Genomic DNA, 140,120 nt, shown 5'->3' with positions numbered 1-140,120 from the left:
GGGAGGCACACCAAGGGATCCATATCCCTCCCCGTCATGCCTACCTCACAACACGCACTTCCTCCTTTCCTGACCCTCGTAGAATGCCGCCTCCTCCTCCACCACACTCACGCCAGTATAAAGGTTAAAATGGGCTGTCACAAATAGAGAAATAATTATATCGGTCTTTGGTAACATTTGAGGGACGGAAATGAAAGAACTATGTGAGGAGGCGGAAAGGAGGGAGGGATGAGGCAGGTACTAAGGGCGGTGTTTTGTTGTCGTCGTGAGGGTCAGGAGGAATCGTTTGTCCAGGTGTACACAGACGTTACCTGCTACTGTACCACAAAGCCTCGTCTCTCTCCACCACCTTATTTATTTAGTGGGAAACGTACTGTACACTTACCTGGGATCACCTGAAGGTTAGACGCCGTAGCCACTTCACTTTTAACTCTACTGGCCGGGGGTGTCTAAACTTCAGGTGATCCTTATCGATTACAAATTTTCCCTTCAGTGTTTTTATTGCATTTCAAATAACAAAAGAGATCAGTATGTATGTTGATTTGTAAGTTATATATGTGTGTGTTTGTTGGTCTTATTGTTAGCATATTTAGTTAAGAAATGGCTCTAGTTTCAGCCACCACAAGCTCAGAACAGTGTAATGAGTCTCATATATAAAGACTCCCTTGTTACGTCTGATGGAGATGGTTGAGAGGTGAAGGTTGGGGTCAGTAATCATACGGATGACTTTGAGTTATTACCTTCAACCTTTTGTATTGGATTCTGGTCCCTAATTGAGTCCTTCTCCCGTACACAACTAGAGAGGTTTCACCGAGGCTGTCATGGGGGGGTTTCTGGTTTTCACTTTCCTCTCTTACACAAGTTGTTGGGCGCCTCTTGGGGTCAGGTCACAGTAAAGGTCAACAGTCTGGTAGCCTCTTTAAAATACGGTCATGGCGAAAGCAATTGCGATATCTAGAGTGTTATTAAGACATTTATCAGGTGAGAGTGTAGACGGAGGCAGTGTAGCGCCATGCACATGTTTACCAGGTGAGGGTAGAAAACAGTGTAGCATGCACATGTTTACCAGGTGTCAGGGTAGGGAGGCAGTAGCGTCATGCACATGTTTACCAGGTGTGTGACGGAGGCAGTGTAGCGTCATGCACATAACCAGTGTGTGGGTAGGGAGGCAGTGTAGCGTCATGCACATGTTTATCAGGTGAGGGTAGAGGCAGTGTAGCGTCATGCACATGTTTACCAGGTGTCAGGTAGGAGGCAGTGTAGTCATGCACATGTTTACCAGGTGGTGTAGACGGAGCAGTGTAGCGTCATGCACATGTTTACCAGGTGTGTGGGTAGGAGCAGTGTAGCGTCATGCACATGTTATCAGGTGAGGAGGCAGTGTAGGTCATGCACATATTTACCAGGTGTGAGGGTAGAGGCAGTGTAAGGGTCATGCACATATTTACCAGGTGTGAGGGTAGGGAGGCAGTGAAGCGTCATGCACATATTTACCAGGTGTGAGGGAGAGGCAGGTAGTCATGCACATATTTACCAGGGGTGAGGTGAGAGGCAGGAAGGTCATGCACATACCAGGTGTGAGGGTAGGGAGAAACAGGATGATGGAGTCAGTGAAAGTGTAGAGTGATGAGAGGTCGGGTCAGGTGAAGGGAAGGATGCCGCAGTATGAAGATGGTTAATGATCGCCGGTTTGGATCACGAGATGATGAGCCTCCTGTCACGATGGGTGATGGTGAATGTTGGTTCCTCCTGATGGTGAAGGACCTGAGGTGTGTGTGTGTGTGTGTGTGTGTGTGTGTGTGTGTGTGTGTGTGTGTGTGTGTGTGTGTGTGTGTGTGTGTGTGTGTGTGTGTGTGTGTGTGTGTGTGTGTGTGTGTGTGTGTGTGTGTGTGTGTGTGTGTGTGTGTGTGTGTGTGTGTGTGTGTGTGTGTGTGTGTGTGTGTGTGTGTGTGTGTGTGTGTGTGTGTGTGTGTGTGTGTGTGTGTGTGTGTGTGTGTGTGTGTGTGTGTGTGTGTGTGTGTGTGTGTGTGTGTGTGTGTGTGTGTGTGTGTGTGTGTGTGTGTGTGTGTGTGTGTGTGTGTGTGTGTGTGTGTGTGTGTGTGTGTGTGTGTGTGTGTGTGTGTGTGTGTGTGTGTGTGTGTGTGTGTGTGTGTGTGTGTGTGTGTGTGTGTGTGTGTGTGTGTGTGTGTGTGTGTGTGTGTGTGTGTGTGTGTGTGTGTGTGTGTGTGTGTGTGTGTGTGTGTGTGTGTGTGTGTGTGTGTGTGTGTGTGTGTGTGTGTGTGTGTGTGTGTGTGTGTGTGTGTGTGAACCGTCCTCATCTTGATAACACCAACTCATCCTTCATTTCCTCTCTTTATCTTTTCGAAATCCGTTCTTATTATGTTTTTCTTCCTTACTGTACACTCTTTCCTTCTTGTGCTAAGCTGCCTGTATCCTATTTCACGGTGTATTTAATGCTTCTACTACCAGGGGGGCATAATATAAATGGCATCCTTGTCCATCTGTCTGTCTGTCCGTCCCAGAAAATTTATTAAGGTAGTCCATCGATTTAAATCTGATTGACTTTAAACTTAGTAAATGGACTAACGTTCATGTATATATGCCCTTTTTGTACAGATGGATCAGTTCAATAAACGTCTAGGTCACAGTTGAAGGTCAAAGCTAAAGGGTTTGTCCGGAACACAAGAGTCTAACTTTTTTTTAACTAAACTTCACAAGGATGTATGGCAGCACGAGAAAAAGTGATCATTACCAGATTCAAGAGTTTTAACCCTTTTGAGTCTTGAAGGGTTAAATCATCGTCCTCAAAAGGTTAACTCATCGTCCTCAGAAGGTTAGATCATCGTCCTCAAAGGGTTAAATCATCGTCCTCAAAGGGTTAAATCATCGTCCTCAAAGGGTTAAATCATCGTCCTCAACAGGTTAAATCATCGTCCTCAAAAGGTTAAATCATCGTCCTCAAAAGGTTATATCATCGTCCTCAAAAGGTTAAATCATCGTCCTCAAAAGGTTAAATCATCGTCCTCAAAGGGTTAAATCATCGTCCTCAAAAGGTTAAATCATCGTCCTCAAAAGGTTATATCATCGTCCTCAAAAGGTTAAATCATCGTCCTCAAAGGGTTAAGTCAAAAATTACTATCACAGGAAGGTCAAATGTCAAAATATTTACCCAGGACGTAACTTGTGTCGTGTAAATATGTTGATGAAATTTATCGCATATCATTACCAAACTGAGCCAAGATCGTTAATATCATATGTTTGGGTCAGTGTTATGTGCCTTTGTCAAAATACAGAACATATTTTATTTTTCCTTCATTCCTTACATTTTTTTCCTCTGTTGCTATTCTTTAGTGTTTCTGTTTTTGCCGGTCTATTATCTGTGTCTAGTAAGTCCTCTGTTCTTCATGGCACTAAATCTTGTTCATGTTGTCGTTCTTCCTTCATCTGCCCCTCGTTATTGTAGTGTGTGAGCTTGTTCAGGGCTTGGTTCTCATACTGTCTTTATCTCATACTTTACTGCTTCCTTCTCCTCCTCTTCCTTTTCCTCCTCCTCCTTTTTCTTCCATGCTGTCACTCGACTCAGATCTTGCTCATCTGTCACTTCCCCCGTTTGTTACTCTGCCTCCATCTCTTCTTCACTTCTCCTATTCTTATTTTCATCATCTCGTCTTCCTTATATTCGTTTTTAGCATCTTTCTCTCCTTCTCTCTTGTTCCGTCATCTTTATGCTGTTACTTAATCTACTTCTTGTTCCTGATCTCGTTCCTGGGGCCGCCTGCGTCTCAAGTGAGTGGTGCTCCTGCCTCGTCATCCTCCCACCAACTTATCTCACGGCTTTCCCACGCCCAAGGTCCTCCGACAATAAGGGCACGGAAACCTCTCTTAGTTTGACTGTCTGGATGACATTTTTCCTCTAGGCTAATTTTATCTCTGTGTGTGTGTGTGTTTGTGTGTGTGTGTGTGTGTGTGTGTGTGTGTGTGTGTGTGTGTGTGTGTGTGTGTGTGTGTGTGTGTGTGTGTGTGTGTGTGTGTGTGTTGAGATGGATGCCGTCACAAGGGTCTACTGCAACTAAAACCAAACTTAAATAAACCAAACCAAACTAAACCAAACCCAAATTTACCTAAACTAACCTAACTCTAACCTAAATTAACCCAAACCAAATCCAACTCTAAATTAACTTGACTCACAATAATCTAACTCAAACATCTTAGAACATATTTTAGTTATTGCTTAGGTTTGCTTAATTTGTTTTCCCACTTTTTAAATAATATATGAATGATTCAGCCACACCACAAATGAAAACAGACCACGATATTGATTTTATCAACACCTGCTGATTGATTTCTAAAGATGTCATTGAAACTTCAGGTGTATGTCAGTGTCAGTAATTACATTTATGTCTACGTTATTTCACACCAGTAATTAACGGGTTGTCTTTTATCCCGTGAGAGTCGTCATCGTAAAAATTCAGACTTAAGTCGCGTCCTACCACGGCTGGCTATGAGTGTGTGTGTGTGTGTGTGTGTGTGTGTGTGTGTGTGTGTGTCGGGTAGTATTGTGTTTCACAGCAACCAGTCTTAGATCACTTGAAGAATAGGTTAGGTTAGGTTAAGTTAAGTTAGGTGAGCGCTGAGGTGTTTAATCATCAAGTGAAACGAATTTTGATTGGTTGATTAATGGGAGTGATGGTAACCTTTCTTATCATGCTGGTTTAGGTTAGACTATGGCTTGGTTAACTATGATTTGGTTGGGTTAGGTTGACTTGAGTGAGGCAGTCAAGCTATCGCGCATGTCAATGATGGAACACTGAACACCCCTTTGATCAGACGAGCATCCAGCAGGAAGTTGTTGTATACCTGCTGAATACTAACATCCAGGTACCAGTAATCACCACCACACCTTCCTGGCCACACTGCATCATAAAACAAGAAGCTCGTATGAATAAATAAACAAATCTTATATTATCGTTCAGTATTGTAATGGAATTGTGTTGATAGAGGTGAGATATTTAAAAAAATATATTTTATAATCTCCGATGCTTGTTAAATAAGGGTTATTAATTTTAAGATAAGAAAGATGCTGAAATATAATGTATGGACTGTAATATTGTACAGGACAGAAGTGATGTCAATTTTAGCAGTCACCAGGAGGAAGTTATAGAATTTAGAGGCTTTGAAAGGTGTTACTGCGGAAGAATAATAAATATAGATAAACTCATAAATAACAAAGGTAGAATAAGACTGGCTGTTAAAACCCTAGAAATAGTATATATAGACGTTTAGAACATAGAGAAAACAACTATATAATTGAGGAGGGTAAATATTGCTGGGTATATAATGTTAGTCTATGATCACAGTGTGTTGACATGTGTGGTACTGATCTAGTGAACAGCCCAAATGATGCCCTCGATTTCAATGTGATTTTTCTTCCTTTTGACGCTCAGTGCTTTTATTCTGCTAAACCATGATAAAAAAATGTGTTAATGCTTTTTTATGTAGTTGATATTGATGTTTATAATCATGTTTATTTTTTTTTTATTTAAAGGGTAAAATATCGCAGTTAGGTAATGTATATATTTTGGTTAATATTGGTTTGTGCATCTACTCAAAGTTAGGTCACAGCACCACCATAGAATAATGTGTGGGGCACTGAGAGTTATTTCTGTATGTCCATCCGGCCGTAAGTTGACTCACTCGTACGAGATAAGATTCCGTCCAGTAATTAAAGAAAAACATCGTGATTCGAACTGAAAATCTGGAATAGTGTCATATCCAGAATACTTCATTACCCACAGTTGTGCTCCCAGTTCGACTTGGATATTGTAGCAGGAGCAGTAATTACCCTCTACGATACTCTAGTTTACCATGTATCGTGCGAAAGAATAGTAATTTATCTCTAGAAAACTAATAAATGCTGAACTTGCTCACGAAAACTTACAAAAAATCTGAATATAAGAAGTATTTATTAAATACTAACTGCTGCTCTAGAGTCGGTGAATGTTAACGTGGCCATAATTGAGTGGTGATGGTCACTTGTGGAGACAGCAGGTTGAACCCCTAGCTACAGGTGCACATGTAAATGACGTCTGACTCTGGGTCATACTTGTCTCTCTCTCTCTCTCACCAAACGAGGAACAGGGTGGATATGTCTTGTGCTGGCCTGAATTATGGTAGTGTGGGAACCTTTGTGGTGATCATCTCTTTGACGTATGGACCTTCAAGATTATATAATAAATAAGGTAAAATATCAGCCTGGATTGTGAGTGTGATTCTTACCTCGGGCCCTTTAGAATCATCCAGCTATGTTCTCGTAAAACTGCTTTAATAAGATAGGCAATGAACATAGAGGGTAGCTCGTAATATTTTCACCAAATGTAGTTTCTTTTGATGCTTACGAGGCTGATTGACAAAGTGGGTGTTTGTTAAAGTAATAATTATTGAGGTGTATTGAGGTAACGGTAGTGTAAACCATGTCCACCAGGCCCACAGAACCTCCCCACAACACCAATCCGTCGTCACCACATATCTCTGACGCTGATTACTCTGATACTAATTTTTTGTCAAGTTCTCCTTATCTTCACTTGTTGATGCATTTGTATGAGAAGAGATGATCCCAGGTAGGCTTATAAGCGATACCAGGAGTGAAGGTGGCAGGGAACGTCTGTTAAGGTGCGTGCCTCGTTAACTCACTTTATAGGCGTCTCACAGTTATATTGTTGTTGCCCGTTACTTGGCGGCACCTCTCACGGCCGTGGCCAGAAATTGCCATTGAGAGAATGCCTGATTGTCTTCCCTTTTATGCAGGTGAGATGATGACGTACTAAAATGGTACTGAATTGTCTGACCACATTTGATTGATAAGTAAACTGTTACCAACGGTAATCTTAATACTATCTCGTTATCTTATCACTGATCAGAAATTGTTAAATGATCTGGCTTCCTTGACCGTGGTGAGTGTTAAAGGTTTTGTTATCATTTTGATATCTCGGTAAGTTCTTGTTATTTTATACTTTTAATGTTTCTCAGTAACATTAAGTTTGGTGATTATGGAATAGTCGCTAAACTTTGTTACTAGGTGGAGCAAGTTTCTTTTTGCATGTTTTAGTACTGTAATAATTTTTAGTAAGACTTATAAAAAATAAATATACTATTGTTTAGTCCCTTTTAAACCTTCTTGCGTTTTTTTTATAAAGGTAAAAAAAAATTCGGATGTGTCCTTCAGAAGTTTAATTAATAAATATGAATCAGAAAACGTAAAATATTTAGTCAGGATCAGTTACAACCAGATGTCGTAGTGATGTACAGGGGTGGATCAAGGAAGATCAAAAGGGGGTCCAACAAGTTGTGGATTGGGGAACATGGCGAGCGCAATGTCATGGGCATTTTGAGGCCATATTGAAATCATGGGCACTTGATATTAGGAGGTATTCTGAAGTCAATAGTAAATACTTTTTACTATACAAAAATGCCTGAGTACAATATTGCATTAAAGAAAAAGTATTGGAATTTTCTGGTGAAAGAGGGTCCGGACCCCCAGGACCCCCCCCCCCCTTGGATCCGCCCTTGATATATGGTTCATTAGTGGGGCAAAGAGGGGGAATTTGGGTGGGTAGGGGATGGGGATGAAAAGGGGGATTGTATCAAGGACTAAAAACAGTAAGGACATACCGGTGTAGCCAAGGAGAAGGACGTCTGTAAATCCTCTGAGAGGCCTCGCTGGTTCCGTGTTTTCTCAAGGTGACTACCACCACCTGCGCATTTGGAAATTAGTCTTTTTCAGTACGTATGTATATTTTATACAGCATATATTAGTAAAATTTTATATTTGCAGATTTTAATATTTTACAGTATTTTTGTACCCTAATATTTTTTGGGTATGTAAAGATTTTGAATCAATTAAGTGATCAAAATGTTTGATTTGGAATTTTTTTGAAATGCCGCAATGAAAAAAAAAACGCAGTGAACTTGATAGCAGTTTGTAAATGCAATTTTTTCAGCATTTTTTAAATATTATTTTGTTATCCTTATGGTTTAATGTCATCTCCATATTCAAATTAATATTACAAAATATCTTATAATCTTTGTTCGTGAGATGAATTATACATTATGTGAAGGTTTGTGTCTTTTATACCAGGGTGTGTGTTGCCTCGGACAATGAGATAATCATATTTTGTTTTCCTTTATTTTCTGTTTAAAAGTTCAAGAAAATTTTTTGTAACAATATTGTACTGTATACTCTTCACCTGACAATTGGATCGTCCATATAATTCTTGAAAACCATTGATGATTGTATTCCACTTTTTCTGTATATTTCATAATCATTATCTATACAGTTTACTAAGAAGTGTTAAAGAGAAGGGTAGGTTATTTCCAACAACTTTAATGCCAAAAAAAAAATTATAACTTCCTTATGTGTCTTTTTTTGTTATTATTGCCATGTGTATTTATAAATCGTGGCACATTGTTGATGGCCGTACAGGATTGAGTTTTAATTTACTATTTTTTCTTCAGATATTCTTCCGTACTGGTGCAATTAGTCGCCTGGAGGAGCAGCGAGACCTGGTACTGACTGATGTAGTAACACACTTCCAGGCTCACTGTCGCGGTCACCTTGCCAGAAAACGACTTGAAAAACGCAAGGTGAGAGTATGGCACTGTACTACTACTACTACTACTACTGTACTGTATGTTGGAAGTAGTCTTTATATCGGGTGATAACTTTCATTTGTAGATGGTTATCATGTCTTATCTTTGATCCACTTAACTGAACAGGAGGAAAAGTTGGCAATTTACTTAATTTTTTCTTAATTATTGTGTAGATTTGGCCATGTGTATAATTATAATACAAGTACAGTACTCTACTGTATAAGCATGTATATCCATATGTATGCATACAGTATATAATCCTGTATATACGAAGTATGTCTGGATTGTTAAGGATTTGTTTCTGATCAATAACCAGATGACTGAACCAGAATCTACATACTGAAATACAGTATAAATCAAATGTAATTCGTAATGTTTTGGGTAACTTACTATTGAAGCTTTGGTGTAAAAAGTTCCTTATATCATTTATTACATCACTTGTCTACTTACACTGTTGCGTAGACTGTTAGAGACATGGGGGTAAATACTGTTGCTGACAAAGACTTATATAAAAAGATAATACTGTACTGTACTGTATCTTGTAATGTGTAGATGTCTACCTCTGATGGTCCCTTTTCAACTTATTCTGCTTGCTGTTGTCTCGTGTAGAATAGCAGGGGTGCAGTGCTGCCGGAGCTCACTGTTTTGATCAATCAATCAATATCGCCGACGCCTTGTTCCCTCCCGGGAACTCCCCTACAGGGGGTGGCCATGGCAGAAATGTCTCCAGGCCATTTTATCCTTGCACACCTCACTTGCTCTCTCAAACACTCTTCCTTCCCTTTCCGGTCTGTCTTCAACAAACTCTCTAAATATTTTCTCCCAGGTGGCAATTGGTCTACCCCTCCCAACATTCCCCTCTCTCTTGCTATCATAAACTTTTTTGTCAGCCTGTCTTCATGCATCCTCGGCACATGTCCATACCACCTTAGTGTATTCCTCTTCATCCACTCCACCACACCACACTTCACACATGAAGTTATAGTACCCTCTATATGTTACTATAAATCTATGTCAATCAAACAATCAACTTTATTTTTGCATTAATAATACATATACATATAATTAATCTCTCCTTCAGATCAGCTCACATTTTATGTCTTATCAATATTGTAGAAAGACTTTGATAACAGGTGCACTTAAAAAATAGTACTTCCACGCATAAGAGCTATAGATATGTGACCAATATCGAAAGGATAAGCACATTAGACTACTACTAGATCAAATATGAGAGAGAGAGAGAGAGAGAGATTTTATTTTGACAGCTCCAGTACCTTAAAAAAATTGGCACTGCAACACTAAGAATAAACTGTTTAATATAGTACAGTACAACAGGATGGCTTGTTGGATAAAATACTATACAGGTACTAGATTGTAAAATTGCTGCATGATCAACATTGGACAAAGGTCAACAGAAGTTAGCACACTGGAGCATTCAAAATTATAATGTGATCTCTATAAAAACATGTTAGCTGATCAGCCTTTGCAACTGGTATGCGCTGAATATTTTTTTGTCATCAAAAAGCAAAGGTCAGTGTCAAAGGTCACCAAAAAGTGCATATGTTTGATCTATCATCCTTATTAAGATGTAATGACAAATATTTCACAGGTGACTGGGCTGGCCATTTGTGAATTTTAGTAAATTTGGTTAAAGGTCGAGGTTAGAGGTCATCAGTGAAGATAATCCCACTCTTGGAAGCACCCACAATTACTGTATTGACTGTGTGCTATGATATCTTCACAGGTAAAAGAGATCAATGTAGTGTACTGTATATGCAGTATTGTACTATAGTACAATACTTCACAAAAGTTTTGACAAAATTTACTGTGTACAGTATGTTTTTTGTTTTGTTTTAATTTTTCTCTATATCTGGACGTGCATAGTTAACACAAATAAGTATGAGTTTGATGTTGTTTTGGGAGATCGTAAAGATATGCTGTGGAGGTCTAGGAGGAGCTTGACAATGTTGCCATCTTTGTGGATAACTTGTTCTTCTTTACTTTGTGACCTTTAACACTTTGTGCTGCATGAGACCTTTGGGGAATTTGTGGATTTTTTTGTCCATTTTGGTCATGAAAAATGAATGATTATTAATGCCTAATATCTGTTTCTTGTCAATTAGCACCTTCAACTACCATTTGTGGCACAAATTGCAATGAGTATTTTTAAACCACAAACAATCATGACGGTGAATGATAAGATTATCTTACTATTAGATAATGATGCCATATCAAGTGTGCTGTCAGTACATTATGACAACAGTCATCAGATTAGTGTATCCAGGACTGTTGTTTTATAAACACTGCCGAGATTGGCAGTGAAATTTAACTTTTATGTTGTTCATAATGCAGTGCATGTTTCAAGACTGAAAGAATTTCTCTTTAGTCCTGGGATATAAGATTTATTAGTGATGTTTATGTTGAAGACTTTCATGGTGTGAGTAAACCAACACCTACACACTGAAACATTTCCAGTTAAATACAGTACAGTACAGTACTGGCGAGTAGAAAAAATAAAAATAAATTTAATGAACCTCTAATTTGTGTTGAAAATGATTGTACTGTATCGTTGAATATTCCCCCCTTTTTCCACAAATCTCACATGTACAGTTATACCATTTCCTATACTCTATTGTAATAATAATGGAACTTTTAAGTGTTCTGCTTGAGCCATAGCTAATTACTGTGAGTGTCTTGAGTGTTTACCCAGTATTAAATGCTCCAAGAATTTGTGTATCTTGGCAATATACAATATTATGTGTCATCAAGGAAAGATGACCACTCTGACTCAGCACTCAAAACATAATGGAATATGTTTCTTGTTCTTCTTTGGTATAATTATTGGCGATGCTGTCATGATTACTGCTTGTGCACTTGTCTTCATCATACTGTTTTATCAGCAGTGCGTTACATCTGATGAGGATTTTCAGAGAGTACGTAGCAAAGCGAAATGTTTAATCTTACACTGCACAAATACTTTAGACAGTACAAAACATAACAGCTTCTCCATACAGGGTGATGTGTATACCTGTACTGTAGTTATATCTGCCCAGTGATAGTTCACTCACGCATAAGTGCAGTATACAGTAGGTACTGTAGTACTGTACTGTACACACATGTGCTCAGTAACTTGCTCTTCAACATTTTTATTCACTTAAACTTATTCACATTGTTACACACAAATACACATATACAGTACTGTATTTATATTTGTACAGGTATACTTTTTTATTGTAAATTCCAAATGCCATGCCCAGAACCATGCATGGCATATATATATGTATATATATATATATATAATATATTAAAGCCTTATAAATCCAGCATTACATTCATAACTGAAGCAAGATTTTGTGTTTTTTGCACTCAGGTTCAAGAGACTGCCATTCGATGCATCCAGAAAAATGTACGCAAATTTATGGGAGTTCGTGATTGGCCGTGGTGGAGATTATTGGTGCGAGTCACTCCACTTCTTAACGTACACCGCACTGAGGAGGAACTCAGAACAACAAAGGTAAGACATTAGATTTATATGAAATTTTGATATACTTATACAGTACTGTGCAATACTGTACAGTCTTTTGTTGACTTATGAAGCTGACAGAACCAGATATTCTTCTGTTCAATTATGTTCCCAATATCTAAAGCTGGGAATAATTTTCATAATATTCCTCCATCTCCAAACATTCAAGTACATTACCATCCTGGGGACTTGCCAGGTACAGTGTGAATGTAATAAAGGAATTTTCCGCTTTGGCTTGGGTCTTATATAAGTAAATTAATCGCGACTGGTTATTTGTACTGTATCTCTATTCTATGCATAAGCTATACAGGGTATACTGTAGTAGATCTTTTGATGCTGTACCTCCTTTCATCCTGTATTTCCCTATAAGGATGGGCAGGATGGAAAATACTCCATACTGCAGTACCTTTCTAAACCTGGCTCCCAAATTCACTTTTATTCCTTGATACCTGCTAGAGACTTTTTCCTTATACAGTATACACCTCACTTTGCCCCCTGGATGCTTAGATGAGAACACATTGTGTGTTTTTCCATTTGTTGACTTTTGATTTGGTCAACATTTTTTTTAACAAGATTTTGTGATATTTAGCATCAGAAAACTATTACCTAACTGTCAGAGGTCAAGATCACAGATGAGAAGATACAAAAGCATTTCCATTATTGCATATTTGGCAACTTGGCATACTGTATAGATACAGGGAACCTGTACTTGTATTTACCATTGTTCCCACTACTGTACTGAGTTGTTCAAGATGGTGTCCTGATTCAGAACTATTACATGTATATTATTTCAGAAAGTTTATGGTGTATTAAACTTAGATGATAACAAAGCTTTTAAATAAGCTGAGCTTTATTGTTTCATGTAAGGCTACAGTAAATTATACTGTACCCATGACCTGACCAACCATGAATTGCTTAAATGGTTTTGATATTAGTTTCTAGATAGTAATGGGTAAATAAATGAGTGTTTGGCATAATTCAAATTATTCAATCACTTCAGTTTTTTTCCGAATTATCCCTAGACTATGGTACAGTAATTTTGATTTGGAATATCTTTTGCTGTTATATATAAAGTCTTCCACTGGCATGTCTAATAAAGAACCATAGAATTAGAACCTGGTTAACCCTCTCGCGCATGATGATGCGATTCGCGTCATATTCATGATACGACCAACTTCACGATGACGCAAATCGAGTCACCAAACTTTTAAAAATATCTCCAAAAATTAAGTATTCAACAGAATTGCGTCAAATTTTGATGCTTCATAGTAGCAAGTAAGTTCAATAAAATAAACTAATTGGCAACTCTCGAGACCCATAGGAAGGGAAGACCAGAACGATAAATGCGCAGTATTATCTCAGCAGTCAGACTGCGAGTGTGATGCGTGTCCATTTAAATTTCCATGACTCCGTGCGAGCTGCCACAACTCCTGGATTACAGTGCTTACCCTACTCCCTGAAATAATTTCATTTTAGTGTTAGAGAAGTGAAGTGATGGTTGTGTAATGTAGTATTTTTCATATTTACAAAGAAAGTGCTTAGTTTTCAAAAGCTGTTACCGTATCAGGCTATACACCCTCGTATTAGTGACAATGTCTCAAAAAAGTCTCTGAAAGAGGATGATTTTCTAGACTTACATGAATTTTATCAGTACCATTCTCTTCGTTATAGTGTTGGCTACAAGATGCAATATAATTTATATCAAAATAAAACATTGGCACAAAAATAATAATAAAAAAAAAAAAAAATTACCATTTGAGAATCGGGTGTTTGCTATTTTCTCAAAACCTGTTGGTCATATCAGAAATCTGATTACTACATTGGGGAAAGCTCATAAAATTCTGCTTCTAGCAGTTTATAGTACGCAGTTGGCAAAGACAATTTTGAGCTAGGAGGTTGTGAACGTATTGGTGTGTATTTTTTCTCATGTTTATTAGAAGGGACGAAAAACGGCTATATACTTGTAAAGTACAGTACAGTAATATCTCTATTAGCCGGAATCCCTCAAACCCGAAACTCTCCGATAGCCAGATTTGAAATTTTCTCAGAAAATCGTTCCCAAAGCCGGAATATTCCATAAAATTCCGACTTTGGGTCAATTTTCCAAGGTGCACATTTTCCGGAAAATTCCAAGAAAATTTTACCAATGCCCAGAAAATTCCAGGAGTGGGGGACTTTTTTCTGGGTTTGAGAGATAAAAATGGGTTGCATTTTCCAGTACCCAGAAAATTCCAAGGATGGGGGATATTTTTCTCGGTTCGAGAGATGATGTAATGGACAGTTTCTGGAGCTTCCGAGAAAATTTTTCCGTTACTCGGAAAATTCCGGGTATGGGGGATTTTTACCGGCTTTGGGAGATTCGTCTCGTTACCTGGAAATCTCTCATTCTCGGAAATGCTCTGCACCAATTTTTCCGGCTAACGGAGATATCACTGTTCAATACTGTATTATTATTATTTTTTTTCATGTGTTACAGAGCAATCATTTATGAAGCCAAGGATACAGTACAGTATATGCCAATAAAAACAAGTTTTTTGGGGGAAAATGATAAAGCAAAAAAATATACACAGCGCCTGTCTCGCCTGCACCTGGGGGTCTCAGAGATGTGATCTTGGAACTGGAAAACTTAAAACTTACCTTGTGCGCGAGAAGGTTAAGAGATTCTTTCTGTTCCATACAATTGTCAGTTGTATGCTGGTGTCAAGCTATCAGTTAGTTATTGGATAACATAATGTTAACCCATTTCTTAAGTTATATTGTTCCTAAATGATGTGTAATACATGTACAGTAGTACCCCGATTTACGCGGTCAATTGAACCCACAGGGTACCGCGGAAAGTGAAAACCGCGTAAAGTGAACAACAGAACATATGGGATTAATTCCAATAGAGACTGGCCCGACCCCCCAAACTCCACTTTTTGACGACACACAACTATGTTGTAGTAAAAATATTATCTTAACTTTATGATGGGATGCACACACAATTAATAATTAAGAGAAATATCAATAATATTAGGTTTTTTAACACTTACATTAGTAGAAAAGATGGCTGGGCACACGGGGATGGGGGGTTGGTTCCGAGGCAGAGGGCAGATTATTGGCCCTCACCTGTATCACTTGTATCAATTGTATCACTATCCACCACAGAGGCTTGCAGGGCCTCTTTGTCAAACCCTCAAAGTCCATATAAGTCCATATCCTCACTATAATTATCACTATCACTGACTTGGGCCGGCTGTGGTGGGTGGCGGGTGAAGAACTCGGTAATGTTTTGATGACTGGGCGACCTTGTGCGCATCCTGCCCGCGCCGCTTCCCGCGTATATGAGTAGATGCACCTCGGAAAGTGAAAGTTCGGTTCTGGCGAGGCACCGCGTATATGAGAAATCGCGGAAAGTGAAACCGCGTAAAGCGGGGTAATACTGCATACTGTTTATAATCTAGCGTCAAGCCATGGAGAGCTGTGTATAGTATGTCATTAAGACTACATGTTTTAGCTCACACTTCGACCCTCAACACTGGTGCTACAGCATCATGCATAATGAAGACCTTTCCTTGTCTGTTACTGACTACCTAGAATTTGCACTAATGAGCCTCAGTCCAACTGTACGTACCCCTTCTAGAAGCAGGTGGTGTTCTTGAGAGCTCTGCTGCTTAACATTACTGTTAAGCCACACAACTCCTGTATTACAGTACAGTATTTTTATAGTTAGATGAATTCTAGCCTCAGAACCTCAGTTACTTCTCAAACCCAAGTGTAAATAACTCACCAGTGTCAGGTGAACTTGGCCCTTGGGAGAGCCCAGCCCCAGGAGAATTTGGCTTCAAGAGAGAACCCAGCCTCTCGGATCTAAAAGAGCTCAACCTACCAGACCCTAGGAGATCCAGCCTCTTGTAGAACTCAGCCACTCAATACTCTGGTGAGCAAAATAGACAAAAAATATTTTTTTTTACACATGTGGCTGGAATCTCCATGTGGCCAGGATTTCCATGTGGCCAGGAGTTCCATGTGGCCAGGATCTCCATGAAGCTGGGATCTCCTTGAAGCTGGTTCTCCAAGAAGCTGGGTTCAGATGGAGCCACTTTCACTAGTATTCTAACTCGGGCTATCTTTTAGGATAAAATTTTGATAACCATTCAGGATTCTGATGCATTAGGTGAGAAAATAATGAGTTTTTTTTTTTTTTTACTTCACAGTGGAGCTTAGGGAAATACTTCAGGGGTTAAAAGATTGTTTGATAAAAGGGGTTAGATTTTTTAGATAAAAAAATAAGGTTCTGAATGGTTTATGGATTAAATATGCAAAATATGAGTGTGTGTGTGTGTGTGTGTGTGTGTAACTTATCTAGTTGTTGAAGTGATTGATGTAAGAGTCTGTGAACCTGTACCACAACATCAACTTATGTTCTCCAATAAAAGAGTTTCAACCACAGTGCCATAACAGTTACGGCTCTCTCAAGACTACGGAAAGGAAAAAGGGGATATAAGCTGAACAACATAGATACTGTAAAGAGAAATCCAATTATAAGAATGATTTAGGGGTTATTATTAGTAGAGACCTAATATCTAGACAGCAATGCATTTATGTACAAAATAAGACTAACAAAGTACAGTACAGTACAGTACAGTACAGTATACTGTACTAGGGCTCATACCTAGAAGTGTTGGTAACAACTATACAGTACTGTATTGTGTTTGTGAGACCTCACTTAAATTATGTAGTTTGGTTTTGGCCACCTTACTACAGAATGGATATTAATTCCTTGGAAAGTATTCAGAAAAGAATGACAAAAAATTCATTCTGGGGTATTAGGAACCTTTAGTTACAGTATAAAGACAGATTAAGAAGACCTGAATTTGCCTTTTTGAGAGATGCAGAGTGAGGGGTGACATGATTGAAGTGTATAGATGGTAAATGGGGTTAAAAAAGATGATATATCTAAGGTATTTGGGTATTTAAACAATCAAATCAATAATAACTATGTAGCATGGTTATAAATTAGGGAAATTTAGATTTAGGAGGAAATTTGGCAAACAGTGGTTCAAAAATTATGGATGAATGGAACGAGTTACCAAACACCAGCATTAACATGATCTTGTTGGCAACTTCAACTATAGGCTGGACAGATGTACGAGTTTTGCTTCCCTGAAGTAACCTCAGGATATACATGAGGACTGTATATTGTTCTTCTTAGTACAATTCTTCCATAACATAATGATGAAACACTTCTTTACTTCTAAGTTCCAATACGAACCTCTTCTGACTACTAACGAGAGGACAAGGGTCTTTTGACTGAAGATTTTAAGAAATTAGCGAACTTACTTTAATCTAGAAAATTGACAAGGGATTTGGAGTGTTTCTAACCTTTCACTTCCTTGCTTGGAATTGTTCATCAGTACTTAAAGATAAATCTAATTCCTTAAACTATTTATGACAGACATGTTGTAATTGTTATCAAGAATCATTTCCGACATCTTTGTGGTGTAGATTAATACAGTACTGTACATGTATACGGTAGTCTTTTTCTCTTCTATTTTTAATTTGTTTTTACCCTTATTTTTTCACTCCCCAGGCCCCATTGTGGGTCGATGACCTGTGCCCGGGTGGGCTATTCACCATTAAAAAAAAAAAAAAAAAAATATCATCATCTTGGGGAATCAATGAACCATAACTAATCGATTCCAAGGCAAAAGGAATCGTAGTCAAAATTACATTCCTTGATTATAGCATATCAACTTCACATTGTGGAGAGCAAAGGTGGGACCTCACCCATGCCATGGGACACAGAGTTGGCCAATTCCCAACGGATTTAATGTTTCTCTAACCCCTAATTTGACCTGGCCCCCTGTTGTTTAAGTTACATTATTGGTTGACAATGTCATGAGTGGGAGTTGCTTGGTGGTTTTTGGACCAATGACAACTGTCGGAGTAGTAGGTCTCATTACACTGGCAAATCATTCTCACTCAGCAGTAGGACATCATGAAACATACTGTAATTATCAAGTTACAGAAATCTGTCAATATATTTACTGTACGATGTTCTGAACTTATAGTATTCATATACTGTAGTATATTATAATACAGTACAGGTAGTTCATGCTTAACGTTGTTTCGGTACTACGTAGCTAAATTTTAGAGACCAAAAACTCGTTTAACGTCCCGGTGATCCGATACTACGTTGTTTTGCGTCGTCGCGGACTACCTTGTAAGGCTCCGCTATGCTCTCTCGGCTCGGCGCAGAGTCTCAGTGACTCGCCACACTCCTCTCCCGCCCTCCTCCGCTCCCACCCTTCTCCTCCGTTCCCGCCACACTCCTCCCCTCCTACCATCTGCCTCCTCTGCTTCACTACCCACCACACACTTACTCTACCACCTCTGCCCATCGGTGAGTACCAATACAAACTTAGTAGTTTTATATGTATGCACTATTTCCTATAGAAATGGCAATGATTTTCTGTATATGTAATGTATTTCATGGGGCAAATGGAGGCTCAGGAATGTAACTCCTGTATTTTATTTATTTCTTATGGGGAAAATTTATCCGCTTAACGTTGTTTCGTATAATGTCGCGTTTTTTAGGAACGTAACCCCGACGTTAAGCGAGAACTTAATGTAAATGGATGAAATAGAGCTCAAGAAATTTTGAACTTATGGTGTGCCCCTACTAGAAATTAAAATACTTTACAGTACATGTACTGTACTGTACTGTACTGTACTGTAATGTTATTGTAATTTTTGTTGGACAAATTAGAAAAATATACTTGGTAACTTTTTAACATGTACTGCTGATGTTGTTGGTACATCACACCAATTACTACAGCACTGCGACTGTCAGAGTAACAAGTTGGTGTTACATTATATTCCACATAATTATCAAATTGTCATCAGTATGTCAGTAGAAAAATCTTCAGTTGTGTACAGTATTACCATTACAAGAAATCTGAATAATCTGACAGTGGCTATAAAGCCAAGTGCAAGTATTGTGCATCCTTCTTATCTGGAACAGGCAAGATTACATCCAACCTCCTCAAGCATATGCAGTATGATGTTCATCAAATGTAATAACAAATTTAAGTGGAGGACCAATTTGTTACTGTACTGTATTACTGTATTCAATAACAATCACTTAAAAATTTATGCAAATACTGTTTGTCAGTTAAATAGTTAGCACTTTCCAGTTATTATACCTAGAAGTTTGTGTATTTATTTGCAATATATAGCTTTAAAGAAGGGGGTAGGTCACTGTGTTCTAACAACTGTCCAATCATTTTAACATCAGTTGTAAGAAAAATATGGAAGCAAGAGTTACAAACTCAATTTGAAATCATCACGAGAAAGACAAGTTGATCATGATCCTCAGCATGGCTTCACCAGGGAGCCTTCATGTTTCACAAAACTATTATCATTCTTTCCAACTGTTTTTTAATAACTTGATGAAAGACATGATCATGACATAGTTTACCTTGACTTTAGCAAAGCCTTCGACAGGGTCCCCCACAAAAGACTAATATGTAAATTGGAGGCAGCCTGTGCAATTGCAGGGGATATTTTAAATTGAATTAGGGCATGATTACAGGACAGGAAACAGAGAGTCGGCATTAATGGCACTAATCTGATTAGGGGACTGATACGTCACCAGTGGAGTACCCCAAAGTGCAGTACTTGGACCATTACTATTTATTATATACATTACAGGTATTGACATCGATGTAGGAATAGACAGCAACATACGTAAGGTAATTTGCGGGTAACATAAAATAGGGCTTACTGTACTGTATAATTAAATATAATGAGGACTCTGAAAAATTACAGGAAGATTTAAACAAACTTCTCACATGATCTGAAAAATGGCAAATGAAATTTCATGTAGACAAATGTAAAGTACTGAGTCTAGAAGATGTTATCAGAGAAACCAGATATTAGATGAACAACGTTGATATAGAGAAACCTGATTATGAAAGAGGTTTAAGGGTAATAATAAGTAGGAACCTTAAACCAAGACAGCAATGTGTATATGCTCAAAACAAGGCTGGCACTGTATTTGGATTCATCTAAAGGAGTGTTAGTTATACGGTCATCCTTAAACTAAATCTTGAGCTTGTGAGACCTCACTTGGACGATGTGGTTCAGTTTTAGTCACCGTACTACATAATGGATATCGAATCTCTAGAAAGCATTCAGAGGCGGATTTCAATGCTAATGCCGGGCATTAGGAACCTTGAGTGTAGAGACAGATTAAAACATCTGAATTTCCATTCCCTTGAGGGATGTAGAGTGAGTGGCGATCTGATCGGGGTGTATAAATGGAAGGGGTTAAATAAAGTTGATATAACAAAGGTACTGTAATTAAACTAACTAGCCAGGAATGAACACATAACAAGGGTTTTAAATTAGACAAATTTAGATTTAGGTGGGAGAAAGGTAAACACTGGTTTTGAAATACTTCGTGGAGTATTGGATGAGCAGAACATGTTACCAAACACCATTATTTACTCAAACATACTGGGAAGCTTCAAATATAGGTTGGACACATGCCGTACTGTATACAGTGCAGTGTATGTCCAACTATAGGGGTTGGGTGTAGATGGGGCTGCATCGTATGGGTCAATAGGCCTGTTGCAGTTTCCTCCATTTTATATTCTTAAACCTATGGTCAGTATTGTACAGTATGTGAAAAGTATTATTGCATCAAATAAAAAACTTAAAAAATTCAAGAAAAAACTTAGTAGGTACAGTAACATTCTTTTTTTATGTTCTAATATTAAATTTATGACTTATTGAATTCAGTAGTTTTTATACAGTAGGGGGTATTCAATAGTCACTATTGTATAGCATTACCTAAACACTTTTCATGGCAATCAGTATTACAGATTTTAATGTAATTGTAGTCAATTACATTACTTTTGGAAGGGATCATAATTATGAACGTGCAAGGTAATTGTAATCGATTCCATTTATGGAGGAATCATAAGATGTTTACTTTTTCAAATAATCTTTGAATGGGTAATTTTGGTGGGAGGCATAAGGTGAAGAGAGTTGTAAGCTTCTTATTGTAGTGTAAGGGTAGAAGAAGGACTGTAATCAAGAACTGGCTGCTTAAAACTTCCATATTTCTTTAGAAATCCTGATACTGTACAAGAAGTTCTAGGAAAATATTTTTATATCACGAATTTCGTTGATAGGCAAAGGAGGAAAATGATGTATGGTATACTAGAATTATTTATTAAAGATGAAATGTTGTACAGTATATAAAGGACTCACAGAAAGGCTCAGTGTGTTGTGAGATGTAGCTGCCCTCTGCTGTGCACTACCACACTACAAATCTTTAAAGTTATTGGATATGATAAGGTTATTCCAGTGTTAGGGTCAGCCCTTGAGGAATTTTATACAAATAAGGGTACTGGGTATTATGCAATTACAAAATCAAGCAACAGAAATTTCTTGGTTATATTAAAGTTACCAGTACATGCTATTGGTTCAAATTCAAATCAATATTGCAGTCATCTAAATTTAGCTGTCTTGTTTGAAGAGCCATAAACAGCCTCCATTATCAGGGTACAAGTTTATCTGGGTTGTATTAGCTTGCAGTATACATTAAGATACTTAGAGGGTGAGGGTGGCCTGGCACACCACCAGGGAAGGACCAGATGGGTAGGGATGTTGTCTGTGTGCAGCAGGTGGTGGCAGGGATGGGTGTGACCCCTCCCTTACCATATATGGGGGTTGTGGGGTCGGTGTAGGTCCTCGTGGGGGACTAGCAAGGTCCGGGTGTGTGTGGTGATGGTGCAGGTTTATGTTCATTCAATGTGTTTGCATAGTTAAAAACTCCCTCACTACATTCTTACAAAACTACTTGCATCACTTGGATTTAAACTGGTGAGTCTCTATATTTCTGGATTTTCTCACATGAGACCTAGTGTTTCTTGTTGTTGGTTTAGTTTGTACAGTAATACATTTAAAATAATTAATAATATGATAGCACATTATATGTAGCATAATGTATCATGGTAAGATGTACTGTAGCACTGTACCTCATATTTCTTGTAAAAGGTTCTAGTGTATTGTCTTGTCAACAGTAATATTAACAGGATTCACTAGCGTAGCTAGGGGGGGGCGGGGGGGGCGGTCCGCCCCGGGCGGCACTTTTGGGGGGGCGGCACTTTTGGGTCTGCTCATCACCCATATCTGCAGCTACTGGAGACGTTAATCCTTCCCTTTGTATCGGCGGCAAGTTAATCCTTGTCGTGTCTGACCTAACACCTGACCCACATCATCACGGCCACGTCATGAGCTACGTACACCCTTGCTATGCGCCCCCCACCCCGCCACACACAACCTGTAACCTGTTGAGGATTAAGGAAACAACTTCAAACAAGTACGCCAGTGAGCTCATGTGGTGTGGGTCAGGTGTTAGGTCAGACACGACGAGGATTAACTTGCCGCCGATACAAAGGGAAGAATTAACGTCTCCAGTAGCTGCAAAACCATGCAGTCTCGGGTCATATCAGTTCATGTACAGCCGACCAATCCACCAGTTACAAGCAATTCACTTCAGTTCTGCACAAGTCTCCATCGTGACAAGACGAGGGGAGGCTAGACGACTTTTAAGTTCTCTTGTGTTTTCGATCCAGTTATTTACTTCGTTGGAAGACATAATACTATAAGGTAAGAAATATTAAAGTATTGGTTAAAAAATATTGATGTGACTTTTGCTGCGGTACTGAGAATAAATATTAAGATTTTGTTTCACAGCATTGCGATTTTATACTAAGACACTATCCTCACTGGGGTACAGACAAAAGCCCCCCCGACAAAAGCCACCCAGACAAAAGCCCCCCAGACGAAAGCCACCCAGACAAAAGCCCCCTACTTTGATCGGGGTGGCTTTTGTCTGACAACAGTAAGGCAAACTATATATATATATATATATATATATATATATATATATATATATATATATATATATATATATATATATATATATAAAAGAGTGAGTCACTGTGCAATATGTATTTTTTGTAGGGTCACGGGGGGGGGGATGGGGGGCGGCAAACTCAAGGGCCGCCCCGGGTGGCACACACTCTAGCTACGCCATTGACAGGATTACTTGAAGATTCGCCCCTAGCTTATTTAACCTAAACATTAACCACCCTAATGGTACCAGGGAGGGAGGGGGTAGATTAATTTAGGTAAGGTTAATATTAGGGTGGTTTATCTCATGGTGAAATAAGCTAGGGGCGAATCTTCAGTTGATCCCATTATTTCCTCTTCACATTCGATGTTACTAGCTTATGTATAAGTAACTGATTATATCTTGTTTAGCAATTAATTTGTAAAATATGTTTAGAAGAGGTAATATAAAGAAGTAAAGTATGTATATTATTGATAGTGCTATACTGTTATGGTGAAAGTGGAGGGTGAGGGAGTGAGTGGTTGGTGAAGACAGTGGGTGTGACAGCAGTAGTTGGAGGTGAGGTGAGGTGAGGTGGTGCAGCCTTAAATCTTGGTAAACACAAGCCCAGCACCGCCTCTTTTCCTCCACACTCCCCCGTCCCCTCACCCCTCATCATGATCACTCCACACCTCGCTAATCACCACCGGAAGGAAGGGGGGGATGTTGTTCTCTGTCTGTATGTCCTTAATCAAACAAACACACAAACAAACTACTGTATTTTATTGCGATCAAGCTATCACAGATAGGCCTGGTGTTGGGCAAGGAAGAATCTGTTTAATTTGGGAAAATATGTTGGACATTATGTCGTAATTGTGCACCAGATGTGGGACTGGGGTGAGGAAACGTTGAGCAAAGAATAACGATGAGGGAGGGAAGGGTGAGAAGTAAGGGAGGGAAAGGTGAGTAGGGAAGGGTGAGGTGTAAGGGAGGGAAGGGTTAGGGGTAAAGAAGGGAAGGGTGAGGTGTACCGTGTAAGGGAAGGAAGGGTAAGGTGTAGGGGAGGGAAGGGTAAGGAATAAGAGGGGGAGGGTGAGGATAAGGGGTAAAGAAGGGAAGGGGGAGGAGAGGGAGAGACAATAATGTTAGAAGACCAGGTGAGAAGGGGTGAATACAGATAACACAAGTGGTGGGGGAGGAAGGGGGTTTGGCTCGTGATGCCCCTACTCGAACTACCTGGGCAGTGCTGGTGGGTTAACTATTCTCCTGTCGCGTTATAGTTGTGTGTGTGTGTGTGTGTGTGTGTGTGTGTGTGTGTGTGTGTGTGTGTGTGCGTGCGTGCGTGCGTGCGTGCGCGCGTGCGTTACTCATTAACTAGTAAATGTGAAGTTTTGAGATGGGTGGACTTCGGCGTGGGTAGGTGGTATATATTAATCATTTACTCACCAGGTGTGAATTATGTAGCTGACGATGGTTAGGTGTCAAGATAATGATGACGAGGGAAAAGTGAACGGAATAGATGAGTTATTATAACCCCCCCACGGCGGGCATGGGCAGCGTCGCCCCCCAGCGTCAGCCAGCAGACTGCACCTCACCTCATCACTGGAGTGGAGTTCGTTAGTAACACTCGGGCTGGCACGGTGAAGGTACTGGGAGTGGCGGCGGGCGAGGGTAAGGGCGCTCACCTCCCTCCACGATGACCCTGTGTGTGCCTGACGGTACGGTACAGCTGCCTCAATAACTTAAACTAGTGGCTCAGTACCAACAAACACACAGTCGTAGAAGAAAGTCAAGAAAGTAAACCACCTGACATTGGTGTTTATAGTGTGGAGAAGTGATGGTGGTAATACTGTAGAAGAAAGAGAGGTTCGACGTCGTGCTGTTAACTTGTCATGGTGGGAGATCTTTGTGTCAGGTCGTGGTGGTCTGAAAATGTTTAAAGAGTCGTCATATTATTATTATTATTATTATGAATGGTGTTTGGGGATCTCGCCTCTGGTTCACGAGGGCTGGAGGGGACTCATTACAAAAGTTTTACAACATGGTATTGAATGACCACCAGGACTACGTAGTTACGGTGATGGAGGCGTCGACAGTGTCTGTGTGTGAACGTCAACACCAAGGCACTTTACGCATAAGAACATAAGAATGGAGGAAACTGCAGCGGGCCTATTGGCCCATACTGGGCAGTCTCGTTTTCATATTTTCGACTCCGCTTCGCTGCTCATATCAACACAGACGTGCTAATTTACACTTATTGATTATTAAAATAGAATACAGTAATGAACGAAAACTCTTAATTCATGGGATAACTCCAACTTCCATTCTGTTAAGACTCATGTTGACGCTCCATTACTTGTGTGGTATGTCACACGTCAGGCTACCACTGATCCTCCACACACAAGAGCGGCTGTTGTCTGCATTCAGCGTGTTTTACGCTTTATTGTGGGGTTTTGTTTCCTAAAATGCCATGGTTCAGTGTGGTGGGTGTCTAGGTGTAAACAAAATATGGCGGGAGGTGTGCGTGGTGCTGAGGGATGGTGAGGGTAAACATCACTGTTGGGGGGAAGGCGGCGTCCCCTTGATTTGTTTATGACGGCTGACGGACACCCAGGGGCAGGCGGCCACTGCGGTACTCCTACAGTAAATCTACACTGTTGACTCTCCTACCACGCTACTACTACCATACCTACCATAGTACTACTACCATACCTACCATAGTACTACTACTACCATACCTACCATAGTACTACTACTACCATACCTACCATAGTACTACTACTACCATACCTACCATAGTACTACTACTACCATACCTACCATAGTACTACTACTATTCCTACCACCACCGCTACTACACTAGTACCACCGCTTCCACACTACTACCATACCTACCACATTTCTACCATTCTTACCACATTCCTACCATCCCTACCACACTACTATCACCCCTACCACTTTACTACCATCGCTACCACACTACCACTATCGCTACCACACTACCACCATCGCTACCACATTACTACCACCGCTACCACACTACTACCACCGCTACCACACTACTACCATCCCTACCACATTCCTACCTTCCCTACCACACTACACACCACCCCTACCACACTACCACCACCCCACCACACTACCACCACCACACTGCTACCATCCCTACCACACTGCTGCCATCCCTACCACACTGCTGCCACCCCTACCACACTGCCACCCTACCACACTCACCACCCCTATCACACTAACACCACCCCTACCACACTACCACCACCGCTACCACACTACCACCACCCCTACCACACTACCCCACCGCTACCACACTACCCCCACCGCTACCACACTCCCACCACCGCTACCACATCACTACAATCACCTTTCATACCATTACACCTCTGTCATGACTCACATGTACCACAAATATTAACACTGAACGAATACAGCTGTCACCATAACGTACCTCACACTGTACCTCTAACACCATTGCCACCATAGCCGAGACCTACCACAATTCACACCATACCATAGCAACCAGTATACCACCAGAGGGTAATATTATGGTTTGGTACTTTGACACGAACCAGTTCTTCAATAACATCTCGTTACTGATACCACCTTTGTCATTAATGTTTTCATACGGAAGCAACTGTTACACACACACACACAGAACAAGTTGACGATTATTCTCTCTCTGTATAGTACTGCCCCTTCACCACCTGTCACCTCTACACCATGAGCTACAAAATACCGCCACCAATAAGGAACAACATTACTCTTTTGGAATATATTTTTTTGTATTATTATTAAGGATGGATCATTATATATTTCGTCTGAGGGTCTTCACTTTTATCGGGTTTCCCTCGATGACTTAAAGGTGATAGAGACAGATGCACTTGTTGTTAGTAAGATAGTCAACACTGCCTCATGTTCAAACGCCTGTAAGCCTTCTCAGGGTCACTGTAGAAAGGAGATCGTGGCGTAGACTTGGGGTTTGTGTACATTGTTACACCGGATATGTTTCATTAGTGGATTAGGGTACGTTTTGGCCCACAGTTATATCACTAGGACTGTTAATTATAAACATAATGCGTCATAATATTTTATATACCTTTTGTGGATCGTACTGTGAGCCATCCCTCCTTCACCACACTCGCCCTCGTCACGTCTGGAAGGTAAAATAAAAGAACAAATATCGGCCAAGCAGTTATTATGATGTCCAGGATGTGCAGACATGCGAGTACATTTCAGAGGATGTGATTGTGTAGACCCAAAGGAACTACGCAATTACTTCCAACATTTAGGAGGGGAGAGAATTTGCTTCCTGTTACGACAGTGCTGAGATTTAGGGAAAGGCACTGTATTAGGTGTGTTGTTCCCGGAGTTGAAAGTGTTTACATCGTGTAACCTCACGTGACGTGAACTCGGTGACCATCAGAGCAACCACCTGGCGTGTACTGGACTAATGTAGATGACTGAGCACACTAAAGGGGGACAAGTGTTCAGCCAGCGAGGCTGCCTCGCCTCCACAATTGACTGATATTATGTGACTCAAAGCAGCCGTCCCCCCACCAGGTGCTTCGGTATTAACACTGGTGCCGTGCATCCTTCGGCTGCTTCACCGTGACCTCCGCCACCTGGTTCACTTGTAAGGGGTGTGATGGTGGAGGCGGGGCCAGAGAGAGCCCTCCTGACGGTACGGTGGACAGTTCGGGTGGAAACCGAGCGAGTGGCGGGTGTTGCTGCCCCCGCCCTCCACCACCACCTGTCTTGTGTCCATGAAACCCTCGCCCTCTCCTGCCCAACCAGGGTCAGTCACACCATAACACTCATCACAGCCTCCCCTAACCCCCCACTGCTCGCTCTTCGAAAATTCCCAAATATAATCTCTCAAACTCAGCCTCAACACTGTACACCAAATTCCTCCTTGATGTTGTTGTAATCATGTCTTAAGTAATTCCACTTTTTCTTTTTTTTTAATCTAATTGTATGTTGTACTCAACACACACCTCACCACACTTACAACTTCATGCTTAGTTAGTTACAAGAAATTAATTGGTAGATAATGTTTCCATGTACTGTGCAGTACTGTATGTGTGTCACTGACTACTTGATGAAACCTGTGTATTACTGCACGAACTTGATAACTGAGAATTATTGTACTGGGCGACGTTTTCTGTAGAACTGCCATACCAGTGATCCTGTTTCCCATTTTCCCAAGTAACATTTCACCGTGTTTCTAATTTCGGTTCTTATAAAGAACTTTCTAATATATCAGGTTATTCAATAAAACAGCCTTATATATTTACTTAAATTGTGTTAATTTCTGAGTCTTAATATAGTGTATAGTGTTATGAGGATGTTTAGAGTAGAGGTAGTGCATTAGTCACGCTCAGACACCTCTGAGGTCCTTGCCCGCCATAGATGTAAACACAGGCGGGGGGCCGTATAACTAGCTCTAAAAATGCCTCAACACACGATTTAGGTCACCTAAACATTAGCCTCCACCTATAGTTTATTTCACCTGATGATTTAATACCCTTATTGTTCCTAGAGTTAGGTTATAAACTGGGGGCTAGTCGTCAGGTGATCCTAGTTTTATTTCGGTCTTTGGTATGCAGTGTGTTCAAGGGGTCATTAATTGCCCCACTTAAACGAATCTTGAATCTGTTGGTGTGTTGGGCAGAGTGTGGTGCTTCTCGGGGGCTTGAATAATGATTACAAGTGTTGTCAGAGACTTAATGGTGCAGAAGTACAGGTAGTGTGTCGCTTAAGTTGAGGGATATTTTCACCCCCAGACATTGGCTCTGATATAATATGCCTACAGCACACGCCATTACCCGCCCATCGTGTACAATCTCTTCACCACATTTTTTATTGATGTTGTGAGGCATTATGTAAGGTTTTATGTGAGTGTTGACTGTTGTTTTAGCCTCATGATTTAAGTTGAGAACTAATGGTATGTGGTCCTAGTTCAGTATTATTATTATTATTATTATTATTATTATTATTATTATTATTATTATTATTATTATTATTATTTTAGTATTATTATTATTATTATTATTATTATTATTATTATTATTATTATTATTATTACTGGTAAATTTGCAGTTTCAGCCCCAACCACTGTTAGACCATATTTTTTTGTTTTTCCCATGGTACAGTATTTTGTCTGATTCATACGAATTTGACCTTCATTTCCGTCGTAAATGAGTGGTAACTAAGTCCCCACCCCACCCCCCCCCCCACACACACAAATTCTCTAACCGAGTTGGGGTTGAAATTGCAATAATAAATTATTATTATTATTATTATTATTATTATTATTATTATTATTATTATTATTATTATTATTATTATTATTATTATTATTATTATTATTATTATTATTATTATTATTATTATTATTCGCCCCGGTTGGTCTCTTTCCCTCCCAAGGATTTCTCTCAGCTTATAGTAATAGTCCTGATGATCTGCTGATCTTATATTGGTATATTTCTTATTCATATTTGAACTTAAAAGTCAAATAATTCTTAATTAATAATACACACACGTTATTCTTATGGGATCACTTGAAGATTAGACACCCCAGTTTATTTCACCTGAAGATTAACCACACTAACGTTACCTGGGATTAGGTTGTTTCAGTTTCATGTTAAATAAAGCTGGGGTGTCCATGTGATCAGTCTTATATTTTGCTGAGAACCAGAATACTTTCATAAGTAGAGGGTTCTAATAGCGTAAATATTCAGAAACTGTCAGAAAAGTGGTTTGGTTCAAGACATAAGTCATAGTGGCTGAATATTTGTAGTTTATTTGGTTTATTTAGCCATAGAAAGTATTACTGTTAATCCATAGAAAATACTAATTCTAGGTCATGGATATGTTGTTTTATTAGACTATTGGAAACGTCACTTTAAGCCATAGAAAATGTTACTTTGTTACGCTAGCTATGTTCTTGATCAGTAGACAATATTTTGTTGTTTCATTAAAAAGAATGTGACTTAAACTATGGAAAATGTGGCAGACAATCTTCTGGATTTGTTAAACCATAGAAGACCAATATTTTTAAGCCATATAAAATAGGCTATATTAATGCATAGAAACCGGGTATATTTAAACCATAAAAACTAACATTGTGACGTGAATAACAGATTATGAGACTTGCACAATATATTTGACTCATGGCCGGGGCTACATACCCCTAATTAAATTAAACGAGTTCCAGGTCTTGGCATAGGGGTAGATTAGCCTTGGCGTGGATAATGTGTGTGGCGTGGAGGGCGCGTGGGCCCTCTGGCACGGCCAGAGGGACGCACTGGTGACGGCACTTGGCGAATATGTGGCACCTGGCACCTGGGGAGTCATTCATGGACACTCACCGCTCGGCCGTCACTCACACACTAATTCACGGCCCTGTGTCAACCCGCTTGGTGTGCCACGCTAGAGGGAGGGGAGGGGAGAGGAGGGGGGAGACACGTGAGAGGCAAAAAGGAAGGGAGATATTCAGTGGTGGGGAGAATAGGGGTAAAAAAAGGGACAGAAGGAGACAAAGAATCAGGAAGGCGAGGAGAGGTGTTACTATGTGGGAGGGGGGCAGGAGACACACACAAAGAAAGGTTTATAGAAGAATCAACAGCACATTAGTTGTCGCCATATTGGAGTGTAAATTGACAAGTGCCCCTCTGTAAAGTGCTAAGTACCCTCTATAAAGTGCTAAGTACCCATCTGTGTAAAGTAATGGGTGCCCTTCGGTGTAAAGTTTGTGTGGGTACAATGAAGTTAACGATCACGCCTATATGAGAGGGGTGAGGGGCACAGGGAACACTTCGCGTGATATTGTTAACTCAGAAGTCACTACACCTGGTTACACCTGGTCTCTACACCTATAGTCTGTACATTGATCACTACACCGGTTTACTACACTTTGCACCTGGTTCCTCCACTTGGTTACTACACCTGGTCGCTGTACGCCTATTTGCTACACCTGGCCACTAGTCTTAGTTACTACACCAAGCCAATACACTTAGGCACTACACCTGTTAGATATTAAAAACCGCAAGCGTTGAACTCCCCCGCGCCTGCAGGTAGTGGCGTGATGGAGGCCGTGGGAGCCGAGTTCTCCCTCTGAATACACCACACCAACTCACCCTGGGCGAATATTGTTGTCATCTCAGCCTCATCCACCCCTGTCAAGATGTTATGTATGAACGATTAACCTTTCACAGTGGTGTTGAGCGTCGAGGAAGACTTTGACATTTTGTTGCAACCTTTCGAGTCAGGATTATATTACTGTTGGGTATCTTGTTCGTGTTATTAAAGAATGGCATTTCTTGTTTGGTTAAAGTCTAGTTATGTATCTCGGTGTCTGTCAAAGGAGCACTTACATCGAATTGCTTGCCATTATAATTGTTTATATGAAATGGTTTTATTTTTAATTTATTATTATTTTGTAATTTTATTTTATATATATATATATATATATATATATATATATATATACTATATATATATATATATATATATATATATATATATATATAATTTTTTTTTTTTTTACGGGGAATAGCCCACGACACAGGTCATCGACCCACAACGGGGCCTAGGGGGGTGAAAAAATAAGAGTAAAACACAATAAAAATAGAAGAGAAAAAGACTATATTAATCTACACCACGAAGATCCGACAACCAGCTTTTTGAAATGAGACAGATTGTATGAGTATAGAAACACAGAAGAAGGCAGAGCATTCCACAGTTTGGCTGTGTGAGGAAAGAAGGATGTACTATAACGGGTTATTCTAGTCTGGCCGATATCCACGCAGAAACGGTGGGCACGACGAGTGTTACGCCTTGCCGGCGGTACACAGGATGCCAAATCCACCGAACATTGCCCGTTAAAGTACCTGTAAAAAGAGAGAGAGAGTGAAGCAACATTGCGGCGAAGAGAAAGGGAAGAGAGATTATCGACTAGAGGAGGAGAGTTAAGACGAAATGCCTTTGATTCCACTCTATCTAACAGTTGGACAGATGAAGAGCCATCCCAGATATGAGAGCAGTACTCTAACTTAGGACAGCATTCCCAGCTTTCGGGAGGCCGCTTTAGCAATGTTGTGGATGTGTGACTTCCATGACATATTGGAGGAAATGGTGAGGCCTAGCATATCTATTCTATAATTTGACAGAATGATGGCGTCCTGAAATGTGATTGGTGGGAGATCTTCTATTTTGGAAAGTGTAATTGGTAAATACTGTTTTATTACTATTGAATTTAACCAAGTTTCTACCTCATTCGGAGATGTTGCACAGATCTGCATTAATAGATGAAACGATATCAGCTCTAGAAACAGATCTAGTTTGAGAGTTAGGGGGAAGGGAAAAATGTGAGGAAGAGTAGAATCATCAGCGTAAGAATAGATAGAATAGAAAGCAAAGACTTGTGCCAAGCCCTATCAAATGTTTTGGAGATGTCGAGGGCTACGACGAAAGTTTTCCCATAATCCCTAAGAGAGGATGACCAAAGATGGGTGCTGTAGGAGAGCAGATCTCCAGTAGATCTTGCCTGGCGAAAGCCATACTGGTGATCCGACAAAAGAGAAAGGCGCTCAAGGTGACGGAGAAAATGAGAGTTTAAGATAGTTTCGAAAATCTTAGAGAGGGATGAAGTTAGTGCAATGGGGCGATAGTTAGAGGGATTAGAATGGACACCCTTCTTCGGGATGGGCTGAACTGAAGCATGCTTCCAAGAAGAAGGAATAGTTTGGGTTTTGAGGCAGAGGCGAGCAAGCACAGGAGCCAGAATTTCAGCACACTCCCTCAGAACACTAAGGGGTATTCCGTTCGGTCCCTGCGCCTTACTCACGTCCAACCTGGATAACACACCGGCAAACCTACGAGTGGAGATTATAGGAACGTGCATAGGTTCAGTAGGAGCATCGGGAGTAGGAGGGATAGAGTTGGAATCATCTAAGGTGGAGTTAGAGGAGAATAAGGTGCCAAAGAGATTGGCTTAATCAGGGGAAGAGTTGGCTATAGAGTTATCAGGTCGGAAGAGAGGAGGACAAGGAGTGCAGAAGTTATTATGGTTTTGGTTAAGGACCAGAAGGATTTACTAGAAGAAGAGTTAGTCAGATCAGCGGTCTTTCTTTTCAAAAATTCCGCTTGGCACTACGAAGAATAGCCTTACAACGACCAGAAGGATTTACTAGAAGAAGAGTTAGTCAGATCAGCGGTCTTTCTTTTCAAAAATTCCGCTTGGCACTACGAAGAATAGCCTTACAACGATTCCTAGAAGCAATGAAAGAGGAGTGGGTAACAGGAGATAGTTTCATAACTTGATACGCCTAATCTTTCTCCTTACATGCAAGAGAACAGGAGCGATCAAACCATGATTGTAAAGTGAAAGTTTTGGTGTAAGATAGGATAAATGCTGTGAGGTTTCCCGAAGCTGAATAAAATCATCTGGAGGTAACAAGGATGAAATCATAAAGTGCGGAAATCGGCGCAAAAGGGTTAAACATTTGGTTGTTTTAAGGAGATTTTACGTTTACTGGAGGAAATGGCTGAGACGCTGCCATAGTCGAGGTGGGGACCGTGGATGGTTGTGCCTAGTTGACGTCACTCCTCGTCCTTGTGTCTCCCTCAACCCACACGTCTTATGATTCCATGTTGTTTATAGACAGTGAAGTGATCCCTTGTATGTTTGACGTCTTGCTATAAGCGGTGTGAGTTCTAGGAAGCGCCCCCCCAAAGTAGGATCACGTGAAAATTAGGCACCTTTGTTTATTTCACCTGATGATTAGACACCCTCAAGATAACCTAACCTAACCCCTTTGATAGTTTTAGGGTGTTTAATCATCAGGTGTAAGATGTTGGGGGTAATCTTCACATGATCCAAAGAATCGTATATGACTTATTTATACGAGTTGGTGTACCACAAGACCCGTAACTTGGCTATGCCTCGTGAGAACGTCTGGCTACACCTGGAAGTGAGCCTAATGGACCTATTGTGTATTTTATCTTTCCTCTGTCGAAATATCCTTTAAAGCGTGTTATTTTACATTTGTGTCGTACCTGTTGACTGAACTGTGCCGGGAAGCAGCCATCCTCACAGGCCCCTTTGTTAAGGCTCTAAACTGCCGCCAAAACCGTGAGGTGTATGAGACAGTTTGGAGTTAAGACTTGCAGTGTTGTACACTTCTCAAGTTGGGAATTGATGACAAGTGAATTATTTATACTGTTGCATTTAATATTTTCACAAGAGTATACAGATTATTTTGTTTCCTCAGTACTTATTGCTAATTAGAAAAACAGTGTTTTGTTGCTGGCTGTAGTGTAGTGTTACCATCATTAATGTTGTCATCATCATTACTGATACTGCGGTTGTTGTTACAAATATGATCATTAGTGTGGATATTGTCGTCATCAACATTATTATTATGAGTATCATCATTATGTGGGCTTCATTATATCAGCATCAACAGTAGTATGGGTATCAGCATCATCTTTAATGTGGGTATCATAATTATAATCTTCATTAAAATAAGTTTTTTTTGGGCCACTTACAGCGGCTAGTTTATTGTGCACCCCATACTCATCCTGTGGGCGGTAGCGCAAAAGGATTACAGAGTAGAGTTCACAAAGAGTCTGTATAACTAACCTCCGTGGTCAGGATATTATGGCATTGAATATTACAGAGTATTTCAAATAAATTCTTTGTTTAGTTCTATACATAGATGGTAACAACTGCGTGAGTACAGGAGTAGGGGACCATATTTGTGGCCTCACACTCTGTTATTCACATTTGCGTGAGAGGTATTCAAGTACGTTGTGTGTTTAGTTCTTTACATGGGAACTGATATAGTAGAGTGGTGTATGGTGTGGGAGGAAGGTAGGTGATGCCGCGGCGGGTGACAGCTGGTGGTGTGGCCCCGCCGGCTTCATGCCCTAGGTAGCATTATTAGCATATTTTTATCTTCCAGTATCACCCGGGGAGGGATTACACCCACCCTCCGTGCTGCCGAGGTTAGTATCGCGGCTCAAGGCAGCAACACTGCCCTGGTTGCCAAAAAAATTGCCTTCAGGACGTTGGAGAGATAATGGTGTGTATTATGACCAATTTTGTTTTGTTGTTGCAGGATGAGCTGGAGACAGTACGGGCGCGCCTCGACAAGGTGGAGAAGGAGCGAGGCTACCTCAAGCACGAGAACGAGAAGCTGGAGTCGAGGGTCAGTTCATTCAATCTTGTGTTTGTTTTTCATTATCACCACATATGGATATGAGACCAAGCGTATAGTTGAGCTGCCAAGACACCATTTAAGAGGTTATGGTCATCACTGTACCTCAGGTGACTGGTGCAGGGGAGTGGTTGCTCTGCCCCCACCCAGTTCAGTATAAACATGTTCAGGAGAAAAACGGGCAAACCCCATGTGGCCCTCCGCCTCACCGCCACGCTTCATGTTATTTACCAACGGATGGATACTTGTTCTTATCAAGATTACTATTCCTCGTTGATGTTATGTATCGTCATGACTTATAACGTCATGGTGGTAAATCCGGTGCCCGGCGTGAGAGGCGGTGTAGCCCCTTAGTATCTCACGTGGCAGTGTTGTCTTCACGGCTCGCCTTCTACGTCATCTCTATTTATACTTACACTTCTCAGTTTCCTCTTCTATCTCCTTTGTTTCTGCAGGAATTAATCTCGCACTCTGTCTTTTATGGTATTTCTAATTACTATTCCAGCTCCTTGACTCAGATGTCAAATATTTATGGTTAAATACACAGTTTGTCATGTCACTTTCATTAAGAGCTACGAGCTAAGAGCTACACATATACCATGTCCCGCTACGCCTCCGAGTGGAACTTCAGTGACAACCAAGAAAACTTCACAGTTATTATGGAGGACGTGTCGCGTCTGCTGGGAGCACCACAACAAAGCCACAACCAGGTAGGTCAGGTCAAGTTTGTTGACCTCATAACAGCCACACGGTAAGTGGAATCGGCAGTTTGTTGACCACGGAGCGGCCACAAGGTAGGTCACGTCTGGATTGTTGACCATTGCTTTCGACGCACGTAATTTCAAGTGCCAGCTGTCTCTTGGAGAGGAATATTCGGTCAGGGAGGGACGCTAGCTGGGAACCTGTAGGAGGTGGTCTGAGGACAACATGATACTTCATGAGTCATGTAAGGTATTACTCGCTGCCTCGCTCTTGTGTTCCCTCTGACCAGATAACTAGTGTTGTTATTGTGGTGTAGTGTGGTGTCACTGGAAACGTTATCATGGTTGGTTGTTGTCGAGTATTAGTGGTATTGGCAGCTGACGTAAGTGTTGCTGGCTGAGCGTTATTGGTGTACATTGTGGACTAGTGTTATCGTTGTAGACTGAGTGGTATCATTCAGAGTGACTAATATATTATTAAATACAGTTACTGAGTAGTGTTGTTTTAAACGTATCTTTCACATCAGAGACTGGTGTTGTTCAGCGTGGGTTTTGATATTCTACTCGTAGTTATGGCGGTGTTATAAAGTGTCGGTGAGAGATGTGGTGTGGAGTATTTTGGAACTCCCAGTGTGGTGCCTCGTGTTGTTGTTGATGGTGTTTGTTGCGGGTGCGGTGCGGTGTGGTGTGGTGTGGTGTGGTGGGCAGCTCTAGGTACAGTCTGATGCTACAGATGTATATCTGCCTAAATTGTTGGCTTGGTGGAATGGGAGACTCAAGACTTGCACAGTAACAGAGATTAGTTAGCTGGTTACGAAGTGTCCGACAGGCATTTGTGGTATTGTGATCTTGGTCATCGGTAGGACTTCCGTTCTTACTAGGCTGGACGAAGGTGTTTGTCTTTCACCTTCTTGTGCAATAGTTGTCATAAGTGTTGTGGGTGCAAGCAGGGAAACACAAGCTGCTATTATTGGTACCTGAGACGTGGTTCTTCCTGGCTGACCCGAGACACTGTGCGACAATACCAGAGAAGTGTATTTGTGGAAGATGTGTATGTGGTGTAGCTGGGCGAGCGTGGGCCTCTCCCCCTGGCACCACAACATTATACTTCGTGGTGGTGCTGGAGGAGAGTGTTTACTTGTTCCAATTGGTCACTTTTACTTGCTTTGTTGTTGTTTTTCACTTGTTTTGTTTGTCATTGTTTTAAAGAAGGCAGTGGTTGTTTGTTAGGTTGGTTGTGATAATTTGCTCGGTTGTAACTGGTGGAGAGACACTGGTCACTCACTCAATGTGGTTTGGGTGATGGTGGTTGTTGGGATGTGTCCAGTTGTTGCTATCGGTCACTGATTATAGTTCATGATAGTGGTGGTTGTGGTTGTCCATGTTGGTGGTTTCCTGTGTAAGATTCAGTCTTCAACTCTAAAGACAGGAAGAGACCATTTATTGTTTAGGATGTGGGCACTCTTTCCCGTCGAGCAGCTGCCGGGGTTGTGTGCTCGACAGAGTAAATGGTGATTTAGAAGAAATAATATTGTCTATATGGACATTAAGATTAGTCATCCTCACACTAAAGTAACCTAACCGGCCCCAGGTAGCGTTAGTTAGGGTGTTTAATCAAGTGAAATAAAATTATATTCAGGTGATCCGTATATTTAATACCTGTAATTATGGTTATCGAAATAACTCAACTTACTTGAAGACAGCTCAGGCTCTCATCTGGCTCAGCCATGTTAATATTGTTATTTTTATCGACTCTGTATCTGTTTTTCTGGCTAAATAAACTGTTTCAGTATCGATACTAAAACAATGTCTTCACTCTCCTGTTATTCCTCATTTTGCTTATCATTCTATCCTTCGTTACAATGTACTGCGGTTAGTGATTCAGACATTAGTTGACCAATCACTCCGAGTACCGTCCTTCTGAGAGATGGCGACCACAGTCCTCCACTATAAACGTTCTCGGGCGCTTTTATCAAACCTCCAAGATTTTGTATCTCTCTGGGGACTCAGTTTATAATTTAATTCATCCATCCCAGTCTCGGCCTTCCCCTCGCCCTTTTACCCTCAATTTTGCCGACTAACCCTGAAGGGGCAGGGATTTCTCTCGGCTGAATAAAATCGTCTGTCGTTAGCCATAACAAAATACTTAAGTGTGGGGCTGCCCTCTAAAGGGTCAATATATATCTGTTATTATCCACTCATCCCTATTTGTTGACCAGTGAAAGGTAATCCATCGATATGATAGTTAGCGTTATTTCTCTTAGCACACACACATCTCAATAGTGTGTGATCTCCACTTCACTGTATTTGTGTTCGTTAATCTTGAGTTGTTTGCTGGTCGCATTGAAATAACCTGAAAACCCTGATTTTGAGAGAGAGAGAGAGAGATTGATTGATTGATTGATTTTGGTGAGTGTGAGACTAGAGGGGGAGAGGGGCAATATACCTTCATCTCACCTCAGTCTTTATCTCATCTTTTCCTCTTTCGGTGAATTCACAGGATACACTTGTTCGCTTTTCATATCAGATTGTAATTGTAATTCTTAATTTATGAGACGAGATGAAGACTTACTGTAAGTGAAGTTATCCCGTGAACCTGTGTCGTCCTGCTCCTGTTATTCCAATCTTAGGGCCTCGTAAGCTCCTCCCCTCGACGGGCTGCCCGGGACCAACAGAGATGGTCACACAGTTATTGTACACGTGTTGCTGCTGCTTCGTGTTTGTAGGTACTGTTATGGGAAGGTAGTACTATAAGTGAACAACTTGTTGACTAATAATGAACAGGACTTCAAGCGTAATACATTTTCTTTAACTAATATTTTAATAAAGAAAGACCGTAACTATATTTAGTACAATACTGTGCAGTCATTTGTAATAGTTTGTTTTGTAATTCTTAATTTGTAGGAATAGAAGGTGGTGTTCCTTTATCTCTGATCAGAAGTCTGGCACTTAAATGGTTCACTAACCAGTTCAAACTTTGTGTTTTCCAGTAATGTGGTACTAAGAGTAGCACAGTGTGTGGTAGCCAGGGAAGACCAATACACAGTGTATTTTAGGAGTGCACCAAAAGCAGAACGATAAAGCTGTAGTAACCAGGCAAGAATAAACACAACTGTTTAGGAACACCAGAGGCACAGGAGGAGATACGTACACAAAGTATCCTTAAGACTCACACTCAGATAAGTATCATGTCAACTTACACTGTTGTTGTACTGAAAAAATCTTTTCCATTACAGTGTTGGAATTCTTTAATCAGAAAAAAGATAAATGAACAGTACCTGTATTATAAGTCTGCAACATGCATGAAGTTGAAAATCTAGACAAGGTTCAAGGTGAAGGGGGTGGGGAGGGTGGTGAAACAATAAAACCCGTGTTATTGTCGGCAGTAGCTGTTGTGTCACCAGGTGGAGTGTAAGATAACATACACGTTAACTTTATATGTGGCCAGTGATGGTAGGAGAGATGGATGGTGTCCATACGTTGACAACACCTGTAGTGTGCGCATTGTTGCCCGCAGTACTAACCTAACGATGGTGCCTTTAAACTGGTTAAATGTGTGTTAAACCCTAGTTATGTGATCACTGTACCCCTCGCCCTACTGCAGCAAGATATAGCCCAGTGTGACACTTGGCTTTACGTTATTGACAAGTGGCCAAACTACAATGAGTAGTGTAGTTATATATCAGGTAATAGTTCTTGCCTAAGTTTCAAGGTCTAGTGCGTGTGTGCCAAGGTTGTGGAGGAGGCCATCAGGCAGCAGGCTGTGTCCGCTTCGTGTCCTCGAAATTGTTGCTGGCTATACCTCACCCTGCTGCCTTGTCTAACTTCTCAAATCCATTTTGTGCATCATGTCGCTTGAGAGAGTTATTCGAGAGACCGTCTTATTGCTACTTTATTAACATTACCAGGTTACAAGTAGTGTTAGTGGACACAGGATCTGTGGTGGCAAGCCTAGTACGGAATGCTGCCGTGCTTGTACCCGGACTAACGCCGAGTAGATATAAAATTTCCTCTGCACTACGAGGTGACCTGTAGTGCGTTGAACTTGAACTCCAGGAATATACTCAGCGGGTCTAAGGGAGGGAGGAACCAGAAACCAGAGGCTGTAGTTAGTAGATGGGGGTCAGGCTGAGTGATGACGAGAGGTCTTAGGTGTACACAGGTAGTGAGTGTTATGTGGACGGGTATGTTAGAGACTCATCTCTTGTGTGTGTTGAAGACTGAAGAAGTGATGATGATGATCCTGGGTATTATTGTGGACCACTCTAGTTAGGAATGTCACCAGGCTGAGGAGAGAGGAAGGGGTGTAGAGTGTGAATTCTTGAGGAATTTTTCCCTTCTCGATATTCAGGTGGCGTTGATAGCTAATTAATGTAGCTGCTTTAACAAAATGACCTTTCATATAGTAAAACTGCTGGCAGGATGGAGAGTCTCTGTGTTGGAGGGAGATACACTGGTGGTGACGCCATAACATACTGCCAGGTGGAGTGTGGTCGTCATGATGCAACTTGTGAGGCTGTTCATGCAGTCAGGCTTGACAGTTGAGGATGTGATGATGGGGCTAGTGTTGGCCTGAGGGTTAGGGTGTGGTGATGTAGTTAGGTTTTCGATGTGTGCGCTACGGGCGTGCGTTTGTGCGAGCAGACGGAGGCCCGGTGATGTTAAAGAGCAGGGCAGGGCAGGGCGCGGGGCATGCTAAGTTTAGTGTGGCGTGGTGGCGGCGGCTTGGCAGTGTGGTGGTGGGGTGCGTGAGAGAAGGATCGTGGTACTCGGCGCTGCTCTCCACCATGAGTGCTATGAGGACGTGAGAACTGCACTCCCCCGTCATGAACAACCGCGGCAACCCTAACCATCCTATCTTTCCAAGTTTGGTGGGGCCCTGGCCCGGCTATGTCCCCAGCACCCACTCCCCTGTCTGTCCTGTCCCGCGGTTCCCCTATAGTGTCTCAGGCACGCGTACACACCAGGGCTACGTCCCCGGTGGTGTAGTACGCGGTCCAGCACCATATGTCGGACATACAAGCTCTCCGCCGCCTTCCCTACACACCCGCAGCGGCATTAGTTACTCGTCCTCTGAAAGGGCCAGACGCATGTCTCCCTCCGTACCCCGTCACCTCCCTCAAGATGGCGTCATTGACGCTGACCCAGTGGTGTTCAACGCTGGGTTCACCTTCAGGATGGGGAATGAAACCCATGTGCACAAGCACGTGGAGGCGCGACCTGCCTACACAGTTCCGGAGGCTCAGTCGTCAAACCTCACCCGCCAGATCGACAAGTTTCTTAAGAAGACAGACCACATGCTGGACCGGTACACAGCCATCGTGGAATCCCGCTCCTCAAGCGGCTTGGCGGGTAGAAGAGGCAAGTCTTTGACCCCAGGGCGAGGGCTGGACGACTCACCTGATCCTTCTCTGTGTCTCTCCCACCGCGCCCAACGTTCCACCTCTGCCGCCTCCATCGCCGTCAAGGCCGAGAAACACTTGGAGTCCTTAAGTCGTATCACTGGCACTAAGAAGACGGCCCCCATTGCCGAACATGAAGAAGACGGCGATCTGGACTCTTCAAGTAGCGAATCCTTCGATGAGTTCGACACGGACAACGACGTTCTGCGCTCCAACGATGTGTTCGACATCTCTGACGATACTTCAGCAGACCTGAGCAAGGTACCCAGCACCTGCCCCACCCCACCCCACCTTCCTCCACCAGGCGAGGACTCCTTACTCCCCCTCCAAGTGGCAGCTTCCCAGACATTATGTACGTCAACACCCCAGTACCTCACCTACACTTCCCTCCCCTCTCTCAGCCTCACCTTGCCTTAACCTGAGTGTGACTCTCCCAGCCTCGGCACACTACCCTTCTCCCTTCAACCACCCCCCAGACTTTTCACCCGTCACCCACAGCTAATTACTGTACGCTCTTCTCGCCTCCCCCCCTCCTCCGTGACACCACCCCTCTGAAACCACCCCCTACAACACCTTCCCCTTCCCCTTGGTACCTCTAACCCCAGGTAAACTCCTCCCTCGTGAAATCTCTACCCCCGTAAAAACTTCACCCCGTAAACATTCTACACCCAGAAAACCCCACCCCGTTATATATCTACCCCGTGATATATCTACCCCCATGATATTTCCGTCTCCTATACAACATGATGTCCACAGGAACATCCCCTCCTATCCTTCCCCAGAGCTTCCATCCCTTTAATCTGTGCTCCCTGACGCCAACATCCGCACCCCAGACATACAAACATCCCCATAATGGTACAGTAGCTAAAACAACTAAGGTGGAGGTCGATATGCTCCGAAATTTTAGGTGTGACTAGTGACAGCCCTCATATACCAAAATTTATCGTCCATTGTCTCATATTGTTTCCCACAAAGTATGCACAGATAGTTGTTTTAGCTACTGTACATTGTCTGTTTACTCCTGCCAGTGTATTTTCTTGGTTGTCTCTTGAGATCTCTACTAATTGGTTTGTTTTAATGTATCGAATGTAAACCCGAGGAAGGAGCGAGACGCACCATAGTGAACTAGCGAAAATAGCACTTAAATATTCGTACAATAGTGTCTTGATCCATGATGCCAACGAAGGAGTCACCCGGGCGTCCAGCAGTCACGTAACCCTGTAAAAACTATGACGTCATCTTGGCATTCACTTTATACCCGTGCTTCTGGTAGACACTCAGGTATAACCAAGGTAGATGCCAGGGAAAACAAAATAGTAAATAATGAAAAACGGAGACGCTATTTAAAACAAAAACTGAACCTTCGTCACCCTCCCCCTCCTCTTGCATCTTGTTATTCATTTCATTGTACTCTGAATTGTTGATAACTATTGTATTTTACTCACTTAACAGACATTAGTTGTTGAAACACAGGTATACATTGTACCATCAACATTGTAATTTGTTGAGCTGCAAGAACAGGATTAATTTTGTGCTCAGTCAATTTCGATGTTTTGATTGTATATGATTTATTTTATAGTTTATTGTGGTATTTTGTAGGCTATCTTGTTGTAGTCCATCTGAATTTTTTGTAGTGTATCTTGTAGTCTTTGTTTTCTCTGGTTTATCTTGTATTTTGTAGTCTCCTTGATTTGTGTAGCCTTGAATCTGTTTGCAATTTATCTTGATTTTTTTTTGCAGTCTATCTTGTTTATGTAGTCCGCATGTGTAGCCTTTTGTGGTGTACTTTATAGCCCATCATGTTTTTTGTAGTTTATTGGGGTTTTGAAGACTCTCTAATGGTTTTTGTGAGCCTATCATGTCTTTTGGGGGAATATATCATGGTTTGGGAGTCTATTAGGGGTTTATTGTAGTCTATCATGGTTTCTGTATCTTGTTATTCGTATGTAGCCTTTAATGATTCTTGCAGCCTATCATGGTTTTGTAGCCTAATTTATTTTTTAACATGATACCGGGACATGTTTTTGTAGTCCCGTGATTGTTTTTCTTTTGTAGCCTGTCAGGTCTTAAGTTTTATTGCCAATCATGATTTATTTAGCATTTTGTTGGTATCCTGGTGTTTTGCCTCTCAGGTTTTTGTCCTCGTATCATGATGTTTATTGTGTATCATGTCTTTTGTATCCTATTATGCTGTGTCTCCGTTTTATCTTTTATCAGTGTCTTTGGTTTCCCTTTATCATCGTCTTCGTTTTCTCTTTTATTACCATCATTTTTTTTTTAATTTACTGCTATTTTTTTTTATTCACGAGACCATCCCTTGGTTACACCTACGCTTGTTTGCGTAATTTGTTAAAGTTTCATTGGTCCGTTTTCGAGCTACCTACAGGTACTAGGTAGTAAGCAGCTACCAAACAGGGAGGTACTACCACTTGGGAAGATAATGGAAGCATAATGTGTTGTCTAATGGTAGACCCTGCTGCCATATGGCATCATGAAAATTGTGACCAAGTCCCAGGTTGTTGAACTGACTTTCTGCCTCATTTACACACAATTGTTTCTCACTTTTGATTTGTTTTTTCATTTTTGTATTTCTTTGTTTCTTTATTATTATTATTATTATTTTATTCTTTTAATTTTTTATTTTTTATTACAAATTTATTTACTGTGGATTATTATTATTTTTATTTTTATTAATATTTTATTATTTTTATTTTTAATTTTGTATTTTCTATTATAAATTTTGTTTACTATTGATTATTATTATTAGTAGTATTACGTTTTCGCCCTCAGGCCGCGATGTGGATGAGTGACCTGTGCCCGGGTGGGCTAATCCACGTAAAAAACAATATACCTGTATACATATATATATATATATATATATATATATATATATATATATATATATATATATATATATATATATATATATATATATATATATATATATATATATATATATATATATATATATATATATATAGAACGTCTAATGTCTTCTTGAATGGGTCACAATGTTCAGCTGTGATCGTCAACATAACATTGATTATGATCCCGAAGGCGGAAATGCCATCTCGTTTTCTTTTAAGTACCATGGTAGCCTTCTTGTCAACAAGACATATTCGGGAAGGCTACGTCACTAAACTCTTTTTTTTTAGTAGAGAAAATAAATCAGCCGTATCTAACCTAACTAACGTTACCTAAACGATTTTAAGTTATTTTTACAGTTAAATTTGGTTGATTTAGTTTGTTTTGGTTGGTCCGTGTTGTGTATTGTCAGAAATGGTTTAATATCGTTGTTTCTCTGGCCTGGCTTTGTTGGCATGACTTGGTCTGGAGATTTAAAGCATTAGTTTTCTTAAGGTCAAGCTCGTTTTCTCCCTCCTCCTCCACCGGATGTGCATTCTGTGCATTAAAACAAACTTTTCAGTAGAGATCTCATCAAATTTTAACCAGAAATTAAATAGTGGAGCCAAACTGAATATTTACTCCCGTGGCACCCCACGTAAATGAAACCCCCAAACACGTCTATAACCATGATACCTCTACTCCCCAGCAACACCCCTACACCCATGACACCTCTACTCCCCAGCAACACCCCTACACCCATGACACCTCTACTCCCCAGCAACACCCCTACACCCATGATACCTCTACTCCCCAGCAACACCCCTACACCCATGATACCTCTACTCCCAGCAACACCCTACACCCATGATACCTCTACTCCCCAGCAACACCCCTACACCCATGATACCTCTACTCCCCAGCAACACCCCTACACCCATGACACCTCTACTCCCCAGCAACACCCCTACACCCATGATACCTCTACTCCCCAGCAACACCCCTACACCCATGATACCGCTACCCCTCAGTAACACCCCCACACCCATGACACCTCCCCCGTACGACACCCCTATACCCATGACACCTCTACCCTCCAGTGTAGCGTACAAGTGTCACATGAAGACCACTTGCCCGTGTGTTTACATTGATGGTCCTACGTGAGTGAGGGGGCAGCATGGCCGCCCACGATCTAAACACACGGGGACTTATTGCCTAGTCTTAGTTTATTCATTCCACTACGCTTATATTTTATTGGTTTTAAAGCTTCTTCTCTGTTTTATGAAGATTATTATGTTAGTGCCAGTACGAGGAGCAGCGGACAGGTGAGGAGCGAGGAGTTACTGCAGCAGGTGAGGACGTGACCCCGCTCTGCCTCCCCCTTGTTCCCTCCTCCAGTGGCGCATGGTTCACTTCCAACACATTTCCCGCAGAGATTATTCACCTGTTTCCATCGTTCACCTTCACTCTTTATATTTTCATTTAGGAGTTAATTAAAAAAAAATCGTGAAGTACAACGTGTGTGTAGTATTACCTTTCTGGGACGCCAGTGAATGATGGTCCCTGGGCACTGACGCTGACACATTGGCACAGCAGGGCACCTCGACCACACTCCGCCCCGTTGGTCTGCCTCACCTCATCTTAATCTCAAACTCCCTCTATTATACCTCAATATTCATGTAAACCTTGATGTATTTTGAGTGAGGTCACTCTGTTTTATATATACACATTTACTCAGCACGTATTGGGTTGTTTGTCATGGTCACCTTTATGGCGGCACATCATTTGTTAGTTGCCAACATTTTTTAGAACGCCGAACAAATAATGTATCAGTTTAATTTGATAATTTTCTGTGACTGTAGGGTGGTAGCCTGAGCCAGACGAATAAGTATATGTTATAGTATGGTGAGGCGGAAGGAAAAGTGGACAATACGTGGTGCTGTTGCGACAAAAGGTGGGAAGCATGTGGGCGAGAGTGCCAATGGCAGGGTTAAAGTATGTGGCGTCGTTGGTGAAGGTGGGTGTCGTGGAGCTGTGTTGGTCAGTAGTCACCCACTGACGACACCAGCAGTGGCTCACCCGCCAAGGGGGTACCAACCTTACTCGCCGCCCCCCACACGCCCGAACACACCCATCACGCCCTCCTCTATTTGGGCCGAGTCCACCAGGCTGCAGGTGATGGTGGGGCTTCATAACTACGTGAGCTGTCAGTAGTGAGCGTTACCATGGAGGAGGCGTTAGCTTGTGATACTTGGTAATCCCCGAGCTTCAGTGTCCTCACTGTCCGCCAGAACATCTTACTGGCCTGTAATCTATTTCTGCAAGACTGTCCCTGCCTGCCTGTGGTTCATAATCTGCCAGGAAGTAATCGGATGGCGAAGAAGTTCATAAAGTCGTGTGAAGTAAGACAGTGAAGTTAAATGCTCTCGTCAGATGACTTGTTTTAACGCTACGGTGATGGTCCAACTCCTTCAGCGTCTGCATGGTGGACAAAGCTTCTATACGAGTCCAGTATTACCAGAGACAGTTTGTGCTCCCTTGTTGAACACATCTACCAGACACAGTAGCCGCCGATAGTAAACCCTTGCTGGTGATAGAGGGACTGTGTGTGTAACATCGTGACACTGATCTATAATGAAACTATGATTTAACAAGAGTAGTGAAGGAAGGAGACAAGTGGAAGGTGTTCCCTTTGTACCTCACCGCTGGTGTAGACCGAGTAAGGCAGCTCTGCGGCGCGCGCCGTGATGACTTCACTCCTTCAGGTAAACCGTGAAGATTGTGTACCAAGACTCGATGACCAGCTTGACTCACCGTCACCATGAGCAGAATATGGAGAGCGTCTGGCCTTCACACGATACCGGAAGTGAATAAACTTAAGACTTGAGTGATGTCCTTGTTGTAAGAGTAACCTGAGTGACCCCTGACACCTGTTGCTCCCAGCACCAGCTGACCAGCACCTGCACTGTTGACACCTGTTCCTCGCACTGCTTACTCTCCTCAGGTTATGTTCTAACACATGTTTACACTCCGTTAACTGTTGAATCATTGTGGTAGTAACTGAATAGTGTTTGTAGAAAGTAGTGTGGGGGCGCTGCTCCCTAGGCTGGTGAGTCTTGTTGGGGAGAACGGTATAGGAGAAGCCACGTTAATGTCCCAGCCGCTGTGTCCCCTCCGTCCAGATATAGTTGTCCAGTGTTGCAAAGACGAGCAAGTCCATCTTGTTCGGTATATATCCAACTGACAAATAATTTCTTTATTACAGTATCATTGCTCACTTACAGTACATCCCTCTCTCCGCATGAAAGGTAAAGGATCGTTGTTGTCGCACTGTGTTCATACATGTTTATGTGCATGTGTCTCCACCAAACAACTCCAAAACGGGTGGACCAAATTTGTTCAAACTTAACAGATGGCCAGAGTGTTAGCCCGGGAAGAGGTGATAAAGCTTCGGAAAAATTAGGTGTGAGATGAAGGACGGGGTCGAATGTTTATGCTTAGGTAAACAACTTTCTAGACCAGTTACCTGTTTCTTGTTAACCGACTTCCATTATCTCTCACCGATATAACATCGTCCCACTTTGGCTTAGTCCAGTTGGAGACCAAATACCCGGGACACTTGAGGGTCGTGTAGGTAAGGGCGTTTTGAATTATAATATGAACGTATCTAATTTGTATTTTTGTGTGATTATTATTATTATTAGTTATTGAAGGTGCACAGGGACTTTTCGATCACCTTCCTCCCCCTCCGTCTCCTAGTACCCAGCGACCCACTCTGGTTAATTAATGGTGATGTAGTCTTCAGGCCTTGTTAATATCCTCTCACCTGTACTTCTAGGTCAGGTAAATCTCTCTGAATGTTATATGTATCTCTTGGTTTAATAAAACTCTAATGATCATCACCACTCCCGGGTTTATCATAGAATTGTAAATCACTTTTTTTGGGCGGATTTGTCAGTCCATTGTGAGTCTCCTTTCTGGGTTTATTATTGTCTCGTGAGTCATAATTCTGGGTTTATCTTGTGAGTCACTGCTCTTGGTTTGTGAGTCATACTTGGGGTTTATTAATTTGTCGTGAGTCACTGATTTTATATATGTATCTTGTGAGTCACCGTGTTCATTACTATCTTGTGAGTCACACCTTAATGCTTTATTTGTTCATTAGAAGAGAAACTGCTTTTATTCGCTCACTAGTAGACAAGAACAGGCAGCATGGTGAGGTAGAGGTGTTGAACAGGCAGCATGGTGAGGTAGAGGTGTTGAACATGCAGCATGGTGAGGTAGAGGTGTTGAACAGGCAGCATGGTGAGGTAGAGGTGTTGAACAGGCAGCATGGTGAGGTAGAGGTGTTGAACAGGCAGTATGGTGAGGTAGAGGTGTTGAACAGGCAGCATGGTGAGGCTGATATCTTGACACTCACTGACTTGGCTGCTCAATACGACAAGAAAAAGCAACAAATAACTGATAATAAAAAAATTAAGTATTTACATTATATCCAAAACGTTTACATATCAGCACCTACGGCGGCACACGGGCACTTTCTTCCAAACATGTTGCCCGTTTTGCTGGCCCTCGCAAACAGGAGGATATCTGCTGTTGCGAGAAATGGACAACGGTGTGTCTGGGATCTTTGCTGGCCGGATTAGTGCTCAAATGAGCTTCATATAATTTCAAGTAAAATTTTAAATAAACCATGAAACGATGATTATTTAAAATATAACACATAAAAGGTGACAAATTTATATTTATTCGTCAAGGGACATAGGATTATTGTTGGTGTGTTGCAAGGGACGGAGGGTTATTGTTGGTGTGTTGCAAGGGACGGAGGGTTATTGTTGATGCGTTGCAAGGGACGGAGGGTTATTGTTGATGTGTTGCATGGGACGGAGGGTTATTGTTGGTGTGTTGCAAGGGACGGAGGGTTATTGTTGGTGTGTTGCAAGGGACGGAGGGTTATTGTTGGTGTGTTGCAAGGGACGGAGGGTTATTGTTGGTGTGTTGCAAGGGACATAGGATTATTGTTGATGTGTTGCAAGGGACGGAGGGTTATTGTTGGTGTGTTGCAAGGGACGGAGGATTATTTTTGATGTGTTGCAAGGGACGGAGAGTTAGTGTGTGTGTGTGTGTGTGTGTGTGTGTGTGTGTGTGTGTGTGTGTTCCCACTGTTTAATTCAATGTACTGTACATGCAATTATTCATTCCTTTAATAGGTCTTTCTTCTCGGTGAGGTATACTATCACGTTGGTTGTGTATGTTCGTCCGTCTGATCACTTGCTGGGTGTATAACTTGACATTACTGCAAGGTGATCGAGGACCCACTGTGTTCCTTCGAGATAATTAACACAATAGCTCTTGACCTTATTATATGTAAATACTCTAAATGCTCAGAGTAAATAATGGAAGTGGAGGCTATTTCCAAATGTCGGTGTAACAAGGTATAACTAAATTGATTACCACAGGTGTACAAGGACTTAGGAATCACCTTTTGTTGTCTGGGATAATTAACCTGATTTCAGTTTTTGCTTCTACAGTAAATCATGCATACCGTCCCAGTCACAAGTCATTCATTAGTCAAGCGTTAAGGTTAAAGACAGCCGGGCCCCCCCTCCTCCCCCACCCCCCCATTTTTTTTGACCCCGCCCATAACTCATTTCATGGTGGAGATTTACCGACACCGGAAGTAATGTATCAGTCCGTGAAGGTCCTCCTGCCAGCGTTATACATACGTCACAGTAGGTGGTCTTACGAAACAGAAATTAATAGAAATACTTTTGTGTTTTGTCTGATTCTTTATTGCACCGGGTTGTTTTTTAATATCCGGTTGTGTTAATATATGTGGTGGACTTTTTTTTATAGTAATATGTCGTTGTTACATGACGGTGGTGACACAGCTGGTGATATGTTACATGATAGCTGGTGGTGAAGAAGTAAGGTAGGAGTTTATAGTAGTAGAGTGAGGAAAATAGGTAGCGTGACCCAAGAGTGTGAAGATAATATTATATAATAACACAGGGTCAGTACAAATGTAGTGTATAAAACGCAAATACGAGTTACAGCTTTATTTTACTAGTTCAACAGGGGGGGGGGGATTAATGGGGGTTCGTATACAATATATATTAGAATGTTATATTCCTATTACCTAACAAGTAAAACGGGCACTTACACTATGTCGATCATTGGGGAGGTTCAGGGTCACCGCACTACTACACAGCCTGCACTACACGTTGAGTGGATGGACCGGGCTGAGACCTCGTTATGCTTAGTGACGGACATTCGATGAGACGACGAGCGGGACTGGGGACGTGTGTTGCTGGCCCTTCACGGTTATAAGAATAATCCTGCTGGGAGGAGCTGTAGGCCCCTTATATTGGAGATCTCCAGCCGGCAGATGACCTCTCTTAATTAACACTAAACTGGGTGTCTAGACCGACTGTTAGGTCAGGTAACAGAAGTGCTGGCTGGATAGCTGTTCCTTGAATTAACAAGGTCCTGACGCCGGTTAAGCTAATCGCGTGGCGATGATAATTCTGGTTCCCTTTGTGACCTTGACTTCCTTTGGGTCAGGTCTTTATCTCACCTCAGTCACTGTAGGGTGAGTCAATTTCCGTGGGTGAACACGTGCTCCCCTGGTTACTGCTAAGTCTATGTTATACTACTGGTCTGGATGCTTTGGCCTGATAGATAAACATTATAGTGCGTTACATGACACAGCTGGTGGTGCGTTACATGACACAGCTGGTGGTGCGTTACATGACACAGCTGTTGGTGCGTTACATGACACAGCTGGTGGTGCGTTACATGACACAGCTGGTGGTGCGTTACATGACACAGCTGTTGGTGCATTACATGACAGCTGGTGGTGCGTTACATGACACAGCTGGTGGTGCGTTACATGACACAGCTGGTGGTGCGTTACATGACACAACTGGTGATAGTGACACACCAGAGACATGCCAGCCCTTAGACGTGTTAGTTCGTTTGTCATCTTTTGTTTATCTCTCTCAGGTTATGCTTCTCGGTTTATCAGTGTGTTGCTCTGGCCGCCCTCCCTCCCTCCCTCCATCCCCGTGGTGCAGGTCGTGTGTGGAGTGGAGGGGGAGGACCCGTGTAATTTTACCATGACGTCACAGGGGACCATAGGTAGGGAAAGATCTTGCCAGTTATTGCGGGAGATGCTCGCCTACCTCTAGTGTTTCCTTACGCCGGGGTAAATTTCCCTCGTACGTGTCTTACATCAAGATAATTTTCTCCAATCTCCGTTTCACGATTCAACTTCCTTCGTGTTTTCTCTTAAATAAAAGGCACAGGGAGATATTAGACAAATACCGTCAAATCTGTTTACCGGGGCCTTCGTCTCTTGGCAAACTGAACATATTTTAAACAGGATGATTTAAACTGACGGTTAAGATATTCCGTGGCAGGGAGTTCCACATAGTGCCGGTTCAAGGTATAGATGCGAGTGATTAAGTTCCCTTCCCTATACTTTATGAAGGATAATTTTCTATGGCGTAAATACTCCCTATATGTACAGTCTCGTTCAAGATTCTTCGAACACTCCTGGAGACAGCTGGCAACTCAAGGCCGTTTGTTTACTATAGTACGTAGTAAAAATTACGAATAAATGTAAAAGTGGTCGGTGATTGGTTACTTAGTCCCCGTTGCTTAATTTAATAGTAGGGCTTTGCTGTTTCGTATTATATTATACTACGTACAATACTATAGCAAACAAACGGCCTTGAGTTGCCAGCTGTCTCCAGCAGTGTTCGAAGAATCTTGAACGAGACTGTACCTGCCTGGGTACTGTCAATACATTAACCTATTGTAGTTGGGTCGTTTCCTAACTTTTACTCTAGTGTGGGTAACTTCTTAATACATGTAGCTTCTGCCAGCCTGGGTACACACGTGTCTCTGTCCGCCACCATACACACGACCCATTCCCCAGGTGTCTCTTGCTGTGTTGTACAGTAATGCATCTCTAAGACACTGGGCACTGACAAGGCATTTACCTCACGAAGATATAGGGGAGGAGGGGGGGTTCCTGGTGACGTCTATATCAACCTTCTACTCGAGCCATCACAACCCGGTAGACAACATTACCGCTAGGCAGACCAACACGGTAGTTGTGCCAAGTATTTTACGGCGGGAATTTGTTTGGATTAGTGAGATGTAGGGGGAGGGGAGGTGTGTAACGTGATGGGCTCTTGGCTAGTGAGGCAGGTTAGGGCGGTGTGGGTGTACTATATCTTGTTTGGTGTGGAGATAAGACGGTTTGAGGCAGTGTTGGGAGGGTGTAGACTATTATGATGGGGTTGTAGGGTGTATAAATTCAGGTAATACACCCTGCTGGCTGGCTCACCTCTCAACCCTCACAGAATAATGCCTCTACTGGCTCCCTCTTGCTACCATCCAACACCATACCTTCACCTCTAATTTCCTGTCGAGTTTTGAGTCTTCGGTTAGAGAGTGTCATTGGTCCTCCAATATCGGTAGCGGAAACGTGTGTGTGTGTGTGTGTGTGTGTGTGTGTGTGTGTGTGTGTGTGTGTGTGTGTGTGGAGCACAGAATCTTGGCACCACACGAGGTGGACCACAAGCACTCGTCGCTAAACTTAATATTGGTGTGTCTTCCTCACCCACCCACCAGCACCGCTACCTGGTGTAAAGTTGCCTCGAGTCTTGTGTTGATCTGAACCTTACTGTAGTTGTTATTAATGTTTACGTCTCCGCTGTGTGCTTAAGGTAGCATGTACTCTACTGTACATTTACACCTTCTAGTTTGTTTGCTGGATTCAGCCAAAAATTTACAGCGTAGAACAATGTCTTGTTTAAGTGTATTCTGGGATTACGTGATTAGGTTTTCAAGCCGTGTGGTTGATTTTTGCGCGCGCGCGTTTATATGTGTGTGTGTGTGTGTGTGTGTGTGTGTGTGTGTGTGTGTGTGTGTGTGTGTGTGTTTCATTCACTCACCTCTTGCGTGTGAAGTTGTTGTAGTATTATACCATAGCGTTAGTTTACTCGTACACCAGTAAGTAAAGCCTGATTTAAGTCTGCTACTTCCCTGATGTTGTAGTGTGTGTGTGTGATTCACTACTGGTTTGTTTCTGTGCATAAATGTTTTTTCATGTAAATCCGTATAGATCTACATCACTCCAAAACAACGTATACAGTAATCGTAATCACGGGAATCACCTTGTTCACAAAGTATACTGAAAATTCGGTTACCGTCTTAAAAGATAAATTACTCCGTAGTTTTCCATCTCTGTGTGACGATGATCCAGTGATGACTGTGAGGGAGGGTGAGTGATGAGTGCCGCGTGTAGGCTGAATGGGCTACCGTACTTCCGGCAGACAGAGCGGATGTGTGGGGCGAGGGTAGATGGGTGTGTGGGTGTATGGGGCTGGGGTGGGTTCGGGTGTATGGGGCGGGGTGAGTGTGAGGTGTGGGTGAGTGTGTGAGGCGGGGTGGGTGTATGGGCGGGGTGGGTGTGTGTGGGGTGTGGGTGGGTGTGTGAGGCGGGGTGGGTGGTGTGTGAGGCGGGGGTGGGGTGTGTGAGGCGGGGGTGGGGTGTGAGGCGGAGATGGGTGTATGGGGCGGGGTGAGTGTGTGGGGTGTGGGTAGGTGTGTGAGACGGGGGTGGGTGTAGACGGGAGAGTGGGGCGTGGCCCAAGGTTTGTATACGGAAGTGAAGGGTTGTTAGCGCACCAGGGCGGTGACGCCGTCCCGCTGGCCGCCCCAGGTCCCCGGTGTGCCCTGGCCAACATCCAGGTACGGGTGATGGGTGGCTGGGCGGTGGGGCGGTGATTGACTGGGCAGCTCGGGCAGTACATGGAGGTGAGCTGCACACTTACCGTTTGGCAGTGAGGATAAACGGTGCACGGTGGTATAATTATGAGTTGAACTAGTGTTGGTACTCTTGCTGCTCCTGTGTTCTACACACACACACGTGTAGTGTTAGCACAGTGGGTGAATTAGTGTGGCGGTTTCGTCAACATTATTCCTGGTGGGCAACTTGCCTATCTGCGTGCAGTGTTGTGTAATAAACGCGTGGATCTTCCCGTGTTTGCCAGCAGCAGCAGCTTGTCACGCCTCTTTATGACCAACAAAGTTAAGGTCCTGGTGAGCTAGTGAAGCAGTGGTGACAGGAACACAAAATAAGGTGTGTCGTGGTGCCGTCGGTAGCCTTAAACGCTCTGGTGCTATTTGTGTTGTCGGCCTCCAGATAGTATTATATATTGCTAAGCTCTTTGTTCCAATTTGTAGTCATCACTTAACAATTTTATTGTTACCTAACGCGCATTGATTAATTAACGGAGGCTGTAGCACTGTGTAGCATCCAGCAGTCACATCCCGGGGTCATGGGTCCTCAGCATAATATTTCCTCAACAATAATAACCAAAACATCCGCGCCAGTAATAACTTTTGAATGACCTTGATATATTTCATTAAAAGTCTGTGTAGGAGAAGGTGTGTTTGAGTCCACCTGGAGCTGGAGGAGAACAACAGTTCAATACAGATTAATCCCTGGCTGCTATCATCTCTGTGTGGTGCTGATGAACCGTGTCTGGGTTGTTTACCTTCACCTATAGGAAATCTTTTGTTTATAAGTTGATGTTTACACCGAGTGAGGTGAGAGAGAGAGAGGACTGGCAGCGTGTGTTGTACCGGAGAGTCAGAGTTCAACACTTGGCACCAACACCAATTTTATAATAGTATTCAAGGGTCTTCTTGTGTCAGAGTATATGGTGGCGGGGGCTGAGGGGGACGTCCATTTAGAATCATTCTTGATTCTATTCAGCGTCATCGTCGTCATTCACACTCCATTAATTCAAGTGAAACGACATTTGGTTATTTTTAGGGTATTTATATCATTTAATGGACTGAAAAGATTTAGAAGGCCCCTTGTCCCGCCTTTCTAAATTTTCTTCCCTTCCCCATACTAACATGTAAAGTCATCTTACCACAGATAGTCATTAACGTCCACACATGGAAACATCAACAGTTTAGCCGCCATATTGACTGTAGTACACATATAAATACTTTTACCAAGAGATGAATACACACACAAGTATATAGCGTCATCTACCCTAACAGAGAAGAAGACAGACGGGCCATCACATGGTTCTCTAATAAACTACGTTAGTATGGGAAGTAAAGTTTGTTATATGTGTCCTGCACAGATGTTCACTATAGATCGACGTACATAATTAAGTTTACTAATATGGGTCATGTCGGAGTTTCACCCCAAATTTCACTGACCATTATTATCAGTGGACTTAAATGTACTGTACTGTACACACTGTGAGCTGAGCGTAAATAATAGCAGACGGTGGTGGGTTAGTGGCAGACACCCCTGATGGTGCGGTTCTGGCCGGCAGACTCCTCTCTTTATAGTGTTTAATAGTTTCTCATCTTACTTGGTTTAACCTTTTCAAAATTGAGTTTCTGACTCGAGGGTTGAGCCTATAGGTCGTATTATAGTAGGGTAAAAGTGACGATGTCCTGTACACTGTCGACTGATCTTGGACCAATTTAGGTTTACCAGGAACATAAACGTGCTGAAGGTCTCCGGGGTCTTCACACGACGGAGAGGTCAGGGTGATTGGTTATCTTGACAGTCCAGCTCAGTGAAGGTCATGTGTAGTGATGCAGACGGTGCAGATAAAAGGACACAGACGTCATTCAGTTGCTTGCGACTCTCAGAGACTTGACACCGTCATCTGTGACTGAATGGCCTGGTGGTGTAAGATCTCTTGAGCTCCATTCAACAGGTCATGAACACATTTACATCAAGCAACATATACAAGGTGTGACTCAGCCTGGGTGTTGCATAACTTCACCAGGGAGTTTCTACCTTGTATTATGTCTTGCCTTAAACTGTATTAAAATAATCTCAATTCTCATGGTACTGAGTGACCGTTTAGTTACCCTTTTACAGCAGATTGTTCAAAATGTTTTCAAGATACAAAGAAACTTTCAACTTGATGGTAGACTCTGCACTGGTGTTTGCATGCTTTCTTATGATAAGATATTGTTTGTTATGAACAGAAGGTTGCCAAGTGTACACTGTACATACTTCTGACTGCTGTTTCATAAGATTTTGCTTAAATGTTAAATCGTAATGCCTTTTGAGGAAGCTGAGGACAGGGCTGAGGTGGAGGGCAGTACAGTGCACAGTTTAACATTTATACCTCACACTTCAGTTTTTCCTGGGCGACGGTCATTTCTCACTAGCAGGAGGGAGGAGACCTCTTTCTTCACTTTCCAGCTGTGTTTGCATCTCAGGTGTGCCATTCCTCGATGAGCTCACCCCCCCCCACCAGGCACACATAACTCACTCCTGCTTCTTCCTCCTCATGCTTCTAAAATCGTGGCCTAGTCCCCTCTCATGTACAATGATAGCAGGTGTTGACGTACATGTGGGCAGATTGTAAGTGGTTAAGTGGTTTTTGTAAAACAGTGGGTGGTGTACATGTGTGTGGTTCTGTTTACACTTTCATTAGTGAATACAAAGAAGTATAGGCACAATGAGACCTTGAGTTTACGTGGGAGGGGACGGAAGGGTAGGGGATTAATATTGGCGTAGCAGATAATTGAGTTTAGAGAGGAAGTAAAGACAACGTGTGGGATGTGTTGCTTGTTGATGCTGCCCGCCCGCCCCACACTTTATATAACTTGTCGCACAGAAATAGTTGAGATGCGTCACACAGGGAAGAAGTCGCCTGTTTTGGGTGAGTGGATTATTTCGGTGAGGGGTTGGGGCTTTCCCCTCAGTGTCACACAGCATGGAGGTGTTGTCTTCCTAGTGAAGGAGAGAGCGGGTGTGCTGGTGGGGGAGTCGTGGCCCGCTGTCACCCACACCATAAAGCACCGTATCCCCTGCATCCCCCACACACACACACACACCCTCATGTACTCATTTACCTTACGCACACTACGTTCTTGACGGACTCCACAAGTCTCGATAATACTTATAAATCACCTCAAACAAAGTTACTCTCGTACTGGCCAGTCCCAAGAGGCCCTGACACACCTGGTTAGTGTGTCAGGGGCTCTTAGGACACTGTAGCAGCTCTCCTTGGGCAGCTCAGGACACGACACCCATAAATTATATTACAATTGCTGTTCTTGAATACAACAAGTGTTACAGAACACCGTAAATCACCATGACTCTCGGGCTTCCACTTGAATGAAATTGTTTGGTTTTGGTTTACGTTTTATGGGGTTAAATGAGGACGGAGGTGAGCGGGTACGGGTGTGGGTCATCAGGGAAGTTGCTTGAGCCCGTCAGCCATACCTAAGCTGAGGCATAATAACGTCGCCAGTACACTTAACACTCCTGTTGGAGCCTGTTGCACACCCAAATGAGATATTAATTACAGCTCAGTCTATAGGCAGAAGAGCTGTACAGACTCATCCCAGCAGTTGGGAGTCTCATTATAGCAGTGGTTGGGTCACAATAAGAGTAACAGCATTGAGGTAAAATAGCAATAGTACTGTATTGTGGTGGTGGTAGGATTAAAGTTTTGGTGGTCACCATTAAGAAGATGACGACCCTGTAGACACAACACAATGAAGAATATAAGTAGATAACTTAATTGTAAGGCAAGGAGTAATTGTTCTGACCTTTACTCTAGATACTAAGAAGCTTGCGAATAAAACAAGGCCGGGAATCGAACCCGCGACCACAGGCTCGTGGTACGAAGCTCTACAAACACTATACATTAGGTCATTGAGAAAGAATGTCCAGTTTATAAATGGTTTTATATGTAATCTGGACATTCTTTTTCAGTAACCTTATGCATTATGACCGTGTTGAAGACGCCGCCGGGCGGGGGTAGGTACAGTCCACCTTGAACGACTGACTGCTTTGTTGTTATCTTGTGAACGACCTCCAGGGTGCTCCAGACATTTGACTTCGGTGGGAGTGTTGTCTCTCAAAGTTCCCTACACTCTACTGTTAAGCCGCGAGCGACGTATTTTAGTCAAACTTTAATTTGATTTGTCTGAATTAGAATAATAGTCTGATGTGTGTGAGATGAACGTCCATAGATACAAGTGTTACTGTGTGAAAGTGACATTAAGTGAGTCACGTGTAGAAGGCGGAGGGATGGTGAGAGTGAGGAGTCTCCCCGTAATGAGGCGAGGGAGGGGGGGAAGGCGGTGCTCATTCTTTGATTTCTCAGTTGATGGTTTTATTAGTATCCAAGGCCATGGTGTGTGTGGAGGGGCAGGACGCCGTCTCGGCGGACTTGTTGTCGCCGTCGTGCAGTAGGTTGACTCTTGTTGTATGCGGGTGACGTTTCTCGCCTGTTTTCGCCATACCTCGTGCTGTCGGTGTTGTGCCATTTATCAGTATGGTTCTGTCTGTAGTAATATTAGACAAATTATCTTTATTGAGATCATTTTTTTAGTTATAAAGATAATGCATAAGTAATAAAATTTATTGACATTAGGGGTAGGGGTTTGTGTAGCACTGGAGGGGGGTACTGGGTACCCATTTTGGGCACGTGATGAAGCCACAATGAATAGACTGTTGGCTGTTGATGTGGTATCTGCTGTTGTTGGTTGGCTGGGTGAGCCCATTGTACGTGACCCCCAAACACCTAACAACCGTAAAACAAACTGCCAGAAGCCATCGTTCTTCCCCTTGGCAAGACCACACCAACAGCGCACTGAAAATGTAAGTCTTGTTGTTGTTGTGCTGCAGTTGTCCACCATTCCTGATCTCGACTGTTTTTAAATAGTAATTTTTCACCGTGATGTTGTACCATAAAAAGAAAATCATTGTTGATTCAATTTTTAAACTGGTAAATATAACCTTTCCCTGGATGGTACTGCAAGGTGCCGGAGGTTAGCAGGGCAGATCGGTACTTCTGGTAATTACCAAAACATCCCGCGCCACCACACTCACCACCACCTCTTGTATACATGACCACGACAGCCCCCACCACCTGCACCACCCACCTCAACACCCACTACCTTCCCCTTGATCTGTGAGGTGGACGGCAGGGAGTGTGGCTAGGGAGGGAAATGGAAAATCTGATTTATTGAGTGTTGAAGTTTGTGATGAGTTTGATGATGGTGGGGGGTTACATCCTGGAGGAGTATGGTGAGGGTGGTGGTGGCAGAGACTGTGGGTGCTGGTGTGGTAGTCGACCATGTTCTAGGAAACAGTAGCCTGGCGTGGATGAAACCTGGGGCACTGCCAAAGTAACCTGACTCTCTCGTGATGTTATACAGTCTCTCTCTCTCTCTCTCTCTCTCTCTCTCTCTCTCTCTCTCTCGTGCCATCATAGTCTAAATGATCAGTGTTGAATTAGTCTCTCTCTCTACCAGTAAGGCGACTGGCTAATATATGGATTCCAATCAAACCTGTCGTTGATATCTGGGTCCAGTACTCAAGGCGCTAATCCCCAGTGACTTGGTTAAATTCGCTTCCAACCTGACTGAAACCCAATATGACTGGACTTAAAGCTAATAATTATGACTGTATCCCCAATAAGACTGTCCACCAATATGACTGGATCACCCCTCCCCCCCCCCTCCCGTTATATGCCCCACACTCGTCCGCCTCTCACGCCACGTAACCTCAGCTGACGTTGCTAAGTATTTCTCAGTCAACACCATCCCGGAACCGACCATTCACCACGACCCTTCCTTCTACAGGTGGTGATTTAGGGTGACAGGTGTACTCCCAGTGTGACGCCAGAGTGAAACCTTTGTGATATGGGTTTAGTGAGTATTAGGCAGTGGGGGAGAGGGGGGGGGGTGTCACGTAAAGTCAGAAGTCTTTGAGCTCCAGCGTCCCCGGCCCGCTAAAGCTCCTCATTACTACTTAATATCATATATCCACCAGATAGCTCGTCTCCTTCCCCATGTTGAATGTTTGCCAGTCATTTTACCCCCCGACCTTGTGCAGGGGTGATGTATTATAACGCTGTCGGTCTGTAGCTCTGTCCATCCGTGTTTTGGCGTCCACGGGATAACTTATCGGGGAGTCAGTAAATGGATTTGAATTTTGGCGGGAAAGTGTATGCATTTGTTTTGTTCCTGAGAATACTAGAGGTGTTGCCATTCCAGTTATTTTATTTATCTGTATTTTTTTCAGATATAGTTATTATTTAAATCGAGTAAATGTGTCATTATCTAGGGAGACAATCTAGATCAGAAGAGACATTTGAGAAGGAGAGAGGAAATGGTGTTGGTGGAGGGTCGTGGTTGACGGGGGACACATGCCAACCATCAGCATAAGAGTGGAGGAAGCTGAAGACCAGAGGAACGTGGCAGAAATGGATTCGAAAAACTGACCCCAAACATTTGGAGATGAATGGAAGGAGGAAATGGGGGTGTAGATGGGGTGTACTAGAGTGTAAGTGGGTGTATTGGGGTGTAGGTAGGTTTAGATGCGTTTTAGTGGGTGTAGTAGGGACGTAGAACTTAGGGCAATATTCAAGCGTACTATAGTTGGGTGTAGGTGTGATGTAGTGGGTGTAGATTGGTTGTAGTGGGTGTAGATGGAATGTAGTGGGTGTAGGTGGGATGTAATGGGTGTAGTTGGGATGTAGTGAGGGTAGATTGGATGTAGAGGGTGTAGATGGGATGTAGTAGGTATAGTTGAGTGTAGGTGGAATGTAGATTAGAATATAATGGGAATAATTGGGTGTAGGTGGGATGCAGAGGGTATAGATAGAATGTAGTGGGCATAGTAGGGTGTACAGGGTAGGTGGAGTGTAGACTAAGACCCTGTGTACCCCCCCTGTGTCTTGTGGCGGGGTAATTAATGTATAACGTCCTCGACAACGACCTGACTCACAGTAATTGTGGGGTGGAGTGTTCTCTCTCTCTCTCCTCCAGTAGATTTATGCGGGAATGGTACCGAGACCAAATTCTAATATTAGTTGAGAGAGAAAGAAAGAGAGAGAGCGAGCGAGAGCGTGTGTGTGTGCGTGTTACCCAGGAAGTGTTGCTCACGTTGGGGAATGTGTGTAAATTTTGATTATTTATTGGCACTGGCACTCATCTATAACACAGTGGCACTGGCACTCCTCTACAATTCATAGCATTGCACTCTTATTTATAACTCACACTATGGCACTCCTCTTCATAACCCACACTATGACATTGGCACTCCTCTATAACTCACACCATGGCACTGTCACTCATCTTTATAACCCACACCATGGCATTCTCACTCTTTATAACTCACACCATGGCACTGTCACTCATCTTTATAACCCACACCATGGCGCTCTCACTCCTCTTTATAACACATCATGGCACTGGCACTCTATAACCCACACCATGGCGCTCTCACTCCTCTATAACTCACATCATGGCACTGGCACTCCTCTATATAACTCACATCATGGCACTGGAGACATGAAAAAAGTTTATGGCCCTGAAAGTATGTGCCTTGATGTTAGTCGTTATTCCGTGGTTAACTCTGGTGGGTGTGTGGGTGTGTGTGTGTGTGTGTGTGTGTGTGTGTGTGTGTGGTGGTAACGGTTGTAGTGCTCTTAATTATCATTGTTATACCCGCCCTCTGACCCAATTGAGTAACTGTCTGTATTAGCGATTGATGGTATACAAGGTGCTTCCTGCAGTGGGCGGGAGGTTTGGTAGACGGGCAGCTCATAGGGTGGGGTGGATGAGTGAGTTGGTGGATCTTGGAGTGGTGTGGGCGAATTGATGGAAGGGTCTTGGGGTTGGGTGGAACGGTGGGCGGCTCCTTGGAGGGGGCGATATGGGTGGTGGGTGGCAGGTGAAGGGCGGCGGGTGGCAAGGGTCGTCAAAATGCCCTGGCGACTGCAGATATCGTCGTCTGCTCCCGCCGTCGCCCGGAGCTTGCCGTGTGTATACATAACCGTCAATTACTTTTATATAACAGCATCAGCTAACTGTACACATGACCAAATAGTTTAATAACTCTGTAATGTCTCAAACTTATTTTTGACACTTGAGGTTTTCACAAATTTCTCTTAAGTACTCCGTCCCCTCCCCCCGCCAGACCTGTATTCAGTGATGTAGCTCCGGAGTTTTAAAGTGATGGATCTCTCTACTTCATTTCCCGTCATGATAACCCGGGGAGGGAGGGGAGGGTAGTGTGGGTAGATCATAACGTGGGCTGGGCTATTATGGGGTCAAATGGAGTGTGATGGTTTTTAATCTGCATATGTTGAGATGGGAATGGTTGTAGCTGGTTCCTTAAATGGGAGGGGAAGAAGACGTCTTACGGATGGGGGGAGGGGCATATAGGGTGATGGGCGGGGCGAGCCCTTGAGTGGAGGGAGGTAAGGAGGGAGAAGTGGTGGGCGGTTCCTAGGTTAAGGTGGTGGGCGGGATTAGACCGGGCTACCAGCTGCATCTGTGCGTGCTGCCCACCACAAGGGTAGTTATCCTCTTAGCTGTGGAGGGGTAGTAGGTGGTGGCCTCCAGTCTGTAGTGTCGATGAGCTGCTGTAACGAGGCGTCCACACTGTACCTCATGCTCACTCACGTCTTGTATAATTATATCGCCAATACACCAACAGGGTGACACTATTCACCGCTCCCTTACTGTGTTCTCAAGCTGCGGTCGAGGGGAAACATCGTGGACTTACAGACGACTAAAGAAGCGGGTATACAGTGAACCGGTTGAAGAAGTGGGTATATGTCACTCAGTGGACCGGTTGAAGAAGTGGGTATATATCACTCAGTGGACCGGTTGAAGAAGTGAGTATATGTCACTCAGTGGACCGGTTGAGAAAGTGGGTATATATCACTCAGTGGACCGGTTGAAGAAGTTGATAACATACGAGTATTCAGTGGACCGGTTGAGGAAGTAGGTAACATTTATTCAGTGGACCGGTTGAAGAAGCAGGTATATCTCACACTATCACTCGGTGGACCGGTTGAAGAAGCAGCTGTGTACAGTCTATCACTCGAGTGTAAACCCAGCGCAACGTTCGACGCTTATGAGCCTAAACGGAGTAAGTAAAAGTAATTTACCATCGGCGGGGGATCACACACAACTCGTATTTACCACGCTCGTAAACACTTCTTCACTTGTTTCTTCCGCACTGAGGGAGGGAAGGGAGGACTAACTGGTTGTGGCTGCTGCTCTTGTGGTTCAGACGCACACAGGTCGCATTTCCGCAGAGGATATCACCCAAGAGGCTTAAGGGTCTGCTTTCAAGGTTTATTGAAGTGCGTTCATGTTGTGCTCTGTGTTCATGTCATGTTCTGTGTTGTTGTGCCGTGTTCGTGTTGTGCCGTCTTCGTGTTGTGCCGTCTTCGTGTTATACTGTGTTCGTGTTATACTGTGTTCGTGTTATACTGTGTTCGTGTTGTGCCGTGTTCGTGTTATACTGTGTTCGTGTTGTGCCGTGTTCGTGTTTTGTGCTGACTTAATTTGTCTGTGCTGTCTTTGTTTTATTATATGCTGTGCTGCTATGGTATGTTGGGCTGTGTTATGATGTGCCTTGTGTTATGTTGGGCTGTGTTAGCGTAAAACAGTAATCTATAGATGCTTACTGCTTCGAGCTTAAACAGAGTGGCCGCAGACATTCAGCAACCTAGGTATTGTGTTGTAGATAAAATTTCAGCGCTCGCTTAGGTTTCGCTATTGCCCAGCGTCATTTACTGCAAGTGCACCAGTTAAGGGCATAAAAATAAAAATATTTTTTTTAGATTTAGAAAAATATATCTAGTGCAATCTTTCATAAACTAATTATATTTGATTTACCGAAATAAGAAATGTGATCAAGCTAATACGAATTTAATGTTTTTCTTTTAAGTTTGGACATTAATAGAATTTTGTTTCATTGACAGATATTACAATATAATATAGTGTATCATTCTGATGGTAATTTTTTATCCATAGATTATGTTAACGACTCTAAATCGTTAAACAATAAAACTACACGTAGAACGCCTTAATCTAATGTGCCTCAAGTAGAGTATTTGGTTTCGCGTTGTCGCTGTTGCGCATGCGCTGCGCCGTCACGGTGACGCAGCGATGCTTTAATCCGAACATAGGAGAGTGTAACAGAAAGAAACATCGTACATTTAACATTATCTTGTGAGCTTCTCTGTGGATATCTTGGCATTATGTTCTACTCAGTATTAATCACAGGATACACTGTTTATGGTAAAATAAAATAGTAATACGTCACTCATAAACTTCCTGCAATGAATTGATCTCTTCTAGGAATTAATGATATTTACTTTGTCAGTAAACAGTTCAGTGGCCCTTGTCATTTGTTTAAAGCTCAAGGGTGTGGCAGAAAGATAGAAAATTTATTCAAACGCACATCAGAGCTAAAGTTGTGTCCTTGGACGGCAGATCGAAGATAAGGTAGGGTGACCGCCAGTGAGGCACATAATCATCCTCTTCTCTAAAACACTATAAACCATAAACTGCCAGTGAGCGAAAGTTGAATATTTCTGTTTTGAGAAAATTCCAGAAACTTTGACACCAAACATCATTCAGATATAAACATACAAATAAAATGTGTCCGCCAGAATTTCTTACAATCTTGACATTTTGCCAAATTTTGGGCTTGTCTTCCTCACCACACTAGATACACGTTGACAAATAGATAGATAACCCTGATGCCGACATAGGTGAAATTCGATTTAGCTCTTCAGGAAATAGCAGACCTCTTACTGTGCATCTAAGGTGTGTTTACCGGGAAAATACTCGTAGTTTCAGAAATATCTAAGCATTGTGTCGTGTGTGTGTCATGGACTCATGTATATATAGTTACATATAATGAGTTAAATTTAGTGTTCACCGAATATACAGTATAGGGTGATCGAGAGGTCACTGTGCACCCTCAATGATGAACAATATGATTGAATAACCAGTGTTAATTCTTGATGGTGCACAGGGTCTTTACGATCCCCCTCTAAAATACACATTGGAATTCTCACCATCTGACGTAACATGGCAGCGATGGCCAGAAATTCCAACAAACCTTATAATTGTGCCCCGGATATGTTGTCGTTGTTGTTGTTCCCCGCTGCTTGTAATGATTGAATATCAGACCAAAGCTTACAGCCCAGAATTACATCACATATAACAGCAAGTACAGTACAGACCGCGTGGTACCCTAACACCACAGGTTGACACACCGCAGGTCAAGACCTGACCCCGGCCTAAGTACTTGCGTAACCCTACGATATAACCGTGTTAAGGAAACCACACCTGGCCAAGACCCACCCGGGCGGTAATAATTACAAAGCACTACTGTCCTGCGACATGACCTCACCTGGGCAAACACCTGTCCAGACCTGACCCAAGGGAGATCAAGGACCCGCTAATCAGCCAGCACCCCTGTTACCCAACCCAACAACCCGGTCAAGACACACCCACTTAAGTAGGAGAGGTCACCCTCCGGCTCCTCCAATATATAGGGGCTGGAGCTCCTCTCACCAGGAGAGTCTGATAACCAAGGAGGGCCAGCAACCACGTCCCCTGTCCAGTTAAAGGCAACGAGGTCTCAGTCGGGTCCATCGACAGTGCTGTCAATTCAACGTATAACAGTAAGTGCTGGCTGTGTAGGCGGTAGAAGTGCAGTAATCCCGGACCTCCCAACGATCGACTAAGGGAAGTGCCCATTCGACTTGTGAAGTTAAACGGACATATCATAGTCTATCATACCCTGTGTACGAATCCCCCCCATTAATTCCCCCTATGCAACTAGTAAAATAAATCTGTAACGCGCATTTGTGTTTTATATACTACACTTGTACTGAGCCTGTGTACGTAGTCACCCCCCACACCCTCGAGTCACGCTACCAAACTTCCTGTCTTTACATCCTCCTACTATAAATATTCTACCTATATGTAATATCCTCTTCTGGTGAGTTTTGTCTCATTACATGGTGCTCCTGTTGATGGGTTAAATAGAGATAGTCACAGCTGATTGTGTTTCTGTCTGTCTCTCCATGAATCTGTGTACACCATCCCAACTCTGTAAACAAGAGAAATCCAACATATATCAATGGATTTTAACCAAACTTGGGGTGTAGATGTATTGAAATTCATAGTCTTGTTCAATATCTAGAGGATTTGAACACCTTAAATGAATCTTTTTATTTCATTCGTCGTTTCATGTGTAAGTTTGGTTCACCTGAAGAATCTCCACCGCAACTTATTTCACCTGAAAAATAATCACCCTAAGCCTATTTGGGGTGGATAAAGTTTGGTTAGCGTTGAGGTGGTTTAATCTTTTGGTGAATTAAGCTCGGGTGGATATTCTTCAGGTGATTCGTAGTTTGAATACTGTACATATATACCTAATAATAAACCCTTATCAACTTGAATGCTGGGATACTTTTGTTTTTAATTTCTTACTTATAAACATAGGGGTACAAACATACGTACGTTACATTCGTTCATACTTACTGAAATATGTTCGTATTTACAAGAGTAGCATTTAAATACAGAGGCATATATAAAGTGTACCCTGGAACACTGTGTTATAATCTGCCCATCTTGTACATGTCTCAGTGGCGTGTAGAGGGCGGGGTGAGGTGGGTAAGGTGGTGGTGTTAGCGAAGTGTGGTGGGTAAGGTGGTGGTGTGAGCGGAGTGTGGTGGTGTGGGCGGGGTGAGGTGGGTAAGGTGGTGGTGTGAGCGGAGTGTGGTGGGTAATGTGGTGGTGTGGGCGGCACGAGGCAGGTAATATAGCAGGTGTGGGCGGCACGAGGCAGGTAATATAGGTGTGGGAGGCACGAGGCAGGTAATATAGCAGGTGTGGGAGGCACAGGCAGGTGTGATTGCAGGTGTGTGGGCGACACAGGGCAGGTAACAACAGGTATGGGTGGCACAGGGCAGGTAATATAGCGGGTGTGGGTGGTACAGAGGCAGGTAACAGCAGGTGTGGATGGCACGGGCAGGTAACAACAGGTGTGGGCAGCACAGGGCAGGTATGGCGGGTGGGGGGGGGCAGGCAGGTGTGGGCGGCACAGAGGCAGGTAACAGCAGGTGTGGTCGGCACAGGGCAGGTAACAACAGGTGTGGGCAGCACGGGCAGGTAATATGGCAGGTGTGGGCGGCACAGGGCAGGTAATATGGCAGGTGTGGGCGGCACAGGGGCAGGTAACAGGTGTGGTCACGGGCAGGTAACAACAGGTGTGGGCAGCACGAGGTTATGGCAGGTGTGGGCGGCAGGCAGGCAGGTGTGCGGCAACAGGTGTGGTCGGCAGTGTGGGCAGCACGTAATATGGCAGGTGTGGGCGGCACGGGCAGGTAATGCAGGTGGGTATAGGTGTGGGAGGCACAGGGCAGGTAATATAGCAGGTGTGGGAGGCACGAGGCAGGTAATATAGCAGGTGTGGGAGGCACAGGGCAGGTAATATAGCAGGTGTGGGTGGTACAGGGCACAGCAGTATGGATGGCACGGGCAGGTAATAGCAGGTGTGGGTGGTACAGGGGCAGGTAACAACAGGTATGGGTGGCACAGGCAGGTAACAACAGGTGTGGGTGGCACAGGCAGGTAATATGCGGGTGTGGGTGGTGCAGGGCAGGTAACAACAGGTGTGGGTGGCACAGGCAGGTAATATAGCGGGTGTGGGTGGTGCAGGGCAGGTAACAACAGGTGTGGGTGGCACGAGGCAGGTAATATAAGGGTGTGGGTGGTACAGGGGCAGGTAACAGCAGGTGTGGGTGGCACGAGGCAGGGTAATATAGCAGGTGTGGGTGGTACAGGGCAGGTAACAGCAGCAGGGTATGGGTGGCACAGGCAGGTAATATAACATGGGGCAGGTGTGGGCAGGTAACAGCAGGTATGGGTGGGCTGTTGGTTTGCCATGCAGATAAGCTGTGATGGATTCAACTCAGATGTGTCGACTTTGATGTTGGCTAAGACAGGGCGGCCTGTGAGTCTCAGCAGATAACAGGTAGACAGTCACAGTCATGGGGGGACAGTACAGTCATGTCAGTCATGGGGAGGGAAATTGTACAGTCATGGGGGAGAATTCAGGTACAATCATGGGGGACAGTACAGTCGTGGGGAGGGAAGTCATTACTGTCATGGGGAGGGACAGTACAGTCGTGGGGCAGGAAATCAGTACAGTCATGGGGGAGGGACAGTACAGTCATGGGAGGAAGTTAGTACAGTCATGGGAGGAAGTCAGTACAGTCATGGGGAGGGCAGTACAGTCATTGGGGAGGGACAGTACAGTCATGGGGAGGGACAGTACAGTCGTGGGGCAGGAAATCAGTACAGTCATGGGGGAGGACAGTACAGTCATGGGGAGGGAAGTTAATACAGTCATGGGGAGGAAGTCAGTACAGTCATGGGGGGGACAGTACAGTCATGGGGGAGGAAATCAGTACAGTCATGGGGGAAGTCAGTACATTCATGGGGGAGGGGACAGTACAGTCATGTGGGAGGGGGCCAGTACATTCATGGGGAGGAAGTCATTACTGTCATGGGGAGGGAAGTCAGGTACAGTCATGAGGGAGGAAATCAATTACAATCAGAGGGGTATAGTCATGGGGAGGGACAGTACAGTCATGTGGGAGGAGGGGGCCAGTACAGTCATGTGGGGGAGGGGGCAGTACAGTCATGTGGGGGAGGGCACAGTCATGGGGAGAAGTCATTACTGTCATGGGGGGGAAGTCATTACTGTCATGGGGGAGGAAGTCAGTACAGTCATGAGGAGGAAATCAGTACAATCAGGGGAGTATAGTCATGGGGAGGAAGAGTACAGTCATGGGGGAGAAGTCCAGTACAATCAAGGAAGTCACAAACCCTCATGACATCATCGTCTATTCTCTCAGCTTCAAGGATCAAGACAAGTCATGTTGGGGTCTTTGTTTACAGCAGAATTAACATCTGGTGGAAGGAAACTTGAGAGAGTGTGTTTTAATGTGAGGGTGGTGAGAGTGTGGTGGTGTGAGGATGGTGAGGTGGGGTGGTGGTGTGAGGGATGGTGAGGAGGGAGTGTGGTGGTGTGAGGGATGGTGAGGAGTGTGGTGTGAGGGTGTGATGGAGGGAGTGTGGTGGTGTGAGGGATGGTGAGTGTGGTGGTGTGAGGGATGGTGTGTGGTGGTGTGAGGGTGGTGGGGTGTGGTGGTGTGAGGGATGGTGGGGGTGTGGTGGTGTGGGGGTGTGAGGGGATGTGAGGGTGTGGTGGTGTGAGGGTGGGGGTGGTGTGGAGGTGGTGGTGGTGTGAGGGATGGTGGGTGAGGTGTGGTGGTGTGGGGGGTGTGGTGGTGTGGGGATGGTGGGGTGTGGTGGTGTGAGGGATGGTGAGGGGGGTGTGGTGGTGTGGGGAATGTGGTGGTGTGAGGGATGGTGAGGGGGTGTGGGTGGTGTGAGGGGGTGTGAGGGAGGTGGGGTGAGGGATGGTGATGTGAGGTGTGGTGGTGTGGGGGGGTGTGGTGGTGTGAGGGATGGTGAGGGAGTGTGGTGGTGTGAGGGTGTGTGGTGGTGTGGGGATGGTGAGAGGTGTGGTGGTGTGAGGGATGGTGAGGTGTGAGGGATGGTGGGGGGGTGTGGTGGTGTGAGGGATGGTGAGGGAGTGTGGTGGTGTGAGGGATGGTGGGGGTGTGGTGGTGTGAGGGATGGTGAGGGGTGTGGTGGTGTGAGGGATGGTGAGGGGTGTGGTGGTGTGAGGATTGTGAGGTGTGGTGGTGTGAGGTGGGAGTGTGGTGGTGTGGGGATGGTGCAGGGGGTGTGGTGGTGTGAGGAATGGTGAGGGGGTGTGGTGGTGTGGGGGATGGTGAGGGGTGTGGTGGTGTGAGGGATGGTGAGGGGTTGTGGTGGTGTGGGTGTGGTGTTTGTGAGGGATGGTGGGGGGTGGTGGTGTGAGGGGGGTGTGGTGGTGTGAGTGTGGTGGTGTGGTGGTGGGGGTGTGGTGGTGGTGGGGGTGTGGTGGTGGCAGGGCAGGTGTGGGGGATAACGGTCATCGGTGCTGTGGAGCTTCTCTTCACGCCATCCAAGCCATCTGCCCACATCACCACGACCACCCCACCCACAGCACCCATGACCTCACCACCACAGCACCGCACCTATCACCACCTACCCACACCACAGCACCCGACCTCCCACCACAACACCCTGACCTCCCACCCACCACAGCACACAGACACCACACCACCATGACACCACCCATGACCACCCACCCACACCACAGCACCCACAGCCACACCCACACAGCACCCACCTCCCACCCCACCAGCACTCACGACCCCTCCCACCCCAGCTCCACCACCCACCCGCCATCATGATCTTCCACCCACACCACAGCACCCATGATCTCCCACCCACACCACAGCGCCCAAGACCTCCCACTCACACCACAGCGCCCTCGACCGCCCGCCCGCCCGCCCGCCCGCCCATCCATCCACATTCGTTCGTTGGTAACATAGAAATACTCCGCGTTGTTGTAGACAGACCGTGACGAGTCTCTGGTGGTCACAACTTTAATTAAATATATGAGAGGACGGCCCAGCTCCTGGTTGGTCGGGAAGCTGAGGGTGTACGGGACTCACCAACCTCATCCAAAGTGGCGCAGGTGAAGGTTTAAATGATTGTAGCCGAGTATTGTGATGTAATGGTTGTGGTAGCAGCATACTTGTGCCCATAGCGTAGCGGGCGAGGATCCAAGTACAAGGGCACGAGCTTGGCACTGCGGTGTGGGCTCAGTGGGTGATGCAGGTTCGAGAGTGTCGCCACTGCCCACATAGCAAGCACAACACTGACGGCCAACTGCTGCCCAAACCCCCCAGGTGTGCCTCACAGTGTGGCCGCCCATCTGTTACAGGGTGCGGCTTGGTGTAGGCAAGACCTAGTGGAGTGGCTGTGTCTACAGTACACTGCTCGTCTCTGTGTAGCCATGGAAAGGGTGTTGTGGTGGAGGACCTGGGTGTAGCAACACTCGCCATGATATTTACCTCTTAAAGATACTGTGAGAATGGTAGTGTGGGGTGGCAGTGGACACCCCCTCAGCGTGTGGCGCCCCCGAAACTCACGCCACGGACGCTAACCAACCTTCTGTCGAAACAGTCACAAAACTACTTGACTTAGCTTGGCTGGCCGCCCTACTCACAGGGACAGTGGACGTGTACGTCCAGCATGAGGAGTAGTAGCCGGGGTGGGCGTACAGGCGACGAACCGCCCACTTCTGTTCTCCACCGCCCACCGCCGCCATGTTCTCCATCGCCGCCACAGTGCTTCCGATTGTACGTGGCTCTATCCTCCTGTATTAGTCACTGTACTCGAGAATCATTAGTGTCCATATACAGGTCTTTTGATGAGTGGACAAAACGTTAATTAATCCCTTACTTATATTTTGTTGTTGTATTCTTTCTTTTATCTCTGCTTCGTCTCAGAGAATTATTCATTCACTTGTCTTTTACATTGTACTGATAACTGGACCTGTTATGTGTATTTCACATTCCTCCGTGTTTACTCTTGGGAGTGAAGGCTGGCAGGCCAGGTGTACACAACACTGTGGTCACCTTTACTTGACACTTAAGTTACTCCTCCCAGCCTCCCGTGTCCACACCACCTATTTCACCATTACTCCCTGTTTATAATCCTATAATTTTTAATATATAGATTATGAAAGGCATGGATGAGAGACCATTTCCTCATAAGTGAGTAGAATTCGTATGGACTCCCTTTAGTTTTCGTCATTAAAAAGTACACCGCCTTCTGAGTGCTGTGTCCTACAGAAATAATAACCGATATGTCAGTGAGCCTTTACGGGTTGGTGCACGCTGTACAGTACTTCACGTTTTCTTAGTTGGTCAAGCGTTGTTGTTGGTTTTTTTTTTTAATTGAAGTTTAGATGCTCTCATTTGTCATCACTGTCTACAGTATAGTTTCATCCTACCATGTTGTCCAAAGCTAAAGGTGACTAGTATTATTTGTATCTCTTTCCGAAGTGAACATGTGTAGTGTAGGTGGTGTTATCCCTGGTGGTGCCCAGAACCACTATATACTGTACAAGACTGTATGATGGCGGGGACACACCTTTTTGATAGTGTGGGCTGTCTGTACGACACAGCAGGTCAGTGTGAGACTCCCACGCTCACCTTTCCTCACCTTCCCTCACTCTCCTCTAGTGTCCTGTGACCTTGTAACAGTAAAAGTTGATAGTTGTGTGTTGGTTTGTTTGTCCCCAGCTTTCCGCCATCGAGGCCGACGGAGACAGAGAACGCAGAGCCTCGTTCGACCCATTGCTGGTAAGGGAGAAAGACAGCGGATGATTAATAAGATGTAACCTTTTGTGGTCCTTGTTTGGTGCCTGTTGCGTGTTGAGTTATTCCTGGGTGTGCTCTAGTTACTCCGCCACGTGTTGAATGGATAATAATGTACTTGTCGACGGCATCTTGTCCTTCTCATGTGGAGACGTGTGAGTGAAGGTGGGAATGTTACCTATTAAGACTGCATTACTGGAGGTTAGACCTCATCATCACTGGTTCTTGGGAGGAAGCAGATGAGAAGTGGCGTGCTAGTGTGTTTTGTATTGTTGACCCTACCTCATGCAGACTAGTGTTAAGTAGCGGCTTTAGTGGATGAACTTATTGTAAGATAAGTCTTGCCTCAACTGTAAGTACCACTGTTAAAGCGTTACCCTACCCTGTGTCCATTAGTTACCATCATGTGGAACCACAACACCTGTTGTGTATACTGTACAACCTCCCGGCTTAAATTCTAATACCCTGCTTGTCTAAATACAGGTGCACTACTTAATTCGGATCACTTGAAGATCAAACACCCCGTCTTACTTCACCTGATGATTGAACACCCTAACGCTACTTGGGGATTAGGTTATCGTTAAGGTGGTTAATCTTAATGTAAAATAAGCTGGAGTGTAATATTCGAGTCATCTCAAAATTCAACTTCATCATGTCTGGTATACTGACCTTGTGGGCTACAGCTTTTATCTAGACCTTAATGATTGTTGAGCAGGTAGTGTGTGTGTGTTGTTGTCCTGCGTAAGCAGTGTTGTGATGTGACAGTACTGTATTAAGTAGGCAGTGTGAATGTGCGGTAATGCCCCTGCAGTAGTATATGTGGGTGAGGGAGAGACCTCCAGCCACTGACTCACACCATGTTTGTTCACCTGCCAACATTATTGCTTACAAAGTGTCCTTCCCAACGCCCACTCCCTCCATCACACCCACATCGTCCACCACACCCCAAGGCCTGTTTACCTTCCCTCTGTCTCCATCACCTTCTATAGCCCGCCCCTCTCACACCTATTGTTATAAGTACAGTACTTTATATGGCTCTCTCTCTCTCTCTCCACTGCAGGGGAAACTTGTCATCGGCAGGTCATAATTATATGAATAAAACATATTTGAAGTACTGTGCTCGTTATATTGAAAAATAGAGGGAAGTTTTGTTCAATAGTATTTGACCAAAACTTCCCTCTACTTACGACACCGGTTGATTTATCTCCCAAGTTCCTTGTAATACTAATGGTGATTATAATGTTACCAATACTAGCATAATCATTATGATAATTATACTAAATCTAAAATATTAATTATAATAATAATGATAATAAGGTACTAAACTAATAAAAATAATAATAATGTACTAAAATAATAATAATAATAATCCCTCAACTCCTGGGCATATCTGTAATTGTCTTGGTACATCATTGTGTGTGGGGCTTTATTAGTCATTGTGGGGGGCTTTATTAGTCATTGTGGGGGCTTTATTAGTCAGTGTGTGTGGGGATTTATTAGTCAGTGTGTGTGGGGATTTATTAGTCAGTGTGTGTGGGGCTTTATTAGTCAGTGTGTGGGGGGCTTTATTAGTCAGTATGTGGGGGCTTTATTAGTCAGTGTGTGTGGGGCTTTATTAGTCAGTGTGTGGGGGAGCTTTATTAGTCAGTGTGTGGGGGCTTTATTAGTCAGTGTGTGTGGGGCTTTATTAGTCAGTGTGTGTGGGGCAGTCAGTGTGTGGGGGGCTTTATTAGTCAGTGTGTGTGGGGCTTATTAGTCAGTGTGTGGGGAACTTTATTAGTCAGTGTGTGGGGGAACTTTATTAGTCAGTGTGTGGGGGAACTTTATTAGTCAGTGTGTGGGGCTTTATTAGTCAATGTGTGGGGGCTTTATTAGTCAGTGTGTGTGGGGCTGTGGGGCTTTATTAGTCAGTGTGTGGGGCTTTATTAGTCAGTGTGTGTGGGGCTTTATTAGTCAGTGTGTGGGGGGAGCTTTATTAGTCAGTGTGTGTGGGGCTTTATTAGTCAGTGTGTGGGGGGAGCTTTATTAGTCAGTGTGTGGGGGAACTTTATTAGTCAGTGTGTGGGGGGAGCTTTATTAGTCAGTGTGTGTGCATGTGCTGGGGGGCTTTATTAGTCTGTGTGTGTGTGTGTATGTTATTATGAGTCAGTACAGTATGCAATGTACAAAGAGCGGTGTCATAAGGAACTGTGAGATATGTTCAATTTACTAGATTATGCTGTATATTCTTAAGGCCAAGGGGAGGAGGTGGTATGTGAGGCTCATGAGCTAACAATACCCTGGCCAGCAGTTGTTGAGATCCCTTGGTCACAGCCGATCCATCTCTCACACTTTTGTACTGTTGTTATGATTATTTTGCTCTGGTTCTCTTTTTACTACTGGAAGGTGACTATTTTTGTTCAAGGCATTTTATCTTACAGTGCCTCTTTTTAGCAAACTTGTTTATATTCACCTTGAAGTTATTGTAGAAGATATTTGGTAACAATTATGAAGTTTTTAACCATAGGTCTTACAGATCAAATGTACTCAATTTTTACTGAATTCTGATTATTGGTCATCATTCCTTAAATTCAGGTTTTGAGTCTCATTTGCATACACTGTGAAAGACTGTTAAAATTGACTTTATAATACATTTACGTAATAATATTAATTACTGTATGGTGTTGCTCTCATGTGTTTCAAAATTTATTACCATTACATACTAAATGTTAGTGTTATCCTTCCTACCTCACAGCTGTAGCCTCATGTCTAGTGATTCATAGACCCTTCACTTGTCCCTCCCAGTTATTGTCAGATTGAGTCACTTTAACCTTGTCTGGACAGAACCAAGCCATGATTCTTTATGAGATTTCTGATGATAATGTACGTGTTGCTTCATCACGTTTTTCAGTATGTTTATGACTGTGATGGTTGTTGTGATTTGGTTCATATGTTTGACCTTCCTCATCTGTTCTTGTTTAACATTAAAATTTTTTGGGCCATGCCGCAAGTGATTATATTTAAGGCGTTTAAGAAGCACGGAATAGCTAAAGCGTTAGTTTTCCCGGACTATCATTAAAAAATACAACATTGTCCTGCATCTTGGGAATAACTGTTGTACAACACAGTCTTCAGAAAACAATAAAATTAGGAGAACTGTTATTTGGACACAATTCGGAAAGAAATAGTGAAGAAAATATATAGAAAATTATGGAAAGAAAATCAAAAAAGGAAGAAAAAAAAGCAATTCAGTCAACAATAAATAAGAATAACACTAAAAATCGGGCCCGTTGTAAAGAGGATGGTCTGGACTCCGGGGTGGGAGCTTTCAACCACACCACAGCATACGCTCTCGTCTCGCAGCTACATTGTTTACAGCTGTTCGCATACATAAACACGCAATATGACGAATTTGAGGGTCGTTTTCATTTTTAATTCTTGCATTTACAGAACTTTAATCAACTTGTTCACCCATATTTAAAGCATCTTATGAGTAATGATGTTAAAGCTTTAATCATATTTGAGTAATTAGCAATAATTTACACAAAATTCACCAGTGACTAATGAAATCAGACAGCACCCACGTAAAAATGGGCGGAGCCAAAAGTGGTTTCAACTTGGCTCAATTCTTTTTATTTCTTTCACGCCATATGCTTTGCCTTAGGTATTATACAATATGCTACCGTATATAGAATTATTTTTATTATTATATCACAGTTTTTTATTGCCTTACATGCCCCCAACTCTTCAATATTAATCAAAATATTCTCCATAAGCGGCCAAGATTCGTGTATTTGCACAGTGTATACGTTGGAGAAACTCTCTGATTGGTTATTAGCTATTTGGGCACCTCTGCCCGCTGCAAACGCAAATGCCTGGTCGAGGCGTTTGCTCTTCCCTCTAATTTTCCCTGCGCACAACCCTAAAGCAGCGTCTGTGCATACGGAATAGCTAACGCGTTAGCCAATACGTAAATCTAAATCGCCTTACAAGAAACGCCTTTAGTAACTGCTGTGTTTGTTTGTCTAATCTTTTATTCATAAATTCATCCATTCACATGGTTTCTTAATACAGTAAGAATTTTAGAGTCCTGCAATACTAGTTTGTTTGTTTGTTTGTTTATTCTGTCACAAGGCATTGCATGAATTTGTGTTATATCAGCCTCATCAAGGAAGTAACTCAGTGCATCATCATATATTTTTAAGAAGGATGAGAGTACCTTTCTACAGTACAAGCCTCTGTTTACCTCTCTTTTCCATCAACAAAATGCTATCAGACTGCCTGGGTCCATGTACACAGTGTAGTTGTTTCTCATACAGTATCTGTATTTCTGGGGGCAGGAGATTCAGAATGTCATCATAAAGTCCACTAACATTTGTTGTGTGGATATTTTACCATATGTGTGTGATTGTGTTGCACTGTACACTTCTGTACTGTACTCACAATAACACCGTCTGGTGACAACATTCATAATTTATTTATAAGCATTATATTAAGAACATTGTCACAGACTTTAATGTACTGTACATTATTCACATTTGTTGCATGATTGATTCACTAGAGAATGTAATTGGTTGATTTTAGAATTACACATGCTTGCATGTGGCACCTCAGAAGTTTGGTGTTTGGCATCTTGTTATGAGGTATTGCTTGTGATTGTGTTCCAGCCTCTCACACTCAGTGGGGGCATTACCAGATGGCCAAAAAATATATACTGTGGCAGGGCCATACTGTATATATTTTTAAGCAAAGATAAAGGTACAGCTTTCCAGCTGTGTTACTTTCTTAGTAACTTAGTAATTATGGTTAATCCCACTGTATCCCTTATTTCACTTAACATTTCAAACTTCTTTTTGCTATTTCTTTTTATTCTATTGTAAAGTATTGTACACAGTAAGTTTAAAAGTTTTCAACTTCTTTAGTAAGCTTCTCAATATCACTTTCATCTTTGGTAGATTTCATGCTATTTATTCAGCTTCTTGGGGATACAAATTATTAAGTAGAATTTAAAGACTGATGAACACCATACCCACAGCTGGATGACTTGAGTTCGGACAGTGACGACGAATACTTCGATGTTGTGGCCGTGCCAGGCCTTCGGCCCCAACCGCTGGCCACTCAGAACCCAACCAAGCCTTCCACTGCAGTGCATCCTCAGAAGCAACAACATATTCAACCCCCTCACATACCACCTACACATAGCCAAAGTTTACCAGCTGTAAACAAAGGCATGGTTGCTAGGAGAATGGGAAGTACTCCAGGCCAGCCAGTAGGTACAGCAGTAGTAAACAAACCATCAGAAACTAAAACAGCAGTAAACAAAACGACACAAGATTCATCAGCATCACCTGCAGCTGTTAAACCAACAAGCCCTGTTGATGTTAAGTTAACAAATAGCTCAGTGCAGTATATTCCGTCATCTGCTAGAATTTCTGGTATTATAGAAGACCAATCCCATGAGAAGGCCAAAGTGTGTGTGCCTAGTAAAGTTGGTGTAAGTGCTAGGAAGGAAGGTTTACAAAACTCACCCAAGAAATATCAGGCACCTCAACCTCCCTCAGCTACTAAGCATCCAGAAGGCAAACAAAGGACAACCATACCAGATAAAGAAGAATCGGCTTTACCCAATATGGAACAGTCTACTGCACCAGATGTAGGAACAAAGGTTTTACCAAATAAACAGAATCATACTCTCTTGGATAAACAAAAACTTACACTACCAGATAAAAAACCTCCAGATAAAGTAGCAGCAGCTCACGAATCACAGGTCAACACTACATTGAATAAACAGGCCTCTGGGCTAGCCTCTCCAGAGTGTAATTCACATGAAACACCCACATTACCTTCCATTAAACCTGCTAACAAAGAAGGCAATCCAGCTGTCACAGGGAAAGATAAAGCCAGTGGTTCACTCTCATCCTCAGAGCCATCAGGTGCCCACCAGACAACAGTTTCTCCTCATTTACCACCAGACAAAACAACAGCAAAGACAACGCAGCTGCTTAATGGTGACCAGAAGCCTCACACATCACCTGTAGGTCGAAAAGTACGTGCTGGAAGTCCCGTCCCGGATAACACTGCAGTTGTGGGTATCAAATTAGCACCAACTGTGGTAACTGGGAAATTGGAAATTGCTGCAAGTGATGGTTCTGCAACTGTGAAAGAAGATTCCTTTAGTGAAAATAAAGTATCATCACATACCAAAGTAAAAGGCTCTGATGGAGTTGCAGAACCAAAGGATAACAGCACATCAAGTAAACAGTCAAGTGTTGAGAGTAATCAACAAAGAAACAAAGAATCTGTTAAAGTTGACAGCGTAACGAGTGAATCCTCATCAAGGGAGAGTGAGAAAAAATTGGCAAATGGCATAGTGGTAGATAACAATGTTAAGAAAGATAAAGTTAGTAGTAATGATAAATATCAAAATGAACTCCAAACAAACAAGGTGCCCATAAGTAAGGACAGAGAGAATGTTGTCAACCATGTTCAGAGTGAGAATTCAAAAAATACAGGTATAAAAAATAAAAGAAATGCAAAAGACGATGAATTTAACATTGATAGAAGCAGCAGATGTAGTTCAGTGGCAAGTGATGCTTCACGTGCAGTTTCTCCTGACATTTCACTGAGATCTGGAGCTAAGCGAAGCAGGAGTGGGAAATTAGCTGCTGTTGTGAACATGTGGGAGACTGATGAAGTTTCACAAAAAAGTGAAAAGGTAAAATCTAAATCATCTACCCCAAAGATTGGTAAAATCTCTGGTCTGGCAAGTGTATTTGAAGGAGAGAAAAGTGCCACATCAGCCAAGGTTGATGTTTCCAAAAATTTTAATAAATTAAAATCTCCATATAGTCCGCCATTTTCACCAGAGAGAAAGCCGATTGAAACGAAGGTTTCCAATATTGCTGGCATCAGTACAGCTAAATTTGGTGATGTTACAAAGTTTAAAAAGCCAAGTGAACCCAGGAAGACGGTAAATAATAAGAATGCACCAGATACTGAAAAAACGAAAGTGGTAGATAAAGAAGCAGTAAAGGATAAGGATCCTAACAAAAAGAGTGATGATGAAAAAAAAGAGAATGATATTGGTAAAAAGACTGGAGAACCAGTTGTCCCTCATAAAAATCAGAAGGAAGAGAATCGTGAGAAGCATAATGATGTCCAGAAGAGTGGTACAACTGCAGTAAAAGAATGTGGTGAAAAAATTGCCAATGGAGATATAAACTTGGGTGATAGTAGCATATCAGTTGAAGAAGAAAGCAAGGAAAAGAAGAGGAAAAAGAAGATTAAACCCAGTACAACATCCAGTGAAGCAGTCGTCAGTACAGCTACAGAGAAGATTGCTGATGATGCATTACTCAAAGGAAGTTCTGCTGAATCCAAGTCTACTGTTGATAAAGACATTAAAGCTGCCAAAGTTAAAGATACTGAATCTGAAGTCTTCAAAAATAAATCTAAGAACGCTGAAGCTAAGGCTACTGAATGTAAGGACACCAAGGTCAAGGCTGCAGATTCAGTGAATGCCCAAGTGGAATCTGTTGGAACTAAAGACATTAAGGTTGAGTCTGCTGGATCTGTGGATGCTACAGTGAAGGATACAGGATCAAAGGGCACTAAGAATGAGCCTACTGAATCCAAGGACTCCATAGTTAAGGTTATCAATTCTGAGGACACTAAAGTTATGTCACCTGGAGCTAAGGATGTCAAACTCAAAGCTGCTGAAGTAAACAATGCCAAAATTGAGAGCACTAAGACCACTGAAATAAAAAAGGATGAATGTGAAGCTACTAAGGACAAGGTTACCGAGTCTAAGGTCACCATAGTTAATGGTACCGAGTCAAAGCCCACCAAAGACAAGGATAATGAATCTAAGGTCATCAAAGTGAAGACTGCTGGAGGTGAAATAAGTCGTATGGAAGCAACTGCCACAGAGATAACAAACATTAAAGTCACTGATGCTAAAACAACCAGTGTTGAAGCCACAGTTAGTAAAACAACCACAGGTGAAGCCACTATTGAAAAGACAAATAAAACTGAAACTATTGATGCAAAGGCTACTGGTGTTAAACTGATTGATGACAAGTCAACCAGTGTAAATACCATTGAGGCAAAGATAAGCAGTGCTATACCTTCAGATACAAAGAGAACCAGTGTTGATTCTACTGGTGTAATAGCAAACAAAACCGAATCAACTAAAACTGAAGCTAATAATACTCAGGTAGATAAAACAGGAACGCCCAGTTGTGTGAATACAGCAGTAGAAGTCATGACCATGAATATTAAAGATAGTGGTTTAAATGCTGCCCCTACAGGTTTATCTAATGAAGCTAAATTAAACACCAGTATATCCCCTGTTAGTGCTCCAGTTTCAGAAGCGGTTGCTGCTTCTGATACCTGTTCTGCTAAGGAAAATGAAGCCACTAAATCTAAAGAAACTGTAAATAAAAAAGAAGTACCAAAGAAAGATATGTTAGGAGGTATAAAGTCTTTAATGGAAACTGTAGCAAAGAGTGGTAAAACTTTGGAAGACAAACTTTCCATAAATGGTCTGCAGTTTGGAAAGAAATCCTCAAAAACAGAGACTCCAAAAGAGATGATTCAGACCCAGTCTAAGAACATTGATGAAGTTATTGAAAGAGCATCTAAAGCACTTCCTGAGCTTGAAACAGAAGTGGAGGCCCTGATAAAAGAAGCATCGATTCTCATTGCGAAAAATGAATTACTTACTAATCCATCCACATCAGCAGCTTCAAATGCAGCAATATCACGGGCTGACAAACAGTCCAAGATTGGAAAGCATCGTTCAACAAGCTCAGGTGAAGAAGGAGAAGACGAAGTTTATGTGGATGCAATAGATCCCTCTCAGCTAGATACCCTGATGCCTCTTCCTGTTGTGGATAATGAAAGGGAGCGGCGTTCACGTTCACACACTCCTCTGGAAGGTCCTGAGAGGTCTCCATCATCTCGATCCGTCGTTGCAAAAACTGAAGCCATTCTCTCCGAAACTGATCGAATTCTCCGTAGGTCCCGCTCTGACAAGTCTCTGAGAAGGTCTTACAGCCGTACAATGTCTGCAGCAGCACTTCACAAAGTAGGTCTACTGAAAAATTGTGACCCCGTGATGTGAGAAACCCCTTGTGGTACATCCATGTCTTAGCAAAGTATGTTGCAGATTACCTCACCTTCTTTCCCATTTTACTTTGTGTTTTGCACGAGTGTTAACCCCTATTGTTGTCTAATCTTGAATTGTGAATCGTGAACATTTAACTTTCTATAAAGTAGTCAATGGATCAATTCTCTTACACCTGAACGATTGGATATCCCTTTTTTTTGTTTAGAATAAGTTTACAACATGTGAATTTTTCTTGTCCCTTCCAGTCAGCGCAGTTGGTATTAGAGGCCAAATGTGAACTTCAAACATGTGGATTGGTATGCAGTGTAAGTGGTGTTGTGAACCACTCACGCGAAAGACAATACTGTATCAAGATTGTTATTATTTTCACTCATTACAGCACTGCTCCCTGTACAGGCATTTGAGGCTCTACTGCATTTTTAGTTTTGAATGCTGAATATGCAATAATAATGCTGTCTTGGTCTCATATCCATTTATGCACTTTGGTGATTTTATGATTTTATTAATGTTCATATTGTACTTGTTTCCATTACTGTGTCTCAAGCTGGCTAGCTTAGTCACTGTACATAATCAAGCTTTTTTTTTTTTTTACAGGAGTTATACATAGCTAATTCCCCACCCCCCCCTTTTTTTTACTGTATCAGAAGTTTATTAGTTATTATCTGATATATTAATAACAAATTAATTTTTTAATTATGTTTGCTATTAACTTGTATTGATTAATTAAACACATTTTAAGTGGATGTTCTTATTTTTCATTTAGGCAGTACTGTATTCATGAAAAATTTCTGAGTTCTTTCCAGTGTTACATTAATATATTGTACTGTACCAAGATACTGTAACTTAGATGCAAACTGCAGTGCAATGATGTACTGTATAGTACAGTAGGTTAGAACTGCAGGTACAGTACAGTACTGTGATATTTAGTTTGCTTGCATAAGCAAATTATAAATAACTGTTCTGTAAGTTTAACACAGTCACTAGATACATCTATTGATTTTTGTGTGATACCACAACAAGCCATTAGTGTGTGTTTATTGTGTTCAGTGTAGTCATGTACACCACAACGCCACATAATGCTAATGTGATGTAATTTTTTTTCTTCTCTTTTTTACTTCTGAAACATTTATATACAAAATAGTATCTTGTACTAAATTAAAACAATATTATGCAGCTGGCAGAAGTGACAGCTGATCTGTCAGAAGAACACAGCACAGCACATTTGGCAGGGGAGAGGCTCGAAGCAGAGCAAGCTGAGAGGATGAAGCTCGAGAAGGAAGTTGAGAGACTCCAGGTAAATTTTGTTAAGTATATTACTGTACATGAATTGGGGATTTTGTTTTTTACATTTTTTTTCTTTTTTTATTGGAGCAACATTTCCTCTTTGTACTATACATACATGTGTGAGGTTGCAGATGAAGTTACACATAAATTACTATTGGCACTACACAAAGTAAACTAAGCAAACTCAACTTAACTATACTTAAATTATTGAAAAAACTAACATAAGATTGTTCAGTTTAGTCAGGTTTGGTTGGTTCAGTTTGTCTTCTGTTATTTATTATTATGTCCTATTGTCTTGGATCCAGATGGTGGTCCATGTGTCCTATTGTCTTGTTAAAATTGTTTTCATACGTCCAGTCTCAAGTTTTTATTTTATTTTTTCCTATCTCCAAAACCAGAATCATGTTTTATTCATTAGAAGGAACAAGTTAATAAGAATTTTATAGTCTTTCAACAGTGGGGTGGTAGTGTGAGTAGTAGTGAAAGACCCTTCCCAAACGTCAGTTATAAGGTGTGCAGACCTTCCAATTATGTCTCATTGAAGGAATACACAAACAAATGTTAGTGAAGTAAATGAAAATTTAGAAAAAAATTATCTTCGATGTAGAAAAATTGATTAAGTTGACATTTTTGTCTTATTCTATTATTTATTACAGTATTTTTAAAGATTTTAAGCATTGTGGAAGGTCACACTCACTCTGTTTGGACTTAGGAAATAGTATAGTACTATACTATATTATAGTGTACTGTACAGTATAGTTTAGATATCTTAAGTTTCTGTTCCTTAATGTGCAGAGTATATCTTCACTTAAGATCTTGTTTACCGTAATTGTTTTGGCAAAGTTTGATTGATTGTCATTGTATTGTGATATTAGAAAATTGTAAAAGTTAACTTTTTCCCTTCTCACAGACGGATATGAGGCACATGACAACAGCCAATGGGAAGCTGGAGATGGAAAAACAAGCATTGCGCTCAGAAGTTCTTTCAGTGGCTGACTTCAATGGCGATGCCGACCATGATGAAGATGATGCTGCAGAAGCCTCTCTTTATAAACGCAAGTATGAATGGTGCCTCAGAGAAATTGAACTCCTGAAGAAGCAGCTCAAGCAACAACAAGAGGATGACCTTGACCACTTACTCCTCATGAAGAAACAGCTAGAGAAAAAGGTGTGTTGATTATATATTGATATTAACAACAAATAAAGTAACACCTGTAACATATGTCAGTCATTTATGATGTTATTATTTAGAAAGCTTTCTTTAAATACTTTACCCACTTTTATTATTATTAAATGTATTTCTCATTACTGATAATATTAATTTCAGTTATCAGATGCTTATGAGGAAACTGAAGAACAACGACAGGTTGTGGCTCAGATGAAGCGCAAGTCTCAGCGATTACAGGCAGAATTGAATGACCTTAAGATATTACTTGAAGAACAAACCTCTCGGAACAATTTGCTGGAGAAGAAACAAAGAAAGTAAGTTTCAGAGATTCCCATTAAGTTTATTTAAATGTGATTATCTGGGTTCAGCCTAGAAATAGGTAAATGAAGTCCAGTGACACACAGTAACAAATTCCTCTGAGTCATTTTGGGTTGCAGATACTGTACAGTACTGTATTTTGAATCTTATCGTGTCACTATTTTTAAATACCGGGTACTAGTTCATTGAGCAGTGCTGGAATTACTTCTGAACTCACTTACATTATCATCATAGCTTACATTAGGTACCACATTTTCGTGTGGAGTTTGTCTCTCATGTATATGCTTTTACACCACTGTAGTATCGCACTAAGGTTTTGGTGTGCTACATGTACTGACTTACAAGGATGTTAGCATTCATTTCTGAATAGCCCATACATATTAAGAAGTACCATATTTTACAACATATAAGAAGCACTTTTTTGTCTGGAAAATGGCTAAAAAAAAATCAGCCTGCAACCTACCATGTGAAGTTGAGGTCTCCCGTATGCGAATGAATCCCCACCAGTTGCTCTCTCTAGTAGGTTAAATTCTACCTAGCCCAACTCCATATTTAAAAATATGTTCTTGCTTACTTAAACACATTATTATTATTTTCAATTAATTAAAAGAATAATTAATGTAAATATAAAAGCTTAATTTATAACTACTTTACTGATGATGGTAACTTGAGACGATTATACGGCAGACACCCAACTCTTCAGAGGTAGCTGAGCAGTAACCATTTCTAAACTCTTACAAGCATTACAATCTATTAATGCCATACCTGCAACAATTATTTGTAAATGTACAAATACCTGATACAAATGAAAATTTACAGATAACTTTCTTTTCATATTTGCATCTGTTAACATTGCTGGCGGCATTGTAGCCAGGTTAGACTTGTCACTGTAACCAACAGGCTAATGGGCCAAGCTGTGAGGTGTTATAGTTGTTTTTCATATTGTATTTTTGGGTAGGTACACGTAACTTTCTTCATTTTTTTTTACACAGTTACGTGCACACACCTTCCTACATATATACAGTACTGTATTGTGAAAAAGGTTGAAGAAATAATTGTCCTAAGGGCAAACACATAAATGTAATATACTGTACAGTACAGTACGTACATTTCTTTGCACACGAGCTAGCTGGCTCAGTGGGGGAGCGGTAGGAGGTGAGCTGTGCCTGTGTGGGGAGGGAGCGTTGCTAGGGAATCTGCGGAGGTAGCAGTTGCGTTGCTATGGTGAACCAGGGAGTATATGCAAATGGCGACTGTGTTAAACATTCATTTGGCTTTTGTTTACTGGTTTGGCAATACAGTATTTTTCGTTGTAACTTATGTATTGATATTACAGTACAGTTAACCCTCACTTTACGCGGTTAATGTAACCCGGAGGGTACCGCGGAAAGTGAGGAACGCGTAAAGTGAATAACATAACATATGGGATTAATTGAAATGGAGTCCGGGCCGATCCCCAAACTCCACTTTTTGACGACACACAACTATGTTGTAGTAAAAATTTTATCTTAACTTTATGATGGTATGAAAAAACAAGTAATATAGAAGAGGTTAGGTTAGGAAAGATAAAGGTTAACATAGGAAAAATAAAGGTAAGGTTAGAAAACTAAAAATTAGGTGTAACACTTACGGTAGTAGAAGAGATGGGTCGGCATACGGGGATGGAGGCTGGTTCCGAGGCAGAGGGCAGATGACTGGCCCTCAGGTGAATCACCATTACTAGGTGAATCACCATCACTGTCACTTACAGTTGTCAGGGCTTCCCTGACAAATCCATCAAAGTCATCTTCACTGTCACTATCACTGGCTTGGGCTGGCTGTGGTGGGTTGCGGGCGAAGAACTCGGTTATGCTTTTTTGACGGCTGGTGTTTATGTTGTCTTGATACACCGTGATGTACGGCTCCATAGCCTGCACCAGCCGGGTATGGAAGACTTCATAGCGGTCATCGTCATTGTCGCGGGAAAGGAAGGACTTCATTTTCTCTGCACACTCCATGGCACCCTTAATATCACTATGAGTTAAACTGTGTTCTTCGGAGAATGACGCACCTTCTTCCTCCTCTTCACTGACGTGATCTTCTTCCAACATCTCGTCGGCAGTCACTTCAGGATCTCTGATCACCTCCAGGATGGAATGAAAGAGCTGCTGGGAGGTTTTGGAAAGTTTGTAAATTATTAAAAGTGACTGAAAAGGTAAAATGAATGTTTGGTGCCTTGATGTGGTGATTGAGGGCAAAGGAGAAAGAAGACAGTAAGTGATGTTGAGTGACAGAATTAGGAATTATATTTAAGGGAGAAGAATGGAAAAGATTAATAAAAAACTTGGTTGAGGTTCAGAGAAGTCTCTCTCATAGTAATGTAGAAAATTGTATATTTTACAGTATTGTGCTGTACTCGACTGTACTGTATAGGTATGCTTTTATATACTTAAGAATTTCTTATTCTTGACACAAAAAAATATGATTTCTTGATTAGTTTCCTTTAAAAGAATAATGGTGAATGTGATTTAAAAGAAAAATTAGAAATACTTTAATTCATGCAGTTATGTGAAAGGTGATCATAACTACAGTATACAGCTAATACTGTATAACAAAAGATATGTGCATCCACTCTGAGGCATTTCCTTATTAATTAGGCAATATTTTCTCAACAAGGTTCGACCAAGACATGATGGGAGTGCAGGAAGAGTTACGACATGAACGTGCCAACAAGGAGAAAATCCAGAGGGAGCGAGACCAAATCCTATCTGAGAAATACTCCTTTGAACAAGAAGTATCTGTAAGTACACACTTCTTATTTTGGTTTTCATATTTTAAAAATACAATATTGTAGTTTTTTCCATTGCCATTTAACACAATCCAAGAAACTTATGAAAGGTAAGGAGGGTTACTGTTGTCTTCTTCTTTTTTTCCGGGGAATAGCCCACCCTGGCACAGGTCATCGACCCATAACAGGGCCTGGGGAGGGGGCGAAAAAAAAAGAGTAAAAAGAAATTAAAAGTAGAAAAGAAAAAGATTATATAAATCTACACCACAAAGATGCCCGAAAACCAGCTTTTTGAAGTGAGACATTGTATGAGTATGATTGTTGACTGTATTTTTTAGTGAAGACAAGTAATAACAGATGAATCTAATGTGGGATATGCTGTTCGAGCGTTTTCTGTTAACAAAGCATAGGCAGGCACTGAGAGTCATTGCTGGTATCACCAATAGCCAAGTTTTTGCAGGATGCAAAACATGGGACAGTTTTTCATCAGGGGAGATAGCTTACTTTTAGTGGCAGACTTAACGTGCATACTATACTATTATCTACACACTTTAACTAAATTAATACCCATAAACCACTTGATGTTATACTCTCTTGTAATTTACACATTTTGCTGTTTCCTAGATATCCCTCCCCCACTTTTTAAGTTCATCATTCAACCCCATCCTTCCATCTCCTTGTTTTTCATCCTTTATCCTTCTTGTCATCCAGCTCTAATTATTCAGTACACTCTTGTTACCCAATCATCTCTTTGTTCAAAATTACAGTACAGGTAGTTTGATTTCTACATCTCTTGATTGTTTTATTTCTTAGTGTATATCTGCAGCCTGTTTACTCTAAATATTGCTCCCAAGCACATGATGACTCTAGTTGTTTATTTGCTTCTTTCTCTTGCATCTATACAGTAATCCTTTTTCACGCCTATATAGTGATATTATTGATTGTCAATTATATCTTCATCTATCCATAGAGTTCTGTATCACATAATTTTTTTAACTGTTGATAGACTAGTGTACCATAGACCTTAGATTTTATAGTGCAGTAATAAAATTTTACCATCAACTACCTCATCTCAGCCTTCTTTGACATGGTTCCTTCTCAGTGCACCTATTACTCTTTCCCTTCACTCTTCTGTGCTTCATTTCATCACTCACTGTTTCACTGACTGACACACTCACTCTCAAATGTCTGAAACACTTCACTTCCTCTGTATTGTCCCCATTCAAATAACATTTATTTCTTCTTTCTCCACTTACTGTATTTTCATCACTGTACAGTACTTCTGTTCATATTCATTTAACCTACCTATAGGACACCCAAATTAGCAACTTTTTGCAGTAGTTTCCCAGCAGGTAGAGCAGTGAAACTTTTTGTGTGGGTTTCTGTATGTGGATTCGGGCAAAGTTTACAAAATGTTACAGTACTGCAGAGTACACAGTATTTCTATGATCAGATTGCTTGAAATATTTAATCATTACAGTAAGTTTTCCAATTTTTTGTGACTTTCTGACACCAAATACTAGTCGAGAAGTGATTGGCAGTCCGATTTATTCATCTAGGACCATTATTTGACTTCATTCCGGCTATATTTGGCTACATTTGGGTAATTAGTCGGACCGGTCAAACAATCATATAATGGGAATCAGTGTAAATGGCATTAGTAGTTTGGATTCTCAACTGATATAAGTTTTTATTAACATTTATTTTGTATTTTTGATGTTATTGGTTGGGAAATATGAGCTCAATTGATTATCCCTAAATTAGCTGCAATTTGCATGCTCTATTTCCACTAGTGATGGGCCATTATTGATGGGTGTGGTGAAAGTTCATATGTGATGGTTGTCGAAGAGCTATCTGCATTTTAAAATACAGTATTCACCATATTGGGGATGTACAGTAATCACAGCTGGGTGAACGCCAGTGTTTCTCCCTCTGCAGTACTTTCAATATACATTACAGTATGGGCATTTATATTCTACAAATCATATCAAATAAGGCCATTTTCCTTCACCTTAGATGTGGAAGAAAACCTCATGATAACCACCAATTGTATAAGGGACACAGAAAGAGGTTGAGTGGGATATTTGATTCTGACATTAGAGTGTGGGAAAGTGGAGGTACAGTATATGTGGTGAGACAGGACTGAGAGAAGCGGGTTCCCACGGCCCAACTCCTCCAACATATTGTGCTAGTTTTGTGGGGGTAATTTGGTAATTTTGTCCTCTGCTAGTGTGGTTTCCATTTCCCTTGACCTGTTGATTATTATTACAGTAAAATAGCTGTTGGTGTGATATTACTTTTTTGTGTAGGATGGGGAACAGCGGAAATAAAAGCAGAGGTGCCTACATTCGAATGCTTGTTGCATTATACTTGTATCCATTGTGGTGTCAGAAAGTTAGTAATTATGTGAAGTTGGTATCAAGTGTGATGTTTAGATGTTAGCCCTTCAGTGATGTTAATAACCAGTGTGATGTTACAAAAGTTGCATGGTGTTGATATCGAATGTGAGGGTAGGGTGTTAATGATATCAATAGTGATGTAAGAATATTTACAAATGTTTGATTAAAAATTTTGGGTGTAATAAAGCTGTGGACAGGCAGTCGGTGATCACTGTTAGGCAAGAATGTTATTGACCACTGTTAATAAGTAAAAATGTTGGTGACTACTGTTAGTTAAGAATGTTGGTGACCACTGTTAGGTAAGAATGTTGTGACTACTGTTGAGTAAAATTGTTGGTGACTACTGTTAGTTAAGAATGTTGGTGACCACTGTTAGGTAAGAATGTTGTTGACCACTGTTAATAAGTAAAAATGTTGGTGACTACTGTTAGTTAAGAATGTTGGTAACCACTGTTAGGTAAGAATGTTATTGACCACTGTTAATAAGTAAAAATGTTGGTGACTACTGTTAGTTAAGAATGTTGGTGACCACTGTTAGGTAAGAATGTTGGTGACCACTGTAAGGTAAGAATGTTGTGACCACTGTTGAGTAAGAATGTTGGTAACCACTGTTAGGTAAGAATGTTGGTAACTGCTGTTAGGTAAGAATGTTGTGACCACTGTTGAGTAAGAATGTTGGTAACCACTGTTAGGTAAGAATGTTGATAACCACCGTTACAGTAGGTAAAAATGTTGGTGACCACTGTTACAGTAGGTAAGAATGTTGGTGACCACTGTTAGGTAAGAATGTTGTAACCACTGTTAGGTAAGAATGTTGGTAACCACTGTTGGGTAAGAATGTTGTAACCACTGTTGGGTAAGAATGTTGGTAACCACTTTTAGGTAAGAATGTTGTAACCACTGTTGGGTAAGAATGTTGGTAACCACTGTTAGGTAAGAATGTTGGTGAAAACTGTTAGGTAAGAATATTGGTGACCACTGTTACAGTAGGTAAGAATGTTGATGAACTCTGTTACGGTGGGTAAGAATGTTGGTGACCACTGTTAGGTAAGAATGTTGGTGACCAGTTAGGTAAGAACGTTGGTGACCTCTGTTACAGTAGGGAAGAATGTTGGTGACCACTGTTACAGTAGGTAAGAATGTTGGTGACCACTGTTAGGTAAGAATGTTAGTGACCACTGTTACAGTGGGTAAGAATGTTAATGACCACTGTTACAGTGGGTAAGAATGTTAATGACCACTGTTACAGTGGGTAAGAATGTTAGTGACCACTGTTACAATAGGTAAGAATGTTAGTGACCACTGTTACAGTAGGCAAGAATGTTGGTGACCACTGTTACAGTAGGTAAGAATGTTGGTGACCACTGTTACAATAGGTAAGAATGTTAGTGACCATTGTTACAGTAGGCAAGAATGTCAGTGACCACTGTTACAGTAGGTAAGAATGTTGGTGACCGCTTTTACAGTAGGTAAGAATGTTGGTGACCACTGTTACAGTAGGTAAGAATGTTGGTGACCACTGTTACAGTAGGTAAGAATGTTAGTGACCACTTATAGTAGGCAAGAATGTCAGTGACCACTGTTACAGTAGGTAAGAATGTTGGTGATCACTGTTACAGTGGGTAAGAATGTTAGTGACCACTGTTACAATAGATTTGTTGGTGACCACTGTTACAATAGGTAAGAATGTTGGTGACCACTGTTACAGTGGCTAAGAATGTTGGTGACCACTGTTACAGTGGCTAAGAATGTTGGTGACCACTGTTACAGTGGCTAAGAATGTTGGTGACCACTGTTACAGTGGCTAAGAATGTTGGTGACCACTGTTAGGTAAGAACATAGCGTCACATGGAATGCAATCACCTTTTTAATAGTATAATTTAAGTTCGATGTGTGTGTCTGTGTGTACGCTTGGTGAACACAACCTTATCAGTTAAAACATCTAAGAACTAGAATTCAATTTTTTGTGTTGCTTGCGGCAATTCGAGACTAAGTATGGGTTTTCCTGCGGCGACAGCGACGTCGGACTGAGGTTTTGTGGTTTAGTCAGTTTATTAATAAATCGTAGGTGAGGCATATTTATGACTACGCTTGTTTAAATGTGAACAATACTGTTCATGTTTAATTTGTGAATGGATGGATGATCATCACGAGCATTAATTAAAGCAGACACTGTTGTTGTCCGGGATGGTGTATGGTGAGTGTAGCCACGGCAACAACACACGTGGCCCGTGAATTTAATACAGTCAGGTGAGGAGGTGTGCTGTGTTCGGTGGGCGGTGTGGGTTGACAAGCTGCCCCTCCCGGCCACACTTCCGAAACATTTATGGGTCATAAACCAGAGTTGTATGGTGATTAAATTACCTGTGTATAGCTGTGCTCTACTGCCCCCTGTTTACGACCCAAGTTTGTACTCTTATTTATAACCCACCGCTCTTGCGTAACCGATAGTCGTGCTGGATCATATATCACCTGTCGAATGAGGTTGCAATCAGATACGTAGAGCTTTATGTAATACAGTATTGTACATTGTTAGGCTGAAATAGACGTAAATCCGTGCTCGGCTGCTGTTAAGAATTATTCAGGAGTATAGTGTTATTTAAATGCGATACAGGAAGTTTAATAAATATACGACATTTTGCCTGTAGTGCTATATAGCGTTTGATATATTAAAGAGTACTATCTATGTAAGAATTTATAAGTTAAAGGTGTAGTTCTCGAGTGTTCTTATGTTACAGGGATGCATAGATGAGATCTGGAACTAAACTATTGTGAAATATATATATATATATATATATATATATATATATATATATATATATATATATATATTATATATATATATATATATATATATATATATATATATATATATATATATATATATATATATATATATATATATATATATATATATATATATATATATATATATATATATATATATATATATATATATATATATATATATATATATATATATATATATATATATATATATATATATATATATATATATATATATATATATATATATATATATATATATATATATATATATATTATATATATATATTATATATATATATATTATATTATATATATATATATATATATATATATATATATATATATATATATATATAAATAATATGTTTCCCCAAGTTATGTTTGATAAGTGCAAATGAGATATGGAGGAGTTAGTGAGATAGACTAGCCCAAGGTGAACGTGATGGTGGGAGGCAGCAGACACTGCCACACAGCTAGTGTTACCTGGACCAACCTGTCAGGCCAGCCTTGGCCCGCCTTAATTACTGCCTGCCACTACCAGTCTTCATGGTGGCCCACCCCGCCGGAACATGGCCACATGCCTCACTTGGCCATCACTCATAGCACCCCACCGGAACAAGGCCATATGCCTCATTCAGCAATCACTCGTAGCACCCCGCTGGAACATGGCCACATGCTTCACTCCACCATCACTTATGGCTCTACACAAGAACATGGCCACATGCTTCACTCATCTATCACTCAAAAACACGCAAAAACATGGCCACCTGTCTTCACACTCAACTCCTGGACCCATGCAAGAACATGGCCACCCGTCTCCACCTTCAACTCGTGGCCTCATGCAGGAACTTGACCACCAGCATCATTCTACCGCCACTCATGGTCCCATGCAGAACATGGCCACTTGCCACATTCCACCATCAATTCATGGCCACGTGCCTGGCTCACTAATCACTGCCCACCATCACCTCCACTGTTGTTGACTCGGTTTGGAAGCACATCTGTCTATTACTTATCTCGTTAATCACCGCCTGCCTCAACGACAGTAGAACAAGCAGTAATTTTACCATCTAAAGTTACGTGTTGTGACAGGGACTCAATCTTGAGACTTGAACCTGAAACCGAGCCCAAACGTAACCCTAATTTAATCCAACTTACCCCTACCACAGTCTTATATAATGTAACGTAGCCATAATATAACCTAACTATATCTAGCTTACCCCAAACATAACCTGCCCTTAAACACAACCAAACAAAACTTAACGTGCCCTAAACACAGCCAACTTAACCTATTTTAAACATAACCTAACGTAACTCAAACCTAACCTACTGTAGCTTAACATAACCTAACTTAATCAACCCTCAAATTTAACCAAACTCGCAAATTTAGTACAAAAATCCGGATCTGGGAACGGTTTCTGCCCGTGGTGAAGCAACCTCACTCTTGGTCAACTAAGGAAAGGGTGTCTACGTTGAGGATTATTGAAGGACTGGCCTCTCACCCGTCAACCCACGTCCCCTAAATCTCTACCCTGTTAAATTATGATCCGGTTACAGTATCGCGCTTGTGTTGGTTCGGGGAGGTAAAGTTCTGTTAGGTTAATATAGATAAGCTTGAGTTAAGCTAGATTAAATGAGGTTAGGTAAAATTCAGATTGGTGAAAAGTCGGTTTGGTGAAATTAGAAGTTTCTGAAAATTTGGTTAGGTTGTGTATGTATGTTAGCTTCACTTTTATGTAGTTAAATTTAGTAATATCCGATTTGGTTTGCTTCGATGAGGTTAGATTAGGTTGGGTAGAGTCCGGTTCGGTTAAGCTAGAAGAAGTTAAGTTGGTAAAGTTCTGTGAGGTTGTGTATGCATTTTAGGTCAAAATTCAATTAGGTTAAGTTAGATGAAATTAGGTTGGATAGAAAAATGGCCGGAAGTTCAGTTCGATGGGATTAGGTTAGGTTAGATATCACAGTAAGAGTCGAGCGCAATTTCGCCACACACACCCTGGCGGGTAACACCAAGATAAGCTAACCTTGGGTGGTGGAGCAACGTGCCCCTAGGACCACAACATTCCCGCGGTGGAGGTTAGAGGACGGCGCCAGCTACCACCTTGGACGTGACCCTGGCCGTTTGACTCCTTCTACAGGGTGCTCTTCACTTACCTCCTCCACGTCTCTCTCTTTAACTTTATTTCTTCATTTTCTTCTCCTTCACCTTCGACCTCGCTTCCGCCTGCTCCTCCTTCTTCGTCCTTATTATCGTCCCTGTCGCTTATCTCGCCTCCCTCCTTAGTCCCTCTTTACCTTCTGTCCTTGCCTTCTAAATCACTTTTGTCGTCTTTGCCCATCTTGCCTTCTCCCCTTCCTCCTCCGCCCTCGTCACCTCTCTCATCCTTACTCCTACCTCCGTCTTCTCCGCCTCTCAGCTGCCTGACCACCAACAGAGTGATCGGCCGTGAGCGGTGGTTTGAGAAAGTTGGCCCTTAACACTCTTAGAGTCTAGAGACTCGTTTGTTGAAGTGTGGTGGACGGCCAGCAAGCAGAGTGAGTGTGTGTGTGTGTGTGTGTGTGTGTGTGTGTGTGATACCTTTACTTTTGTCGCTGGAACAAACAGACTCTCTCTCTCTCTCTCTCGTTCGTTCGTTCGTTCGTTATAGAGACGGCCTTACCACCGTTCTTCCCGCGCTAATAATGAAAACAAATGGCCTTCCTTGGGTTTAGCCCCGGGTTGGTGACAACGTGTGTCTCTGAGGGTACAGTAGAGCCACACTGCCTCTAGAGCGTCACCCGATATTGTTGTCTATGTGAGCTGTGGCACTGGTAATGATTATGGAATTTTAAAAGGGTGAGTTAGGGATTAAGAAAGTTAGGTTGAGATTATGTGAAAATAAGGCACCTCGGCTTATTTTACCTTTAAAATTAATTACCCTAAACTAACCCACCCTCAGTTTAATCATCAGGTGAAATAAGGAGGAGGATGGGCTGATGATCTTCAGTTTATATAGAGTTTTAAAGGTGAAGAAAAGGTGTATTAGTTGGTACTGTATTAGTGTTGCCAGCAAAAAAAAAAAAAAAAAAAAAAATATATATATATATATATATATATATATATATATATATATATATATATATATATATATATATATATATATATATATATATATATATATATATATATATATATACTGTATATATATATTTTTTGTGAGGTTGTTTGATATTGAGAGGGGTGGAGGTAAGGGACGCTCTGTCGATATTCAATATGTACCTGTACAGTGGGTTGTGTTGATGTTACCACGGGGAGGAGGTAGATGGATCACTTGAAGATTAGACACTCCAACTGATGATTAAAACCCCAGTATATTTCACCTGAAGATTAACCACCCTAACGGTACCTGGGATTGAATTAGGTTAAGTTTGTGTCAATGCTGTTAATTTTAATGAGATAAGCTGGGGGTGTCTAATCTTCAAGTGATCAAGGTAGATTACTAGGATCAGAGATATTGTCGGCGGGTGGTGTGTGGTGTCCGGGCCCCGAAATTGTTTTTCCAGAGGGCTCCCGTCATTTTCAACAAGCGGCTCCGTCGCAGTGTTGGGAGTTGTCAAAGGAACTTCCCCAGTTGTCTTCGTCAGCCATACAGGTGTGACGAGTACATTATAAATTAATTTCAAAAGTAAATGTCATAATCGAACACCTCAGAGAATTTGTATTGTTACTGACCATAAGGTTGACAATAACTTTATATGGGGTAATTAACGTACATGTATGTGTGTTGGGCAGCTATTAAGCGTCTTCCCGTGGGTAAAACAATCAGTATTGTGTTTGTCGTCTCAGGAGTCTCTGATCCCGACTGGTGACCTCATTGACGCTGGCGTGCCTAGAGCCTCGTGGTGTTGTCTCACTCGGACTCATCTCTTAATAGCTCGTCGGTGTGTTTTTATTTCATTTCTCAGGGCGAACCACACCAGTTTAAGGTCAATCAGCACAATCCGTCATAGTTTTCTCGTATTTCGGTATATAAAAAGGTAATGTAAAAGAGGATGTTTCCTTAGTGATACAACATTGCAATTTTACAAAAAAATAAAATAAAATAAAATATGGATAGAAACAGAGTTAGGTGTTAGGATGTAGATGGTGGGATGGTCACAAGTTTTTGTTGTGAGTTTCTCTTGTATCTCGCGGTCAAATGTCAAGGTTGGTGGGCGGACGGGCAGGCGGGCGGGCCCGTCATGAGGATGGCTGGACAGGCGGCTCTTAGGTACCACTCATACTGGTGCCCGCCATGACCACTCTCACGCCCACCACTCCCACACCCTGTTCCTTATACGTCTGTGAATTATGGAGCTTATTGTGATACAGCGTTGTCTGTTTACTCCTCCAGTTTTACTTTTTCTCCGTTTTCTTTCCGTGACTTAAACATGGGGGACTTATCGTATTTTGCGTCAACATTACTTCCTACCAAACACAAGACGAGTTTCAGTTTATGTTTCTAAGAATCTTCAAACGTTTCGTATGCGTTCATTGATTTAATTGGTGTTTATTAACCCTTTTGAATACGATGCCAACCCCCTGAAATACTGTACATTGAATCAGCCCAATGAGTAAGGTATCTCAAACTCTAGAGAACGTAAGAACATAAGAATGGAGGAAACTGCAGCGGGCCTATTGGCCCATACTAGGCAACCCCGTTTACACCCAACCCCTACCGCTCATATATCCGTCCAACCTACAGTATGTTTGAAGCTACCCAGCATGTACGAGTGAATGGTGATGTGATGTTAGCGTTATCCTAATTTAATCTCTTGAGTACAGTGTATTGTTTTGAATACGATGCGATGACCAATTTGCTTGAGTTACGGTGACATTGTACTCAAGGGTGCTGAAGGGGTTAAACATTGATTCGAAATAATGGAGGAGTTTTGGTTTTCGAGTTCACAGCTTGAAGTTTACATATCCATCTACCAGTTCAAACATTAACATTATCGCCTAATTTATCTGTCATTCATTATATACTCTCTTTTGTCATGAATAGTAACAAAATGCAAAATACAGTTGGACTTAATAAGAGTGCTGGCGCCTTATGTTACAGAAATGCTCCCCGTTCATTAAGTGTAGCGGTCCTGTCATCCACCTCGCAAAATACGATATTTTAACTCTTGCCTTGCACCATAACCACACGACACGGCTGGGGGCATTTTAGGTTGTGTCCGTCCACCAGCTGACTGAAGATAATGACCCGCCACTAGCTAGGCGTGTGGCAGGTGTTGACTGGTGTGGTGATGTTATGATGGTGTGGAAGAGTTATGATGGTGGGGTGGTGTATCATGGTGTGGTGGTGTATAAGGTCGATATTTGTGTTCGTGGACGGTGGGAGTGGAAAAAAAGGTGAATCTGTTTTGGTTTTGGCAATATTTATTATTTTTTTATTTCTTACTGTGTACGTTGAAAGCTAGTTGAAATCTGAGTAAATATTGTTTCCTTGGTGAGAATAAAAGGAAGGTGGGCTGGCTGGTTACCTCAGGAGGGGTGGTGAGGGAGGTGTGACCCAGCCTGAGCAAGACTTCCTCGTGGGGGCAGTGCAAGAGTCTCACCTTGATCTTACCGGGATAGACTTCCCAGTTTTTGTGTGTGAATGAGAGGTGGATGCAGCCTAGACCTTTTGCTCGTGAAGTAATGATGGGTTTAAAGAGTTGCTGCTGGTGCTGCACATGCTGCTGCTGCACATGCTGCTGCTTTTGCTGTTTTTCTTATGGTTGTTGGTGCAGCTGTTTGAAACTGACAGTATTAATTGTCGCAACAACCAGTATGACTGTCGTGGTTCATGAGATTGGTGATCACAGTATGTGACGTTGCCCACAGTTCACCCTCAGCCAGGAGAGCTGTGTGCGTCATAATCTAGATTTTGTCACGTAATGTAGCGACACATGCAGGCCATCCGCTGAGTAACGCGACAGGTGGTTCAGAAAAATCATAATACCAATTTTAGTGCACCGTTACCAACAAACAGTACAGTACACGTCTGGGGCGTTATGTTAATGTATATATTTTTCTACTCTTGCACACCCAGATATATTCCTTTAACATATGTTGTTTTTATGATACGATTTTCATTGAATATATACTGTAAAATTTTACATTCCTGAATTGCATCTTACAATGGCGATGATGGACAAAGATTTATTTTGTCTTATTACTGTATGTTTAATGTATAATATTTGTTTAAGAGTTTAGTTGTAACATCCATAACATTAACATGTGATTTTTTTAATAATAATTACCCTCGTGGAGCTGAACCAGTGTAGCTTAGAGGTACTGTAATAAGCAAACATGTAGACTTCTTCGCTAGCTACAAAAACGTTTTTAACACATATTTTTTTCACAAAAGTATATTTAATATCAACAAATCGTGGTACAATTGGTTGTTTCTTTACTGTTATTTATGACGCAGTGTTTAGGACAACAATGGAAAGAGGAGAGAAGGACCTTGAGAGAAGACGTACAGCAGAGGTCAGCAAATGAAAGGCGGGAGATGTCAACACAGGGGTTCACAGTGCCAATAGAACACACATAGTTAAGGTATATTATATAGTACAGGTGTAGGAGGATAGGTGTTCTTAAGAGGTATTAACGCATTGTGAGGGTAGGCGAGGGCATTGTGGCACACCGATAGCGGTAGAGTAGTGCCCAGTCCCTCACCTACATACAGTATATTCCTGATTTTCTATGAGAACATCGTCTTAATAAAAGCGCACACCTAATATAATGTACCGTTATACAAACATACATGCAAATATATATCAGGAAGGTAAATCAGTATCAGTTGCCGCCAGGTGGCTAAAACACACTCGCCTGCAGTTTTGATATGCTCACACCACACGATACATCAGAATTGAAATGCTAATCCTACCAAGCAAAAAATATATTGTATTCAGGAGAGGGCCCCCTAAGCGATGGAGGCCCTCTGCAGCCGCACAGAGCACACATAGCTGGGGCCAGCCCTGATGAGACACCATAAAGGGTATAGAGTGGGGGAGAGGGCCGTATAGGTGCTATGGAGGACCTGTCACCTGCCTGATCTGTCTTCTGTCGCTCTTCCAGATGGCTCACCCCTCCAAAGGGTTGATTTATGTGCACCACAATGTCCGCCAGCTGGTGTGTGTGTGTGTGTGTGTGTGTGTGTGTGTGTGTGTGTGTGTGTGTGTGTGTGTGTGTGTGTGTGTGTGTGTGTGTGTGTTGACGGATATTAATAGATTTGTTAGACAGTTGAGGGGTAAGCCAGTATTTCGCTTATATCACATCACCAGTCACACCTCACATCACCAGTCACACCTCACATCACCAGTCACACCACATCACCAGTCACACCTCACATCACCAGTCACACCTCACATCACTAGTCACCCTCACATCACCAGTCATCCTCACTTCACCAGTCACCCTTCACATCTCATATCACCAGTCGGTCAGAGCAGCCCACTGAGGCACCAGGTAAATGTTGCATCACCACACGAGAGGAGAGAATGTAATGGTGTTAGTAATCTGGTGGCCGATAAGCGAGTGTGTCACATTCTCCTGTGTTGTGTGGTGTCGTATCTTTACCCTGGTGTCGTATCTTCACCCTGGAGTACCAACTGTTTGATTTACAGACACGTACTTAAAATCTTCATAAACAAAACAAACTTTATCTGTTTTCGATGAATGGAGAGCGCGCGCGTCGGCACCGAGGAAGCGAGTGTATCGTCGCCTTGATGCAAGTTTCCTCAACGTTCGGCTGTAGGAATCGCCAATACCAGTTTTTATGTATTAATTATGAATGTGGTGGATGATTTAAATGCACGAGGGCAGGTGGCCATGAGCGGCAACAGCGAGACGACAGTACAGTGGGTCATGTGTCCAACGACGAGGCCACGCGCAAGTTGGCACCCCTGCTGGCCCACCCTGTCATTGGCGGTCAGTCAGTGTGATCATGGTGGTAGCCCTGACCGCCCTTGGAACTCCGTCTGATGACTATTAAACTCCTTATTTTGTCTTTTAGAAACACAGACGGTGGTGAATATTTGGAATATTTAATGGAAATATTATTTATTTTCATAAATATGGCTAAGAACAACGTATAGGAAAACAATTCGTACTTGGAGTAAGGTCAATTTGTCCCCAGCATCAACAGTGAACGCAGTCGTCTAGTTCTTGTATCTTTTGGGCTGTTTGTCCTCGCTGTGAGTGTGATTGTTACACGCAGTGTTGGTAATGCCAGGGCGGGGATGGTCTAAAGGATGTCAGCTTCCGGTTCAGTTAGGGAAAACCTCCAGTGAGGCAATTTTTGGCCGATTTTGAAGGTTCATTTATGATCAGACACGGATTTGTGTCAGGTTGTGTAACATCCTTTGGTGTGTTGTAGTGGGGGGACCCGAGGCGCGGGGAGGTGTATGTTAGGGATAAAACAGGGTGTGTGTCATGAAGGAGAGGGACGAGGATGATGTTGAAGTGTTGGGTGAAAGGATGATGTTGAGTTGGAAGTGGGAGAAGATGAAGCGGAGGGAGGGAGGTGTGCCAGGCTGGGAGGAAGGAGGGAAAGCGAGTAGTGAGGGTCGGGGCCGTGTAGTAGTGATGGTGGTGTGGCCATACTGCTCACCTGCGGCCTTGTGTCACCCTCTCACTCACCTCAGGCAGGAATGAATGAATGAATGGATGCTAAGTGTTGGCTGCTGGTGGGTCGTGTATTGCTCCCGCCCGCCACAATCGAAAGGGTAAAACTTCCATCCTGTGTTCCCGTCACTGCATTTGGTGGGGGCGGCGGCCATGTGTCGGTGTCCAGGTTAGCCAGTAGGTGGGGCGCGCGGGACTTCCGGTGGCCAGGTAGATCTGGGTAAATTGCCCTTGAGTGTTAATGTTGTGTGTGAGGTGCATTAGTAACGCGGCAGCCTCCACCACCCAGCCACTACAACACATCCACTTACTGCAGAATTTTATGAACAAATAGTAATATCTACGTAGACAGTTGTTGTAGTCACAAGCTGCCCGAAAATCGGAGACTGCTGATGTGGACTTGATCTCAAAACTGAACTAAAAAAGTTCGTCATCCATCATGACTTAAATTCTACAGATGTTGAGGATAATAATGAGACCTCGAGTATGTTCGTGTGCGGGCCACCATGCTGTTGTTGAGGCAGAATGAACGCCATCGGTACAAATATTAAATCAAACAGCATAAATGTATTAAAGGAATGTTATAAAGTAAAGTAACGCAGCATTTATGGAAACATTTTGTTTGCGTACGTTTTGATGAGTCCGCCCCAGGCTGCGTGTAGTGAGGTGAGGAAGGTACAGTATGTGTAGGGGAAGGGGTGGCGCCGCTCTTGCTCTCCGCCGTGCTCTACTTGACCTCTGTTCGTCCTGGAATAGCAAAAGATTCAGAGCCACAACTACTGCCATTTTCAGTGTTGGGACCAGCCGCTGGCCGAATACCTGTTAGCGAATGCTCCTATTTTTCAATGTGCAGTCGAGAAACACACGCACTCTCTCTCTCTCTCCAGTGTGTGGGCTGAAGGATTGTACTTACTAGTGGAGTTGCATGCTACTCAACATCTTCCTCAGTTAACCAGAGTGAATATTAGTATGTTTATTGGATAATGAGGCTGGTGTGTGGAGAGCTATATCACACGGCCAGATAAACTTGGGGGTGATACATCCAGGGAGGCACCACGGGCCTTGGCAATAAGTCAATAATAACAGATAAGGAAATGCCTGGCAGACTGCTGTTATCGTTCCTCCCTGACCACTCTTACATGTCCTCCCTGCAGATTCTGTTGTAAATGCCGTCTTTAATTCCCACCAACAATCCAGCCCCGTCTGTCTTCAGCATTCTCTTTAAAAAATGAGGTTCATCAGTATGGGTCGCCAACAAGGACAACCAGTGAACCACTTACATGCCTCCTGCCTGTGTACACTCCCTCGTAATCTCCTATAATCTTCCTCAAACATGACAATCTTCTCGTCTGCCTGTACATGTACCCTGTTCTTGAGACCCGAGAATACTGGGGTACTTGTCTCTACACCAGGTTGACTATATTCGCATTGCTACGCATTAGACAAGCAGTAAATGGAGTTGTGGCTGTGTTTTGTCAACCGAGTCCCCTATTTTACCTGATTAGATAGATTATTATTTATTTTATTTTTTTGCACTCCGAGTGATCATGTTTCAACATAAATGACGTACATTTGGGCACAATGATGATTGTTATTTTGTATGGATGTTGACACTTGCATTGCCTGGATATTGACTCTTTAATGAGGTACTGACTTAGTGAAACAGGAACCCTTGATTTAAAGTGGTGGTTTAGGTCAGGAGAAACAGGAACCCTTGGTTTACAGTGGTGGTTTAGGCAGGTGAACCAGGAACCCTTGATTTACAGTGGTGGTTTAGGTCAAGTGAACCAGAAACCCTTGACTTACAGTGATGGTTTAGGTCAGGTGAACCAGGAACCCTCGATTTACAGTGGTGGTTTAGGTCAGGTGAACCTTAGTGTTACATTATTTATTATATTAAAACTAGGAGACTGGGGGAGGTTATGGTGTGAAGGCGTCGCATGTAGCAGGGACGGGAGTGGCGGCGAGACTACAGGGAAGTAGTACTGTTATGGCCAAGTTGCCAGCACGGGCCAAGTAAGGCTCCTGGTCTACACCCACCACTCTCTCCTCTTCCATATTACTGGCTAATACATGTGCACGTACACTACATATCGTCAGTAATCGTAGTGTAATAACACAATTGGGCGGTACAGAATTAGACGTAAAATTTAACCTTAAAATCATGTTCGTCAACTAGGATCCGACCTCCGGCTTCCCGTTTTCGCCAGGTCAAACGAAACAGAGTCAGTCAGTCCGCTCACGGAGGTGATGCTCTGAGTGTGTGTGTGTGGCGTCGCTCGCGTGTGCTGGTGATTGATTCTCCAGTCGACAGTTGTTTATCGCTCTTGAGCTTATCAGTGTGTCTCTTTACTACTTATATATTTAGGTTTTAGATGGACACAAGATGCTCAGCTCTGATGGGAACATCAGTAAACTGTTCGTTTTGACCTTCTTAACGTAAGGACTTAGGCCCGTGGAGGGTATTGGCGGCCCTGCCTTAAAAGTCCTGGTGCTCGGACTGTTCACTGGAAATTGATTAATACTGAAGTGACTCGAAAACGTGATTTATAATCAAACGGTGTTACTGTGTGTGACGTTGATAACTGTATCGTTATATTCTTACAAATGTACAGTATAAAAGTACTTGTGTTAGATTAATATATTGCGTAAGTTTCTCTTTACAACTTATTTTTTTTCCTTATTCATATCGATATGAGTCATAGGTAGGAGAGGTTCTAGGAAAAGAGTTCAGCAGGAGGCGTGTGACGTGCCTCGGGTGAGTTATCCAGCCGTCTGCCTGGCTTACCTCATTATCTCAAGCTCACACCGTCAAGAAGACACACGTACCAGTCCCCTTTCCTTCAATCTGACGAGCTCAGTTGGCCGTAAACAGTGAAAAAAAATTGAATACTGCGTGATTATGACTGTGAGTGAGGATAGTGTTAAATGTCCTTTTGAGTGTTCGCGATAGAACTGAGTTCCTCTACACTACAGGAAACCCAGTCGTTGCTCCTCTAACAGTCGTGTTTACTGAATTGTATATGAGTAGTGTACAGTTTAATTCTACTTGTGTATAAGTGGACGGCATGCTACTTATACAGCTGTGTTAACAACTCTTGAGACAGACGGTTACGTAGTTATGATGTGTGGTAATGTGTGTCTGTGTGTGTGTTAAGGATGAGAGGCGAGGCAGCGTGTGATGCTGCCGCCAGCTGATGATGATGATAGGTTAGTTGTGACCACGCGACCAGCCTGCCTCATGGTGGCTGTACACGGCCCAGGCTGAAATATAGTTTATATCGCTTCCATTCATAGTTTACATACACACCCGGTAGCACATCATTCCGACTCCCGATGAAGTCTAGCTCCTTTACACTGCCTGAAATAACAACCGAGACCTCACGTATATAGTTTAGGTGAATTATTCGTTTCGATGGAGAAAAAAATATATATTCACTAGAGTACAGTTCAGAGATAGTGTTGATTTATAATGTACATCCAGGCATTTCCTCCTCTGGTGATGTGTTTACAGTGAATGTCAATAAACCACTCGAGCGAGTCTCTCAGTGTGGAGGATTCTGTGGTGGCTAGCTGGTGTCACACTCCGCGGTAAACCCACAACCACGTCGGTGTTTCATGATAATTGTATGATTAGTGGAGTTAATTGAGAGTAATAGTAATGTAAGTAGTAAAAGTTGACCACATCTTCGTCTTAAGGTGACCAGGTGGGGAAATATCTAGAAGGCTCAGTGGACTTCATAATGCACTTTTCCCTACATTTTCATTAAAACTTCAGTAATATATCTTTAGTTCAGAGGTTTGTTCCGGCTAAGTCAAACCTACAGTACGATACTCTTAGTTCAGTGACGGTCTTTGTCAATTTGCCGAAGAGGCGCAAGCATGACCTTCCATAGTTTTTAAAGTAAAATCATACCTGTGTTTTTCCTTGCTTCCCACCACCTTTGTATTCTACGCATAACAACAAACGTTTCAATGATAACTCGGAAGGTAATTAACCATAATTAAGGCGGCGGAGTCTCCCATAAGTGCCATCATGCAGTTACTTGCGTGTGTTAACTCACATATTATCGTTGTAAACAATTACGAAAATTTTTTTATTCTAGTTCAGTTTTTGACGTATATGTGAAACTGTGGCGTTCTTACCTCTTGGTGAAGATGTAAACTATAGTGTAGAAACAAGCAAGAAAATTAAATATCTGTAAAATAAACTTAACATAACGGCGCACACACGTTGGGGGTATTTCACCGGTGCCCCAGTCAACACCGCCATGAATGACGACCTAACTGTACAGTTGGGAACTTGAAGGTGATCGAGTGCAGTATCGACCACCCCTCCCCCTACTTCCTTGTGTACCAAAAAAGATTCATGTTCAGTGTACTGTAATCACACTGTCCCTAACGGGCAGTCAGGTCCATGGAACATATTGAAGCTTACCTGTCACCACTACACCTGAAACTTACTGTCACCACTACACCTGAAGCTTACTGTCACCACTACACCTGAAGCTTACTGTCACCACTACACCTGAAGCTTACTGTCACCACTACCCCTGAAGCTTACCTGTGACCACTACACCTGAAGCTTACCTGTGACCACTACACCTTAAGCTTACTGTGACCACTACACCTGAAGCTTACTGTCACCACTACACCTGAAGCTTACTGTCACCACTACCGCTGAAGCTTACCTGTGACCACTACACCTGAAGCTTACCTGTGACCACTACACCTTAAGCTTACTGTCACCGCTACCCCTGAAGCTTACTGTCACCGCTACCCCTGAAGCTTACCTGTGACCACTACACCTTAAGCTTACTGTGACCACTACACCTGAAGCTTACCTGTCACCACTACACCTGAAGCTTACCTGTCACCACTACACCTGAAGCTTACGTGTGAAGATTATGAGTCTCTCTCTCTCTCTCTCTCTCTCTCTCTCTCTCTAGCTATTATATTTCTGGAATCTTTTAAACAACAATACTTTAATAGATGAATATCTATACGTAGTTTTCAGTAGGTTTTTTTTATGTATTTAACAACAGCCAGAGGTGTTGATCAACCTTATCGCTATACAGTAAACAACTATACATAACCCGTTGATAAGCTAGTAAACATGAGACAAAAGATGGGATTAGCTGAAGATTAAACACCTAAGCTTATTTTACCTGATTAATTACTCTAACGTTACCTGGTTTGGTTGAGTGCGTAATCATCAGGTGAAATAAGCTAAGTTATCCTAAAAACGCTTCTCACAGAACTCAAGGACTGTCTTGTTGTAAGTCCTAGGTATCTGCTGCTTTTAATTATTAGGTCTAGTTTATATTTGTATAGTACCTCTCGTTACCTTCTTCGCTATCGACCACATAATACAGTACAAATTGGTCATGAGGTGTCGCGTCTTGTCTATTTATTCTCTGCAACTGTCATTACCGTGTCAGATAACAGCTGCAATTCCCTAGTACTTTAAGGCCAATTGAATAGAGTAACCCTTACCTTCATATTTAAACTTTGCGGAAGTGAAATCTGTGTTAAGTTATTTGAACTGGAGTCGACTTCGTAATATAGGGAATACCAACTAGAAAAAACAAGTTAGCCGCGTCGGTGAAATGTAAGGTGGCTGTGCTTGTGCTTATTATAATATGTTTATTTGATACAGAAAACTGGGAAGAGACATTAGTAAGACGAGTGGAATATTAGGGGTAGTGTTGGTTGAGACTTGTGCGTGATACAGGCAACGCCGCGTGTGAAGCCAGACATGAAGGAAAAGCGGGCTAGTTTGGAGGTGCGGCAGCGTATCGCCCAGTGGGAGGGCTGGGGCGATAGCCACACCAAGGCTATGGTGGAGCCGTCCACTGAACACCCAGCACCACCCGTGGCAGAGGGGCAAGACCTGTCCGAGCCTTTGCTGTCAGAGGAGACACATTGCGCCTCGGACTACAACTCTGATTGCAGCACTATGTCTCAGTGTTGTCAGCTCCCCAGGCTGTGTATGGACGGCCAGGTGACGCCCACGCACTCCTTCACGCCCACCTCCCCGGAATCCTGCACTTCATCCCTGCAGGAAAATGGTGTCAGCGAACTTGAAGACCCTCTCCTGCATGATACGTCCTCCCTTCGGCTGACCACGCCCGTCAGGAACGCCGCCGTCAGGAGATTCTGGCAACAGCAGGTGTGCACGATTGCTTCTGTTCAGGGTGGTGCCAACCACGTCCTTGAAAATTTTATATTAACAGCAGAAAAATAACATGTGTGCACTGTAATGGATATTTTTGCTCATCACTCGTATATTTAGACATAATTTGAGTGTATTATGTTTTGTTAACGATTTTTATTACAGCCATCAGTGTTTTAACCTCGTAAGTGTGATGAATTAACTCCCTGAATATAGTGTCATGACACCCAAGAAATAGTTCATAGCATTCAAAGTGTTATCACATCGTACTTAAGGGGGTTAAGACATATTCAAGGATGAATTCAGTGTACTCAAGGGGGCTAAGACATTGTACTCATCGGAGGAAATCAGTGTACTTAGGGATGAAGTCAGTGTAATCTGGAGTTAATATAGTACGTAAGGGATTAACAAGGACTCAGTTTTTTGCATTCCAAGTATCTAGCACATTTTTTTTTACTCAAGATTGACGTGACACCGTCTTACCACACAGTTCTTAAATCACCATCCGCACCAGAACAGGTTACTTAAGTGGTGAACCTAATGGAATATGACTTACTGAACCAAATCGTTTTCAGTGTGTGTGTGTGTGTGTGTGTGTGTGTGTGTGTGTGTGTGTGTGTGTGTGTGTGTGTGTGTGTGTGTGATTATCACTTCACACAACAAGGAACGAGAAAGAAATCTAACCTGCTGTTGCTCCCTCACCCAGCCGGTTCTGCAACCCCTGTGACCTGACCTAACGAAGTACCGTGAACAGCAGGAATGTTAACATGTATAATATGATGAGGGTTGTAGGAGGGTTCATTATCAGTCTCACGAGTGTTCACAGGTCTATCGCGAAAAAAAAACAGATCTGTTCTTGTTTATTTTATTTTAGGAAGACCGTACTGAAGTCATTGTTTGTTTACCCAGTATGTGATATTGTGGGTGGGAGTGACGTCCTCCGCCTTCACCTGCTGGTGGTGGTGCAGGTGTAAGGTGAGCCTACACCCACCTCACCCCACCCGTCCTTACAACCCATCCTTGCCTTGCACAATCTCACACACACACACACACACACACACACGAAAGCGCTTGGGAACTTCGTGTTTTCTTCTTTCCCTGTGGTTATCAGCATATACCTAGATCACGCGCACCTACAGTGATTTACTTGTATATATATATATATATATATATATATATATATATATATATATATATATATATATATATATATATATATATATATATATCTTGATAAAATCACACGGGAAAATGGAAACAACGGAGTACTCCGTTGTTTCCATTTTCCCGTGTGATTTTATCAAGATTTATCTTATCCACGTTTTCATTGTGGATTTACATGATATATATATATATCATTAGATATTTGACTTGCCTTATGGTGAAAGCAGTTGTGATAACAATATTAACACAATCTTTGCATAATGTTGACATTAAATGCTTGCCTTTTGACTAATGTTGAAATGCTGCTTGACAGTTCTCCACATTGTGCATAAAAATTATTGTCCCGGTTATTCTAAGAACAAGTCATTTTTTTTTCAACCAAAAGGCAAACAATAAGTTGTTAGGTGTGGCTAGGTTAGTTTTGATTAGGTTAGGTTTATATATAGCAAATATAGCATGAGGCACAGGCATTTGAGCCTCTTACAACTGTAAAAACTACTTTGTTAAATGTTGAAAATCTGCTTAATATTAACATTAGTTAACAAAATTGCATAATGTCAACAATTGGTAATTTGGCCTGCCTAATGTTAACATTAGATGATAGTCTTGCCGCTTGCCCAATGTCAACATAGGCAATCTTAACAGTGTGTGTAACTTACTCAGCATATAGTATACATTAATAATTCTATAATATACAGTATATAATTATAATCATACGAGTTTAACAAGTTATTATGACATTGTATTAGTATGTCAATTTATCTTACATTACTGTAGTCTTGTAGATCACGTCTAAATGGGGTGGATCTCTTGATGGGTCTTTTCCCTTTAGTATAGTCCATATGGATTGCTTTGAAACTGATTGATATTACGACTGCCATTTCTTTTTGCTTTCTAATTTGTTTATTTATATATTATTACTATAATTATTATTGCGGTTGTTTTCATCACTGATTTTTTTCTCCATGTGGTGAATGACGTAGTGTGATTTATTTACGCCGCACACACACACACAGTAAGTTATTCATCACATGGGGAAACCTTGAATATTGAGCGCTTTTGTGGTACTCACATGTTTTGGGAACAGAAAGACAAGTTTTTATTGTTGACTGTGTACCCTGAACATGTGAATATTGCGAGACAGCTCCATTGTGATTTTGTTTTTGCTCTCTCGGCGTGCCTTTTTCTCATGTACCGATCTGTCCTGATGAATAAGACACACGTGCAGGTATCAGCTTGTGGAAATGTACTGGCGAATAATTTTCAGGTATGAAATCTTAAACGTTTAATCCTTTGGTGAATTAGTTAACCAGTGTATATTACTGTATTTGCGTTCCCAGTTAGACACGGTGTGAAAAAGATCGGTTGGACGTGTGACTGTGGAGACAGGAGTTACACTTAAGAATCGTTGCTTTCATTTTTGTTTTAGGGGAAGGTCTTTAAGGAGGTTTCTCTTATTAGTCATTACTCGTTAAATGTTATGATGTGTTAACTTGCCATCGCAGCTTAGGTTTGGTGTCTATAAACAGTAAACACAAGCTCAGTCATTGCACCAGACAACAACGTTTAGAAACTAATTGTAACTTTAGATAATACTGTACCCTCTTGCCAAACTTAAAGCTGTTGCTTGGAAATGACATAGTTATGATTTACGTTGTAACAGTTAATTTTATAATTTCCGTGGTTAAATTTTACGTAATTGCAATTTATCCAACAGTTTATCTGTGTGTCAACTTGGACTTGGTCTACCTGCCTGTTACTACCAGCACCCTGCACTCCAGTTTAACCACTATTGTTTTGCGCACCAGAAACCTTTTCAAGAACCGTAAAGTTCCTTGTTAAATCTTGAAGACCTTCATTTGTGTGCCATCAATATCGTGATATTATTAAGAATATTGTGAGGCACAAGTACAGTAATTTGTTTAGTTTATGCCCGAGAAAAGCGGGATTATGGTTCCAAAACCAAAAGGGGGCTCATATTTTTTTCTTTTCCCGTGGGCTTTGGCCAGTTCTCAGCGGCCCTGTCCATTGTCGGTAGAGATACGTGTGTGCAAGCATGCGTGCGTTCTTTCTAAACCACGTTCACGTGACATGCAAGTAATAAACCCACACATTGAAACTTTCTCTGCATTTATTCATTGAGTATAAATTTCTGAGATTTACGCGCACATCTCAACTCACAACACATCGTATTAATCTATCTTAAAATTGATTACTTCTAATAAGAGTGGTTTCTCTACTGTACTATCTATATACTGGTAACGTTAAGGATAGTGCTATGAAACAAAGTTTGAGAAGAAAACAGTTTGTTTTCGACTGTTCATCTGAAGGTGTTTTAAACTTCTTCTTTTACACGTGGAATAGCCCACCTGGGCACAGGTCATTGACTCACAACGAGGCCTGGGGGCGAAAAAAATTAGGAGTAAAAAGAAACTAAAAATAAAAGGGAAAAAGATTATATTAATCTACACCACGAAGACGCCTGAAAACCATCTTTTTTAAAATGAGACCAATTGTATGAGTATGGAAACAGAAGAAGGCCGAGCATTCCACAGTTTGGCTGTGAGGAAAAGAATAAAGATCAGCGCTTGTACAAACATTTTTATTGCTAACGTTATGGAAACAACTTCTCCCATCATCATCATCAGAGCAATTTAGAGTAAACATTAAATATTTTCAATTAACACGAAAGCATAATGAAAAATGTGGATTTACCGGTACGTACTTCACAACAGCAGTTTGACATGTATTTGGCGGTGATTGAACTCCACATGTATTGAGTCATTGTTAATTGGTTTAGTAATGACCATTACAGTATTGAATTCTGTGAATTTTCAATTACTAAACCATCAACTTTGTCAAAGACCATACTTAACCCCGTCACCACCACAAACGGGAATCCAGGATCCAGCCTCCCAATATGATTTCTAGTCTCCCTGCTCTATTTGAGACTGAATGTGAGAAGGGCCTAGGTGTGTATTAAGACACTGAACTGAAGTTCTCGGGCCATTGCGAGAAGAAGGTAAATCAGGCAAATAAATTATTGGGTCTAATAACGATCTTCAAGTGTGAAGTGCTTCCCCATCTGGAGTACTGTTACCCTGTCTCATCTCCGAGATATGCTAGGGACTGTCAGTTGGTTGAAAATGTTCAAAGGAGGGCCACCAGACTGGTGCCTGCACTTCGGCACCTCAACTACCCTGAGAGATTGGAGCGCCTGAACTTGCCTAGCTTATACTACAGACGGGCAAGGGGTGACCTAATTGAGGTGTATAAGCATCTCAGGGGTCACTACTCAGTCGAGTGTCCTTACTTGGAGCTGGCGGACGCTCGCCCCACAAGGGGTCACAGCTCAAGATTGAAGAAGCCGCAGGTCCAGAAAACTGTGAGGGCAAACGTTTTCTGAGTGAGAGTTGTGAACTCTTGGAACAATCTGCCAGAAAGTGTTGTGACGGCACCGAGTGTGAGCTCTTTTAAGACCAGACTTGACTAACACTGGAACAGGTTCAGGTACATTCAGGAGCCGGTGCATGCCCAGTACTTGTCAACAGTGCGTAACAGAGACGTGACCGATCGCCAAAGCAGCTAACGAGTCGATCAGTGGTGAAGAGGATAAAAGTAAAAGTAATATTGTTGCTGGTAACATCTTTCGATTCTGAAAACAATTCTGAACAGCTTGTCATGTAGTGCAATACTGTACAGTACTCGTCGACGTTGGAATGTTTCCATTTAAGTTAGTGGAGCTCTTTGGTAATTTTGTATCTGGTAGTGGTGTTTAGGCTGGCATGCTTCATAAGATTTTTTTTAATATACTGTACACTATAGCATTAAATAATGCATATAATGCAAATTTTATGAGGGAACAAGGAGAAAACCATTTGGAATTACTGTACTATAACTTAAGCACCAATAAGTAAGTTGTGTAATAATAATAATAATAATTGATTTATTGAAAACATGGCAGCCAAAAGGCTAAACATATACAATAAACAGAGATGATAAAAGTTACATTACATATTGTGAAATTTGGGAGTGGGTCACTTGATTGACAAAAAAGAAAGAAACTTGGAGTGAACATACAGTACACGACAATAAAATTTACTCTACAGTATATATATATATATATATATATATATATATATATATATATATATATATATATATATATATATATATATATATATATATATATATATATATATATATATATATATATATATATATATATATATATATATTTTTTTTAATAAAAATAGCCCAAGTTTGAATGTAAATGGAAGTGTTTATTGTATTCTATGTAGCAAATGTAATTGTAATTATGTAGGACAGACAGGAAAAACACTGCAGCTCAGAATCAAAAAACATAAGTATAATATCAGAACAGCATCTGAAAGCATTGCCTTGTTCGTTCATGTTAGGAATAATAATCATCCCATTGCTTGGGAAAAAAGCTTAGAAGTATTTAAATCATCTTGTGTCACAGAAAGACTTCTGGTTGAAGCTAGTTTGATTAAGGAATTAAAATCAATAAACCTTAGTGATGGTCAGTTCAAAACTGATATGTTACATAAATTTATTTGTCAGTGGCCCAAGGTTAAAAATACTTTGAAAACCTTTGATCTAGATGTTTGATAGTTATTTAGTGGGTCCCTTATTATTGACCTGACCTGACTAGTCACGTCACGTCACGTCACTCTACGTGTGTGTTGGTGTGGGGATTAGTGGATGACATCATTATGACCTAACCTCATGTTTTTAAGGTCACCCTGTATATTTAAGCCTCTCTCTGTCCATGTAATCCAGTTGCCTCTGAAGATGTGAATTACACGAAAGCGCTTGGGAACTTCGTGTTTTCTTCTTTCCTTGTGGTTATCAGCATATACCTAGATCACGCGCACCTAGTGATTTACTTGCATATATATATATATATATATATATATATATATATATATATATATATATATATATATATATATATATATATATACACTACAGGGTATCTATAATTTATTCAGCTGATTATGAAGCTCGATATAAATTTTACGATAAAAGATATAAAACAGTTTGCTGTAATTAATAAAGCAACTCTGGTAATCTTTTGGCATGTATTTGGCACAAATAACTGCACTCCAGTAAACCTCCATGTGGGCCTCTTTGGTAGCACGTAGAGTATCAAGACAGTACAGAGCTGTAGCTGATTTCATTCAAGGTGTTATGAAGCATGTCTAGCGTGATGGAAGCCAGTTCCTCTTCAATCCGGTGTCTTAACTCTATGATGTCATTAATCCTTTTTCGCATACACCTTATCGTTGACGTAGCCCCATAAAAAGAAATCCATAAGCGTGATGCCACAGAATGGGACCTCACATGTGATCCAACAAGAAGGGAAGTTTTCATTGAGGAAATCGCGCACTTGTGAGCCCCAGTGTGGCGGTACCCCATTTTGCTAAAGAACACATGGGGCTGCAAGTCTTCCAGCTGAGGTACAACATAAAATTCAAGCATATTTATGTACTGTATTTGGCAGAGTTCACCGTGTTCTCGTAGAAGCAAAATGGTCCAATCACACGGTTGTAGGAGAGTGCACGCCAAACGGTCCGACTAATTACCCAAATGTAGCCGCAATGAAGTCAAATGATGGTCCTACAAGCGTAAATCGGCTGTGAATCACTTAATTTAATCTGAGTTGTGTTAGGTTAGGTTAGGTACGTGCACTCAATCTATTAACTCAGATTAAATTAAGTTTACCAATTTTTTGTGACCGTGACACCAAATACTAGTCGAGGTTAGGTTAGGTACATGCACGCGATCTATTAACTCAGATTAAATTACGTTTTCCAAATTTTTTTTTTTTTACTTTGTGACATCAAATACTAGTCGAGAAGTGATTGGCAGTCCTATTTATTCATGTAGGACCATTATTTGACTTCATTGCGGCTACATTTGGGTAATTAGTCGGACCCCACGCCAAACGTTTATTTGGGGACTCACGCTCGTGTTCAAGAAATGAATGGGGATTTTCTGATCCCCATTATGCGGCAATTGTGTCTGTTGACTTTACCAGACAGGTGGAATGTCGATTCATTGCTGAAAATTACATTATTAAAAAAATACTGTACAAGTACTGTCATAATTCATGCTGGTATCAGTCCTGCCAAATACATGTCAAAAGATTACCAGAGTTGCTTTATAATTACAGTGAATCATATAATGATATCTTTTACAGTAACAACATTTTTGAGCGTCATAATCGGGTGAATAAATTATAGATATCAAGTATATACCTGTAGGCTACATAGTAGTGTGTGTGTCAGAATACGTTTTTTTTTCCGGACTCTGGGGTGCTTCGGTCATCAGAAAAAAAAACATGTTTTAAGAAATGGGGAAGATTAATAAATAAATCTTATGAAAAGAACCACGCATACTGAATACTGTACAGTGGTCTAATCAGATTTGCTATAGACCTATATGACACTTGAGTACTTGACTACAGTATGTAAGCAGGCTGGGGCTGATACGGTGTTGCCACACTCGTCAGTTTATTGATTCAGTATTATATTCCCATATGATTGGCCCCTTATGGTTTGTGGTTCATCATGATTGATATAACATCTTCAGTAATAGAAAAAATACAATACTGTAAGTAATTTGTAATATGACGAAAATAAAAGGATAAGCTGTATCAGGTTATTTACTGAAGATGCGTTCGTGAGAGAGCTTTCAGCAGACCAGTTTACAACAGGAGTCACAATAATACACTGTGTAATATTTGATATGAAGATACCACATTAACAATGTTATTTACTGCCTCTGGGTGTTATATGGTGGCTCAATTTGGCTACTTGTACACATATATATCAGTAACTTACTGTTTTTTCTTGACCATGATTGCACTCTGCCCCCTTCCACCCCCACCCACCTTTATTCAGTGGTAAAATCCTGCAAAAATATAACTGGCTTAGATGCCATGGTCAACATGCCATCTTCTAAGTTAATTCATTTTGTCAATCAACTGAAAGCATGGAGGCTACAGCCTTCTTACTTCATTAGAAATACTGTAATTGTTTTCCTTGTTCTTACACTTGATTTGGATCTGAAACATTAAAAAAGAAGTATTTAATGATTATCTAAATTAAAAACAGATGCATGTAAGCCTAAGAGATACATTTACCTTTCATTCAATGAAAAACTGTGGTTATATTTTACTAGCCGAGGAGGGACAGGTGCTCCCTTATCTCTCAGGCCACCCATATATTTACCTTTTCATCCAAGACCATCCATGGAAAATTTTCATTGTTTTATGTGATTCATGTTTAAGACAAGTGGAGTTAAGGTTTGTCTCAATTGAAGATTTTGTTCTTTAGTTCATTGAAAAAGTTCCATGATATCAGAGTGTTACTGTAGTGCTATCTCCTAGTTCAAATTTACTTGCAATCACTTGGTCACTCCATGGTGTTTGCATACTGTACTGTGGTGCAATCCTGGTGTCTTTATATAATTGAATATACAGTGTGTACCGGTACTGGATGAAAGCAGAGGCCTGTGTATCCAAATTTTAGTCTTCTACTTTATCTCCATGGGTCCAGCCTTAATATTGGAAGAAACTACAATATTCAGAGAAAATATGCCTGTTTGGTAGTTTCACATTGGACAGTATGTGTACTGTACTTGTAGGTCAGGTAAGTATGGGAGAATGAAATCTTAACATGTACAGGTACATTCTCTAAATTTTCTTTGTGTTATAGTGTGTTTATGTTCGTTCTTTTTACTGTACTTTGATAAGTATTGATGAAAAGCACCTTTTTCAGTTTTAAGCCACCCACATATGATAATTGCCTTCACATGTGCATGCTATAGTTTGTATGGCCCACCAACCAATGTTAAATATCGCCATAACGTGTTCTCTGTAGTTCACCAACTCATAGTTCATCTCTATCATGTCACAATTCATATTTACAATCTCACTTATTCTATTTGCCAAACCTTTCAAGAATATGTCCCTCAGTGCATGGTAAAAGTGTTTTCTTCAACCAATATTGTCCCTACCATCCTTTATACAGATGCAGTCACACTCCTCCCATCTTACAGTGTCATCTTCTGTCCATATACAGTACAGAAGTTGATAAAAAAAAAAGCTTTGATCTTGATTTTATAGTACTGTACTGTAATTGATGTGTGTCTGTATGTTTGTTGCAGACCTTGAAGCTGGAACTAGAGTTGAAGGAGGAGAAAATAGCATCCCTCAGCCGTGAGCTGGAGGACCTTAGCTTCACTGGGAAAGTGGAAGAGGAAGTTGCTACCTTGAAAAAGGCAAAACATGATCTTGAGCTGCGAGTTAAGGACCAGGTACAGTACAGTATTTTCATACAATACTTTGTTTCTCTGTTAGCTCTATGGACAAGGTAGAAAACTAAATTTAAAAAGTAAATTGCAGTTAATCAAAACTGTGATACATACAGTACAGGTATAGGTAAATTAATTTGCAATACACTAATTTTAAAAGTTGCTATAAATTAGTTTACTGAGAATGGGAAATAAACACAATACTGTACAGTACTGTATAAAAAATGATAACAAGAAGAGGTGAAAATATAAGAGATTAGTGGCATTACTCAGAAGTAGAAATTAATAGAGAACTGATGGAGCCAAAAATATATCAAGTTTCATAATATATAAATTGTGTTAGAAATATATAAGCGAAGAATAACTTTATAGATAGAAGGAAGATGAATAAACTTATGGAGAAGATTAACAAACATTATACAATACATATAGTGCACATGAACAGTACCTGGGTATATTGTGTGTAAATTTATATACAGTACATTATATGTAATACTTCTGTACTGTATGTAGGTGAGTAAAGACTGTCAGTTAAACATGAGCAATTTAATTTTTACACACTGAAACCTAGCTTGGCATTTTTGGCTCATGTGGTCTTTTAAAATAGATATGTTTATCTTTGGTTAGTTCAGTTGGTAATACTGAATTTGGATTTAGCTGTTTTCTGTTACAGTAAAAACTACAGAATAGTCTCGGTTTAGGCGGTCAATTAAACCCATGGAGGTCCGCATAAACGAAATAACAGAACATATGGGATTAATTGAAATAGAGACTGGGCCGACTGCCAGACTACCCTTTTTCCAACACAATACATACGTTGTAGTAAAAATAACATCTTAATTTTATGATGGTATGCACACACAATTAATATTTAAGAGAAATATCAATAATATTACCGGTAGGTTTTTTAACACTTACGGGGATGGGGGGTTGGTTCCGAGGCAGAGGGCAGATTATTGGCCCTCACCTGTATCACTTGTATCACCTGTATCACTATCCACCACAGAGGCTAGCAGGGCCTCCTTGTCAAACCCCTCAAAGTCCATATACTCACTATCACTGACTTGGGCTGGCTGTGGTGGGTGGCGGGTGAAGAACTCGGTAATGTTTTGTTGACTGGGTGACCTAGCGTGCGCCCTGCCCGCGCCGCTTCCCGCGTAAATGATGGAATGTACCGCGTAACTAATAATTGCCGCGTCTGGCCAGGTGCCGCGTAAATGACCAACCGTGTAAAGGAAATCTGCGTAAATTGAGACTATACTGTATATTTAAATTCATTTCTGTTTGATGTGTGTACTTCCTTGTTTTTTGTATAGTACTTCATACTTCCCCACAATGATGCTGTAGAATATCTAATAAGTGCGCACCTTTTTATGTCATCCGTATTTAGTATGTAACCTACTCAAATTCAGTTGTATGGTATTCATTAAGCTTTCTTTGAGTGTTTGCAAGCTTTGATTACTTGTGGCTTAATATTTTTAAGATCCACATATTTTACTGCTATAATTTTATACTGTACCTAAAACTATTGATAATTTTAACCAGCTCATCATCTTCATTGAAACCCGAGACATGAATCCACCAAAAATTGAGCCTTGTGACATAATTTTTTGTCTCCTGAGGGGATTACCCACCATTGATATCAAATTATATACCAGAATTCTTTTAATGAAATGTATTACAGATTTTTTATGAATTGAAGGATTTAATTTTTCAATACTGTACAATAACTACAAAGTCACTTACAGTACTTTACTACAGTATACTTTACATTATTTGCTAAAGTCAAGTCTTTCAATTGTAATTTAGATATTTTGTTCAATAGATAATAACAAGCTCTGACAGGTTGGCAGCCATAGTTATTCAGGTATTGGTTCCCAACCTCATGTTTTCATTTTTTATATAAAGGTTTAAGTCATGAAGAACATGAAACTCAACTCTGTAAGTTTAATATGACCAATGAGTGATAGTATTGTACAGTATATCAGTATTATTATGTCCACCGTACAGCACATAGAAGGGAGGACGGATGCATCAAGCACGTTTTTATTTATGTATCAAGTTTGGAAGCTTTACTGGAGATAGGTTTTGGCTCAGAATTTCTTGCTTAATTTTCTCAGGAGGAAGAGCTAGATGACTTGGCAGGGCAAGTTCAGATGTTGGAAGGAGCTAAAGTGCGTCTGGAAATGAGTATAGAACAAATGAGGAAAGAAAATCGACGAGAAGTATCACAGCGTGAGGAAGAGCTCGAGGAAGTCAGAATTTCAGCCCAGAAGAAGGTTAAAGGTAAGGCATATTTATTTATTTATTAATTTATATATTGTTGTATTCATATCTTGCTTTCTGCATTTTTTCTCAAGAATTTTATTAGGACTCCTGAATAATTGAATTGTGATCAGCTCTTATATAGTTGTTTCAAGGGATATGATATGTTGAATGTAAAATGGGACATGTTAGCATTTCTATATACTGTATACAGTACTCAGTACTATACAGGTACATGATAATCAATAGTGATAGATGAAGAGTTTCTTGAAATTAAAATTTCCTTAATATTAATATCACTGCTAATTTTAAATAAATTTACCTCATTGAGTATCACCTTTGTAACTGATCAACAGCTTTGGAAGCACAGCTTGAAAATGAGCATGAAGAGAGGACTCTACTCGTACGTGAGAAGCATGAGCTGGAGAGGCGTATAACAGAGCTACAAGACCGAACAATTACTCATGTTGATGAAGATTACATACATAAACTGAAGAAGGAGTTGAAGAAGACCAAGGCACTCTTGCGTGACACTCAGACTATGTTGGAGAAGTCTCAGTCTGAGGGTGGCCATAAACTCTTAGTCAGACAGCTAAAAACACAGGTACTGTAACTCTCAGCTCAGTCGTCTTTTATGGGAAACATGAAAGTGTCCAGTAAACAAGTAAAGAGTTACAGAGGAATTATTGAACAAGAAAAATTTTCTTCCTAAATTGCCTTTCTCATTTGTTCACAAAATAGAACAATGCAACTGATGGCTTTCTTCCAATATCATTTGTCTTCACATTACCTTCTCATCTCATTAGTGCACCTTTTATGTTTTCAGCTACTCCCCTTGTGAAATGTGTCAGTCACTTGATTTCTGTTAGTAATGATGCTGTATATGTGTGTTCATGCATAATATTAATTGGAATACAGTATTCCGCTTTTATGTTTTCAGGATAATTCACAACATCTGTTATCTCACATTTGGTAAACTTTTAATTTGTTGCCATACTGTTGTATGTTCTCTTGAATTTCCCATCACCAACAGATCCATCCCTATTCAGTGTTTTTTACACAGGTGGACAGGCTGCTCGTTAGTGATGCTAGGATGTGTGAAACTTCAGGGATAAGCAATTTGGTGTTCTTGGAGCCTTTTTGTTGAAGGTGAACACTGTAGCAGAAAACCTATGTAATAATTATATAGATTTTTCTTGACTCCAGTCACTGCACCATAGCAAGAAATTTCTTGAACGGGAGAGAAAAACTGTTTTGTGCTGTTGACACATACTCCATCAATCTGCCATGTCAAATACCTTTTCCTGTTAAAAAAAATTATATGCTAGTATATTAACTACAGTATACAATTTCACACTATCTAGTGCAATGGCAATTGCCGTCCTCTCCAAGTACTATTCCTGACCTTGAACAAGTCCTTTCACCTATGTGTACTGCAACTTCAACCTGATTTCACCTTGTTTTGAACTTATTTTTCCTGTACAGTAATCTATTTTACACGACTCATTGTGCCTTTTGTCAACTTATATTTAACTGTTCACTGTACCTGCTCAACTATGGAAGCCTTTATGAACAATTAGTTAGGAAAATGGTCTGGTGTAAGTTCCATATTTACTGTCTTGAGGATATCCACTGTAACAAGTTTGATTTTAGCTGCTACTCTCAGAAAAATAATTATCATACAAGCTCATAGTATAAACCCAAGGAAATGTGCACTGTCATTTAAGGTTGCACCATTGTCTTACAGCTGGAAGATGCAGAGTTTGCAAAGACTGCAGCTCTTAAGGCCAGACAGTGTGCTGATGCAGATATTTCTGAACTGTCCATCCAACTGGAAGAAGCACAACGGGCCAAGAAGGAGTCTGAAGACAGATGTGCCAGAATTTCCAAGGATAGAGCTGAAGTACAAACACAGGTGATATTGTGAACTCAATTACTTGAAGTTTAATTTTATGTACAGTATACGTAAAGATTTGATTTGTGGAATAATTCCAGTATATATAGAAAAATAAATTTGGTGTTTTCTGTACAGTATTAATACAAACGTTTTTTACAGCTGGAAGAAAGTGAAGAGGAAGTGGCTGAAGTGATGAAGAAGTACAAGTCAGTGGTGTCACAGCTGTCTGTTGACCAAATCACCTTATCAGAGCAGTCACAACAAATTGCTGAACTGGAGCATGAAAAACAGGTACTGTACATAACTATTTATGAATTATTACTTTGTTGTATGTACAATAGTTACCAAAGGTAGAGATAATATTCAATTAAGGCTTTAGTTAAGAAGGTGTGATTGTTATTAAGAATTAGTAATTTTTCTGTCTTCTCCAATCAACAGAAATAGGGATTAGAAATTAGTGGTAAAAAGAATTCATATGGTCATATCTCTTTTATATCTTCAGATATCTTCAGTGGTTGAAGTACATGTAACTTCTAGGAATATGTAAAATTAAGTTAAAGTTATATACCTGTACAGTACTGAATTGGAGGCTAGCAGTAAACATTTGGGGGAGCTACAAAACAACTTGTAAAGAAAATTATTTAATTACATTTCAGTGAGGGACTTAAAGATATATAACTGGGCTATAATAGCTTAAAAATTTGGGGGTTTTGAATTTATCCATATTTAGTAATGGTTTCACTTCATATGCAGTAGTTGTACAATAATGTTATTTTCATCATTTGCAACTAATAGGTCCTCCAAGAGCGGATGTTAGAATTGACCAGTAAGGTGGAGGTGCTAGAAGGAGAGACTGCCAATATCCACACTCAGCGCCGCCTTGAGATGAAAATTAAAGAAATAGAATCTAAATTGGAGTTGGAACAAACCACCAGGCAGAGATTAGAGGTATGTACAGTACAGTCTATTTGAGAAGATCCCGGAATAATTTGTCCGAATTTAAAAATTTAGTTTTCCTCTTAAAGTTATGTGGAATATTTGTGTGGTCTTAAAATTTTACTTATACAGTCGACCCTCGTTAATTCGGACCCCTTTAATCCGGATTTCGGATAATTCGGACAAAATCTGAATGAATTTTTTTTTTTAAGATTTGTAGGAATATTACCTCCGCGGACCTTAAGCTAAAATGCTGATCCACCCACTGCAGGGATAAACACCAGTGTCTTTTTGGTCAAATGTAACATCTCCACCACTAGTGTGGGGGGGGGATGCAACTTTTAGCTTCAGACATGAAAAATATTTACCATTTACTGCCAGTAAACAATGGAAACGTAAAATTTGTACCAATTAGTAATGAAAAGTTGTGCAGTTCCTTCAGCAAATGAAGCTCACCAACTTACAATAGGCTAAATTACCTTACAACGTGTTTTCAGTAGTCTATGTTGAAGTTCTTAGCACAGGCTAACTTATCATATCATATACGGTATCACAGTTCTCATTGATCTACAAAAAATACCGGTAATAAAAACCTTTTCGATATTTCACACTTAATATAATACCCGGTAATCTACTTCAACCTCCTATTGTTTACAACGACACATGACGCACCACCAGCTGTTGAGTATCAGCTACACCGTACACGTGTTTTTCGAATCGTTTTCAGTTAAAAAACTGTGACATCACATGTATATTTTACCTTAACTGTGCCTGAATGAATATATTCTCGGAAATAAATAGTAGTTTTGCTGAAACGTGATGTATTTTAATGTAAAATAGGATAAAATACATGACGAAAACAAAAGACTTTACCTAACCTTCCGATGTTCTAGAGGAGTTACTCGTTTTTTTAATAGTTTTTGGTTAAAATACTGTTATATTACAATGGTATTCTATTCATACTGTGCTTGATATAATGCATTCACGGAAATGTAATATTTTTTCTGAAATGACGTAGGTATTAGTGGAAAGTGGGATAAAATCGTGACGAAAACAATGACTTTCGCTTTCTTTCGTTCAAAAGATGTTACCGTAATCGCTTTTCGATTGGTTTTCAGTTAAAAAACTGTTGTATTACATTAATATCCTATCCTAATTGACTTGATTAAATACTACGATACCATATTTCTGAATATTTTCATTAAAATCCATCCAAATCATTTTCCTTGTCATCGTCTGCAGCACCAAACAACCTCTCCCAGTCCTCTCCTTGAACAGGGCTAGAGGGTACGTGTTTTTCGAATCGTTTTCAGTTAAAAAACTGTTACATCACTTATATTTTACCCAAACTGCGCCTGAATGAATATGTTCTTGGAAATAAATAGTAGTTTTGCTGAAACGTGATGTATCTCAATGTAAAATAGGATAAAATACATGACGAAAACAAAAGACTTTACCTAAGCTTCCGATGTTCTTGAGATGTTACTCGTTTTTTTAGTAGTTTTCGGTTAAAATACTGTTATATTACAATGGTATTCTATTCATACTGTGCTTGATATAATACATTCACGGAAATGTAATATTTTTGCTGAAATTACGTATGTATTACAGTGGAAAGTGGGATCAAATCGTGACGAAAACAATGACTGAAATATAATGCAATATTAACCCCTAAATCGGTTAATTCGGACAATCGGCTAAAACGGACACCCTTCCCCCCCTATTAGCCCGAATTAACGAGGGTTGACTGTATAGTACCTGCCTTGTTTATCTCTACATTTGATCTTTTTGCCTTTTTTTTATTAGTGATTTCTTGTTCCCCAAGGTAATTCATATTGAAGAGGTTGCCACAATACAGTAATAAATTCTCCAAGTTTCCCATTCTCAGTATGATTCTCTAGCCTGCTTCATTCCCATTAGTGTACAGTACTTCCTTCATCTAAGACAATAGATATCTTCCCATCGCTTTTGCTTCCTTTACCTTTCTCTTACACGTTCTTTTTGCTATTGTATCAGCCACCATTCCTTCTACATGACTAAATCATCTCAAATTACAGTAATCTCTCCATTCCTGGCATGGAAATGAAGGGAATGAATTTTTGAGAGATTGCATCATGTTTCCAATGCAGGGACACATGCCTGGCACTTTAGGGGGTAGGCTGAGTGCTCGTGAGCTACGATTGGGTACTACTGTCATATGACTGCATGGGATACCTATGATTAGTTGATATATCTCAGACTAAAGTAAACCCTCTCAACTCTCACTTCTGGACCTCTCACATCCGATTTTGATTGGTCTAGACTGACCTCTGGATGTGGCAAATTCCTACCCGGTCTCTCTCTCTCTCAGTCCTCATGTCGTTCCTAAAATGGACCCAGTCCATGTCGTCTGCTGGGCCAAGCTGTGAGGTGTTATGGTTGTTTTTCATCTTGTATTTCGGGTCGATAAATGTAACTTCATTTATTTTCCTCAGTTACATGCACACACTATCCTACATACATGTTGTGAAAAAGGGGAAAGAAATAATTGTCCTAAGGGCAAACACGTAATGGGAGGAGAGTGTAGGGGTTGGGGGAAGCATTGCTAGGGAATTGGCGTCTCAGCTGGTCTTTGTTACTATGGTGAAGCAGGGAGTGTATATAAATGGCAACTGTGTTCAACTTTCATTTGGCTTTTATTTACTGTAAATTCGCATTTATGCGGCGACCCTATTTCTACCCACAATTCATTGTATGTGGAAAAGATTCCCTATTATGCATTTTGTAGAAGATATGGCTCCACCACATCTGCCTTTGTTTGTGAGACTATCTCTTAATGTATCTCTTAATAAACGTTTTTGAAGTTCAACAATTGATTTACTATATATTTATATACACACTTCTTTGCTAGCTGTATATATTTTTGCTCGTGACCGGAGCCTATCAGTAATGGGAGAGTGTTTTTCCATGTGCGATGCCTACAGTTGTTTAAACAAGGAAAACTTACCTCAATACCCTAAAAAATTCTGGGGTGTGTGATTTTTTTCAGGGTGAAATTTTTTTCTGCATACCCAGAAATATCTTGATCCTAGAACCACTCTGCACCAATTATTCCGGCTAAGGGGACATCGCTACAATTCTCTTAGCCCTGTCTTTTACACCATATCCCTATCCCTTTTTCTTTTGGTTTCTCACCTTCTTAGTTAAATACTTCTTTTCAATAACCAGGATCAAAGATTGACCTTAATACAGCAGATTGCTGGTTATCCAGAGTCCAGGCAATCAGCAGATTCAACCAACTGGCACCAAAAGTAAATAATAATAATATTAATAATAATAATAATTCCTCAAAATCAGATAGAATCAGTGGCAGCTCGTGAAAAAAAAAAATGGAGGGATTGCAAGCCTCACACCGAGTCCCCACCAAACAATAAGCATGGAAAGCAGAATAAAGTATTTGCCTCGTCACAACCACAGAGCCATTCACATTTCTGATAAACACTGATGTTAAACTGGCGTGTATATTCTTTGTTCCTGCTTGTACTGTTCTGAAATTCCATGCTTATTGTTTGGTGGGGACTCGGTGTGAGGCTTGCAGTCCCTCCATTTTTTTTTTCACGAGCCGCCACTGGATAGAATCATAAGTTTGAATACCACTCGCTACGGGGATGAGCTGCCATATTTATTGGATAGTGCTTAAACACTTATTCCACCAGGGCACAGGTCAATGACCCACATCCAGGGCCTGGGGGGCAAAAATATAATAATAATAATAATAATAATAATAATAGTTAATAATAAATAAATAAAAATATTAAATTAAAATATGAATACTGTACAGTATAATAATAATAATAAAAGTAATAATTCTAATAAAGGCCCATAAATAAATACCCCCCCTCCCCCCAAAAAATGATCAATAGTGAGAAACGATATCTGTATTGTATGTTGTGTTGTCAAGTAAGAGAAATAATTGAAACCCTGCAATTGTGTGTAAATGAGGCAGAAAGTCAGATCAGCAACTTGGGACCTGGTCACAATTTTTTTGGTGCCATATGGCAGCAGGGTCTACCACTAGACAATACATTATGCTTTCAATATCTTCCCAGATGGTAGTACTTCCCTGTTCGATAGCTGCTTACTACCAACTACTGTACATACACATAAATGATGTGGTTTAGAGTTAAACAATTTATAGAGCATTAGGTTAGGCTAATTTTAACAAATTTGAAATTGCTATGATAAACAATAAAATTGATACACAGATAAACCTCTATTTGTGATGGGGTTAGGTTCCTGAAAACCCAATTGTAAATCAAAATATCTTAAATTGGGTTCATTATAGCATAGGGTTCAGTGGGAGAGGTTCCCGGCCAGTCGGACACTCATATGTCACTGAAAAAAAAAATAAAAAATCCTAGCATCCTAATAGAACTACAACACACTCGACATCATAATGACAAATCTGGTCAACATCACATGTCCCCTTCAAGGGAGAGAGTGAGTTTGTGAATGCATTTTTAAATGTTGTACTGTATACAGTACATTATAGTATGAAGTATAATTTCAGGTTTTAAAATTTTTATTACTAAATATTTCAGTTTCATGACTCGATAATTTTCATTCCCCAGTTTTTTTTTTTTTTTTTTTTCACCGATGTACTAATTACAGGGGCAAATTTGTGGGGATTTGGTTCTCAAAATTGCAAATCGCCAAATCCGTGAATAATATTTGGGGGGTACATTTACTTGTGGACAAAGAAATTTGTATTCTGTTTATAAGTTTGCCCTTAGGACAATTATTTCTTTTATGTGTAGTTGTATTGTATATACTGTATACAGTATATATGTGTGTGTGTGTGTGTGTGTGTAGACACACACACACACAAATAAATAATAATGGGAAAATCCTCTCACAAATAATCAGAAACAAATTTATTAAAAATGTGACTCACATTTTTAATAAAATTGTTCCTGATTATTTGTGAGAGGATTTTCCAATTATTATTTATTTGTGTATGTGTGTCTACACACACACACACACACACATATATATTTACACTAGAGGTATAGGAAATTACTGTCTCTAAAATGAATGACTCCCTGTCTCAGCCTTGAAAATGCCGGCAACTTTAAAACTACCCACTGACATTCTTGGGTACATCCAGGGTGTCATCTGCAAAAAATAGAGAATCGCAGAATAAAAAATCTATGAATTTGGGGGCCCTGTGTTTTTGCAAAATTAAGTTAATAAATATCATAAATATACAGCACTGTAGTTACCAGTATGTCATTAATTCTGTTATTTGGTTTACAGAGTCAGATTGGTAGGTTGAAAGACCAAATTGAGCGAATATCAAGTGAATGTGATTCAGCTCATCAGAAGGAGTCACAGGCTTTGGAACAGAGCAAGAAGATTGGTCGTCAATTGCGTGAGGCCAAAGAGGACTTGTCAGCCCTGCAGCAAAAGCACACAGATGTATTTAACAAAAAAGGAGAGCTTGAAAAACAACTTGAACTTGCAGATTCTGAAGTGATTACTCTCAAGAGTGACCTTAAACTTGCTTTCAAGAGAATTGAAGATCTCCAGCAGGCTATCCAGGGTGACATTAATGACTCGGACTCCGACATATCTGACAGGTAACTAGATTGCCAACTGTGTAGGCTCTGCCTGGCTATGACTCCTATCGTGTGGGTCATGGCCTCTTCTCTACGCAGATACTTGACTTCAAGTCTCTACTCAGCGACTTTTTCGTCACCATAGAAGCTAGACTCAACTAAAATTGAATCCTAAATCCTTGTACTTGTGGGCAGTCAATTGTCTTTACCTCAAAACCTATTAATAATGATTCTTGCCCTTATCTCTCTCTATGTCTAACTTTCTGCCCATGTATGTCTTGCATGTCATATATTAACTGATTACCATGGTCATAATATTGCAAAAGCTTGCAGTCTAACTACATTCCAAGTCACATGCATATATACATAATTTGTAGCATGTAATAAGAATGATTTACAATGTATGAAGAGTAAAAAGGATATAACTAATTATTACTACTGTACAGAACTGCTTGTAATGTCAATATAATGATAGCATAAAATTCAGTACAGAAACACCACTTTTACATCACCTGTTCCCAGCCAAGATGCTCTCCAACTCATTTACATCTACTTCACAGTTTACCTTGGCTGGTTATAGAGTGAGTAGCTTTTGCGTGAATTAACAAAGCTTGTGTGCCTCCGTGCCATGCGGCTTATGTCTGGTGCCGGGCTTGGGCTTTTGTGTGTGTGTACCTTCCTGGACCATACTTATCTGTTTCTAGTGACAGCGACAGCGACGGCAGCTTGAGCTCATATCTGACTGCGTCCTTGAGGCATCAGAGGTCCTCCTCCAATTCTACGCTTCGCACTCCTCCCTCTGAAGTGCAGCAGCTTGACAGGTAATTGTTGGCGCGTGTTAAATGAATAACTTGTGATGCTGCATTAATTATGACTGTAAATATTTGCAATTATTAGCACCCAATAGCAGTTTCATCATTGAAAAGTAAAGGTTGTTATCAATCTATTTGTAATGTATTGATAGATTAATATTATTATAAGGACAACTGCTATAGTGTGCTGTAATGCAATTTGCTATCACACTTTGCAAACCTAATGCTTTTTTGCACTTTTAATTTGCTTAATGCTGTTATGAAAAGACATGTCCTTCTTAACATTTGTGTATAATTTCCTTCTTTTGAGTTACATTATAAATCTCTCACTATCTGTTCCTCTGTACTAGTTTTTGCATTTTTCATGTATATATGATTTTTTTAAATTAAAACTGAGTGTTTGTATCAGGCTCCCATATCAGATCAGTAAGTTACAGTATGCTGCATTATAGGCTGCATTCTTTGATGAAAAAGTACTCCTTAACATTTGTTTCCATTTTTTATTTCAGGATCATGTTGAATTACAAAGAGTAATGACATTTAAAAAAAAGCAAAGTACAAGATCAACAATCAAATTTTAGATAATTGATTAGTTAAACTTATCATGAATTCAGTCAACATGGAAACTGTTATAATACAGAGTAAGGAAGTGTCCTGCCTCCTGCTAGTAATGCTTCCTACACATTCATGCTGCACCACTGGTCACCTACACATTCATATGGCACCACTGGTCTCTTACACATTCATATGGCACCACTGGCCACCTACACATCGATGCTGCACCATTGGTCTCCTACACATTCATATGGTACCACTGGTCACCTACACATACATGCTGCACCACTGGTCTCCTACACATTCATATAGCACCACTGGTCTCCTACACATTCATATAGCACCACTGGTCTCCTACACATTCATATGGCACCACTGGTCACCTACACATTCATGCTGCACCACTGGTCTCCTACACGTTAATATGGCACCACTAGTCTTCTACACATTAATATGGCACCACTGGTCTCCTACACATTCACATGGCACCACTGGTCTCCTACACATTCATATGGCACCACTGGTCTACACATTAATATGGCACCACTGGTCTCCTACTCATTCATGCTGCACCACTGGTCTCCTACACATTCATATGGCACCACTGGTCACCTACTCATTCATGCTGCACCACTGGTCTCCTACATATTAATATGGCACCACTTGTCTCCTATACATTCCTATGGCACCACTGGTCACCTACTCATTCATGCTGCACCACTGGTCTACACATTAATATGGCACCACTGGTCTACACATTAATATGGCACCACTGGTCTACACATTAATATGGCACCACTGGACTACACATTAATATGGCACCACTGGTCTACACATTAATATGACACCACTGGTCTACACATTAATATGGCACCACTGGTCTACACATTAATATGGCACCACTGGTCTCCTACACATTCTTACAGTTCATTCTATCATGTAAAAGTTGTTATTTTTTACCAGTTTATTTTTATTATTTCCCTTGGTTTTACCCTTATGTATTTAATATTTTTCCCTACTTTAATTGCACTTGATAAGGTAATGCTCATATCATATTATTTTGCATTTTTTATGAATAATTAAAGCAGGTGGCAACAGTCTTACCATACTCCTGCAGTAGCCGTACCATTCAGCATAATTCTTCAGTGATATAAGAACTTGGTATATCTTAGGTAGTACTTGACTCTGTAGTTATGGTCAATGAGGAAAATATTTCACGAATACTTCTCATGTGCCACCTTGCTTTTATTATTAATAGTGTTTATAGCAAAAATGCATTGAAGTGAAATAACAGTTAATTTGTGTTAAATTTATTTACTAATCATAAAAAATATACTGGCGAGTAAAACTCTCACAAATAATTAAAGGAAAAATTGGGAATGTTGGCAAAAGGTAAGGCATATATAAACCTAAAATATATAAATAATATCTCCGTTAGCTGGAATCCCTCAAGCCCAGAACTCTCCGATAGCTGGAATTGAAATTTTCATGGAAAATCGTTCCCATAGTCAGAATTTTCCGGAAAATTCTAGCTTTGGGAATGATTTTCCGAGGGGCGCACTCCCGGAAGTGCTTTGCACCAATTGTTCCGGCTAACGGAGACATCATTGTACTGTATAGAAGCAGACAGTAAATAGGAAAAGTCTAAGAGAAATTGTTTGAAACATTTGTAAACATGGTTTGATCTTGTTAAAAAAGTGAAAATACTCTGGCAATTTTATATAAATGCAGATTATTGATGTAAATTATTACCAAGAGATAGTCTGGTGACTAAGAAAGTAGTAATTATAAAAGGGTGATTAGAGATTTTTCTGTAAATATTAGGCAGTCGTTGAAAAGTAAATTTAAGGATTACGTTCTGCACACATTTTCCATACAATGAAGAAGACAAATTGAAAGAATTTGAGGGATATAGTTGTGTAGTGGAGATTTTATTTTATTGGTGGTTAGATGAAATGGAATGTACAATAGTTGAGATTGAAAAGAATTGAGGTGTTCAAGACCAATCCTGCCAAGAGCCAGTGTGGCCAGAATCGAGTTATTAAATCACAATTAACCCCCACCCTTCCTCTGTCCTGTGGGTGAGTCAGGAAACAGATTGTTGATCTGTATGTATACCGGTAGTGATGAGTCCATCAGAAAAAGGTTCTTTTTTGCATAATGTATTTCACAGCCACAATTAATATTATCCCGTTCTCTTCAACTCTCTTGTCTCGGATGATACATTTTCTAATATTGAAGCTACTGGTCAATCGCTATTCAGAATTCTGTTTTCCAGTAAAAAAAAAAAGGCATTTTTTCTTCTAAAAAAAACCAGTTTTTGTGATATACTGCAGTTCAGAGTGCAACGTCTAGCTTTATACCTAGGTATGTATATGCCTAGCATTAACTCGCCAGGCCAACATACAGGTAATTAAATCATCTAATAATTACTTAAATACGTAATATTAGGAGGACACGTCTCTACCTGGCATTTAATTGCAATTCTCAAAACCCCCTCCTGAATTTGAAGAAGGGCTTTAAGGAGCAGAACAAGATTTGTGTCAACTATCTTGTGCAAATATAGCACCTGTTGAATGTGAAGAACAATTTAAACAAATACAGTATTGAGATTGACATTTGAGAAGATCATTTCATTGAAAAATTATTGAAGAATGAGAAAAGTGTGTTCTGACACATGCTGGACATGGGCCCTACTGTTTGTCTGTAACTGGTCCACCTGTACATGTATTTAAAGGAAACTGACAAGTTTTAAATGAAGACATAAAATTCCAGTTCCCACCAAGGTTTTATAAGACTTGGTCTCATGGAAGGTTCTGTACTATTAAAAATTAGAAATTTAAAAAAAATTATTCACAATTTTGGTTGCAATTAACATTCTGATAAGAAGCAAAGCAGTTTTTGGATAACTAGTACAGTAGTTACACTCAGTCAAGAATGATATGTCAAGCTGCTTGCATTCTGATGCTGTGAACCACTTTCTTGAGAAGTAATATGCAGTCACTTGTTTCCTTTGAAATGTAGCTTGTTCATATCTCTTTAAATAATTAATCTACAATAATAAGATTGAAAAGAAGGGTCTTTAAATTCTTTCATAGAAAATGCTCATAAAACGAGATATAACCACTTGCATTTAGTGTTCAAATATGTAAAGATATTACAGTACACTATCATACATGGCAGAAGACATGGCAAGTGTTTGGGTGTTTTTTAAGTGTCTGCCTTTGTTATCACTTGCATTATAAATATACTGTCACAGGTTAAAGAAGGTCATCACATAAAATAGTAGTTGTAGCTAGGTTGCAGTATGGCAAAAAAGGACTAATTGAAAGGAAACCCAAGAAGACAAGAATTGAGAAATAGATATACTGTACTGTAGTGCTTAAGGAGACAGATTCTTCCTCTACAGGTAAATAACTTGTAGTCTCAACTTGTCTAAAACTGGCATTTAAACCTCTAATACACTGGAATAATGGGTGAAGGTGGTGCACTTAAATGCAGGAACCTGATACATCAAGTTAAGAAAGTTGATGAAAAAGTGATTGAAAAATTAATATGGGAGAGAATAGATTTATGCCAGGTAGGAGGACTACAGAGACAGTATTTATGACCAGGCAGTTACAAAGAAAAATATTTAAGGAAGGAGAAATTTTTTTTTACTTCTTACAGTACGTATATGTAAATTTCGAGAAGTTATTTAACAGGGTACCATGTGAAGTAGTGAGGTGAGCAATGAGAAAGCTAGAAGTTGAGGTGTGTCTTGTTCGAGTGGTTATGGCACGATATGAGTACTCATAGTAGATAGTATAGAAGAGGCAATGGAGAAATTTAAGAACTTAATGATGGAATAGAGTCAAAGGGCCAGAGAGTGAATGTGGCAAAAACAAAAATATTGATTAGTAGTGTGGTTGAGAGATCCTTGGTGGAAAGTGAAAAGCAGTCATGTTTTGTCTGTAAGAAAGGCATTGGCAGCAACTCGGTAATATGCAAGAAGTGTTGAAGGTGGGTACACAAGAGGTGCAGTGGAGTAGATGGCAGACTGCAGGGTGTTGCTGACTTTTAAGTGTTTTGTATGAGCAGGTAACCATGTACCCACAGCAAGGCTAGAGAAACTCAGCATTGGGGTTATGTCTGTTACTTGGGTTGCATGATCAGTTCTAATGGGGATGCTGAAACCTGCTCAGTTGTAAGAGTCAAAAGTGGCTGGAGGAAGTTTAGGGAGCTGCTGCCTTTATTGAGGCAAGAGGACCTTTCCTTCAACTTGAAGGGAAGAATGTATGGTTGGTGCGAGAAGTGTGATGTTGTTTAGCAGTGTAATGTGGGCAGTTAAAGAGGATGACACAAGGAGGCTTGAGCGAGCTGAATTGAGAATAATGAGGTAGATGTAGATTATGACACTGAAAGACAGGAGGCCCTGTTCAGAGCTAAGAGGGCAGCTGAGTATTGAAAGTTTTGGTAAAGTTGTGCATAGAGGCAGGCTGAGATGGTTTGGACATGTGGAGGGAATGGATGTGACTAATTGGGCCAGTGGATGCATCAGCCTAAACATGGAGAGCCAGGGGCAGGCCAAGATTGACATGGGGAGCTACCATCAGGTCATCATGGTAAAGCCATGTAATCAAGGAAAATGTCTGTAAATCATTGATGATGATGGAAATAAATGGACTGTCTGAGCGGGTAATAGCAAAATTAATATGAATGGAAGCTTCATTTAAAGAGATTTGAGGAAATGGGGTTAAAAATACCATTGAGCTGAGTAAAGAGAATGTAGCTGCAAATTTTTAAGGAAATAATCGAGATGAGATTGGCATATGCAAATGAAGGTAAAGGGGAAGTGGCAGTCTTCGAAAGTGCAGATAAGTGTGTCAGTATAAGAAGTAGGGGGAAACAAGTAAACGAATGGTGGGATGCAAGGTTGGCAGTACACCCACCTCTCGATTTACATAGGAGTTATGTTCTTGAAAATCACCACTTAAATCAAAAACATGTAAATTAAACCTATTTTTCCCAAAAGAATACTGTACATGTATATGGTACAGGTTAGGGGAACCATCATATACTACCGTACAGGGTAACTCACAATAAATATTCTTTTACCTTATAAAGAAAAACTAGTTAATAAAGAAAAACAATGGTAAATACATCTTAAATAACACTTACATTGATAACTGGCGATTTCTGCTTGACAAAGGTGGGGTTGAGGAGGGAGACTACTGAGGCAAGGGTACGGGTGAGTGATCACATCTAGCTTGACGTCCATTGCACTTGTTTTTCATGCTTTAGGCTCACCAGAGGAAGCAGATGGACGTTTTCCAGACATGCTCGATGGGAAAAACAGTGTTTAACACTGAAAGATACGTGATAAACACACAAACAAGTAGTGCTGAAACAAACTGAGAAAGTGGTAAGCAGGAAGCTTGCTGTAAACACTAAACAACTGGATGCCATCACAGTTGTACAGTACTGTATACTGCTGTAAACACTAAACAACTGGATGCCATCACAGTTGTACAGTACTGTATACTTCATTATCATCATTAGTAGTAGTAATCTTTATTATTACATTATTATAATATTGATTATATTATTATTATTATTATTATTAATAATAATATTAAAATCATTGATATTGATATGACTGTGACTTTACTGTAATACTAACAAGCACCTCACCGGACATTACACGAGTCTCCGCTTCCAGACAAATACGCGGCTAATTTAAAAAAGAATACGCTGTACGCAGCAAATTTAAACAGCGTTATTTAAAAAATAATTGCGTGTATATTAGGAACTGGTATTAATTGAACAAACGTGTTATTCCAAAGACTCTTAAATCAAATGTGTGTAAAACGAGGAGTGGGTGTACAGTACTTATTAACGAAACGTGAAGGGTATATGAGTGAAAGTTACAAAGGTAATGAAAAAAAATAATAGCAAGCCTAGAACGATAGAATTGTGAAAGCATACATAAGTTGGGGGGAAAGGTTGTCACAAGGTTCTGTAAAAAACAAGAAGTTGTTTTAGAAGAAACTAGGATGAGGAACTCAAAAGTTAACAATGAGGGACTTAATGGATTTCATGAAAAATAAAAAATGTAAAAGATATGGGGGGACAATATTTCAAACAACTTAGGTGTAATAAATAAGAAAAGTAAAGGTATCCTAGGATGTGATGGACTGAATAGTGTTCAAAGCAAAAGAGGAAATAGTAGTAATGGGGTGAGCATGCAAGACTGGCTGTATATAAACTCAAGAATGTTAAGGTAGCAGAGGTAGATGGCTTCATCATTTAAATGTATGTCTGGTATCTTCCTTGCCTATGTGCACTCACCACTACAGCCATCAATGTTGCCATGTCAAAAAACATGTAAGGATTACCAAGGAACAAATTTCATGTTCTTAGCACATATAATAATGCTGGTACAGTATAATGTCATATACAGCTCCTCTCCGACTTACGACGGGGTTAGGGACCCAAATCCAGGTCGAAATGGTAGATAGTTGAAAATGCTTAAATAATACATAGAAAATCTAAAATGGGTGTCGACGTGTCCTCCTAATATTACTTATTAAGTAATTATTAGATGTTTTAATTGCCTGTATGTTGGCCTTGCGAATTGGCTAGGAATTAACATACATAGGTAGCATTTGCTGACGTCGCATTCGAGCTATATCACAAAAACTGGTTTTTAGAAGAAAAAAAAACGGCTTTTTTTCTTCAACATGTGTTTATAAATGAAAATTTTTATAATGATCACCTGTCAAACACTATTTATAGATAATTTATTTCAAATTCTCATGGTACAAACCCCATATTTCTATCCCAAATAGTAATCGTGCTATGACAAAAAACGTAGAGGTATCTGATGCATACGGATGTAGTGTGTGAGGGAGGCTGTGGGAGTGCGGAATCTGAGCAGCCAGCCACCATGAGGCAACAGAACCCTGAGAGTTAGGAAGTTGATGCCTTTATTTACAAGAGAAACATCTCTTTTTGAAAAGGGAAAGGTGTATATAGCTAGCATATATAGTGTGTTGTTATGCAGCAGTGAAACATTGGTAGTCAAAGATGATATCATATGTAGACTTAAATGAATGGGAATGAGATGACTTGTAATATGACTTTGATAGACAGGAAACACTGTTCAGAGGTAAGAGTATGGTTGGGGACTGTGGGTATGGGTAAAGTTTTGCATAGCAGTATGATGAAATGGTTCTGGTATTTAGAAAAATTGGAGGAGACAATTTGGATCAAGAGATTCATGACTTTAAATGTAGAGGGAAGGAAAGCTTGGGAATAGACTAAGAATGAAATGGCCAGAAGTGAGAAATTACCTCAGAAACATCGGTAATGAGAGTCTACAAGATGTCATGCAGCTTGGAGAACTGCCATCGGGTAATCATGGCTGTTTTGAAAAATGGATGTAAAATAGTGATGATGATGAAGTCTGTTGAGTAAACTGTACTGAACATTACCAGGGAAAGTATATGGTGGTAGTTATTAAGAATTGTAGTACAAACAGCTTGAATAGGGTACAGTAATGAATGAAAGTAGAAAAGGGAAACTGAAGTAAGGGTTAGCTTGAATAGAGATAGAGCAGGGGATGGAGAACATTTTAGATATCTTGGAATGGATGTTTCTGTAAATGAAACAGTGAATGATGAAATGAACATTAATTTAAGAAACTTGGAGGGAGGACCATGTTAAACAAGGGAGAGATGGGGTATACAGAGGAATTATTGAGTTACTATTATAAAATGGGTGTGAAGCTTAAAACCAATATATGGAGTAAATATGATTTAAAAATTAAGAAATAAAAAACAAGATGTGCAAGTGAAAGAAGCATTGGACAGAGTAACATCAATAATGTATACAGTATATGAATACCTAATTATTTCAAGGAGATTTAGGGAAGCACTGGGGAAATGCTCTTACTCAAAAAAAATTAAATTCACATCCAGTAGTCTCTGAGTCCTGACGGTGAAGGATTTTATGTTATACAAAAATATAATGTTGATTTAAAATATCACTAACATAAGAATACTGTACTGTGATATGAATGGTAGGTCTCCTAAATAGTTTACTAATGAAGAGGGAAGAAATATTTGAGAAGTCTTAAATATCTAATGAAGTGGATAAATGAAAATTTTTTATGTAGTATGATAGTAGGTACCAGAAAAGATCAACATGTATGTATGTACAGTGGAACTCCGGTTATCCGGGACCACTGTGTTAACCTTCGAGAATGCATCATGACACAAATTGCATCAAATCATTGAGTAGCACTATTTGCATCAGTGATGCAAATCAGTTATTTTTATTCATTTAAACATTTGCCTTTGTTTAAAGAAATGAAGGTCTCAAGATGTGACATACTTTGATTTACAAAAAAAATTATTTATGAAAGTTTTTTCAAGAATGAATCCCTTTCATTCATTGGGGAGTACCTGTAATTTTGATTTTTTTCTCTCATTTTTCACATTCATTGATAGTGGCTCATAAATTATGAATATGGAATTTTTATGCGCATTATTCAAAATATCACTAAGTCCATAAATTGTTTGGACTCAATGTTTCAGGCAACTTTGTGTCCGCTTTCTTGTTTTTATTCTAATATATACATTGGATAATTCATTAGTACATTACCGGAATTTAATTTATCTTAAAATTGCTCAAAACTTTTTGTTTGACCTTATAGCCTCCAATTACAAAGACCAGAAGATGTATAATTAACTGCATCTTATGTGAATTATATTGTGTATTTTTTTTTAAGTGTAGAAGATATTATAAATGTACTGTTTTTTTTTCTTATTAATATAACTTTTTTTTATGAATTCCAGAATGGAACAACCCAATTCCCCTTGTAGCGAAGCCATGTCAGCCATCAGTGAAGATCTCGATGATGCCTCAAACAAGGAATCCTATGCGTGATAGTTTGTACTTAGTATACCTGTGGATCTATTATTATTATATTATACAGAATTTTATAATGTGTGAAGAGTAAATAGCATCTTATAATTGCTGCAGTTCATGCTTGATTGTGAGAACCTTGACTGTGACTGATCCAGTGATGATTGGTAATCACAAGTACTGGAGAAGTGACCGAGCTTTAAATAGGTATTGTATATATGTACAGGAACTGAACATGTTTGATGAGAAAGTCTTTTCTCTCTTTCTTTCTCTTGATCTATTTCTGAATGGTGCTCAACTTGTGAAGCAAAGTCTTTAAACATATTTTTTTCTCTCTTCTCCTCTGTAATCACTTGTTAACAGTGACATTCCCAATGTGTTCTTTCTAGTGTGCAACTTTGGAACCTTTTTTTATTTTTTCAAGTGGATGATCCATAGGAGAAAAACTATTTCTAATGTATTGGTAACATTACGTTTGTTGACATATTATATATATCCGAGACAAATTTTACATCCACATCAAATGTCATTCTTAGAATGAGCAGAGTGATACTTTGTCTCTGGATCATCCACCAATGCAAATTTTGTTATGCATAATATGATACAGTACTACAGTTCCCTATTCTTTGCCTGTGCATTTTGTCTATTTTTCTTAAGACACCTTTTCCTTGGATAAGCATTTTGATTACCATAGAAAAGACCTTAGTGTGAGCTTTATCTACACTATATGATTATAGTTGTATGTATCTGAGAGACAGAATAAGTTGCTTGCTGTCAAGTGATATACTTGGTCATTAATGGCTCACATCATTCCCCAAGGAGAAAGGTGCAATATTAGTCATATTTCCTTGAAATTGATTTCTATAAATATCTAATGCATAGTCCCAGTTGTTGGAGAATTTTTTCTTATGCTGCTGTGACTACCTTCCACTTACAAGTCATATCCCTTGCATTGAATCTATACAATACACAGCCTTCTGCATTCCTCAGTGGCATTAACTATCTGTTATGCTTTTGTCCCTTCTTTTAGTGTACAGTTTATATAAAGATAAAACTTTGCTTGCCTTATTATTTACTAATAGGAACATTAAGTGATCTGATTCTGTCTTGTAACAAGACTTGGATCCTAGTGCCACTGAGGATGCCCTATAACCTGCTTCCCATCTCTTCCATGTTAGAAGAGTGGAGACAGCCCAGCACTGTAACTTTCTGCTCACTATAAGGACTTACCAGAGGTGATGACCTTGTCCAATTTTTTGTAATATAATTTGGGGAGGGTTAATGTGCTGGAAAGTACTGTACTTAAATTTGCTTGTCAGTTTATATGCATAAAATTCTTTTTCCATTCAGAATGTGCCCACAGTGTCCATATGACTTGTTATGACAGTTCTTTCTTAAACAAAGTAGGAAATTAATAGGTTACCTAGTGTCCTGACAGCTAAATGGTAATATAGAAAATGTAACCTAACTTAAATTTCTTACTCAGTTGGTATGTTTATAACATAAAACATATGTTAGTACATAGTAATGTTTTATGATGACAGTTCTTCCAGTTTGGCATTCAGCTTGCATAAATATGGCTGCCAACAAGCAAAACAATGTTTTGTAACATTTTATGACTGCTTTTGCAGTCTGACATCCAGCTTGCATAGACTTCATGAAGATTTTACAAGAACTCTGATGTGAAAATTAAAAAATAAGGGACATTCGTTGAAGATATTTTCTTTGCATTTTAGGAATATATTCATAATGTATTTTTTTATCAATACCCGTTTATCCCTTTGGACCTACAGATTACCACCATCTCTGGATTACTTAAAGGAACTGTATTATTGTAACAAGAATATTATTTTTATTCTTAGAGTTATTTATTATTTATATAGTTTTGCCTTGTAGATCATTTAGATCTTCCTTTCCCTACTAGCAAAGCTCATCTAAGAAATCTATTACTGATGCATAATTATATGAACCTTGAGAAGATGGTTTGTAATGATTTGTACGGAATTTACATTATAGATATGTACAGTTTACAGTAAGACTAACGTGAGTATTATTTGTTTTATTTTTCCTTTTAACTTGTTACTCACAACATTCTCATGAAAAGCACATATTTTTTAGATATTCACTGTTGTCTACCAGTATGTACAGGTATAGGACCATTTATCCGTGTCCCGGTACTCAGAACACTCCAAAAACGGCTATGTTCTGGAACAAATTATTTAAAATGAGTGCCGAGCGGGGATATTTCCAACCATTCCGTACCAATGACCTGTATGTTATGGATATTTTTTAACTCCTAATTTCTGGGTAAATATATGTAATTTTCTTTGTTCACTTACATACACACTTAATCTTACAGAAAGTGATTAAAATAAATAAATAAATAAATAAAATATGTAATTATCATAAAGTATAAAGTATTTCCCAACTCATAATTTCGGGTATATACAGTGATATCCCCGTTAGCCGGAACAATTGGTGCAGAGCACTTCTGGGGATCAGAGATTTCCGGGTAACAAAAGAACTTTCTCAAACCCCAAAAAATTCCTTA

General features: G+C 40.9%; 1 protein-coding gene across 8 annotated transcripts; it reads left to right on the top strand.

Moving 5' to 3' along the window:
- Positions 1-40,734: 40,734 nt before the first annotated feature.
- Positions 40,735-139,619, top strand: LOC121877237 (calponin homology domain-containing protein DDB_G0272472-like). Of its 8 annotated transcripts, none has more exons than XM_042382871.1 (17): positions 40,735-41,660; positions 72,368-72,427; positions 77,457-81,509; positions 81,797-81,856; positions 82,726-82,845; positions 83,746-84,003; positions 84,163-84,317; positions 86,977-87,100; positions 116,451-116,600; positions 118,718-118,883; positions 119,219-119,466; positions 120,610-120,777; positions 120,919-121,050; positions 121,555-121,707; positions 126,991-127,313; positions 127,997-128,113; positions 137,500-139,619. In XM_042382871.1, exons 1-17 carry the CDS (start codon positions 40,824-40,826, stop codon positions 137,588-137,590), a joined length of 7,215 nt encoding a protein of 2,404 aa, XP_042238805.1. In that variant the 5' UTR covers positions 40,735-40,823; the 3' UTR covers positions 137,591-139,619. The 8 variants fall into 8 exon arrangements, with proteins under 8 accessions (XP_042238805.1, XP_042238809.1, XP_042238807.1 ...); XM_042382877.1 differs by lacking the exon at positions 40,735-41,660 and adding an exon at positions 63,030-63,210; XM_042382876.1 differs by lacking the exon at positions 40,735-41,660 and adding an exon at positions 71,190-71,419.
- The last annotated feature ends 501 nt before the right edge of the window (positions 139,620-140,120 follow it).

Source organism: Homarus americanus, unplaced genomic scaffold (assembly GCF_018991925.1).
Source record: "Homarus americanus isolate GMGI-L3 unplaced genomic scaffold, GMGI_Hamer_2.0 scaffold367, whole genome shotgun sequence".
NCBI lineage: Eukaryota > Metazoa > Arthropoda > Malacostraca > Decapoda > Nephropidae > Homarus > Homarus americanus.
The sequence above is the reverse complement of the archived record's forward strand: the minus strand, read 5'-3'. Positions and strand labels throughout refer to the sequence as shown.

What these genes read in the sequence shown, in the direction of transcription:
- LOC121877237 (XM_042382871.1), top strand. Translation starts at nt 40,824, where the DNA reads ATGAACAACCGCGGCAACCCTAACCATCCTATCTTTCCAAGTTTGGTG. An exon ending in AACTGGAGCATGAAAAACAG is followed by an intron (nt 121,051 to 121,554) that starts GTACTGTACATA and finishes TGCAACTAATAG; the next exon opens with GTCCTCCAAGAGCGGATGTT. An exon ending in GAAGTGCAGCAGCTTGACAG is followed by an intron (nt 128,114 to 137,499) that starts GTAATTGTTGGC and finishes TATGAATTCCAG; the next exon opens with AATGGAACAACCCAATTCCC.